Below are 144,179 nucleotides of genomic sequence, written 5' to 3' on the forward strand. Positions count from 1 at the left end.
TTTGCTTTGAACACAGTTATGATTGCAATGTAAATTTTACCAAAATAGCTCAAATAAGCCCGAGGACTCGGAGATGTGCATCAGTTGAGTGGATCCTCAGATAAGGCCTGCAGAGCTTCGTAAATTCCAGGCACCTTGAGGAAGCTCCAAGTGAAAACGTATCTGTCACACTGAGTCAAGGCATTGTTTTGTGAAATATATATGCTCTCATTTAACTCTCACGGTTAATACCTTTTCTACTTGAGGAATTCTCAACCAGGTCTTCAGAGAAGACCATTCATTCTGTGGATATCTGAATGTTGGCTATAAGCCAGCTCCCCCTTAGGGGCTGGGGCTACAATTGTGTCAAAACTACTGCCCCTATAGGAGTTCACATTGAAGAGCAACTCACTAGCTTGCCGACATATCACACACTCAGAGGCAGAGCCAGAATTGCAAGTCATGACTACTTGATTTCTTCATAGCCAACATCCCACATTCCTCGACAGCAGGAGGGTTTTTAGAAGAGAGAAAAGCATTTGTCTAGTATTTAATTATTTATTGCTGCTTTCTCCTATAGTTTTGCTCTATGGTTTTTTTCATGTCACACTTTATATACACAATATAGCTCCTTTATTTCATATATTTCAATACGTCTTCTCTCTCTCCCTCTCTCATGCGCGCACTCTCGCTCTCGCTCTCTCACTCTCTCATTCTCTGCCCTTGGAGGGACAAGAAATAAAGAATTCTTCATGTCAACCGATGACAGGCCCGCTGGTTGACCACTGTCTATTTCCCACCATTCCTTACTAACAGAGCCCAGTTCAGCTTGGAACAGCAAGGCTCTTTCCAGTCTCCCTTAGGCAGGAAAGCTCACGTGGAGGTTCTGGCAAAAGAGGTATAAGATTAAATCCTGCGTGTGGGACTTTGGAAAGCATTTTCCTTTCCCGGTGGAAAGAGACAGACTCAACCGGCCCAGGTCTTTTGCCCTTGTCCATTTCTTCTTTCTACGAGAGCAAGGAAGATGAAGTCGAGCCTCTTCCCAAGAAGACAAGTGGTATTTGCTAAGGAGTGCTGGTCATGACTCTAGAAAGAGTGTGGATACTTGAGGACTTGCTGAACTTAGCCCTACCTCCCCTGGACCGGCTCTTTCTGGATGTGAGAAAATGAATTAACTGGTTCCGCAACTGAAATCAGCCTCTTGTGTATGGATACCATTGTTTCACAAACACACAATATTTTACTGTTTCGTAACCACTGCTTCTACACCACAGAGACAATTTCATGAACACTCTACATTGCTCAAGGCATAATGCTGAATTTTACAGGAGATATGAGAGGGAAAGGTTATGACCTTATTTTATAGATGAGGAAACTGGGGCTCACTGTGGCGAAGCAACATACCCACATTTGCCCACTATTGTAGTGAGGATTTGACCATGCTAAAGCCAGGCTCTGACACACCTGATTTTCTTGTGTGTCCACATTTATCAAATCACATGAACTAGCTACTGCTAGTATTTGAAGAAGAAAAAACTATTATATTGATGTTTACCACAATACGACTCTAAGGGCAAAATTGACATGAATCTGCATATATCATTTTCTTCAGACGGTTCCAATAAAAATCACATGTTATTCTCACACTATACAAGTCTAACCCTTTCCAATGCCTTTTATTTCTCTCTGCAACCTCAAACAACACGAAAAAACCCTACCTCCAAGCTCCATGCATGTGCAGCAGCAAGGTAAAACCTATTTGCTCACCATGTATGTCAATGCCATTTAGAATCACTAATGTCCCCCCGGGGGCTTTCTGCTTTGTTTTAACTTTCTTTACCTCAGGCTTATTTTGACCCCGTAGGATGGAGATTGGTGTTGGGAAACATCTCAAACAGAGGGTGTTGGAAACATGAGGAAAGGACATCAAAGAGGTTGTCAGGTAAGAAACAGGGAAGCTGCCCTCCTGCACATGCCTCATGCCTTTGTTGTCCTCTCAGCCTGCCTCGATGTCATTCCTCACAGCAACTAACTGCCGCCCCCCCTCCCGAAAAAAAAAGCTCATATGCTCAAAGGCTACCTTTTTAATTTTGTTCTTTCCTTCATAAGCAAATCTTTAACCCCTTTGGGCAAGATTTTCTCTTTGAAGTTGTTTGACATTTAATCAAAGAGCATCTGAACATTGATTCATCTCGTTAATTATATATATTTAGACACACACAAACAGATACCTTCATTAACTATTTCCCTCCCTGCCTTCAGTATATCTGCGTGTATTCTATTCAGTTCTACTTTCCTGCAAAATATCCGAGTCACTTGCTTGAAAAGAGGCATAGTTGACTACAAAGCACACCCCAGTTTTTGTTTGTTTGCTTGTTTGTCACTAGCAGATATGTTCCTAGAGTCAGATTTCAATTTCTAGCTGCCCAAAGCATTGGAAAGACTGGATTTCTCATTCTCTTATCCACCATCCCAACTGTGATTCCAAATCAAATCAATATTTACTAAAGCATGGAGTAAACCCAAGTTCACCTATGATATTTTCTGTTATAATTATTTGAATCATTTTATTTTGTGTTCAAATGTATTTCATTTTATGTCTCTACTAGCACCTTAAGCTTCTGCTCAGACTGTCAACCTGCCAGTTAGGTGGCCTGGAACTTACTTCATTCCTAGGAGAAAATGTTTGCTTTTCAAGTCCTGGATTCCTAAACAGAGAAAAAGATGGAAATTAGAGGAGAAAAAAAAAAGCCTCCTAGAGACATATGCCATGTAATAATATAAAGGGACTAAGAATAGCTTGTGTAAAATAGTATTGCCCTAACTAAGAAAGATGCTCTCATGTTTGGCCCGTATAAAGAGCTCAGGTAGAACAGTGGTTCAGCACAGTCACAGTAAAGGTTAGTGGTCTAAATTCACCAGTAACTACACAAGAGGAAAGATTTGATGATCTGATGCTTAAAAGATTGCAGTTTAGTTAATCCTATGGGGCAGTTCTACTCTGTCATATTGGTTGCTAAGAGTTAGAATTAACTTTATGGTACAGCAGCAATTGCCCTGTACAATGTAATAATAGTGAACCTTATACTCACATGTTGTTCCAATGTTTCTTTAAAATATTGTCTATCTATAGTACTGGTTGATGAGTCTATATGATTATCTCATCCAATCCACTTAGGTACTTAATACATGAGTTTTAATTGATTGATGATGTGTATGAAACAACTTCGTTCATGCTTCCAACTTTCTGACTCTAAATGTTGAGATAAAATGTGAATTTCATCATATAAATTATATGTAATCCATAATCAAGATGAATGGTACTTTCAACTGGACTCTTTGGTTCATTAAATTTTTGTTTTTAATTATAAAAAGTTCGATAAAAAGAATGGCATTTAATTATTTCTCAGCTCAAAATTTCCATGATTAGTGATATTTCATTATTAATTTGATATATTTCCCTTTTCAATGTACACATTTTAAGAACAATTTTGAAGTTTTATGTGAACACTTTCCCCTCTAAAAGAAATATTAGGACAATAAAGATGACATGAAAGTCTCCTTCTCTGGCATCTCTAATTCTATCTCCACCTTCCTCCTTTCAATTTCTTTCTCTCCTTCTCTCCAAAAGGACCACCTGTCACCCTTTTTGTCTGTAGTCTTACCGTTCTTCTAAAAATGTCTACATCTATCTTCATCCTTGGAGCACCCACAGCATTGATTTTAGTGTTTATTTAGTACAGATGTGCCTCAGAAGAGCACTAGTCTTCCAAGAATGCATTCAGATCCACCAGTGATCATCTCAATAGATGCAGGGAAGGCATTCGATAAAATTGACAGCTATTATTTAGTTAAATTTAAAAAGTTTTGGAAACTAGAAAAGTGACTTTCTCTAACTCAAAAATAGAAATCTATATAAATTCTAACCAAATAAAACCCCATATATAAGAGTCTAACATTAGAAAACCATTTAAAGCTAAGAATAAGAAACTGTCAACAACTCTGTCAATACAGTGAAACCAGTGCGTTATAATATAGAAAAGAAAAAGTCAACGGCATAGGGATTGGGGAGAGAGAAATAAATCTCCATAATTCACACAATATGATGCTGCCTTCATAGAAAATCTATATATAAATTTCGGACTAATAAAATTGTTCAGCAAGTTTTCAAGATACAAGTTCGGTACACAAGAATTATTTCCATTTCTTTGCACTGGTAGCCATTGATAATTAAAGACGCTATTTTAAAAATACAATTTATGATGACAATATCAAGAAAAAAAATCAAACCAAACTCTGTAAGATATTTTTATGAAAGAAATAACAAAACATTATTTAAATATAAAGATGAGTGAAATAAAAGAAGTCCTGATGGCATAGTGGGTTATGAGTTGGGCTACTAACTTCTGATAGATTATAAATTCAATTGTTAACTGCAAGCTGAGCAGGTCTAACTAACCCATTCATCCAATAAAGGTTCATAGACTCAGAAATTCTTGGGTGCAATTCCATTCTGTCATATAGGGTTGCTATGAGACAATGTTGACTTGATAGCAGTGGATTTGATGTATAGATACATCACAAAGACCACTTTTATATGAATACAAAACCAAACCAACTGCCATCAAGTTGATTCTGACGCATAGTGACCTGAGAAGAGAGTAGAGCTGCCTCACAGAACTTGCAGGTTTGTAAAACTTCCACATCTTTCTCCTGGTAGATTTGAATCAATGATATCTTAAGCTGGCTTCTCTAGAGAAGTTTGTTTATATATGTATATATATAGAGAGAAATTTGCATCAAGAGAATGGGACACAAAGTTGTGGAGACAAGTTAGTTCAATCCCAGTCAGGTTGCAAGTCCATGGGTTTGGGTTACACTGGATATGTAGCTTCTGGAGTTGATGAGCCAAGATCAAAAGGAAGATCGCAGGCCAATGACTACAAAGGTCGATGAGCCAAGGTGAGCAGATAAGGCTTTTTAATGGAAAGACAAATGAATACAAAGTCGACAGATTATACGCAGGCCATTGATGACTTCCAAGATCTGCGTACAATATGACAGACTATTGGCTCAAATGCAAACAAATGAGGTCCATGAGCTAGATGCAAGATCCACACTTAGAAAAACAGCAAACAAGCTTTTCCATAGAATCCACCTTCATGGGAAGGAAACCACATCTCTGAAGAAGCTTCCTTTCAATTGCATCAGGGCTGTGACCTTTCAATTCAAAGGAGTTGAATCCCACTCTAAACTTCTTGTAATTGATTGGCTGCTCACAGCATCATGAGACTAACAGCCAAAACACTGAGAATCCTGGCACAGTCAAATTATCACAAAACCTAACATCACAAATTACCTTTTGACTAGCAAAGAATGCTTGAACCTCATATGACCAGGGCTTCTTGTAACGGGGATATACAAAGCTTATATGTGACCATTTTGTTCAGTATGACAGGAATTAAATTAAGTTTTTTATGGAACTTGAAAAAAAATCCTCTTAAAAATCAAAAGTTGAGAATAGCTAAGCTAAATTTGAATGAGAACCAAGTGAGGACATTCATTTTGCTAGAAGTGAGGTTTTACTTTAAGGCTATATTAAGACAGTTTGTGTTCATGGTTATAAATTAGATGATACAAATTAAAGATCCAAGATTTACACACACACACACGAACATGTACATAAACCCAATCTATGTCAAGGGTTGTTTTTATTAGATGTTATTGAGTTGACTGACCCATAGCAACTTTATGTTCAACAGCAGGAAACACTGTGCTGTCCCCTGCTCAACAACTGTCCCTGTGCGTGAGCCCACTGTGGCACCTGCGGGCAGGGTCAATCTCCCCCCCCCCCCCCGAGGTTTTCCTCTGTTTCTCAGTCCATCTACTAAACATGATGTTCTTCTCCAGGGACTGGTCTCTCCTGACAATAGGTCCAAAGAATGTAAGATGAAGTCTCTCCATCTTTGCCTTTAAGGAACTCGGATCCTACTTCTTCCAAGACAGATTGGTTTGCCCTTTAAGCAGCCCATGGTACTTTCAATATTCTTCTCCAGCACCACAATTCAAATGCATTGATTCTTCCTCAGTCTTATTTATTCAATGTCCACCTTTCACAGGCATAGGAGGCAATGGAGAATACCATGGCTTAGGTCAGGCATATCTTAGTCCTTAATTAACATCCTTGCTTTTCAGTACTTTATATAGGGTTTTTGCAGCACATTTACCCAATGCAAAATGTCTTTTGATCTTTGACTGCTGTTTTCATGAGCTTTGATTGGGAATCTAAGTAAGACAAGATCCTTGACAACTTCAACTTTCTACCCATTTATCACGATGTTATCTAATGGTCCCATGGTGAGGACATTTTGTTTTACACTGAGCTGAAATCCACACTGAAGGCTGCAAACCTTGATTTTTATTAGCAAGTGCTTCAAGTCCTCCTCACTTTTGACAAGCTAGGTTGTGTGATCTGCATATTGCAAGTTGCTAATAAACCTTCCTCAAATAGTGATGCCACATTATCTTGTAAAATTTATTCATATAAGCCAGCTTCTCTGGTGATTAGCCTATGATACAGGTTGAATAAGTATGTTGCATACCTTTCCTGATTTTAAACCATGTAGTATCCCCTTATTCTGTTCATACAACTGCCTCTTGATCCATGTACAAGTTCCGAATGAGCACAAGCAAGTGTTCTGGAATTCCCATTTGTAAGTGTTTCCATAGTTTATTATGAACCACATAACGCATTGCCTTGGCATAGTCAGTAAAACACCAGTGGCTCTCTTTCTGTTAGCAGTAAAAAATTAAGTAGTGTTAAAAAATGGTGTAGAGAACATTGGTCACTTTCATGAAATACATTTAAAAAGAGACGTATTTAGTTGTGTTGTCCAGTGCCACGGTGTTGGTTCTGGCTCATAGTGACTCTACGCACGGCACGGCATGGCGAAACACTGCCCATTCCAGAACCACTGTTAGAGTGGAGTCTGTTACTGCAGCCACTGCGTCAATCCATTTTGTTGAAGGCCTTTCTTCTTTTCATTGAATGTTTGCTTTACCAAACACGATGCCTTTTCCCAGGGATTGGTCCCTTGTGTTAAGTGTTGAGAATATGGAAGACAAGTCTTCCTATCTTCAGTGCTCAGGGATATTCTGATGGCACTTCTTTTTCTTCTTTCTAAATCATTTTATTGGGGGCTCATACAACTCTTATCACTTATCACAACCCATCCATCCATCCATTTTATAAAGCACATTTGTACATTTGTTACCCTCATCATTCTCAGAAAATTTGCTCTCCACATGAGCCCCTGGCATCAGCTCCTCATTTTCCCCCTCCCTCTCCTCTCCCCTCCATCAAGAACCCTTGATAATTTATAAATTATTATTTTGTCAGAATTGTTTGTACTTCTGGCATTCATGTTACTTTCTATATTTTTCCAGACATCGCAGTTCAAATGCACCAGTTCTTCTTCATTTATCACCAGCTTTCATGTGTATCTGAAGCATGACTCAGGTCAGGCACATCTCAGTCCTCCAAGTGACATCAAGGTGACACCTTTGCACTTTAACGCGTTAAAGAGGTCTTAGCAATAAATGTCACATCATAATTATGTCACATCCTTGGTACGTGGAAGATCTAAATATGGAAAGTAAAACTAGAACTTTTAGACGATGAGATAGGGTCATGTGACTCAGGATAGGCAAGGATGTCTTTGAGTAAACATGAAAAGCGTTACCCATGAAAGTGAGACTGACAGGTTGACATGATGCTGGTGTTGCCAGGTGCCCTGAGGTAGGTTCCGACTCCCAGCAGCCTCGTGCATGGCAGAAAGTCCTGCGCCGTCCCCACCGTGGTTCTTATGGGTGAGCCCGTTGTTGCAGCCCCCGTGTCACCTATCTCATCAAGGGCCCACCTCCTTCTACTTAACCAAACATGATGTTCTTCTCCAGGGACTGGCCTCTCCTGATAACGTGTCCAAAGTACGTGCCGCTAAGGAGCACTATGCTTGTACTTCTTCCAAGCTGTTTGTTCTTCTGGCAGTCCAGGTAACTTTCATTATTCTTTGCCAGCACCATCATTTAAATGCAGTGATTCTCCTTCAGTGTTCCTTATTCAATGTCTAACTTACACACGTGTCTGAGGCTAGAGAAAATAGCATGGCTTGGGTCAGGTACACCCCTTAGTTCTCAAAGAGACAGCTTTGCTTCTCAACACTTTAAAGAGGTTTTGTGCAGATTTACCCAATGCTTCCAGTGGGGTGTGTGTGTGTGTGTGTGTGTGTGTGTGTGTGTGTGTGTATACAAATGCAAACAGTTCATAGCATATGAAGCTAACTGATAAGCATGAATAAAAAAAGTCAGAGATACGTATATTAAAACCAAGGTACTATAACATTTTTTCTAGTCAACTGTAGGCTTGCTTTCAGACCTCCAGTCCTACTTTCTGTTCTCCTTTGTAACACAGGTTAACTTCTTTTGACTTTTAGCAAAGCTTAGTTAATAGGAGTCACCAAGAAAGATGAAAAGAGGGAGAATCTCAGCCAGAATTCCTCCCTTTCCTCTTTCCTTCCTTTCCGGTCTCTGCCAGCTTCCATTCCCGTTTGGAGGCTCTGACTCCAGCTTCCCCTGTGATTCTAGCTTCTGATAAAGTTCCTTCCGTTCTAGCCTCTGGTAACACCACCTTCTTCTTCCACCCTCCCATTCCCCGATCTGACAGCAGCCTCTCGCTATCACGAATGTCGCCCCATCATCCTCCTTGGCTGCCTGCTACAGCATCGTTTGCATAACCCACCACCGTTCTTACATTTTCTCTGTGGAGAGGCTAGAGCACTCCTGGCTGCACCCACATTTTCACACGCACTCGACTGGCAATATTTAAATATCTGACATCACATTTAAAGAATTGCTGACAAATATGGATCTGATAGGAGGGTAGGGGTGCAAACTGATAAGACGACTTTGCAAAGTCCAGTTGTTGATGGGCATTTCCTATGAGTTATAAATTCTATATCTAGGCATACATTCCCTATGGATACGTCCTCACGCTCTCACAGGAAGATAAGTAAGACAATCCTTCCTGCAGCATGATTTGTAGTAGCAAAACTTGGCTAATCAATAGAAATATCAAGAGAAGATATTGTCAACAAAATATAACATCATAATGAAATGAAATAATTTTGATCAGTTAAAAAGAATAAGCTATAGGTTACAAATAATAAACTATAGCATCATATATCATCATGGATAAATCTCAAAGTTACAATGCTAGTGAAGAGACTACAGAATGATATATGCAGCACAATATAATTTCTACAGAACTATTAAAATTCTAATTTTGTATATTCTCCAAGGAAGATATATATATATATCACAAAATTACCCTTTAAATACACATATAGAAATAATAAACATCAAACTCAGGAAATTTTCTGGAAAGAGAAATGTAAAGATTTGGGGGGAAGGCCATGCACAGGAGTTCAACACATCTGTAATGTTTTATTTCTTGAAGATGACTTTTGTAAATTTAGCAAATATAATCCTATTTGGCAAACTTGGGTGGGAGATACACAATGCTATGTAATTATATGTATTCTTATACATTATTTAAAAGTTCATTTAATTTTTAAAGAATTTCCTTTTTGAGAATAGTGCCATTATTAATGCAGAGAAGTTAGCATGAGAACTTAATGATAACTCCCAAATTTATGTGGAGTAGAAATTGTTACAGAATTGACCAAAAACGTCTATATGAAACCTATGCACTTTCTTTCAAAAGAAAACCCATATTTTACCGAGAGTCACCCCATCCATCTTCTAAATAATACATCTTTTCCCTGTTCATCATCATCAACCATGTCAGCCTGGTGGAACCGGCTGCTGAGTGAATACTGCTTGAAAACCCTCTCAACCATTTCCCAAACATTGTCTATCACTGCTGCCTTCCTAATTCCAACACGGCCAATCTGTCTCCTCGAAGGGCAGTTTGTCCGCCTTGGGTGCAGTCTCGAGCTGTTAGCATCTAAACCCAGCTTCCCGTTTGGTGTTAGGCTCTGTCCCTGCTGCCTGGGAGGGTTTTGCTCTCTTTTACTGGTTATCAAAGTCTTGTCTGATAACCCTCCAGGTCAGTGCATTTTAATGGTTCTTATTATTTGCCTGTGATCAATGTGCTTGTTTCTTAATCCTGGACCAGCTGCAGTTGTGCAAAGATCGTTGCCTCTTCAAGTCTCCTGAGCCCAACCTCACCTGCAAGCAGCTGCACATGCTCTCTTATCCCCACCCCTGACTTTACCTACTGACTTCTTAGTCCCTTAAACAATAGTGTCCTGTCTTCCTTCTTAGAAGCCTTCCCGGATCCTTGAGATTGGCACCCTGCACTTGCCCTAGGATTACATTCAGCAGATAACATTGTCATCCCTCTCTCCCAGGAAACTTCAGCTCCATTCAGTCAGGAAAAGAGACTGTGTTATTCATTACACTCGAACTGTCAAGCACAAAGCCTGGCATGCAATGAATTCAGGGGTTCTCAAACTTTTTAAACAGGGGCCCAGTTCACTGTCCATCAGACCTGTTGGAAAGACGGACTATAATTAAAAAAAAACTATGAACAAATTCCTATGCACACCGCACATATCTGATTTTGAGGTAAAAAAACAAGCGGGGCAAAAACATCCGGCGGGCTGGATCAGTGTCCTCGGTGGGCCACCTGTGGCCTGCAGGCCGTATTGAGGACTCCTGTTAGATGTTCAATAAATATCTCTTGAATAAATGAAGAAAAATCAAATCCGGTGGTCTACCCAGTAAATCATTCCTTGCTAATGAGAGATGCAGCTGTACGCATGGGGTCAAATGTTTTTAAAACAGCTCCAAGTTACTCACTAACTTAGATTAATCTTACAATGATGTACATATTTTTGGATAACATTAGTTTTAATTTTTTTACCACTTCTAGGATAACCAAGTCCATATGATTATATCAGAATATGTAAAATCAACATAAATTTCACTTGTTTTAACCTTTCCCCCCATGCCTCATATCTTTAAGCCTAACATATTTGCAATAGAAACTCTTTACTTTTCTGGTAAAACCAAAAAAAAGGCATATTTTTTTATGTTGTATAGTAAGGATTTTTTCTCCAATCAGCACAACGAAGGGATAAATAATGGATACTCAGTAGAAAATACAACACCCAAATGGTAACTCTGACTGAAGGCAAATCAGTTGTACTCGTTAACACACACCAACCCTGGCACTTATGAATTGGCAATGATCACAGCCTGCTGCCTCCATTCTGTTAGTGCCTGAACGATTTCCCTTTGTGAAATCTAAAATGACAACATGCCAGTGTGAGTGCTGAATGTTGATGCTCAGTAGCACAGCCTGCTTGGAGTTGTTCTCACACCATTGATATGGTGTCTTTAGCTTGCTTCTGCAGTAGGGACCAATACCTCCTTCAAGTTACCACCAGGTTTACTGGAATAGGCACTTTGGGAAGTGGACAACGTGATTCGCTGTGGGGCGGGTCACTGGGACTATACAGGGAGTGGGGAGAGAGGTGGGGGCTGAAAAAAAGCATGTATTTGCATTTTATTCTGGAATATGGACTACTACAGTATCAAAGTTTTTAATTGCCAGGGGGGACACTGTGATAGTGAGGTTCTCCGTGCCAATGTGGCTCTCATAGGAACATGTGGGTAGAGTTTAGTCTGTCCCAGCATGATTGGAAGGCAACCTAGATAAACGGCGTTCCAAAGCTCGCCTCCCTCTCTCTTTCCTTCTGGAAGTGGGTCATATACTAACTCTCTGCTTTTATCTTCCTGTTGACAAGCCATGTGGAGTCCCGCTGGGACTTGGGAGATGCTTCCACTACCACTGGATCCACAAGACTCTGCATCCACCAGCCTGTGGTCTTCCTGCATTCTACATCATCGCATATAGCTTCCTCAGTCTGAAGTAGGATTTATGGATTAGTATCAGACTTATGGGCTAATACTGGACTTTTATGAACTTGATCTGGGCTGGACTGGGCTAGGATTTTAAAAAATATATAATTACTCTCTGCTATAAAGCTCTTTCTTACACAAAAATGAGCATTGTTGAATTTGCTTCTCTAGTGAACCCTGTCTAATACTGGAGCTGAGTTTTTGTTTTTCTGAAAAAGGAGTGGTAGACAAGTACGTTTGGGAGCCTCTGGTCTAATGTGATCAGTCAGTAGAACTAGTTTTAGAAAAAGATCATCTGTGAACCAGAGGATAAATGTCTAATCTACTATAAATGCCCCACAAATATTTTGGGAAAATACATGTGTCAGCATGTGCGGAGTGTGTGTGTGTATCATTTTTATATAATGATGATGTCCATTTATTTCCAGAAACAAGTATTTTGCATTTACTCTTGTTTAAATGCCAGTTGTTTTGCTTTTGTGTTTCACTCTGCGGGGTGGCACCCTATTCTTGACATTGCAGGAATAGACTTGCTTTTAAACCCACTTGCCGCTGTGGTCAGTTGCCCTAGGGATCATCCTGACTCATAACGATCCTACGTGTATCTAAACAAACCACCATCCAGCCCTGCACTATCCCTGTCATACTTCTTACGGGTGAGCCCATGATTGCAGTCACTGTCACCCATCTATCTCATCACGGGCCTTCCTCTTTGTTTGCTGTCCTTCTGAGCATGCTGTCCTGCTCCAGACACTGATCTGTCTTAAATACATGTCCAAACGACGTGAGATGTAGTCTCACCATCCTTGCTTGGAAGGAGAATTCTGGCTGTGCTTCTCCCAAGTTAAATTGTGTTCCCTTGGCTGTCCATATTACTTTCAATATTCTTTGCCAGTACCATGATTCGAATGAATCAATTGTTCTTTGGTCATCCTTATTCAGCATCCCACTGCCACATGCATGTGAGGTGATTGGAAGTACCATGGCTTGGATCAGGTGCACCTCAGTCTTCAAAGTAGCCTCCTTGCTTCTTAAAACTTTAAAGAAGATTCAAACAGTAAACTTATCCCAGGCAATACACACTTTGATTTTCTGACTGCTGCTTCTATGAGCATTGATTGTGAATCCAAGCAAGGCGAAATCCTGGACAAATTCTTTCTTTTCTCCATTTGTTAGGTTGTTACCTATTGGTCCAGTGGTGAGCATTTGGGCTTTCTTTCGATTGAATTGTAATCCAAACTGAAGGCTGCCATCCTTGCTCTTCATCAGCAAGTGCTTCAAGTCCCCCCCCCCCCACTCTCAGCGAGCAAGGTAGTGCCCTCTGCATATTTCAGGTTGTTAAGAAGCCTTCCTCCCATTCTGATACCCCATCCTTCTCATATGATCTGCCTCTCTGATGATTTGCTCAGCATGCAGATTGAATACGTATGGCATGAAGAGACAGCCTGGAAGCCCATCTTTCCTGATTTTAAACAACACAGCATCTCCCTGTTGTGTTCGCCCAACTACCCCTTGTTCCACATACAAGTTCTGAATAGGATTAATAAAATACTTTGGAATTGGCCTTCTTTTCAAAGTTATCCATAGTTTATTATGATCCAGACAGTCAATGACTTTTACATAGTTAAGAAAACATAAGCAAGCATCTTTCTGGTATTCTCTACTTTTAGTCAAGCATCTTCGAGGGGACTTTAAAAAATATTTTCTTTTTTTATCAGCTTGAGATTAGAAAATCTTTATGAGTTCTACGTTTTAATCTTATAAAATGTTAAAAAATGTGTAAGTTCATCAAGCAACATTTTTCCTAAAGAAGTATTGGGGGTGGGGGGCTTGGAAATGCCCATCGGAGAATGCTAGCCATGGCGGCCATTGTTTCAGAGCACTCACTCCGGACTCACGGACCAGTGATCCTGCACATCTTGCTTACAAGAGCTTTAATGGTACTCGTCAGTGGGCTATTCACTATGAATTTCAAGCAGATAAATTAATGTGCATGTATCAAGAACAGCTCCTGAAAAGCAGCTGCTTGTGCATGAGGTTAGTAACAGAATAGGGTGTGCTGAACATGATAGTCCTGTGTTTTGCCAGTTAGGCTTGAGCAGAGTCTAGAGGGAATTATCTCCAATGTCTTTTTCCCTTCCCACTTTTCCTGAAACCAATGTACTGATCTGAAACAAAAAAAAGTAGTCTTCTGAATATGGCATGAGCTAGCAACTGATCTAACTGTGGGTAGTGATGCTTATATATTTTTGTAGAGATTAAATGTTTAAAAACTGTGAGCCACTTACCTAGTTTCCCTAACCTTGCCCTGACCACCTTCTCAAAGGTGGCTCCTGTTCTTTGTATCATACTAAACAAGCCTCTGCATTTGCCTTTCAAACCCATCCTCAAACATAGCAGGTTTTGACCTCTTTCTGGGATTTTCTTATACAGGATTCAATAAAACATGCTGGACAGACCTATTTTCTCTGAAAAGTCTCCACAAAACTATTTTAAAAGTGTTGCAACTTTTTAAAATCTGAAGTGGAACACCTAAGTATGTACCAGGTTAGCATCCCAAGTCCTAAATCAGACAGCCCTATGATTTAAACTGCTGGTTTATCATTCCCTAATTATGCAATGTTCAGCCAATTATGTAAGCTCCCTGTGCCTCAGTTTCCACAGAAGTAAGATGGTAGCAATAGCAGAGCTTTCACCTTGCTATCATTGAGATGCTAGTATTAAAGAAAGCTTTAGCACAATGCCTGGCAAAGCATAAACTCCAATCAATGCAAGCTTTATGACCACTGTTATTATTAAACTTTTAATACATCATATTTAAAAAATGATATATTTATTCTCTCCAGTTGACTGAGTCCACTGACGTGATAGAATTTGACACAGTAAAAAAAACCAGCCCATACTGCTGCTTAATATGAATGCAGTAAGATCTAGACGGTAGCTTTGCTCTTGCACACTTTGAGCCCTCTAGGGAGCCCTGGTGGCACAATGGTTAAGCATTTTGCAGCTAACCTAAAGGCCGGCTGTTCAAACATAAGCAGTGACTCCAGGAGATAAAGAAACGATGTCATGTTCCTGCGAAGATTGTAGTCTAGAAAACTCTCTGGGGCAACTCTAGGAAATGAGACCAATGGTTAACACACTCCATTGAAATGTTGAGGTTTAGATCTCTACCCACAGGTGCCTTTCAAGGTAACTTTAACTCTGAAAATTCAGCCATGGCCTCTACTCCATGCACATGAGTCAATGTCAATTCAGTGGCAACTACCCACAGTTTTGCAAGCAACATGAAGTCTCCATATTCCATGACTTACGTTTCTAAGGTTCAGAGGTTTTTCTGTCCATTAACCAGATCTGTGGTAGCTCTGCCCTCAGCCAGAGTGTGTTTGAAAGTAGATTACTACTCCCAGGCCAGCCTACCGAGAGGCAGTCTTGCTCTCAGGTTTGCACATAGCGTCAGGGAACTTTTACTTGGCATACCCTTAATGATTTGCTGAAAATAGTCATATGTCCCCTAAACGTTGGGGCACTGCTCGATGGGACTCAGCTGCACCGTCACATAGCAAGGTGATCAAAACTCCAAGACCTCTCCTAGAATCTTTTAAAATCTGTAATTGTGTACTTGTCTCCATCATGGGCTGTTCCTCAATTCTGTAGTCTTGCTAGCAACAGTGGTAAATTACCTGCTATCAATCATGTCTTCCATCTTCTCTAAATTTCCCCATGAGTATGAATTCACCGGACTCTATTTTGAACTCTTGCAGATGGCTTCTCATCTGGGTGAGTGACTTTTTCTTGTGCTTGTCCTCCTTAAGACTTACTAAGGGGTCATTTTAGAGGACAGGAGTCCTGGGGACAGGGCAGTTTATGAAACGTGCTGCTAAAACAAGATCAGCAGTTCCAACCCACCGTCCAATCCTCCAGAGAAAGATGGGGCTCTCCACTCCCATCAAGACTTACCATCTTAGAAACCCACAGGGCAACGCTACTCCATCCTACAGGGTGGCTGTGCGTCAAAGTGGATTTGAGGGAAACATTGCTGTAGACGATGCTTGAATTGAGCGTTCTCCGAGCCCTAGAACATTTTGAAGTGCAGAGCAAGCTAGTCAGCATACTGGAAATGGAATTTCTTGAATTAATAAAACAAAATTAATTATGAAATTGCCTTTTAGTTTCTTAGATTATTATAAAATGACCACAAAAACGTTTCTTTCTTTTTTTAAAAAGAAGTCCTCATTGACAGCATTGTGGATGAGATAGGGGTGTCAATCAGTCTGAAAAAGCTGTAGTAATGCTTACAGGTTAATAGCAATTGGTAACTTTTAGAGTAAAAATTAGTATTTGTAAATATTCTTAGAATTCTTCAATAATAGGATCAGGGCAAGCAAGGGAAAGAATTATGCTGTGAATGGATTTATTTTCCTAGTATAAATGTACACACACACACACACACACACAGGGTATCCCCCCCCCCAAAACCAGAATTTTTTCTTAAAGCTATATATTTAAATTTGTTTACAAAACAACCTTACCACGTTTGAAGGACTCTCCATTACACTTAATATGTTTGTCAAATCTGCGATTCCATTCTTGGAAACATTTTTCAAACTCATCTGTTTGGATGGCTGACAGCACCTCCCTCCTTTTTTTCTTGTCCTCTTCTACATCATCAAATCATTGTCCTTTCATGTCCCTCTTCATTCTTGGGAACAAAAAAGAAGCAAGATCAGGTGAGTAAGGTGTGTGGGGCAAGAGAAGCATTCTGCTATTCTTGCCCAAAACTGGCTCACTGAGATGGCTGCGTGAGCAGGTGCATTGTCTTGGTGTCAAAACCTGTCAGTCTGTCAGTCCCTCATCTGCCACAAATCAGGCCCAACTGCTGTACACTGGTGTGCTCTCTTTTAAGAACCTACCTCTAAATAGAAAGCTTGATTAACAGTCTAACCTGGTAGAATAAACTCCAAATGCTCTACCCCCCTCAAATAAATAAACAAATAAAGTTCATTGATTTCACTTGACAATTTGGGGGGGCGGGTGAGGTGACGATGGCGTACTCTGCTTGCTTGGTTGATGTTTGCTTTGGGGGTCTTCGGAATAGCACCATATCTATCACCAGCAATGATCTCAGGAAAAAAGGCTGGGTTGTCTCAGAGCTGTTCTTTCAGAGAACAGCTTGTTTCCACTCAGTGCTCTTTCTCCTGGTCAATCTGAACCTGAGGCATAAATTTCACAGCTACCTTCCCATTCCCAAATCTTTCATCAAATTTCTCTGAACCAAGCTTGGAGACAGTCCAGATAACTTCCCCATCTCTTCAATGGTCTGTCGTTGGTCTTCGAGCACACGTGCATGAATTTTCCTGACATTTTTGTCTGCTTGGGAAGTTGATGGATGTCCAGGAGGTTTGTCATCAATCACCATTTCACCTTTTTTGAAACAAGAAAACCACTCTTATACTTGAATTTTTCCCATAGCGCTGAATTTGTAAGCTGTGTTCTCATCACAACTGTTTCTGTGGCATTTTCTTCAAGCAAGAAACAAAATTTCAGAGATACATGCTGTTCACTTAAATTGGCCATCACACAAAAATAATTAGATTCAAGCAAAACTACTTTTATGAAAAAATTCACTGTGAACAGAGAACCTTTCCAGGTGATGCCACTGGGCACACTAACTCAAAACAAGTGGCTTGATGCTCGCCTAGCAGGAAAAAGGGCATTCTATGAAGGCTCCACCCAGTAGAGCCTTTTTCTGTTTTTATGGGGGTTGTTCTTTTGGTAGTCCATGGTACTTTTAATATTCTTCTCCAGCAGCACAATATATCCATTATTCTTTGATCTTCCCTATTCAATGTCCAATTTCCATATGCATATGAGGCAATTAAAAACATTGTGACTTGGGCCATGTGCACATTAGTCCTCAAATTAACATCCTTGTTTTTCAACACTTTCAGGAGGCCTTGTGCAGATTTACCCAATGCCACATGTCTCCTATCTCCTGACTATTGTTTCCATGAACACTGACTGTGGGTCCAAGCAAGACAAAATCCTTGACAACTTCAATCTGTTCTCTATTGATCACGATGCTACCTGTTGGTCCAATTGTGAAGATTTTGGTTTTCTTTACATTAAGTTTTAATACATACTGAAGGCTGCAATCCTTGAGGTGTTGTAGTTTTAAAATAATTTTTTATATTAGCCCTTTATGTGCCATATCATTGCCAGAGTTTCTTTCCCAATCTGTGGATTCTCTTTTTATGTTTGATGAAGTCTTTTGATGCAAATAAGTGTCACAATTTTCAGTTGTCCACAGTCCTCCATTTTGTCTTCTGTAACTCCAAAAGCCAAACTCACTGCCGTGGAGACAAGGCTGACTCCCAGTGAACCACTGTGGGTTTCGAGATTGTAACTGTTTACGGGAGTAGAAAGCCCACTCTTTCTCTTGTGGAGCTGCTTGTGGTTTTGAACTGCTGGCCATGCCAATCACAGCCCAATACATAAACACTAAACCACGGGGCTCCTGGAGTGAGGTGTTTTACATTATGTTTGGTAATGACTTCTATTAGGGCCCTTGTTTAAGTTTCTGGGTTTGTTTTTTTTACTACATCTTGAGTTTGATTTTGTATGTGTCCTGTATATGATCTAAGACATGAGCCCTATAGCTTTTTATAGGAACCCTGGTAGTGCAATGCAATATGGGTTGGGTTGCTGTGAGATTAGTGTTTGGAAACCACCAGACTCTCTAAGAGAAGAAGATGAGACTTTCGACTTCTGTAAAAGTTTATAGCTTTGGGAACTCCCAGAGGCAGTTGATGCTTCACCTTTAATCATTGCAACTTCAACCCTGGCAATTTTTAGTTTTAAGTAATTCTCCTAAAGAAATTTGAGAAGAAATTCTATTTTCTGTGTATCTAAATTTGAGGTTTTGAAATGTTACACAATAAGTGTTTTGCTTGGCTTTTTTTTACCTTTATTTTCAATTTTGGATGATTTAGAGTAACCTAGTCATAAAAATGTCAATAGCTTTGACTTCACACTTTTACCAAAATAGCTTTGTTATTAGCCTCACAAAACAGCGATATTAAATTGATTCTTATGGAAAGTGAATCAAATTACAAAGCCTAGTCTATTTGTTCAAGGGAGAAAAAAAACCCTTATTGGCCTCTTATAAATAGGTTTGGTTGCTCTTCATGCATCAACATAATGAAGAAATGCAAACCACCCTGGAAAAAGAGGGAAATGTTTATAAATAGAAAAAAATATTTTTTAAACAACAATAAAACAGCTCATTGCCATTGAGTGGATTTTAAATCCCAGCAATGCAATACAACAGAGAACCGCCCCTGTGGGCTTCCAAGACTGTCCAGCTTGAAAGGAGTAGAAAGCTTCATCTTTCTCCCATGGAGTGGCTGGTAGCTTTGTATAGCTGCCCACCCACTAGGCCACCAGGAATCCTTGTAAATGGAAAAGTGGAAAACAAGAGGAGTCACACTGTGGATGCCCACCTTTTTCACAACGACGGCATGTTAGCAAGCTAGAAAATGAATGCCTACCAACAACCCAGGTGCTGCTGGCCCATGTCACTGTTTGCCAACATCGTCATAAAGCAGCAGCATCTAAAGGACTCGCAATCACTGGGTAACTCAGCTCTCGACATTGATGGATGGAACTTGGCTTTTCCTCTCTGCCAAAGCTGCTGACTGGATAAATGTTTTATTCATGAGGTCCAGGGCAGGAAGAGATGCCAAAGGTTTAAGAATATTTTAAGAAACTCTTTGGGATGGCAGGAGAGTTATCGGGAGGTGTTAAGTAAGGAAGTGGAGGTAGTTCATCAACCCAGTTGGACAAGGCAAGGATAGAAGCTAAGAGGTGGGGGTTACTGTGGTCTTGGGAAGACACTCTATTTTCCTTGTTCATCTTGTATTCTGCATTCCACTCGCACCAGAGACGCAAGTTTGAGGGGCCTCTCTGTCTAACTTTGGATCTAAGCTAACCATTATTTCAAAGGTAGCCCTAGTCATTGGATTTCTACCTGCCCATGGTTGGACCCAGCATCTTCACTGGAAACCACCTCTGCGGACAGAGTCATTTAAATGGCAGCACGGGGTTTTAGCTAAAAGTCTCAGGAGGAGCATTAATTGCACACGTTAATTATCTCATAACAAAATGGTATTTCAAATAATTTAGCACAACAGGTTAGTTTGTGCTGTAAGGAGAATGGGCAGTTTAAGCATGGGACACAATGACTGTATGACTCTCATCTTTCTGTAGAAGAGAAATCTATTATGTAAAAGCGGTTCTAATAAAGAACATTTGTATAGATTCAGGTAGCCACGATGATGGAGATTATGTAATGAATGATAACGAAGAAGCCCTTTGTCCTTTTCCCTCTCCATTATGGTCAGAAGATTTGAATTAGTCATAAGGCCTTTCAACAAGATTTTAAAGAATTTGGAGTCATATGAAAGAACAAAAACAAATTTTTAAAGAACAAAGAATAAAGTATGGCCTGTACATAGCTGTCAATCCAAACGTTTCCTTATTTCCTAGATAGCATGCTGCTAAGTCTAAATGAGCCTTTCTAAATCTGATAACTTTCCTCAGAGTATGCCAATTTGAAATAAAGACAACTATAACATTTATATTAATCAGGGGATGGAAAATAGGCAAATTGTGAATGACCAATGTCCTTTATGTTTGGGGAGGACCCGTGGTACAGGCTCTGAGGACTTCTCACACGGCCCTTGTTGGGAAAAAAAATTAAAGACTAGAGACTGACAAGGACAGCCACTCAGAGACAGGCTGTCAAGATGCATCAAATATGCCACGATATCCTCCCCTTTCATCTGTCACAGCCATTGATTATTTTCAGTAAGGAACGCCAGGGACAGTGGCTGGGATTGTAGAACTTGGCATAGCAACTAGGTGACGCCTGTCACTCTCTTCCAAATAAGTGGGGGAAATTTACTAACTACATCGGAAGCATATTTTTGGAAGCCTATTTAAGTGTGGTTTCATCTAGGCTAAGAATAAAAGTTATAAAATGTAGTATCTATCAGCCCTGTACTGAGTTGAATAGTGCACCTCCCTCCCTCCTTCCCCTCCAAGTCATGTTCATTCAGAACCTGTGAAACGGCCTTATTAGGGAATAAGGAGAGGTCAGACTGGATCGAGGTAGGCCCCGATCCAACACGACGGTTATGTTTTAAAGCAGAAGGGCATTTGGAGACGGAAGACAGAGGAAAGGACCCTGTGAGGATGGAAACGGGTTGCCGGGTTAGATCAACAAGCCTAGGACCATCAAGGATTGCACCAAGCACCAGAAGCTTCAAAGGATTGAATAGGACAGACCCCTTCCCACATCCTTCAGGGGGAACACAGGCCTGCCAACATCCCAATTAAGAACTTTAAACTTCTAGAATGACAATAGAAAAAACTTACATCATTTTTCAGCTCACCCAAGTTTATGGCAATTTGTCATGGCAACTCTAAACCCAAACTCACAGCTGTTGAGTCAATTCCAGCTCTGAAGAACGGAGTAGAGCTGTGTTGGCACCTCAGATTAAGGGGTTAACAGCCAAGCACCTAATCCACAGCACTGCTACACCTTTCCATGACCTGCGCCTTAAGAACTTCAGCTCTCATACCAGCCAGAGGAAAACACAAACCCAAATATAAATGGCATATTTACCAAACAAAAAACTCATTGTCACTGAGCGGGTTTCAGTGGAAGGCAATTACATGGGTGACTCAGAATGAGCCCATTGGGTTTTCTTGCCTGTAATCTTGTAGATGCAGATTGCCAGACATTTTTTCCAGGGTGAATTTGAACTGCCGAGGTGACAACATTAATTTCCAGCACACACCATTTGCTTCATGTAAGAATGCTATTTAACATTTAGGGATGTGTTATTTCATCAAAGGTCGTATGATCTATCAGTTAAGTACTTGCAAAGACGCCTTATTACCTCTTTGTTTTGAGGCTGGATTCTAAGTTTGCCTCTGAGAAGCCAAAAGGGACCCCCGAACGGAATAAAGTTCCTGGAAGGATCAGTGAGGAAGCTCTTCCTCAGCTGGGATTTTAACTCCAGATAACACTTCCGATCACCGAAGACCTTTCCCAACATTCATCTGTGGCTCTTCCGGTTCATGCTGCCTCCCCCATGGAGTCAGTTCTATGAACCTATTTCAATGTATCATTAACTCAATCACGCCACGATTTCCTCAGGAAGTAGCTGTTTTAGCCACAGGTTTCGGCGCGTCCCCATGGAACACACTGCAAGAGATTTAGTTGCTTACTCGCCATTTTCCAAGGGTCGCTATTATAATGTTGTTCTGCCGAAGATTGAGGCTGTGGGCATTTTACTTTGTTTTGTTGAGTTTCACTCCATATTGCTTCTGCTTCTCTAAGGGCTGGATCAGGTGGCTGGAGATCATGGAAGCCTTTCAAAATCTACCCTTGCCCCATGTCTGTGGGAGATGTGGCCTGCTGTCTATGCCTTAAGGGATGGCCAGTAGTCCCTGAGTCAACATAGGCCCCAAAGTAAAGCTGTGCCCCAGTGGTTTGGGGTTGACAGGCATCTGGTGTCACAGTGAGCTAAGCCTTGTGCTGTTACCACCAGATTGGATCCCCCAGGACAAAGAGAGTGCCTGCTCCCATAAGGCGTACAACCTTGGAAGCCCAGCTCGGTCCTGTCCCGTCGCAGTGGTGATCGCAGATTGTGCACGAAGGATTTCCAACGTTTGCTGTCTCAGAAATGGATCCCAGGCCTTTCTTCAAGGTGCTTCCTCCATTTTCGTTAGCAGCTGTCACGACCCAGAAACTCCACTGTTCCGGGAACTCCTGTGGCATCTCCGGTGGCAATCAGCTCAGAGGCCCACAGGTGAGCAGGGAGGTATGAAGTCTCTCCCAAGTTTAAAGGGCCCAGTCCCCTGAACCAGGGAAATAAACTCAGTCAAGCTGGCTCTTCCAAGCTCTGCACAGAGAAAAGGGAAATGTCTCAGGAATGGAAGCCATCTGCCTTGTGAGGCTTCAGGAGGCTTTGTATTGAGAAGAATATTTGCAGGCAAAGATTATAACAAACAGCAGAGCAGACAGAGAAGCCTGCACATCTCATTGTTACCCAGAGTCAGATATAGCATGGCAGGTCCCTGAAATGCAAGTGTCTCTAATGAGAGTTAAATGCACTCTGTTCCGCTTCCTGCTGAGGTCAGGGGGGAGCAAGCCCACGGTCACAGTTGAGAAGATGTTAGAAGATGAGCTGGAACACAGCCCGAAGGAAAACAGAAGCACCTGGGGACTGGGGCGAGGGGTTGTCAGTCTCTCCGTCACCATCGTTCCTCACTATCACTCCTTCAAGTTCACTGTTGGAACCACAGTGGTTTTCCCAGCACTTAAAAGACTACTTTTTTTCCTGGCTTTTTCATGCCAATGGCTTCTCCTGTGTCAGAATTCAGCTCAAATGTCAGCTTCTCTGACGGGCCTTTCCTCGCCACCTTCTCAAAGCAGCTGATCTCTATTATTCCCTTTCCCGGCAACTCTGCCCATACACTTCAAAGATGTCATCACATTCTCTCCTGGTTGTATTCACAGTCTGCTTCCACCGTGAGCCAAGGACCCAGGAAAGCAAGGACCGTGTCTTGATTTTACTAGAACAATGCCTAGCGCACTGCATATGCTCAAGAAGTGCTAGCTGACTTAATTGCAACCTTAATCTAAGAACAGTGAATCCTTCTGACAGGGCCCTACTCCATACTCACCTTCATGAAGAGAGCACTGAAGAGATGGGAGCTACAGCAGTGTGAGGTGACGAAACCAGGGGGTGCCCGGCTACAAGAAACAATAACCCCTGGGGGTCTTAAAGGCTTGTCTTCACCTAAGAAGCCATCTCAGTGAGGTATTGAGGTAGGTAGTTGATTGTACCAACCTGGCCGATAAACACACGTGGGGTCAATTGAAGGGCAGAGGGAAACATGGCTGCGTGAGCCTCGCCTTTCTAGTTCTCAGGTCTCTTGTTTTCTGATGGTCAGACCAGGGTGAAATTGCAAGACTTACTTCCTGCGAGACTTACCTGAGGAGAAACCACATGGACCTACCCTGATGCAGCCCTGGGTGCTGGAACAGCCGTGTAGAGACCCCTGCAAGTGCTGCGATGCTTACACGCTCACTGATTTGGCTTTCCTCCTGCAGTTGGCATCATTGCATGTGTTTTGTGAGATGGAGGAGGACTTTGTGGATTGGTGTTGGGCATATGGGTTAATGGGCTACTGTTGGACTTGTGGGCTTGGGCAGCACCGGGTTGGCATGCTTTCTTAAGGTACACTTACCCTTTACATAAAACTCTCTCTTATATACATATGAGTTTTTGTGGATTTGTTTCTCTAAAGTAACCAGACTAACACAGGTATCAACTAAGTCCACATGGCAGAAGCATATCAGCCTGTATAATCCAAAGATTGTAAACAATAGAATCCAAATCCAAAGGAGGGACTGATAGTCAAGGCTACATTATGAGCAGCTGGTTTGTGGAAGGTTAAGGAGAATAGTGGAAGCCCAAAGTCCATTTGCAGGGCATCTAGCCACTCCCTCTCCCCCCATCCCCCCCTTCCCCCCTGCCCCCCTCCCCACCAGAGAACAAGCCTCTGTTGAATCCTCTGTGACCGTAGTCCAGCGGTGGGAGTAGCCTGGCTGTCATAGTGAAAGCATTGGGAAGTAAATTATGGCAGTTGTCTCTGGATGAAAATGTAACACCTGATCATTTCATTTCCCTTTTGTCCCATTATAAAGTTGTTTCACTTAATATTTTCTGCTTCCTTTGCGATTGAGGTTTTTTTCCCCTTCTCATTTGTTTTGTCATTGTTTTTGTTTCTTGTTTGTGTTGTGTATGTGTATGAAAGCCAGGACGGCTAAATCTGTAGGGACAGGAACTAGATTGATAATTGTGAGGGAGGTGCGGGGGCATGGAGAGCTAACCATGAAAGAAGACAATGCTCTGAAATAAACTGTGATGACAACTGTAGAACTGTTCTTAATATGACAGAACTAGTAAATTGTATGATATGCGAATTGTATGCCAATAAAAACATTAAACAAAGAAATGCTCGCTGAATGAATGAATAGTTCCTAAAGCAACACATTGGCCAAAAGAAATTTCTAGGATAATGAAAGTTTTCTATATGCACTACCTAATATGATAGTCAGTAGCCACATGTCATTATGGAACATTTGAAATGTGACTATTTCAACTCAGGAGCAAAATTTTAAAATTTCAGTAACTTAAGTTTACATAGCCACATGTGGCTGGCTAGTGGCTACCATACTGGGCCATGCAGTTTTAGGACAATCCCCAATGAGGCAATCCAGTGCTCAGGTGGGGGAATCAACTGCCATAGTTACCTGGACTGCAATGACATCAATGGGAGCTAAGTCAACATGTCTTGCTATGCATGTGTTTCTTCCAAACAAAAGTTACTTACGTATGTCTCCGCCATGAGGGATGGTTGCATGTAAGTTCTCTCAGGAATTAAAAAGAGCTTCAATACGTATGTGGGACTATGTAATGGAAAGATAGGATTTTTCTGAGAATTTTTTTGAAGTCCATTGGTCCACTGGTCTTAGTTTTATTAGAGAGCCTTAAAAAAAAAAAAAGCCCAATCAAAATACTAGCTAAGAGAGTGCTTTTTTAGCATTCCCAGAAGATCATCCTAATAGATTTTCTCAAAGGGCACAGCAGGATCACAGGACTTGTTTGGAGAAGTGATTTTGTAGGGTTGTTTTGTTTTGAAATGAAAACAGCTTTAGTGGGGAAAGGGCCAGGGAATATCAAGGTTATTCTCCCTGTCATGGCAAAGCTATTCCAGGAGAGGAGACCGGGAGATCTGCTCCCACACATAAGGCAGCTTTGGAAATGCTCAGGAAGGACAATTTACTGTGTCCCATGTGGTCGCTGTGCTGGGGAGCTGACCCAATGGTACAAGCAGACAACGTTTCTCGGCATCATTTTGTTGGCCATTTCTGCACACACACAAAATTCAAAAATCTTGAGAGTAATCTCATCCCCAAGTGTCTGTTTATGAAAATATCAACATACGCCAAAGTCCCCTGATTGACTTTGTGAGGGCAGCGGTTGTGTCTGCTAATTGGTAGGTATGCTCATCTCCAGGAGCTAGCAAGCAGAAGGATCTCAGTCAATGTCCTTCAAATGTGCAGAGGGATTCCATAGAGGTACTTCTGTTCAGGTATTCAGTTCTCTCTCTCCCTTTCATTCATTGCACTTGTATTATTACCTGAGCTGAACCATCAGGGAATGGGTGTGGTGGTGGTTTTTGGGTGTCCATGGCTTGGTTCTGAGTCAGTTACCCATGGACAACAGAAAGAAATACTGCCTGGTCCTGGACCTTCTTCACAATTGCTCTGATCTTTGAACACATTGTTCCAGTCACTTTGTTGGTCCAGCTCATCAAGGGTGTTTCCCCTTTTCACTGCCCCTCCACGTCACCAAGCCTGGTGTCCTCTACCAGGGACTGAGCGCTCCTCCTAGCATGTCCAAAGTATGGGAGATGAAGTCCTGACATCCTTGTTTCTAGAGAGCATGCTGGTCATACTTCTTCCAATACAGGTTTGTGTGTTCTTTTTTCAGTCAGTGGCATTTTCAATATTCTTCATCCACACCATAATTCAAAGGCATCAATTCTTCAGTCTTCCCTATTCAATGCCAACTTTCACATGAATATGATGCAATGGAGAATATCATGGGTTGGGCTAGGTATACTTTAGTCCTAAAAGTAATGTCCTTGCTTTACAAGACTTTTAAGAGGTCTTGTACCGCAGATTTACCTAATCATTGTTCTCTCAACTCCTGTTTCCATAAGCATGGACCCAGATACAACAAAATTCTTGTCAACTTCAATTTCTTTTCTATTTATCAAGATGTTACCACGATGCCCAGTTGTAAGGATTTTGATTTTCCTTATATGGACTTGCAGTCCTTACTGAAGGCTACAATCCTTGATCTTCATCAGCAAGTGCTTCAAGTCCTCCTCACTTCAGCAAGCAAGGGTCTGCATACTACAGGTTGTTAACAAGCCTTTGTAAAATCCTGGTAGTACATTCTTTTTCATGTAACCCAGTTTCTCTTATTTTCTCAGCATACAGATGGAACAAGTATGTGAGAGGACACAACCATGATACACACCTTCCCTGATTTTAAACCAAGCAGTATTTCCTTGTTCTGATTACATAACTGCCTCTCGGTTCATGTACAGGTTCTGCGTGAGCACAATTAAGTGTTATGAAACTCCCATTCTTCTCAGGGTTATCCATAGTTTATTGTGATCCACCCAGTCAAATGCCTCTGCACAGTCAGTGAAACAGATCTTTCTGGTGTTCTCTGCTTTCAGCCAAGATCCATCTGACACCAGAAAATTTATCCCTTGTTCCACATCCTCTTCGGAATCCAGCCTGAATCTCTGGCAGCTCTTTGTGTTGCTGTAACCATTGTAGGATGATCTTCAGCAAACATTTGCTTGTCTGTGATAACGCTATTGTTTTTTCACTTGTGAATTCTGTTGGCAGGTTGGAGGAAACAATATTTTTCCATATACTCAAGTTGACCAGTAAGAGAGATTCAAGTCATGATTCAGTGCCCATCCAACCAATTTAGTGAGCCATGCATTAGAGATAGGATACAGGAATTTACATCACTGGCCAGGGTTACTTGATATTGAGCTGCCAAGCCAACAAAAACAGCCACCTGACTGGTCGCTAAGTCTCGTGTCATGACTGGACTCCCAAAACATTGCTCCAGGAAACCCAAAGAAGAAAAACACAGAGAATCATAAAACCAGCTGATAAGGAAGCAAAAGCTCTTCCTAAGTATAATGTAATTAAGTCACATGTAAGCTTGCTGTTTTCTCTCTCAAAGGAGAGAGAGAGAGAGAGAGAGAGAGAGAGAGAGAGAGAGAGAGAGAGAGAGAGAGAGAGAACAAGTCCCACTCTGTCCTCTCGCTTCAAAGCAGCGAATCATCTTTATTTTCTCCTTCCTTTAGGCCCCATCTTGCCAATGGACAGATCCTGATCCAGTTGTCTCTTCTAATTTGAACTTAGAAGCTCCAATAATTCCCTATGAATTAACCATCACTCCTTTCTTCCTTTGTTCTTCTCTCCTCCTTCCATCCCGGCCTTCTTCTCTCTCTGATAGAGTAAATCACAGTCAGAATTTCCTTTGTAAAATAAATCTAGTTAGAAAAATAGCCCCCTTGACTCAATATTGACAGCAGCTGCAGCTGGCAGGCCACGGGCCAGAAATCCTTTGTCTGAAACAAACGAACACAGAAATCTGACTCTCCCCGGTGCCCCCTCTGAAGTCCGTCACCTGCCTCTCAACTGGAAATCTAACCCCCAAAGGCCTTTACATCATGAGGTTTGTTTTTATAAGTTACAGCAAAAGGCAAAAATGAGCATGGCTCTCTGGCTACAGGGCAGATTTCCCAGAGCCCAATTTGTTAGGGATGGCATTTCTGTTAATACTTCTGTATTAAAACAGCCTGTCCATATTTTAATTTTCCACCGCATCACATTACAGTGCTCAATAAGAGCGAGTCATCAAGAGGCATTACAGAACGGTGTTGTGAGGCCTTATTCAACTCAGTTGTCTATTGACATTGCTCAATGTTTCAAAAGAGTTTTGTTAAGTTGAGGTCATCAAGGGGCAACAATGTAACACATGGAATGCCCCACAGAGTAGAACCCCTGAAACAGAGAACGTAATATTAATTTTGTTTTCCAGTTTGCCATTTATCATTAAACCCATTAGGTCCTACATGCACCATCATTTTTCTTTAAATGGGGTTGATATGAAATGTCTTGTACTATTGGGTTACATAATACATATACATAACACATCATAATATCTGGATTATTATGACTCACCCAACTGGGAAGCTTGCTTAGGCAAAGAGACCTCAGCATTCTTCAGCTAAATGATAGTGTTCCTCAAAGCCTGAAGCAAGGCTTACTTCAATCTCTTCAGTAGCCTTTGGTGGATGTCAGAACCTCTGGACCCCATCTCGAGAGAAGTCCTCATTTCACGTGGGCTAGGGCAGTGGGGCCCATCACGCACAGAAAGACTGTGGCTGCCTTTGTAGGGCATCACAAATGGGGGGGGGGGGCGAGGCAAGCAAACCTTCAGCTGTATGCTAAAGCCCTCGTTTCAAAGTAAGTAGCAGAGAGCAGTACCAGAAACATACATCATCAGACTTTGATTTCCGAGAACTGAGTGGGCGCATCCTGGGGAAACACAGTGCGCAACAGGTGCCCTTTCACTGGGGCAACTAGTTGAAATCAGAGAGATCACCTGTAGACTTGGGTGGGACTTTTACAGCAGGTAAATTTACCAAGCCTTCAGAAACTTCTTTTTCTTTTCTTTCTTTTTTTTTTTATTATAAAGGAGACATAGCAGAAGGTGGTTCTCTCTCTTTCCAATTCTCTGACCCAGCAAAAATTACTGTCAACTATCTGCCTGGTCCAGGGCTATTGATTCTCCCGTTGCCATGGAAACACATTAGTTGTCAGGTCTGTGTGACTCTCATGCTCAGTGTTTAATCTGTTCCTCCTGGCTTTTGGATTTTGACACTTTCTAAGCCTTAATTAGTTTATTTGATGGGACCCGCACATTTTATTTTTATACTAAGTAGCTATTGAAAATACAGTCATCCAGAGAACAGATAAGAGAGGTAAAAATCGGTGTGCTGTCAGGCTGCCCGGAGATGACAAAGAGCGAGTGTGAAGTGGGAGGCACAGACTCCACTTGCTGCTCCTTAGATATTGGGGGAAATCAAAACCGTTTTTGCCATCTGTCACATAGAACAGTGTGAAAATTATGGAGCTGTTTGTTTCGACGGGTGCAGAACATTCTGCTATGGTGATTAGATCACACTAATATTACCTAGCCACTAAAAGTTTGGATCAATGCTCTTTAATCTATTTCTTCACAGAGAACCTCTGTCTTAACTTATTTTTCAGTCTGAACATTGGCTGAGCAATCGCTTATGGATCGAGATTGCACACCAGTAAAGCATTTAGGTTGGGAGTCAGAGGGCAGGCAGTGACTTCGTTACACTCAGAGTTAATGACGCCAAAAACAAAACAAAAACTTCATAAAGGATTGTGGTCTGGGACAAAACAAGAAAGCACTGCTCGGGAGCGCTCTTCTCCAAAGATGGTCCATAGAGCCCACGGCTGTGAAGAGGCAGGGCTCCAAAGAGACTTCTGAGAAGCCCACTGTTTGTCTTGTTCTCTGTTCCGACATTTGCTCTCAGGAGGATGAGCTGCAAATCAAGCAGGGATGCACACGCTCATGCAGGAGCAGGAGAGAAACGGACGAGGTGGTAATTGCATTTAAGACTTTCCCTGATCAGGGGGTGGAAAAAAAATCAACTTTATTAAATCTGGATCCCTGGATACAATACCCCTTTTAAATATTCTCTGTGATAAATGGAAAATTTGCATGAAATGCTTCTGCATATTGATTGTCTCAAACAAAAACACCGTGTAATTGAGTGGAGAGCTGCCGTGACTATTTTTTCATGAAAGCACACTGGATAAACTTAGTGATGTGGGAGAATCTTCCAGAAATCTTTCCAGACTAAAGAACATGACACTGTCATTTTGAGGAGAACAATGTAAGCATGTGTTGTTAAATGATAAAATGTAAACTTCCAACCGAAAGTCTTACTTTCAGAAAGTTTGAATCTAAGCCTGAACGCTTCCCAACACCTACAGGGTTTTCTGATAACATGGGTGGTGATGTAATGAATGTGATTATTTTTGGTATGGTGCATAAAATGTATCTGCATCAACATTTCCTAGTTCACCAATGCATGATGTCCCAGAATCATGGCTGGATAAAATATTCCTTTAAAATAATACAAAGCAAAGCAAATGAATATGAATGTTAACAGAATAGGAAATGTCAATTGGTATGACTTCAGATTTCATACAGCAACTAGGATCGAAAGACTTCCACTTGTCAATTTTTGGTTTCGTATCAAAAACATATATCTATAATCATCTTAAAAATGCATTAAAATATGAGAGGGCTTCAAAGGCTTTGTGGAAAAAGTCCACTATCTATATATTCTATTGTTTCAAGAACTTTTTTTTATACCAATTGATGTTAGTCCTGATCCCTATGGTCCTGATCCTTCAGTCCCCTCAAGCTGTTTCATTATGCTAACAAGCTTTCCTAACATCACCCATGCAAGTACATATTTGCAGCTACGAAACACATATGCAAATACCTTCTTTCAAATCTATATGTATTTGTCAGGGTACTCCCACTGTCCCTCCCACACCTGCTCAACTTGTATGTTTGTGTAACCATCAACCCCAAATCACCACTATTGCACGATTGGATATATATTGTGTATATATGTTGTGTAATATTTTCCTCAGTTACCTTTAACTCTTGCAAACCATTCTGTGTCTTCCCCTGTCCCTATCATGTTTCTACAATCCTCTCTTATAACATTCTATATTGCCTTCCCCTTCACCCAAGTTAACATTTGTCTACCCTCTAGCTAGTGACTTGCTCTCTTTTCCCACCCTTGATAACCATCTTTTTTTTTCTTTTTGTGTGAAAACCTTTTCTTAACTTTTTATAAAAGTAGTGGTCTCATACTTGTCCTTTTGTGAGTAACTAATTTTACTCGGCATAGTGTCCTCCAACTTTATCCATGTTATGAAGTATTTTGCAGAATTGTTGTTATTCTTCAGTGCTGCATAGTACTCCATTGTGTGCCTGTACATACGTTTATTTATCTACTGATGGACATTTCAGAGCCCTGGTGTTGTTATATGTGCTGGGGTGCACTCCGAATTATTGGCAGTTTGAAACCACCAGCAGCTCCAAGGAAGAAAGACTGGACTCTCTCCTCCCATAAACAGTTACAGTATCAGAAACCCACGGGAGCTCACTGTAGCTTGTGTCTTTCATTATGTGTCTACTGTATTTATTTATGCTACACATTAAGTCTCCTATGTTTGTCCCGACATCTTGCTTTTCATGAGTGATCTTTATTATACTACATTTTACAGTGAGGTCTTGAATACGGTATGAGTTATGGGTCCTGCTTCTGCAAATGGATAGCCATTTTTGCCAAGACATCAAGATACTATCTCTTCCTCATTTAAGTGATTCCGTCGCTTGTCAAAGGTCAGCTGCCTGTAAGTGGATAAGTTTACTTATGGGTCCCTGGTTATGCTCCGTGTGTCAATGTAGCTTCCATATATCAACACCAGACTATTTGACTACGGTGCCTGTGTAGACCCATTTCCAGACTGGACAGTGAGGGCCTCCTCTTTTTTTCGTCTTCAGTACTGCTTGGCTTCTTTAGGGTCTTGTTCTTTGGCATTAAAGGTTGTAACTGGTTTTTACACCTCTTTTACAAATGTTGCTATCCTCTGGATCAGGTATGTATTATATCTGTAGATGGATTTGTGCAGGATGGACATTTTTATAATGCCAAGTCATCCATGAGGATGGTATCGGCTTCCACGTGTGTAAGTCTCTTTTAGTCTTGAGAATGATGTCTTGTTGTTTTCTTTATACAGGTCTTTTCTTTTTCTGGTTAGGTTTTGCCCTCAGAATCTTTCAAGATCACAATGCTAGGCTTGATTTTTTTCTTTAGTTCTTTACGTATTTGCCATTGCCTCATATGCACGGGGCACAGTGGCTGCATCCATGCACGCGGTCGGAGGAAAGTCTGCAAGGATGGCGCAGGACAGGGTCGCTATGGGTCAGAACCTAAAACAACCAATGTTTGCATGTTGCTCGTTTCACTCTGACACTTTGCTGACCCTTTAGATTCGTTCCCACAACGTCCTTATTGAGTCTAGGTAAAACAATGCTACTTTTCACCCTAATGTGTATGTATGTATGTATCTATATATATATATATTCAAAGAAAATATTTTATTCAAGTTTATTGGGAAACCATAGTCCTTTTTAAAAAAAATTGGAGACCCTTACAGCTCTTATCATACTCCACATATAAATTCATTGTGTCAAACAGATCTGTACATAGGTTGTCATCATATCTTTCAAAACATTTTCTTTCTACTTGAGCAAAACATTTTCTTTCTACTTGAGGCCTTGGCTCCTCATACCCCCAACCCTAATGTAATTTTTTTTGTTTTGAAAAACATGGTAAATGCTCATGAAAATGTCTAATGTTACTATATGGTATTTGTTGATAAATTTAAAATGGCAATGTCTTTTTTTCTGAATTTTTATGTAGTAAGTAGGTAAACAAGAACCCTGGCAGAATAGTGGGTGTCATGTTGGGCTGCTAACCACAGGTCAGCAGTTCAAACTTACCTACCAGGTGTTCCACAGAATAAAGATGAGGCTCTCTACTTTCATAAAGATTTATAGCCTTGGAAACCCAAAGAATCAATTCTACTGTTTGTCCTATAGGAATTCTCTGCGTCAGAATCAACTAAATGGCAATAAGTTTGGGGAATATAGGTAAAGAAAATCTCTTTAGAATCCTTAACCTTTAAAAAAAAATAAGAAATGCTTAGGCCAAAACATTAAGGAGCATTTTATAGAGAGAGGACCAGAGAAGGATGAGGCAGTGGAGCCCTCATCAAAGACCTAGGCAACACAGAGAAGGAGATTCTTAAAAGTCCATTCTTACATTATTACTTTTAGGTTTTATTCTATTACAGTTAATAGAGTTTTTAATAAATTATTTCTTAGACTCTATTACCATTAACGGGTCCTAACATTATCCCAAAAGTTTACGTAGCAAAATGTTAGAGCAAGGAACAGACACCCCAAGCTTAACTCCAAGGATAGCTCTCATCTCTTGGCTACCTGATACTTTCTTCCTTTCTAAGTTGACGCTACTTTCGTCTTCTAGGTCTCTCCATTCTCCCCTAAGTAAAGAAATGATCATTTCCCTTCAATACAGAGCAAACGTTTGTCTACAACCACAGAGACTATAGCACTAAGCATTATCAAAATAAAGGACAAGGCTCAAGACTTGCGAGACTTCATCTTTTAATAAACACTGTTTACGATATTTACAATAAAAGACAACAGAGTTCTGCTACTGATGGGCCTTGTGCTACTTGAATAAAAATTGCAAATCCTATTCTCACTAAAGCATGCTGAAGTGCAGTAAGATTATGATACCCAAACTTCCAACGAGATTGGCATGCTGGGCCTACGTGACCATTCAAGACAATCAGATTTAGACCCAGATAACACTAATATCAGAATAAAACTGAGGGGTAATAGATCTTCCAATACTTTATAAAATTCAAGCCATCAAACTTCCAAAAGCATAAGATATTATTCTCTATGCAGATCATATATCATCCTGAAATGAGTGAAACCAAGGAGGCCCAAATAATAGCTCTCCTCCTTCTACTTGCTTACAAGAACTAATTACATAGCAGCCAACTCTTATGTCACCAATAACTGTCCATTTTGTGAGGACTGAGTTCTAGGATGTCTTCTTATTAAGTGTAAAGAAATGTCATTTGTTATTTACTGGACTCCAAGACCATCTGAGCCACTTGACAACTGGCTATCTCACTATGCCATCACATAGAATTGGAAAATACAGTAAAACAATTATGACAATCCAGCCTAGAGCCCTCTGGCACTTCTCTGTATGCTCCTGACTTCTAACGGTAACTGCAGCAGCAGGAATGGGAGACCTCACAGGATGAGGCTCCATGACATTCTCAAGAAATTGTCCTGTTGAGCTAACCTGTCCACATAGCAAACCAGATTTCTTTTGCTTTTATTCGTTGACAGCCTACAAGGATAGCGATACTCTCTCTTTTTTTTTTTTAATCATTTTATTGGGGGACGTACAACTCTTTTTTTGTTGTTTTTTCCATATTTTTTTTTATTTTAACAATTTATTGGGGCTGATACAATTCTTTTCACAGTTCATACATATACATACATCAATTGTATAAAGCACATCTGTACAGTCTTTGCCCTAATCATTTTTTTCTCTTTTCTTCTTTTACATTTTATTAGGGACTCATATAACTCTTACCACAATCCATACATATACATACATCAATTGTATAAAGCACATCTGTACAGTCTTTGCCCTAATCATTTTTTTCTCTTTTCTTCTTTTACATTTTATTAGGAACTCATATAACTCTTACCACAATCCATACATATACATACATCAATTGTATAAAGCACATCCATACATTCCCTGCCCCAATCATTCTCAAGGCATTTGCTCTCCACTTAAGCCCCTTGCATCAGGTCCTCTTTTTTTTCCCCCCTCCCTCCCCATTCCCCCCTCCCTCATATGCCCTTGGTAATTTATACATCGTTGTTTTGTCATATCTTGCCCTATCCGGAGTCTCCCTTCCCCCCTTCTCTGCTGTCCCTCTCCCAGGGAAGAGGTCACATGTGGATCCTTGTAATCAGTTCCCCCTTTCCAACCCACTCACCCTCCACTCTCCCAGCATCGTCCCTTACACCCTTGGTCCTGAAGGTATCATCCACCCTGGATTCCCTGTACCTCCAACCCTCATATGTACCAGTGTACAGCCTCTGTCCTATCCAGCCCTGTAAGGTAGAATTCGGATCATGGTAGTTGGGGGGAGGAAGCATCCAGGATCTGGGGGAAAGCTGTGTTCTTCATTGATACTACCTCACACCCTAATTAACCCATCTCCTCTCCTAAACCCCTCTATAAGGGGATCTCCATTGGCCGACACTTGGGCCTTGGGTCTCCACTCTGCACTTCCCCCTTCATTTAATATCATATATATATATATATACATACATATATACATGTACACATATATACACATACATACACACACTTATATCTTTTTTTTTTGCATGATGCCTTATACCTGGTCCCTTGGGCACCTCGTGATTGCACTGGCTGGTGTGCTTCTTCCATGTGGGCTTATTTGCTTCTGAGCTAGATGGCCGCTTGTTCACATTTCATTGTACAATGTGAAGGCTTTCATATTTCAGTCTAAAACCAACAAAACCAAAACACGCCAAAGAATTTTATTTCAAAACTTTCAATAACTATGTCCAATGTTCAGAATAATGATTTAAATATCGCTCCCCAAATTAGCAAAGTAACATGATCAAATGTTTTAAAAATAAGCATGATAAATAACACAAAATCCTTAAAATAGAAAGAATGTCCCAAATAGTATTTCTTGACTTGATATTCTTCATAGTATGGTTGCTGTAACCCTAACCTCCTGAGACTCTCCATCAAAACACCTGGCATATCCATCCAAATGGCCATTTTCCTGTTCAACAGCAGCAGTACCGTGTCTCCTGGGTATCACATTTACTTCACTGAAGCCAGAGAATTGAAGAGCTGACAACATCACACCGTTAGCCTCCGCTGCTCTATTATTAAGGAGTAAAATACCATTTGGAGGGTCGTGGTGAACATCTTCAGCAGCGCTTGAAAACCGAGATGCACTAGGAAGAAAGATGTCCTGATCCACTTCCGAAATCATCCAGTAAAACCCCCTTTGATCAAACTGGTTTGATTCAGACGCCCCAATCCACAATGGGTCCTCGAGAAAGCACAGATCAGTCAGAAACTCATTCTGTTCAAATTAAAGAGTTTACTTGACATAACAGATCAATCCGGAATGGACTACCTAGAAGTTTCCCCAAAGGCCTCAACAATGTGCTCCTACATTCTGAGGGACAGGAGGTCTTTACACAGAAAAGTGGGGATGGGGACGAGTGACTACACTAATGAGGGCTAGGATCGCATATGTGGAAACAACAATAGCAACTGGAAATGTTGCGAGGTTAGACAATAGGTTTTCTAACAAAGATTTATTTGCGCTTAAAGTACCATCGACTTCCAAAAGAACAAATAGATCTGTCATGGAAGTAATATAGCCAGAATGTTCCTTAGAGGCAAGGATGGTGAGAATTCATCTCAAATTCTTGGGACACTTTGTCAGTAGAGACCAGTCTCTGGAGTAGGGCATGGTGCTTGCTAGAATGAAGGGGCATTTAAAAAGGGGGGAGGATGCTCAATGAGATGGGGACACGGTTGTGAAGCTGGTGCAAGCCCAGGTGGGATTTCCTTCTGGTTGCTAAGCAAGGAGCCAACAGGAGGGCACCTGCCAACAACTTACTAAGCCGAGTACCATTTTTCCGGAGCCTAGTGTACAAGCATTCTCCTGCAACTCACCTGCCAAACACTCGCTGGCAAATACTTCTTCCCAAATTCCATACTTGCCTTCTCTCTTGTTTGCTGAAAGTCATTAAAGTCCACAAGAAGTGACGGCTGTAAATTCCAGGCTCTGTCCGTGTGCGGACAGTGCGACGCAGAGCAGAGTTTTGCTCTGTTCTACGGTGGGTTGCTGTGAGTGGAGACCCACCTCATGACAACAACATGGCGAGGACAGTAGAAAGGAGGATTTTAGATAAGTTTAATTCCATGATACAGCTTTGATTTAGATCCAGGGCAGGGCTCTTTAATCACGCTGAGCATCTCAGTTTACAGTACCTTCAGAGAGTCATAACTGATTACATGACTGCTTGAGTAAAGAATTTACTCTCTATTTTCTAATAAGGTCTCTGATTTTTGTGGCCATTTGAAAGACCCTTTTTTTGAGTATTTCTTTAAACAATCATTATTACAGTCTTTGCTGGTTCAGTCTGCCAAAAAAAACCAATCTTTCCTTTTATCTAGTCTAGGCCTTGCCACTCCTCACACTCCCTGCAAACATATCTGAAACAACAGATATGAGCAGAGTCTCTCAAAGATCATGATAAGCAGAAGTGAAACAGTATATAATTCAGGTTTTTTTTTAATTAAATGGAGCCTGGCCTTTAGGCAGGAAAAAAGCCTTTCATGCTAACTGCATCAGTTTTAGGGCTCTTTTACCACCTCTCCTGGACTAAAAATTTCCATAGAAATTTGCTTATCATTACTAGGAGCACAATGTGATTTGCATAAACTTACTAATTATATCTTTATTCGATGGCCATCTATTTTAGCATAGCTTAAGACTTCAGACCATATCCATGAATTCAACCAGGCAGTGTCTTTTTTATTACCACCATATGATAGCTTGGGCCACTATGTCTGAATTGTTTTGAAAAATTTGTAAGAATGAGACCAAATTAATAGGAACACTTGGCAGAGAACATGAAGACCTTTGGCCATATTAATAGAAATATTAATATGTGGAGTCAAATTAGTCTTTAAAGAATGGATATTTCGTCAAAATGAATGATCTTTTGCTTTGTGAGTGTATTTGATAACTATTTCATAAAGCATTAGATTAATCCTACAGAAATTAATATAATGATTAAAATAAGTACTCCAGTGTGCAGAATTGAACACAGTTAAGAACCAATTCCTTTAGGTAGCCAGCTGGAAATATCCAGAAAAGAAGAGTCAGGTAGAGAAGGTATAGAACATAACCAAGTTGCTTGTTCACAAACTGATCTAATATCTTGTTCTATTTCGACAAAGGCAGTAACCTTAGTGAAATGGAAAGTATTGGCACAAACACTGTGCTGGGCTAGAAGCAAAATCAAAGGAAATTCAGCCACCCAATGTACTTAACAGGATAGCTTAAGTATTTTTGCTGGGCTTCTCTGCCATCAGCAAGTCTCCAAACAGAACAGCTTCTCGACCATGACAGAATAACGAGTAGGTGGCAAACATATTTCTCTAGAGCAGTGGTTCTCAACAGTTCCTCATATCGTGGTGATCCCCAGCCATAAAATTATTTTTGTTGCTACTTCATAACTCTACTTTTGCTACTGTTATGAATTGGGCAACCCCTGTGAAAGGGTCGTTCAACCCCCAAAGGGGTCACAACCCACAGGTTGAGAACCGCTGCTCTATATCAACACTGCCATACATTGTAGGAGCGCACAAAGAAATGTCAAGTCGTGTCTTTTAATTTTCCATTAATGGATTCATATTCTTATTCTAAACTTATTCTTCATAGTCTCATTTGGTATCTTATTCTTTATAAGAATGTGAATTTATCAGCCCAGTGGGCCCTTTCATCGTAAGAGTGAACATTTAGTGTGGGTCTAAGTAGTTACAGGAGGCTGAGTGGTGCTGGTATGTCAGCTTTGGCTGCTAACCACAGGGTTGGGTTTCAAACTTGCCATCTACTTCACTGGAGAAAATGAGGTATCTGTTTCTGTAAAGATTCACAGTCTCGGGAACCCTGTATCAGTCATTATAAATCAAGACTCGATGAAATAGATGAGAAGGTCATGCGCAATATTCCTATGGTCAACTGGTCCATGTACGTCATCCATCTAAGCAAGGTCAAGCCTCCATAAGCTATTCAACACTGGCATTTTTCTCCAAACAGATTGCCTCTCTCTACAGAAAACATCTCCTCCTGGCTGCTTATTAAGAAAAGGGATCATTCTTAAAGCCATCTTTCAGTAAGGGAGTAATTGCAAATAGAAAACACTACTTATGTTTTGCTTCTAATACAGAGTAATCGGAGCATTACAGAAGTTCACTCTTGCTGTCAGGTGCCATCCAATTGGTTCTGACCCACAGCAACTTTATGTACAATGGAAGGGGACACTGCATTGCTGCACGCCGTCCTCACAATTACCCCCAGGTTTGAGTACACTGCTGGAGCCACTGTGTCAGTCCATCTCCTCAAGGGCCTTCCTCTTTCTGCTGCCCCCTCCACTTTACCAAGCCGTATGTTCTTCTCCAGGGACTGGTCTCTCTTGGTAACATGTCTACATCATGGGCATGAAGTTGAGCCATCCTTGCCTCTAAAGAGCACTCTGGCCAGACTTCTTCCAAGACAGACAGATGTGTTTGTCCTTTGGACACTCCATGGTACTCTCAATGTTCTTCAGCGCCACAATTCAAATGCGTACATTGTCTTCTGGTCTACCATATTCAATGTTGACATTCGCATGTATATGAGACGACATGTATATGAGATGACGAGGGTCAGGCGTAGCTCAGTCCTCAAAGTAACGTCTTTGCTTTGGATACTATAAAGAGGTCTTATGCAGCAGATTTACCCAGTGAAGCACGTCTGTTGGTCTCTATATTGGTGCTTCCATGAGCATTGATTGTGGATCCAAAAAAGATAAAATTCTTTTTTTTAATGATAAAATTCATGACTTCAATCTTTTCTCCATTTATCATGATGTTACCTATGGGTCCAGTCATGAGGATTTTGGTCTTGTTTACATTGACTTGCAATCCATACTGAAGGCTGGAATCCTTGACCTTTATCAGCTAGTACTTCAAGTCCTCCTCATTTTCAACAAGCAAGGTTGTATCGTCTTCATATCGCAGGTTGTGAATAAGCCTTCCTCCAATCCTGAGACCACATTCTTCTTCATATAGCCCAAATTCTCTGATTATTTGCACAAGAAATTCACTGGTGCGGTATAATATCAGTTATTAGCAGCATAATGGATAAGTTTTATATTACCATAATGTCAAAGTATGTATATGTATGGGGACAATAAAAGGAAATAATAAAGAGTAAGTAGGGGGAGTTGAATGCCAGAGTTTGACAACACGGCTTTCTCAATGATGACATGAATATTAACAGTAGCACTGAGTATTGGATAGCAGTGGTTCAAAATTGTTATGTCCAGAGTTTGGAACAGGAGGACCAACCCAGCAGTTAGTAAGATGACTAGCATTGGCTACTGATTGATATAGCCCAAGTCTTAGAAAATGTGTTGGAAAAAATTTTAATGGTTAAGAATTGAGACGTCTCATGCTTTGTTTACCTGAAAACATATATGATTGATATAATGAAGCAATTTCAAATGTAATGAGTCTTAAACAAAATTTCAATAGTGACAGCAATTTTCATTGCTTAAATATAAAGTAAGGTCTTTCAGTCACTTGAGAGAATATATTTTTACAATAGAGAAATCTACAGATATGAATCATCAATAATAAAACAAGAACGGTGAAATTTATAAGTCGAAGTACAAAGATTTCTGTAGCTTGCATGAGAACTTGTCCCATGATCGCAGATTCCATCTGTTTCTGGCTCTGAGGGTGCAGTAAGCTGAACAGTTCAGGAAGGTCATCGAAACCAGTGAATCCAAAGCTTACCTTACTGAAATTAAGCAGGACAAAGGTTAGTGAAAAGGGCAAAATTCCTTTCCAACGAGACTCTGAGTGATCTTTTATTTAATGCATCTTCCAATATAATCACCTGGTTCAAGAATAGGCAATTTTAACGTTTTTAAGTTTTGACTGTTAAAAGCTTCCTTGACTCATGAAAATACTCACTAGAGCACTAAGTTAAAGATTAGCACAATAATTTAGGAGAATCATCATCAGTTTACGTTGAGAAATAAGGGAGGGTTACGGTGGCCTACTGAGTTAGGCATTGGGCTGCTTTCTGCAAGGTCAGCAGTTCAAAACTACCAGCATGTCTGAGGGAGAAAGATGAGGATGTCTACTCTTTGTAAAGGTTTCCCATCTTGGAAATCCATAGGGGCAGTTCTATACTGCCCTATAAGGTCACAAAGAGTCAGAACTGACTCAATCTCAATGAGTTGAGGTGAGGTGAGATGGGCTTTCAGGTAATAATCCAATGTGGAGTTAATTTCTGAGACTCAAATGGAGTGAACCTTAAATGTAGAAGGACTTAAGAGAGGAGTTTAGTATAGTGTAATCTAAGAGATTCGTAAAGCTTTGCTAGTTTGGTTTTCATTCTCTCCAACAGCCCCAGAAGACGGAGGATTCCGTGGTTGTTCTTAATTGCCCTGGAAGCAGTTCTGCCTTACCGTGGTGCACCAGAATGAAACACTGCCTGGTCCAGCGCCAAGGCGGTGACATACTTGATAAGCAGGAAAATCTCACATCTTCCTTTAATTACTTGTCTAGGAAAATGAGGCCCTGCATCATTGCAAAGAGCTTTTCGTTCTCCCAATTGGGGATTGTAATCTCCCGAAGTTTAACTCCACATGTTACAGTGGCACAGTGAGCAGGAATAACCTCTAGGCAATTCAAAGAACTGGAAGTCATTACTAGGAAAACTGTATCGCCGGAGCTGGGCATGATCTCAGGGCCATTCAAGCATAGGACCAAAGGGTAACGGATTATCTCCTAGGGCCACTTTGAGAGATTTGCGTGGGTTGAGGTGGAAATAGATGAAGTAATGGGACGAAGCATTAGACGCTTTATAAAAATATCCCTATCAACATTTTTGAAAACTAAGGGAAGATCCTGGGCTTCTAAGTACTAATTTCATGTGGGTTCATTTTTTTTGGTGACCAACCAGAGTAGACCTTGCATTTAGAAGGATTAAGGGAAAGACGTTAGCACACCTTGATTAGGACTATCACCCACAGGAGCTCAAAATGGTAGCATTTGTCCAAGGCAAAGCTCACAGGGCAGAAAGACATAGACAGAGAGAAAAGGTAAACAGAGGGAGGAAGTGAGAAGAATTTTGATCCATTGTGAGGAATAGGCTAAGCCTAAGAACTCAGAAAGCTTGGCTAATTGGGTTTTTATGAAACCATGAGTTCTTTCCACTAGCCTAGAAGATTGGGTAAGATGTTGTCATTAGGGGCCATACAGGCTGTTTCTATTCCTTTAACCCTATATAAAAGGCCTGGGACTAGCTTTCCATTCTGATAGTAGCCCAGAGGAGATAAGAAATCATTTGCTTCCAAGTGTACAAAACTGATGCACAATTCCATAGCAATATTTTAAATTTGTATAAATATTCATGGACTATCTTGAGGCTAATGTACAGGCTCTGGTAAGAGTGATTAATTCAGCTTGTTGAGCGGAAGGAGCTTTGGGAGTGGAAGGATTTCAGGAGAGGTGGGGTTGGCATCACCAGTCTGACAGCAAAGCTTTCGGATCAAGCTTTGAACAGGAGCTATCAACGAACAAAGCTAAAACAGGATTATCGAAGGGTACCTTTGCAAAGTCAAAAGTGGGTCAGTTTCATCTAGATAGTTCTATTTGGAGTGATTATTGTCTTCAGTCTCTGGGGGAAGAATGGTGGAATTGAAAGATGACCATGCGCCAGGGAGTCACGTGGTGAGAAGACCTTAGGCCAAGGAAGAGTATTGCATGGGGGCACACACAGGCAGAGAACGTCCTAGCACCGGATCTGCAGTGTTTTCAACTAGTGTGGCTGTGGTATCAATAGCCCTAAGGCAAGGAAGGTAGTTTCCTTTTGCTACAAAAGCAAACCATCAACTGTAGCTGCATATTGGCTTCTGAAACCCTCCGGGTTCAAATACATTTAAAGTATTTCCAAAGATTTCATGGACAAACAGGGAAACATCTAAGGAATAGTTAGGAAAGCCTAGTGTAAGTGTATCTGCTAAAGTTTTATTTATTCATCTTAAATTGTGAGTTTGGCGGAAGTTTACAAAGGGTATGGTCAACAATTCCGATACATTCAATTTTGTGACATCGATGGCACGCCACACCACACATCAGTATTCTTCCCACTTCCTCCCTCTGTGCACCATTTCCTTTTGTGTGTGGTTACAGTTTGGGCTTCGATCTGCATGGTCAGCAGTTCAAAATCACCAGCAGCTCCACAGGAGAAAGACTGGGCTTCCTACTCCCAGCAATAGTTACAGTCTCAGAAATCCCACAGGGGTCTCTATGAGTACATCTTGACTCAATGAGATCCCTTCCTGCCTTGTGAGCTTCGTCCCTGTGCAAATAATGCTCAGATGCTCTCCTATGAGTGATCGTTCTAATGCGGGCACACATGCCTGCTACTTTTGTGCACCTAACAGGACTTCCTATCATTTGGCGGGGGTTTAGTCACAAGGGGTGGGAGTCCAGGTTTGAAAAGTGTCCAGGACCTTAGAGTTGGAGGTACCACCAGTCTCTAGCAGATCGATTTTTTTCATGATTTCTGCATTTTTCTTCCATTCTGCCCAGGACCTCCAATTGTGATCCCTGTTCCAGTGGTCAACAATGGTAGCTAGACACTACCTAGCTCTTATGGTTTTAGGGACGTGAAACCTGGGATTCGTGAAGTTCATTAGTCCTTGTTTGTTTATGCCTTGGATTTTTTTTTCACTTTTCTTTGTTCTGCACCAATAGGTGCATGTTTAGCTAGCTACTCATGACTGCTGAAGTGGCTTTCCATTTAGTTACACCTTCCTGATGAGCTGGTACAAATTGGAAAGAAGCTGGCTCAGTGACTTTCAAATATTTGTATAAGGAATGAGTCAACAAGGAGACATTGGGAGTCCAGGACCTATCGTAGACACAAAGACCTGGAAACCTACATAATTGTTTCTTAGCTCTTGGCATTAGGAAAGCAACACTTCTCTCTTTTTTGCTTAGCCTCTAAGGCTATACCTTCTGCAGAAAGTTTGTGTCTTACTTGACAGAAGTCCCACCAATTGTAGTTCTTCTAGAGAAACTTTATGTCCTCTGGCACATAGCTTTTAACAGGATTAAGCTTCCTGTTACAGCCTCAGAATTACAGCCCTGGAAGATTTACAGCCTCAGAAACCCTCTATCTGGTCAATGTGAGGTAGAGTTGACACTGGTCGGGAGCTAAATGTTTGACTTAGTTCTGTCTTAGCTTTTTGTTTAAGGGTCGTTGAAAGAGTGTTGGTAAATGCTTAGAAATGTCTACTTAATTTTAATGGATTCTACTGATGAATTTAGCCCACATCAATAGATGTGGTGACTCTTAAATTTCTAGGCATTAACAACAACAGCAAAAACCCTTTGATCTGTACTAGGGGCAATTCCATTGCCTTGGATCATAACTACTGCTTGCATACATCTAGCCCCTCCTCCTTATGCATTCATTCTGCATCGAGTTCCTCAAAAAGAAGCTTTGGGACACAAGGCAAATCTAACGGTATTTCTTCCTTTGTGTTTCTTGTGGAATATAATCGACAACTCCACTAGGACAAAAGATCTCCGTCTCGCAAATTTACAGGAGTCTCACGACTGAGTGAAAAAAAGTATTGTGCTGTTTTAATTAATGTTCTCTATTTTACCTCTTTAATATCTACTATCCATCGCAATGGCTATCCAGAACCTATGGACAAAATCAAAATTCATTAAGAGGTTTTTAAAGAAACATTAACAAGTTGTACTGCTAGTGAGAAATAGGAGAGTTGCTCATCAAACCACGTTACAAAGTTCTTTCAGGTCTGATAATAAATGCCCAAAAGGGCATGCCACTCTGCTGTAAGTATCAACTTGAGGGCACTCAGTTCAAGCTACAGGGGCTAGCAAACCCAGCACCCTGAATTAAGTGCCTAGCAGCACCCCACTCCAGTAAGCCTCAGCCCAATGGGATTCAGCTACACTTCTGGGAGTCAGCAAGTCCATCTCCCCCAGTTAAGAGCCCAGAGGCACCCCCTCATCAAGCCAGCCACCTAGACAAAAGCACTCAGCTTTACTTGTGTCGTGGGTTGGGGACTCTATCCCTCTGGTCCACGCTCTGGCTTCTGGTTCTGCTGCTGCTCCTGTGATGTCACAGGGGCTTTCTGGTTCCAGTGATCCTGAACTGAGATGATGTGCTCCACTCCTGGCTCTTGCTGGTCTTGACATTCCTCCTCCTGCTTCCCAGAGACTTTGTTTTATACAAAACCAGATGGCATTCCAGGGAATCCTGTTCACCGTGATTCACAAGTGAATCCTATCAGTCCCTTCCCCCACTTTCTGACCAGATCCAGGCAGGAAAATCATCTGGTGCATATTAGAGACGTTGGCTAGAAGAGTCACATTAAACAATTCACTGCCCTTGTGTGAACTATTTGTATAAATCTTTGTGTATATAAATCTTTTTTTTGTGTATAAATCTTTAGTAAGAATTAGAAATGTAAAAACAGACCCAGAATGAGTTAAAATCTGTACTTGATTTGTTACTCCTATATTTTAGAAGTCTTGTACTCCAAGCAGGGCGCTTTATAAACAAGTGAAGTTAGTTGTACATAGTGTATCAATTAAAAATGTGCAAGATAGAATTACAAGTGGTTTCCCACTGAAAACGTGATGCCACCCTGGAAAAGTTCCCTGTTGTATTCCCACTGTCCCTTCCTTTCATATCCGGTTGAAAGACTTTTAGTCTGTTTAGTTTCTTTGGGGTTTCCCTTAACTTATCGCAGTCTTTCCCCAACGCCTGATGTTACACTAATATCTGCTTTTGCACAGTGCATTTCTATCCATTTCATTTGTAGATGAGGCTGTGCCCTCGTTTTCATGGCCAAATTAACAAACAAACAAACACAGTACAGGGCCCGGAAGTCTCTTGATTTTTGTGACTGGTATGGTTGATGGAAGAGTTTATTATTTGATCATGTATCTGCGTTATGAGCTAAATGTTATCAGACAAAACCTAGAAAACCAGTTCTTAGAACAGTCAGCCCTGACCAGGTTTCCCCTTAACAGTCATATTCCTGTCCATTAAACGGCCAGTAGTTTTGTTCTATTTAATAAGTAAGCCACCATGGCCATGGTGCGTTGGCAATTATTATGCCCTGTTCAGTGGAAGATTAAATATTTCCAAAGTTTTGGTACTAAACAACTATCAAGACTTTCAAAAATAAGGTATTTCTTATCCAGCAACTAGACAATGAGCTCTTTGATGAAAACAAAACCATAAACACAAATTATGCTTAATTTATACTTCTTAATATTTCCCTTTAATTTGATTCCTCCTCACGCTGCCTGCAGTCTCATAAACTCATTATTCACTGAAAACCAAATCCCTCCTGAACTCTTTGCCGTTCCGCTTTCTCACTTTCAGGAATTAAAATATGCAAGCAACTTTGTTATGAGGGAAGAGAACACAATCCTGCCTCTCCCCTTGGAGGAAGAACAGTGCATATGTGTTTGCCACAGGGAGATGTCATCACACCCAGAATGTGCATCCAATGCTGTTTTTAATCATGCCAAATGACTCCCAGAAGAATAAACAAACGTGTCTTGCAAGAAGTACAGCCAGCATGCTCCTTCAAAGGGAGGATGGAACAAATTTATTTCACACCCTTTGGACATGTCCGGAATGGCCAGTCCCAGGAGGACATCATGCTTGGTAAAGCAGTGTGTAGAAAGAAGAAAGACCCTCCGGAAAGAAGAAGACGCCCCAGTGAGACGGTGTTCCACAGGGATGGCAGCTGTGGGCTCAGGACCTGGGTGTGCTTCGTTCTGTCGCAAGAAGCCTTGTTCGGAAGGGCAAGCAGTCACAGCAGCAAGGAGCCCCTGCTCAGGGTCAGGGATCGGCCTCAAGCAGATAAGCTTCGCTGTACAGCACACTGACTGCGACGGTCACAAAGGCGAACAGGGAACGAACACGTGGTGCCATTCTTTGCAGGAGTCGACATCTCTTCATATCGAAATTAAACACATGTGTGTAAACACCCTGATCCCTTTAACCCAGTGCAAGTGGTGACGTCAGTGGCAGCAAGGACAGCGTGTGATTATCATCACTTTCTAGTTCCCAAACGTTTATATCATCTTTAAAAGAAACCCCAACCTGATTGTACCTGCAATCTTAGCTGCTGCTTTCTGCTTGTTTGTGTTGCTTTGAACATGAGAGCTCACACAGAGAACTCATTTTCCAACGCTTCCTAAGCAGCTTGTTCTGGGACGATCTCAGTGTGGAATCAGCATTCTCCCGTTTCCAGCTTTCTCGTTTCCCTCTCCCTCCCCGCCGTTTTGTCTTTGCTTTGGAGCATATTTTGCTCATTTGATCTCTATAGCCGAATGATTAAAAGAGGCACATTCCTCGTGGATGTCATTTTTAAATTTTATAGGTCAAACCATTATTTGGTGATTTCCAGGTGTGGCTTCTGTCCCAGATTAAAACGGTGTCTGACGGCGTACCTACATTCTTTTAAACTCTGTGCTGAATCCCCAACTTAAAATCAGAATTTCCTTAACTATTTCCCTCTCATCTCTAGTGGATGGTGATAGTTCAGAGCCTGAGTCCGGGAACCTGATGGTGGTGTTTAAATGCTAAGCACGTATCAAACCGCCCGAGTTCCAATTGCTCAGACCTTCATTTTCATCATTTATAAATTGATGATAATCGCAAAACTTATCTTACGGTATTCTGGAAAAGAAGAAGAAGAAAAAAAAACCTAGAGTGTGGATAACACACTTAGCTCCGTGGCGGTCAAGCAGAAAGTGCTCCTTGTATACTTCCCGTTTTATTAATTCATGCTTTTAAAAAACCGCTTAAAAATCACGCGCATAGTGCGCCAGGCACCATTCTAAATACTTTGCAAATATGAATCCTTTTAAATCTCATAAACTTCCCACGAGGTAGTCACTATTACTAACTTTAATCTACAGATGAAGACATGGGTGCAGAGAGGTTAGTCCACTTGTCCACAGTCATGCAGCGCAGAGGTGAAAACCACCCGGTTATCGTTCAAAAGTCAACCTCACTGCATTGAGTCGATTCCAACTCACTGCGGCCCTCCAGGACAGCGTGGAACTGCCCCTGTGAGTCCCTAAGGCAGTATCCCCGGTTATCACTGCTCACCCCAAAATGCATATTCTCTTTTATTTTCTCTTTTTGTGTTTATCTCCTCAAGCAGCCTACTAATGTAAAAAATCGAGACAATCTTCAATGGTTTCTGTGTATTCTCTCCATTTTTAAAATCATATATGTGCCTTTTACATAGCGGCCATCAAATCCAACATGCCATTTTGTTTGTTGGTTTGCGCCATGCTGGTTAAGAATGATCAGTCAGATAATAATTTATTCCTGCAAAAGAATTGGGTCTTTATACCTTTAATTAGGGCTTCATATTTCCTACCTAGTTATGCACTTGTCCCAGTTACTGAGTGGAGATCTCTGTGTGTCTATTAGCTCTCATTGCACCAGAACAGTCATCAGACTCGGGATGGTGTTATTTGAATGGTGAGATGCTTAGAATTCAGAAGCAAGGCCAGGGACTTGAAGCCATAGATATTTAAATCTCGCTGTGGCCAAGGGATCAGGGTGGATGACAGGACAGATTATGGGAACCTCAGGACACTAGCTACAAAAATCCAAACTCTACAGACAGAAGGAGGCAAATCAACATCAACTCCACGCTGTGTGAGCCAGCCTGGGGAAACCCACATCCACACCCCACACCCCAACCCCCTGCCCTAGAGTTGACTGTAACTCACAGCAAACCCATGAGACACAGCAGAACAGCAGCGAATTTTCAATGCTGTCAATTTTTAGAGCGGCAGACTGTCTCGTCGTTCACTGGAGTGGCAAGTGAGTGGGAGCCACCAAGTTGTGGTCAGCAAGGCCACTCCTGTCCCAGTGTGCCCCAGGGCTTCCATGTTCCTTCCAATTGCCAGAGATCATCCTCAGCGATCTTCATAAGTACACAAAATGGGTCTACTAGAAATCTGGGGCAAAATCCTTCCTTACACAAGAAAAAAAAGTCAGGTTCTGATAAAATAAATTTCCCTCAGGCATAGCGATTTTCCTTCATGCTTTTAAAGAATGGTATATTACTTGTAACTTCTGTGTTTTTGTCTTTTTCCTTCCTTAATTAGAAAAGCAATTTATGCCTCTTGTAAGGATTGGCGATAACACAGAAATATATCATGAAAAAAATAAAGGTCCTCGCGTGCCATCTACAAGTCCTACTCCCAGAGATGAAACACTGCCAGCACTTCAGCATATCGCCGTCAGACTCTTCTCTTATTTACAAATGGATCTTGTCTGCACGTCCCAAACCCATAAGCCCATAGTTGTCAAGTCCATTCCAGGTCACAGTGACCCTAGAGGACCTAGTGGAATGGTCCCACAGGGTTTCCCAGGCTGTAATCTTGAGAGAAGTAAAATGCTCCTTCTAGTTGGGCTTTGAGCTGAATGGTAGCGATCAACAGGAGCTCCACAGGAGAAAGGCTGGCTTTCTGCTCCTGTGGACAGTTACAGCCTTGGCAGTCCACAGTGGGGTCGGTTGCTGTGTGAGATAGTTACGGTTTAGTGTGCCAACCTGACCGATAAACACATGTGGGGTTAATTGAAGGGCGGTGAGCATCTCCTTTCTAGTTCTCGGGTCTCTTGCTTTGTGATGGTCGGACCAGGGAGCAGCTGCCTTAGCCAGGTCCCTGCTTCAGCTGGCAAGGGTCACTTCCTACAAGACATCCCCAAGAAAAAGCCGCATGGACCTACCCCGATGAAGCCTGGGTGCTGGAGCAGTCATGCGGAGACCCCTGCCAGCGCTGAGATGCTTACACGTTCACTGATTCGGCTTTCCTCCTGCAGTCAGCATCATTGCGTGTGTTTTGTGAGATGGAGGACTTTGTGGATTGGTGTCGGACATATGGGCTAATGTTGGGCAGCACTGGGTTGGGATGCTTTCTTAAGGTACATTTACCCTTTATATAAAACTCTCTTATATACATATGAGTTTCTGTGGATTTGTTTCTCTATCTAACCTAGACTAACACCCTGTGAGTCAGCATTGAGAAGGAAGGTTCTCCTCCGGAGCAGCTGACAGATTTGAACCAACGATGCTCTGGCTCTTGCTCATTTGAAGCTAGCCTCTGTGCCACCCAATGACCCATAGGGTAGGAGCTGTGCTGGGCACTTAACCACCTGTAGGCAGAGCTGAACCGCTCCTTGGAGTTTCAGAAACTTCATATCTTTTCTGGCGCAGACAGCCTCATCGTTCTCCCAGGAGGGACCGTGGGCTCAACCCATTACCCTCGCCTTTAGCAGCCCAGTACTCTAGCCGGGGAAGGTTGTTTGCTTTGGGCACGTAGACAGGTGGATGTGGATTTGTAAATCCATGAGTATATATTCAAACACACAATGCTTTGTTGTTCCTATTAATCATTGGGGGGAAACAAATACAGAAAAGCAAGAGGCTAGATCACAGCAGAAGTTGAAGACATGTTGAGAATCCTGTTAGGAGCCGCTGATAGGCAGAACGTAACAACAAACTGACAGAACACTTGGCGAAAAGGTAAAAATGAACAGTTCTTTACGCTGAGAATATAAAACATAATTCGAAAAATGAGTTCATGACTATGCATGTGATTTGGAACGGTGGCCAATCGAGTGTGATTATTTTAGAATCACTCCTCATCAGAATTCGGACAGTAGTACCACCGGTTTCAACACTGATGTCAAGTGACGTTCAGGAATAGAACATATTTACGACACTGAGGAATTACTGTTCCCACCTTTGCTTAATTGCTTTGACATTCTCCCCAAGAGCTTTGCTCAGACTTCGCCCCCTGGGCTCAAAATATTCTTCCCCGTGCTGACATCCGCCCTCCTCCTGCCTGAAGTATATTTTGCTTCAAGGGAGTGGCTGTTTCCCCCTGCCATTAGAAAGACTTTCTTCACCAATGTTGCGTGGACGGAGGTGGACTTTTGTGACCAGCCAAACATTTTGTGTATTGTCTGATTTCCCTTCAGACACCCCACAGTGCTCGGCATGGTGACAAGGCGGGCATTGACAGAGCATTTGGGAAGAATTTTATTTTAGTAACGATGTATACCTCAAATAGAAAAATCGAAGACAGGGTCATTTTTCATCGCCTTACAAGTTCTGGAGGATTGTAGGAAAATGAGAGTTAGCCCACTAATCTGGAAAGCTGAACTTTGGGCTCCTCACTGGACACCAGAGAACCATTCCGACCCCAGACGATGAGCAGCTTTGTAGGCTTGTGCCCTGCCCTGTCTTATGCGGGAGCAGGTCCATGGCATTCATCAGCTGTCCCGCAGTGGTCTGCGCTTCAAAGAGCCAAGTGACACTAATTAGGTGACATAGCAGGCACATAAGGGAAAGTGGTTTGTTTGTTTGTGGTGGTGGTGGGGGAGGTTGGAGTGGCATTTTGTGCTAATGCAGGGCTTTGGTGACACAGAGAAAGGGCTTTGTCTTTTCCCATAGACAAAAAAGTTTGTTGGAACATTTGTCCTCTCGTTTCTCCATTTCAATCAGCTGCCCAGATGTTTGACATGAATAAACTCTCTACCTTTTGATATTTTCAATGAGTTCAAAATATCCTGCCAGGAGCACAAACCCCCTTGATGGCAGGAGATCGCAGCAGGGAGGGTTGTAATGAGAAAAATGCCCCTGGGCAGAGAGGGCTTACATAAAAACGAGGCCTGTACCTTAAAATGATCTCAAACCTCAATGCACCGTTCCACATGCAGTTAAACCCATGCACACAGGATTGCAAATTTCTCTTTCTGTTGGTGTGTGCTTATGCATAACTGGTCTGAATGATCCTTATAATAAAACATGGCTCTGAGAACCCATGGAAGGCTCTCCAGCTCCTAGGAGAATGGTAGTAAGAAAGATTCTAGTGCATAATGCCTCAGCCAAAGAGGAATCTAGTGAGCGGAGCTCATTATTTCTTAAACTTGTCATGCCCCACAATAGAAAACATGGTGTCATTTGCTCTGACTTAAATTAAAACTGGTTTCCTACAGAGTCCCATGTTGAGTCTTTGGCAGAATAACCGATGATGTCTTAGACAATTACACATCCATCTGGGGATGAGGCTGCAGCCAGCAGTTTTTAGCCATCTCTGGGTTGCACATGATGTAAGGAATCGCCCCTTTGCAAGTGTAGAAGCAAAGTATGGACTTCCTGGCCCTCAAGACACCTGAGTTCCAATCCTGAGTCTGTGACAAGAAGGTTTGTGACTCCGGACAAAGCAGTAAATCAGATTTTCCTGATTGGTGAAAATGGTCGTTTGAATTCTCTTGGCTCCCTTTCTGCTCAAGAATTCTAAAACCCAATGTCACTTATAAGACAGTGAAAGAATGAAGAACCATTTAATTGGAAGAAAAGGTGAGGAAAGAGATTGATTTCATTTTATGTAAGAAACAAACTTTTGAAAAGTCATGTTGGGCTATGATTCTGTAAAGTGGGTCCTATGCTTTTTATAAAGATAATCAGATATGTATATTTTTTCAGATAATCCCATTTGAGCATGAGGTTTCCTGACCCCAGACTCACTCTCAAGAGGTGCATGCCACTTAAACAAAGGCCGTATATACTCGAGTAAAAGCCGACCCGAATATCAGCCCAGGCACCTAATTTTACCACAAAATTGCATTTAAAATGTGCTGCAAAACTTGGCTGTACACGAGTATATACGGTGCTCAGTGTGATGGGGTCCAGCATCTAAAGGATGTAGCCCTGTTGCTCACGTTGAGGGTCATACAGACACGTTTCCTTAGCTTTGATTTACCCAGGGCCCACGGTTCCTTTAAGTGGTCCTCTTCTCATCTCTCAATTCCTTGCTGGTTCTCAATCGCATTGGACTATGACCAGAGAAACGGAAGGTGCCCAGTGGGTTTGGTCTTGAAAATTGCAAATTCTTTTAACATGCACACTACTCTTATCCTCTGCCAACTTCTAAGGAGATTTTTTTTAAAAGAAAGGTATTCCCTTTAGTGACAATATTTCAAAGAAAAACTAAAAGCATGCATATACGCTATCAATGTGAGAAAAATGACTTCCAGCATTGAAGAGGAAAGGAGTAGACGAGGCTGTTTTACTCCCCTTCCAGGAATGTCCAGTCCTCCATAGGCTGCCAGAATAACAAGGGCACCAGGGGGGAGTCAAGGTCCGCCCATGCTAACCGCCAAACAAAAGGGAAAACATCCTCCCTGCTATTGGCCGATTCCAACAAATGGCCACTCCGCAGGCAGAGTAGGATGTTTCCAAACCCTTACCAGAGCAGAGAGCTTGATCCTTCTCGCTTGGAGTGGCAGGTGGTTTTGAACTGCTGACCTTACTGTAGCAGCCCCACATGTAACCTATGATGGTACCGTAGTTCCTTTATGTTAACTATCAGAAAGGACAGCTCATTAAGAATGTGGATCGAGGGTTACCTGAACTCAACAGCTGGAAATCCTAGGGTTAGGTATGATTGCCCGTGACATGTGGTTGACATCCATGAGCTGCCTTTCCTCACTGTAAGGTTTGTGCTGCTGGAAGACGTCTGCTAAGCCTAAGCCCTTTGCTAACAAGTTTATGGTCACTCAGTGATCCTCTAGGACAGAGTAGAACGGCCTCCACAAGGCTTCCAAGGCTACAGGTCCTCACAGGAGCAGACTGCCAAGTCTTTCTTCCGTGCTGTGACTGGTGAGTTCTCACTGCCAACCTCAGGTCTGGAACCCCCGCACTGGCAGGCTCAGAAACCTCTGAAGCACAGGGTTATCTTTCTGTTTCCTCGATTGTGGATTGCCTGAGAATTTTAATTTTCCCACAGGATAAATGTAACCAATTATTCCTGATGTGCTGGTGAACTTGGGGGGGGGGGGTGGATATGCTAAAATAATACATTTTAAGGGTTGATGATCCAAATGAGGCCACCAGAACTTTCATTTAAAATGGCACGTGCATCTTTCATACTATAAAGTTATGAGCATGGAAGAGAAAAAATTCACACCTGGAGACAAAACGACAAAAAGTAAGTCATTTAAGGCATCCCCTCTCCTTCCCCTGACCATAGACCCTCCCCCTGGCCACACACCCTCCCCCTGGCCATACACCCTCCCCCTGGCCATAGACCCTCCCCCTGACCATAGACCCTCCCCCTGGCCATAGACCCTCCACCTGGCCATAGACCCTCCCCCTGGCCATAGACCCTCCCCCTGGCCATAGACCCGGGAGGCGACTAGCTTTAGCTATTGTACTGAGTGTGTTGGCACGGGGTCTGCGGTGGCTCATTAGAATGTGACACCTTTATCTGTAGTTAGATTAGAGTGTGACGCCTTTATCATCGGATCTCCCTTTTGATCCACTTTATACATTTGTTCTCGTTTTTAATCTTTCTGCTTCCTTTTCGATTGAGCGTTTTCTGTGTTTGATTTTGCCAGTGTTGGCTCTTTGTGTGCTGGTTTGCTGTATATGAAATCCAGGACCGTTAAACCTACAGAGATGGTAGGTGGATTAATAATTCCCGAGGGCACGGCAGGGGGAGTGGGGGTGGGGAGAGGTGGGGATGGGAACTATCTTAACAGGACTGAGGTGATGATGGGACAACTCGCTTTAAATCAATCAAACTATCCAATTAGATATGTCAATCACATGTCAATACGACTGTTTTACATGTTCCTTTGTTTCCCTGGGTGAAATATGACTCACAAAGGTGATGCTCAGCGATCGATAAAAAAATGCACAGGATTCTTCACAAAAGTTCCTCATGGCTTCCCCCAGGGCACTAAGAGAACTGAGTGTAACTATTTGAAAAACCACAGAGAGTGGGGCAGAGTAGGTAGGGGGTGGTGGTGCTAACACCAGGTATGGATGATCATGATCCCTGAGAAATGTTTTGAAGCACCCCAAATCTGTGAGCCCCGAAGTGGGTGGGCTTGTGATTTATGTATAATCCCCAGTCCTCCTGTAGAATAACTTCTCTCCCCCTTTGGATTTTGGAGCCCTTGCTGTTTTTTGTTGTTGTTGTTGTTTTTTAACATTTTATTAGGGGTTCATACAACTCTTATCACAATCCATACATATACATACATCAATTGTATAAAGCACATCTGTACATTCTTTGCCCTAATCATTTTCAAAGCATTTGCTCTCCACTTAAGGCCTGATCGGGCAAGATATGACAAAATAACAATCTATAAATTATCAAGGGCTCATGAGGGAGGGGGGCGCGGGGAGGTAGGGGGGAAAAAAAGAGGACCTGATGCAAAGGACCCTTTCTGTTTTACAAGCAGATTCAGCTGTGACAAAGCCGACAGTAAAGTTTTGCGTCTGCTCGTCCCCTCCGTGTGTTTGGTTGGCCTCTGTCACACCCAGGAATGGACTCGCGGCTCCACCTGGAAACAAAGTGTAAGAGGACAGACAACCTGATCCCGCCCGTGCTTCTGACGGCAAGTAAATTGGTTTACCTGCTCCGGCCTCCGTGCCCTCGTGTGTAAAACCGGGATGATGCTAACGGCACCTGCGCCCTGGATTTGTTGTGCAGGTTAGATGGGGCAAGTTGTGCAGAAATCTAAACACCGTTCCTGGAGTGTTAGTTTTCATTTCTTGAGAGCCCACCACTGTTATCTGCACGATCATGGGTATTATTTTACTAGTGGGAGTATTTCCCGCCCCTGTGAACTCAGAAAAAGAAAAATAATGGCTTATTAGAGAACCGTGAAAGAAAATGGCTCTGAAATGTATTCCAATAGGCCCGGTCCCCACTCCATCCCACGCTCCACTGCTTCTTTAAGGACTCTGTTTCCCTTCCACAGAAGCTCGGTTTTCTGTGGGCTGGGGTTCCTACAGATTCATACGGCTCCCTTTCGGACGCTGCCATGAATGACGGTGCCCCGCAGGATCAGGCTCTCGTCCCAAAGTAGCTAGCTGTGTGGCCCCCATCCTCAAAGCTGTTCCTTACAGGCCTAAGCAATGCCACCTGCTGTCGCAGCACCGCAGTTGTTCTCCATAAAGTGGGATCCAATCTGCGCCCCGAAGCTGTTAAAGCAGTTCTCTTTGCTTTAATGAGCAGTATTTGAAAGCATTAGGCTTTCCTAAACGAACCTCCACAAAATCCACCGAGACTCTTTTCCTGGCACAAGACTCTTCTTCCTCCACTCTTCTAGGAAACTGTGACCAGTTGGTGGAAACTTTACCCAAGATCCTCTGATTCAATTTTCTGTGTGCAAATCTAAGAGATGAGCTCGGACATAGTGATAGCTGTGTTGTCATTGTTTGATCATGCAATAGCATTGGGCTGCTAACCTCAAGGTGGGTGGTTCCAACCCACCAGCAGGTCCTCAGGAGGAGGATGGCATTATCTGCTCCCGTAAAGATTTACAACTATCTAGACTTGCTATAAGTCGGCATGGAAGTGACGGCTGTGGGAGCGGGTTTGATGATACACAAAGTCTGACTATTGCCAGAGCTAATTTGCAATGCAAATACTATGGAAATATCAATACATTAAATGCTAATTTGATTTCTCAGAAATAAATGCTTGCTGATAATTTGCGAGGATTTATTTACAGATAAGCTCACAAAGATTCTTGATGCTAATGCGAGATACAAACTGGCTTTTCCTGCATCAGATGAATAAACCCAGTGTATAAAGACTGCTCCGAGGATCACCATACGCCAAATATAAGTGAGAGGGGCCTGCCACCCAAACAGATTATATTCAAATGGGGCAAACAGCCATGGGCACTGGTGCCATCCTAATTTAACGACTGCATGATGACTTGTCTTCTTTTGACACTATTAAAAATCAGAATGTCACCTTCTATATTCTTTAGGAAAAGGTAAACTCACTGGATTTCCAGAAATCCCTGCGACAAAGACGCCAAAGGATTTGGTGAGTCAATAATACAAGAATAGGGTTTAGCTCCAGGACAAAGTCGTTCAAAGATGATACACTTCTCAATAGTGAAATATATTTTAGGAAGAAGTTGTTTTATTTTAGCTCAATATGAAAGAAAAATATGAATAATAGTCCATCTCTCTATAAATAGCTAGCATCCACAAAAATATTCCTCTTTGTGTTCACTGCCCTACACATCGGCCTGCGCGTCACAATGCTGCTCGTTGGAGCCCATCAGCATCTTCCCTGGAGGAAGCTCAGGGTGTCTGCTTGGGTAAAGAAACTCTATACGAGGTCACTAGGAGCAGGAAGTGGGTCAATGGCAAAGAGTTTTTGTTTTTTGGAATCTCTATCTAAGACATCACCATCACCTGTCTCCTGCATAAAATTCAGAACTGGATGACAAATAATAACAATAACTATTATTCATCTAGATTGAGTCTCATTTATATGCATATATGCATGTGCACGTACACATAAACATACATAGCATATACATAAAATGAATGTGTATGTGTGTATCTATATGATAGTAAGTCAGAAAGTATTGCTACTAGAATTCCAATTCACACATTCTCACTTACACTCACTGCTATTTAATCTATTCAAACTCGCATGACCCTATAGGACAGTGGTTGTCAACCTTCCTCATTCTGCGACCCTTGCATACAGTTCCTCATGTGGTGGTTACCCCCCAACCATAACATTATTTTTGTTCCTACTTCATCACAACCATAAAATTATTGTTTTGCTACTGTTATGAATCGGGTGACCCCTGTGAAAGGGTCATTTGACCCCCAGATTGAGAACCACTGCCCTAGAGGACATGACAGAACTGTCCTGTGCATTTCCAAGATGGTAACTCTTTAGTGAAGTAGAAAGTCTTGTCTTTCTCCAAGGGAGCTGTCGGTGGTTTTGAAATACTGATCTTGTGGTTTGCAGCCCAGCTATGCTATGAGGGCTCCTTCTAGAGCAGCAAAGCTGTTTGACCACTGTGGGGCTTCTGCTCACGTTCACTGCCATTGAGTCGACGATTCACTGTCACCGCAACCCCACAGGGCAGAGTAGACTATCCCCGTGGGTGTCTGAACTGTGGACTCTTCCCAAGGAGTGCAAAGCTCCATCTTTCTCCAGTACAGTGGCTGTGGTTTCAAATTGCTAACAGTGATGAGCAGACCAATACATAACTTGCCATGCCATTAGGACTTCAAGTAATGCGTACTTGCATGGGTGAATTCCAAACACATCGTGTTTAGGCATGTTTCTATGGTCAGTGGATGCCTGCGGACAAGTTTTCTCACTTGTCCTAGTCTCATCAGGGTGCCTTACACATGTCCGGTCAAAACAGTGGCTTCTCAGAGGATCTACTGAGCCAGTGAAATTCAAGGTGCATAGGCCGGCTCAGAAGATTGTGGCAACTGGTTTTTTGGTTTTGTTTTTTGAGGGACCCCAAGGGGCCCGTTTTGATAGATCTCCTTGAGGCACACAGAACGATAGGGGTTTATGAAGAGAAAGTTTTAAGCGCGCCGGCATCTGCACTGGGAAGGAAAAGCACAGGGACGCTGCACTGATGGTTTTCCCTCAACGACAAAGCGCCCGTTCGTTCTTGAAGGGGAGCTAGGACTTCCCTGTGAGAATTCCTTTGGAAAACTTTACTCCGTGCACCCTACAGCCTTCCTCTTGCCCCCTCGGACTTCTTTTTGTTTCCCCCCCAAACTCAAAGAACATTATCAAGAAGCATGATTTGAATCCCTCGAGGATGTCAGCACTGTCATTGATGTAAGCACAGAGCCTTTGGGGAAGGGTTGGAGAGATGAAAGGTTGCCTGCAGATGTGTGTAGACTAGTTTGAGGAAAGGGCAAGAAGCAATCCTTGCACAGCTTTATGTTTTGATGTAATGACGCTTTCTACATCTTTTAGCAATGATTTCTGATCTACCCTCATATAAAACTCAATCTAGTTTCATAGCCCACTTTATAGGCTGGAGATCTTGTTCTTAAACTAGTGAAAAGACAGAGTTAAAGAGTTGCTCCACATTCCATGAGTTCAGAACAAAATGCCACCAAACGCGAAAGGAACGCTTTCATCAACACTCACAACCGGTGATGGTTCAAACCACACTACCGCCTCTCAAGACACTTTATCAAAGCTACCGCTGCCAGCAAACATATGGCGACGTTAGTCACAAGTGGACCGAGGTTGGGAAGTCATCACTCAATGTGGCTACCTCATGGAGAATGGAGAGCAAACTACTTTCTCCAGGGAGTTCAAGAGTTCAATGTAAGAGAGGTAAATACTGCTAGGTATACAATCCTGCAATAACAATGATCTATGAGGAGACGCACGGATAAACATGAAGGCTGAATGGGTGGGCAGGGCGAGTGCAAGTATATCAACAAATATATCATCCTTTTTTTCTTTGACGGAGGCTATTTGTACATCAGTATTTACTTTGCTACAAATATATCCATGAATGGTGTGGAGCATCATCTAGCAGGGAAAATTATGGCAACTTCTGAGACATAAGCAAACCTCTTGTGGGGATAAGTGCAGAGACATTAAGGTCAACTGTCATAATATAGTCCAGAAAATAATGTTCTACATACAATGTGGTGAGAAGCAATTGGGATCTTATAAGCTCATGAGCAGCAATCTAAGGTGCCATGACAGGTCTCTCCCTGTCTAGGAGAAAGAAAAGGAAAGGTGCATGGGGACAGTACGTCGGTTGGACCACCAACATCACTTGCCTGACTACCCCCACCAACTGCTCTGCACGTGATCACCTGGAGGGTCCTGACTGGAGAGGGAGAAAGACGTGGGACAAATCCACAGTCAGAAAAAGACCAGGACCACTGTGGGGATAAGGCTAGTGGAACCCCCTTAGTCAATTTCCAGTCTGGAATCAAACTCTTTTCCTTTGGCTCAAACTTCATTCTGGAATGCATGAAAGTTTTAAATTCTGTTCTGAATTTTCCTCCTTATATTCATATTTGTCTATGGAATCTTTGTCAAAATTTCAGCAATGGTAATTTGGCACCATCCAATTCTGGTCTTATGGCAAAGGGGGCCATTAGATACACATTCCATATTCTCCTTCTATCTTGACCCTCTTTCTTCTGTTCTTTCTCTGTTGACCTTCCTCTCTTTGAATAGAGACTGTTTGGATCAGCTATTTATAAGTTTTAAGACCCCAAACACATCAAACTAGGAGGTAGAACAGAGCCACCAAGCATGTCATTAAGCCAATTAACTGAGATATCCCATAAAACCTTTAACCAAAACCAAGAATTCAAATCCCATGAGGACTTTGTATTAAATAGTAGCCTTATCAGCTACTCAATTCTTGTCATTGCCATAGAGATATCTATCACATTGTTTTACCAGTTCAACTTGGTAAATAGGTGTACAGTTTATTAACAGCCACTCTCCTAGTCTTATTCAATGTAATATTTAAATTATCATCATGCCCCATCTCTATCCCTCACTGCAGGTAAATCCGAATACATGTTGACCTCTATACATTTGTCCTGTGTTGTCTTTTTATGTAAGTGGGTTGGGACAATAGTTGATGTTTTGTGATTATTTCACTCGGCATCATGATTTCAAGCCCAGCCCACATGGAAGCACATTGCCTGTCAGGTTGGCACACTGTGCTGGTTTCTGTGTGGTTTTGTCACTGGAAGCTATGTCGCCAGTATTTCAAATGGCAGTAGGGTCACCCAGGGTGAACAGTTTCCAGAAAAGTTTCCAGACTAAGAAGAGACCACAAGATGGGACAGGCTGGTCCCTTTGGAAAACCTTGTGTAAAGGAGAGAAATAATGTCAGATAGAGCACCAGATGATGTCGGCCCCGCAGGTTGGAAGGCACTCAAAATATGACTGAGGAAGAGCTGCCTTCCCACAGAGGAGTCAGCCATAATGCTGTTAATGGACTTGCACTTACTAACAGTCCACAACTCAACATGCCAAGAAACAGCTTCAAATATCTATTCATCATTGGAACATGGAATGGATGAAGGACGAATCTAGAAAAATTGCAAGTCAGCAAAAATGAAGTGGAATTACTGTTGATATCTTTGGAATTAGTGCGTTGAAATGGACTGGGATTGGCTATTTTGAATTAGAAAACCACGTGGTTTACTATGCCATGAGGGACAGATTCAAGAAGAGTGGCATCGGAACGATCATCAAAAACACCACACAGATTCCAATGCTGCCTGTGAAAAGCTAACATCGATACATCTACAAAGAAGTCCGGTTAATATAAGTAAAATTTAACTTTTGGCAGTGATGAAGAAATTGAAGAGTTCCACCAACTTCTTCTGTCTGAAATTTATTAAGCATGCAATCAATATGCATTGATAATTATTAGTGATTGAAAAGCAGGAAACAAAGAGGAAGGAACAATAGATGGAAAATATGGCCTTGGTTATAGAAATGAAGTTGGAGATCACAAGACAGAATCTTGCATGACCAACAGCTTTTTCATTGTAAATACTATTTTTTAAAAACAACCCATAAGCAGCAACTGTCCATATGAATGGAATACATGGGAATCAAATTTACTACTTCTCTGTGAAGAGTCTATGAAGAAGCTCAATATCAGCTGTCAAAATTAGGTCAGGGGCTGACTGTGGAACAGAAAGTCAATTGTTCATGTAGAAGTTCAGGTCGAAGTGGAGAAAATTAAAATAAGTCCTGGAGAGCCAAGATACAACCTTAACTTTGCTCCACCGGACTTTCCAGAACATCTCAAGGGCAGATTTGACTGTTTGGACACTGCTGACAGAAGATCTGATGAGCTGTGGAATGGCCTCAGGAACATCATCCATGAAGAAAGAAAAAGGTCATTCAAAGGACAGGAAAGAGAGAAAATAAAGTGGATGTCAGATGAGACTCTGAAACGTGTTCTTGAACCTTCAGTAGCTAAAGCAAATGGAAGAAATAAGGTAAAAGAGCAGAAGACAAAAATTTCAAAAGGCATCTCAAAAAGAGAAGGTAAAGTTTTATAAAGAGATGTGCAAAGACATGGGGTTAGAAAGCCAAAAAAGAACAGACTCGGTGTATCTTAAGCTGAAAGAACTGAAGGAAAATTCAAGCTTCAAATGACAATATTGAATAATTTGGCAAGTAGTGAACAATGCAGGATACATCAAAAGAAGACTGAAGGAATGCACAGTCACTTTACAAAACCAAACCAAACCCAGTCTGTATTTAACCATATTAAGAAGCAGTATTTGATCAAGAACCAAAGGTATGACAGGGAGAAGTCCAAGCTGCGGTAACGGCATCCACATCAAACAAGGCTCCAGAAATTGGGGGACCACCAAATGAAATGTTTCAACAAGCTGATGAAGTATTGGAAGCACTCATTTATTTATCTACGTTAAGACTTCTGAAAGACTATCCTATTGAAAGAGATTGGAAGAACTCAATATTTGTGCCAGTCCCAAAGAAAGATGATCCAACATCTTTAGCAAACAATATTAATCTTGTATGAAAGTACAATTTTGCTGAAGACAATGAAACGGTGCTTACAGCGGGGCAGGGACTGAGAGCGGCCAGAAATCAAGCTGTATGTAAAAGAGGATGCCATTGCTGAGGTCAGGATGGATCTTGGCTGAAAGCAGAGAATGGCAAAAATATGCTTACTTGTGTTTTATTGAGTATATAAAGGCATTATACTTTATGGATAGTAACAAGCTATAGGCAACACTGAGAAGAATGGGAATTCCAGAACACTTGATTGTGGTCATCTGGATCCAGAGACATTCGTGTGAACAGTACAAGGGCACACTGCATGCTCTAAAATCAGGAAAGGTGGGCTTCAGGGTTGTCTTTCACAATACCTACTCAATCTCTACGTTCGGGAAATAATCCAAAAATCTGGGCTATTTGAAGAAGAACATCCGATTGGAGGAAGGTTTATTAACAACCTGAGATATGCAAATGATCAACCTTGCTTGTTGAAAGCAAGACAAACTTGAAGCACTTAATGTGGAAAATCAAAGATGGCAGCCTTAGCCTAAGTTCTAAAGAAAGCGACTATGTCCTCACAACTGGACCAGTAGACGCTGTCATGATAAGCCGAGGAAAGACTTAAGCAGGCAAGGCTTCCCTTTACTTGGGTCCACAATCAATGCTCACGAAAACAGCTATCGGAAAATCAAATGATGCATTGCATTGCACAAATGTGCTGTGCAGAAGTACCTGTGAAAATCCAAGGTGTCACTTTGAGGACAAAGGTGCACCCGATCCAAGCCAGGATAATTTTAATCACCTTGTATGCATATGAACTTTCGACGCCAAATAAGGAATATGGAGGTGAACTGCTGCATTTGAATTACAGTGGTGGCAGGGTGGTAACGAGTTGGGCTACTAACCACAAGGTCAGCAGTTTGAAAACATTGCTGTTTCTTGGGAGAAAGACGGGGCTTTCTCCTTCCATAAAGAGTTAGTCTCTGAAACCCACACGGCAGTTCTGCCTGTCCTATAGAGACACTGAGAGTCACAATTGACCTGTTGGCAGTGAATCTGGTCTGAATTGTGGACTGTCAGGACAACAAAAAGCAATCTTTCTTGGAAGAGGTACAACCAGAAGCTGTACTCCTATAAACTCTACAGAAGCAGGGATAGCAAGACCTCATCGCATGTCCTTTGATCTGTTGTCAAGAAGACTAGTCCCTGGAAAAAGACATCCTGCTTGGCCCTGTAGGTAGGCTAAAAAGAGAAACAATGCATCCGTGATGGACACAATAGTTGCCACCGTGGGTGCAAGCCTAACAGTTCTGAGAGCGGCGCAGGACGGGGCAGTGTTTTGTTCTGTTGTGCATAGCATCACTCAGTTGGAACTGACTTAAACGCACCCCACAACAGCCCCGCGCATGAATTTCATTTGCTGACTAACAAGTATTCCATGTTATGGATGTGCCACATTTTATTCATCTATTCATTGACTGATGTTTATGTAGCTGGTTTCCGTTTGTGGGCTGTTGTGAACAATGCTGCAATGAACATCAATATCGACATACACGTCTGTGAGTGTCTGGTGTCTAGTCTTATAGGAGTGGGATTGATTGCTGGGCTATAGTGTTTTGAGGCCCTACCACAGGAGTTTCCACAAGAGCAGTGTTGTTTCCAATCCTCTCATCAACTTGTAAGGGTGCCAATTTCCCCTCACCAGCTTTCGTTATTTGGGGGATTTTGTTTTGTTTTTTATTTCTACTTATCCTAGAGCACAAGGTGGTATCCCCTGAGGGTTTTTATTTACATCTCTGTGACAGATAATGGCACTATTTGGTGGCCTCTTGAATGTCCTCGTTGGTGAAATTCCTATTCCACTCCTTTGCTTCTTTTATGATTGGGTTATTTGCCTTTTTGTGAAGTTGTCATGGTTTTATATTTATTTTTGTTATTAGATTCTCATCATAGAAACCATTTCTGAAGACATTCTTCCAGATGTGGCTTGTCTTCTCACTTTTTTGGGTAGTCGTGTGTGTGTGTAAGTCATATTTAATATGAGTCTAGTATCCAAAATGTATACCTCAACCATAAAAAGATAAATGACTGCTCCATTGGATTTTCTCGGTGTAAAAATGTGGGAAGCAGATCACCAGGTCTTCCTCCTGCAGCACCACCAGGGCACTTCAAACCATCAACCTCTAGTTTAGTCACTGAGCAAAAATTCCCTGCACCACCCAGATACCAAAAAGCCCGAGTTATCTTTTCAAGCAACTGTCTATCTCAAAGAACCTCAATCTAATCATTGTACCTTTTTTATTTTGAAATTTCCAAGATGAAAATTTTTGTTTGTACAGCTGAGTTTTATAATAAGTACTGGCTTATTCCAGAACTTCTATATTTATTTTTTCTTAATTACCCCACATATGTGGTTCTTTTCTTGTGTTTTTTTTGTTTTGTTTGTTATTTTAATTTTCCTTTACCTACCCTGCTTCCCTCCTTCCTTTTTTGTCCCTTCCTAAACTTAGAGATGTTGCTTGCAGCATTGATCAAAACAGATTCTCTTGTATATCTAGCAAGGAATTCTCCCCCCAAAGGTGACACGGATGGACTGGTCAATCTACTGTCAAATTCCCGAGACAACAACACTCCAACCTTTCCCACTAGCAGGCTGATTGAAGGGACACCTTGTACCTTTTCCCAGGGGAACAAAAACTAAGCAGGCAAAACAGGAATCCAATCGAATGGATTCCACTGGGCAGGATACATCCGGAGACTGATCTCCACCACTGACACTCTCAGACAGCATTTCAATGCCTTTTAGAGATTCAGAGGCCACAAGGAATCATTTTCTCCTCCTTTGGGGCTGTAGTTAATGTCGAAAACCTGGGGGGGGGGGCTGAGACATCTCAGTTCGACTACTCTAGGAAGCCGGCTGTGCTCAGGAGTGCGTTGCTGCTCCCAGAAGACAGAGACAGACTCCCTGTAATTCACACACAGCTCCAGCTCCCTCGTAGAGGGAGGTTCTTCAAAGTTAACTTCTCCTTAATAAGATCACCAAATCTGCAGCCTTCCTTTCCATGCTGCTGACACACAACCTGCGAATATGAGTGGGTTTCAACGTTTGTGCCTGCCCCCCAAAATCCATTTTCGTTTAATTCCATTTTCCACAAACTTTTCTGAAGCCCTTTGGTAGACAGCTGCATGGCTTCTTCATTGAGCAAAAATCAACGGAATATCTCAGTGCAAAGCTTTGTGCTGGCGGCAGCAGATCAGTCAATACCTACCACGTCAAGGACCCTGACGACTTGATGCATTGCACCACCACTGTCTGTGCACTTGACGTACACTGGCAGTAGCTGTTCCTCACACATGAGGGGCCAGGCTAGGAAGCTCTGATGAGCAGCACTTGGCTTCTGCTCTCACGAAGTCCCTGCTGAAGTGAGCCGTCTATCAAAATCTCAAGATGACGGAATGGGTAGGACCCTTTGAGAACCCAGATTCAGTGCAACCATGGCACAGAGCAACCTCCCAGGACGCACCACGCATACAAATGGAAGATCTTCGGGAGAAACCCCGACAGGGTCTTGGTCTCCTTGAAAGACGCCCAGGACTGGCAGAGGAAAGTGCCATTGAGACGTGTTGGGTGTCTCTCAAGACACCGAGCAAGAATGACAGCAAGAGCAGAAACGAGTGATTTCTTAATACATAAAAGCAGGCTGGCTCGCCCCAGGTCCACCGCAGCTCTATTACCGCATATTCAGAGTTTCTTCCAAAACACTCTTAAAAGATAATTAACCTAATTTGGCGTGCTACCGAGTCATTTTAAAATCTCCATTTGGTGAATGAAATAATATATTCTCCAGCATGTGTTTGTTAGTGATAACTCAGCTTATCAAGGGCTAGAGGAGCCCCATCTCAAGGCAAGTGCTTCTATATGAACGCAGAGGCTGCCAATTATCTCCTGCTAGCTTGTCCACCTGTAATAAGTTTGTTTTGATGCGGGCCAGTTAAAAAAATCACACTAGCTGCTCTCGAGGGCCTCCTGGCTCTGAATTCAAGGATTTATACCAAACACAATACAATGTAAATGGGGGAAGGACTTTATTCTAACTGTAATTGGCATTCAAATATGATTAAATCAAGGATTTTTTTAGCTCCTTTGTTTAATTTCACCCCCCACCCCCAAAGAAAAAGACCACTTAGTCTTTTTAATTACTGTTTCAGATGTTTCAAAATGAACCCCATATTAAAAAACAAGCCATGGGGGGGCATCTACATGCATAAATTATAATGACATGATTTCCTTAATTAATTGTGACAGAGGATTTCACAACGAAGATCCCAAGCCAGTCTGTTCTCCCCAGAAAAGCACTGTGTATGTAATTCTTATCTGCCAAGCCCTGAGCGGAAGACAGGGACTTGAAAACCAAGCCTCTTAACTGCTTGAGGAATAACAGTACCACAGCACCCCAGCACAGTTCACGTTGGATCCGCCTGAAGTTGCACCCGCCCTGTCCAGGCATTGGTGAATACACCCCCGAGCTCATTACTGCTCATCAGCTTACCATGTGATAAGATCTGGAGGCAAGCCATGTCAACCGAGTAGAATCTAGCCGTTGACTAGATTCAAGGAAGAAGTATAATGTATTCCAACCAGCTGTCACTGAGATGACGCCCACTCATGGGGACCTCACGTGCCCCATCAGGGGTCCAGTGGCTGCGTTTCGGAAGTAGATTGCCAGGTGGGTTCGGCTGGGTTGTCTAGGGAAACAAACCCCATGACACACTCATATGTATAAGAAACAGCTTTACATCAAGAAGGCTGTCTTAGACAGTCCAACGCAAGTTCACGGGTTTCATGGTATCTGGAGCCCTCTTCAGACTCACGTAGCTGCAGGATGATGACTTAGGTGAAACAGCACCAGGGAGATCACAAGCCAGGGAGTGCAGTCTTGTGGATTCAAGACCAGTAGGAACACAGCAGGGCAGCAACAGCTCCCAGTCAGCAGCTCATGAGACTGCCCCTAGCGGCAAACACAACATTCCAGCGAGGGAGGGGGGGGTTGAGGATGAAGGCCGTGAAGGATGGACTGGTTCTATGTGTCTCTCTGACTTCCAAGAAGGCATCCCAAGGCTCCCGCTGAGAGGTTGGACTCCACCCCTACCTTCACACAGGAACCAACAAGTTGGCATAAAATCTAACCATCCCACCAGGACTTTCTTCCCAGGTGCCACTGGGTAGACTCAAACTTCCAACCTTTTGGTGAACATTAACCACACTGACTGTTGGTGCCATCCAGAGATGCTACAATTTCCAAAGGAAGAAACAAACCTAGGGAGAAATTAACTGGCTTACCAGATGCTGTCTCAGATCTATGAGCTCTGCTAGAGCAGAGGCCATATGGTCTTCCCAGCTGTGCCGCCGCCGGGCCAGAGCAGGGGAACTGGCCTGATGTTGTTATTGCTACTAGTTGGCTTCGATTCCAACCTAGGGCAACTGTAACAGCAAAACACTGCTGAGTCCTGTGCCATTGTCATGATCACCGGTGTGTTTGAGCCCTGAGCCCGTGGGAGCAGCCATTATGTCGGTCCCTACCCTTGAGGTTTGCCCTGGTGTTCCTGGCTCTCTACCAAACACAACGTCCCTCTCTAGTAACTGGTTTGATATCACAGATCCCTATTATATGTTACTGCATCTACATGCCCTTCTTTCAGTCCCCAGCACTTCTGCCAGGTCGTTTCCCTCTACCGCCTGTCATTCAATGCCAGGAGGCAGGAACACCGTGCACAATTTCCCACAATCATTTTAGGTGGGGAAAAAAAGGGTTTTTAAGCAAAATAAATTAAACAAAAATAAGCAAAGGAACAAAAATCCACTTGCTCCACAAAAGCTGTTTCCATTCTTGAACCAGCTGTTGTCGGTTTTTGCAGCTGGGTCTACTCGATTCCATTTCCCTTTCCATTCACTCGGACAGATGTTTAGTGATTTTTTTTATTGTGGTGGAGCGAACTGACTTGCCTTTCAAAGCTGGCAATTCTGATAGTCACACCAGAGCTGGGTCTCTTGCAGAGCAACCAGACAAGCAATTTCTGTTTTAATAGCTGTCTTCATCTCTAGCCCCTGAGTAGCTCATGTCCAGAAATTCAAATATGCACTGTGGCTCTCTTGTTTTATTCTTCTTCGCAGAAGCAGTGGCGATGTACCATGAACTTTGCCATGTATTTTGAAGCCTCGGTTATCACGGCCTCTGTGGAAATCCCATCTCCAAAGCTGCGCTCCAGGGTTCTCCAAGCTCTAGTACAGACACAGGGTTCAGAGACAGATTTCTTGCCCTTCATCTAGGACCCTTGATTCAATTCCTAGCCTTTCATGTGGCAGACCCCAGTTCAATTCCCACCTATACTAGTGAAGAGGTTTCAATGGAGTTTCCAAGCTGAGACAGACTGGAAAGAGAGGCCTGGTGATCACTTTGCAAGAAACCCTGGTGATTAACCCCCAAACAATCAGCCAATGAAAACCGTGAGAATCACCTCGGCCCAATCTACCACCATCCTTGAGAATGGCACAGGGCAGGGAAGTATGCACCTTTGCATAGCGTCCCCTGAGGAGATGGCAGCAATCAACAGAATGCATGGGACATCAGGGTCTTGGTGGACTCCAGGAGACTCGGGTCAGACCCAAGATGCTGCATTTCCAGCAGTCTCTCAGGGATACTTGCAAAGGCTGCTAATCCTCAGCCACCACTTAGAGTGGCAAAGGCCTAGTTTACACTGAGTGGGTACAACACTTTCTTGCCATTGCTCAGGGCAACAGCAGCCTGGTTTCCTTTTTCAGTGCCTGGGGTTCTTTTGTTCCAATTCTTGATTTCATCGTTGGATTGTATTCGGGTTAACTGAGTGTCCCCCAGTACCCTGAAAACCCACCACCACCTGCACCTCAGTTACTGAGCTTCACGTGGGATTACAGTCTTTGCTTATCTCCTGTTTGTCATTTCAATCACTGAAGACACACACTCTGAGAAAGAGAAACAATAAAGAAACTAATGTCCCATGTTCCCCTGTTTATCTGAAGGTGTTGATTACCTAGAGGTAATTTTTTTCTTGTAAAGTAATTTATTTTAAATAAAAAAAGGTCAGGCAGCTATTTCATTTATCACTATTACAAAGGAGTCTAACCCAGTGATGGAGAAAGGGAAGGAGAAATTAATTACCTGTCAGAAGCTGCAATAACACTCCCAGTAATTGTGACAAAAATTTTAAATTAACATTTCTGTCACTGAGAGAAGTTTGATTAATTTTACAATTGGAGATGCTATCGCCAGAATATTGGGGGCGGTGGGGGGGGGGGATTGGGGGACACAGAGCCTTGCAGCCTGAGATGGAGATCGCTTCTTGACGATTTCAGAATGTATCTTCAAGGCACCTTCACACTTTATTAACAGCTCAATCAGTGCCATGCTGGAAATAATTAGCCAAGAAACCACGGAGTCAATAGATCTCTGCGGCTGGCAAGCCATGTGACCAGAGAGCAGGCAAGGAACGTCTTGGTAGCTGTAACACAGCAGACCCGGGTGTCTTTGTTACCAGGTCTCCTGGGAAGATCAGCTGTTGCCCTACAGCCTTCTCTCGGAAAGTAAAACAGCATAGCAGGCTGCACTTATCCATTCCCATTCCCATTTCTTTCCATTCACAGTGGGCAGCTAATGGAGGTCGACCAATGACCTGAAGAACAGAAATGAAGAGAAAGGAAAGGGGGTGTTAATAACACTCTTCAAACCAAGGGAAAACGTTCTTCTAGTGGCAAGTTTATCAGTGATCTCTAAGTAGTCTATTGAATTCAAATGAACACATTAGACCTTATTGTGTCCCAGGAGCATAATAAGTGTGTTACTGTATGAATTCATTGAATCCTTACACCCGCCGCACTTGAACGTCAATTCTATTGTATACATGATTTCTTGTTGTTGGACAGGGAAGTTAAGGAACTGTCTCAAGATCAATCAACTATAAAGTGTTAAATAGAGATTCTTATCCAGGCAGTCTGAGACCAGAATCTTTATTCGTAACCATGGATCAACACACTGCAGTCTGCTTTCCTCTGGACACACTATTGAAACCAGTTCCCCAGCGCACCAGCCTCTGTGAACAGGTGATAACATGAGATGCATGGTCTGGGAAACATACCTCATGGAAGGGGGGAGGGGGAGTTCCACCATTATGATCCTCCTTGGAGGGGGTAAAGCTTGAAAATTATCTGACTAACCCAGCAATTCCAATCTTGAGACTTCACCCTAAGATATAAAAAGAATTAAATGAAAGTATAGTCTTCATAAAAGAAGAGACAAGAGTTGAAGAAGAAATCTAATAGGACATGGATGAAAAAGGGTATGATACAGTAGTTCTTTACTGTGCCAGGTGCCTGTAAAACTCATGTTGAATAGGAAGTTTTAAAGGCAATGACATTGTTCCAAATATATTGTTGAGTGAACCAAACCAAGCACAGTGCCATCAAGACCGTTTCCCTTTGGATCTGCCCTATAGGACAGAGCAGAACTGCCTTGGGACGTTCTGAGACAGGAAATCTGCAGGGGGTCAGCCCAGTGGGTGGCGCACTACACCACCAGGGTTCCTGGATGATAATACAGTATATGCTTAAGGACTTAGACTCAGAAAAGGACAAGAGTCATCCCCAACACATCTGCAATCAAAAGATCAGGGAGTATTGAGAATCTCCCTTTCTGTGCTTTCTGGTATTTTCTAAACGTTCTTCAACACGCCTGAGATAATTTTGCAAATCAGACTTGTAAAATGTTTTGAAGGTTACTTTGAAAGAGAAGGTGGATACTGGGTAGAGTTGATCAAATCCACCCCTGGACTTGGGGTGTGCCAGGGTTCTGGATAGCCAGAGAGAGAAGAAGCGCTGCTATAACTGGCCAGACAGATCCCAGTCTGTGACTAAGGACAAAACCAAACTGACGTTGCGAGGCAGAAAGCATTTCAGGGGCTTCTGGTTTCAGTCTGCACAATGATTTTTCCTTCAGAAATCATCAAAGGGAAAGACTCCACGAGAAGTGTTGGCACTGCAGCCATTCTCTCTCCCCTTTCTAAAAGGCGCATGAAATGGTAAAAGGCAACACAGAAAGCTTTTAGTTTGGATCAGTACACACTTGGTTCCTCTTTGAGGATGTGAGTGCTACCTTTGAAAGCCTGAGCTTCCTGCAGAGAGGAGCTCAATTGATACTCCATCACTGCTGCACTTAGTCAAACTGTCCCTTTCCGCTTTGAGAGGAAGGAGGGGGGACACCTGGGGGGTAGCTGAGAGGTGACACGGGCCTCAATGATGGAATCATGCTAATAAGAGGCCTCTTCCCCAAACAACGTGGATACCAAGCACAGCGCCACATAGCGCCACAGACTTGATACCAAGTATCTGCCACATAGCAGATACACATTAACTAACCTTGAAGAAAGAAACCATTTGTTCCCAGTGAGCCAGACTTTCTGGAAAGTGACTGTGGGCCTCTGCCTTGGCTTTCTCGACCTTGAACTGGCCAACATGGGAATGTCTTGAATTTCACTCATTTTGACCATGCAGGCTGGAATTATTTTGTCATCTTTGACTCAAGATGAAACCCACAGGATGAGTGCCATGATCTGCATTTTTCATCAGCTCCCACGTGGGGTGGAGGAAGAAGGCTGGAGTGGTATTGACCGTGAACTCCAGGGAGATGATGGCAGCCTGCTCCTTCTCCATTGAGCTGCAATACTTAGCCCATGGTTAAATAGAGTAGGTGCTGCATGCATTTTTTTGTGGAATTGAATTCCTATTTACTAGAGAGACATTTTTGTGTCTTCTTAAATGAAACAAAAGCACCCTACAAGCAGGAATGAAATATGGAGTAAATATTTGAAATCAAGGTATTTTTTGTTTTACAAAAACAACAAAAAGATCTGATTTTCTAATTTTGGTCTATGGGAATTCTATTGCCTCTCTCTCTCATGCTGTATCTCTGGAAACAGAGGAAGTGTTTGTTGACCCTCCTAGGTGTGGTCCTTTGCCTTGGGAAGGGTAAGGCAACAGCAGGGGACAAAGAACCAGTCACATCCACAAGGTTCCACCTAGTTTTAGCTCCACTTCCAACTAGCTAGGGACCTAAGTGAGTTGCAGCGTCTCTGAGTCTGCTTCCTCATGTACTAAACAGTGAGCTGTTTTGTTTCTCTGTTTCCTACTTTGCAGCATTACTGGGGAGATAGGAGCACACAGCACAGGGTAACCGTGGTGGTTGTATCAAAGTCATGATTTGTCAATTCTGAGAGCTATCCATCGAAGGCACCACGGTAAATGCTGTGATTCTTTCAGCACTGGCCTTCAGATACTTTTCCCCAGTAATGAAAGACAGGGAACGAAGCACACCATCTCACCTAGCAGCGTCCTTTCTGAAATCACCGTGAACCGGGGCTAGTGTCTTTCTTCCGAAGGAACGGAAGTCCTTCTTTGCTTCTCCTTCATTGATCACCAGTCGGAAGTAGTTCGGATCTCTGAATGAGATATTCGTTACAAAACCCAGCCGGAGTTTCTAGATAGAGAATCCGAAACATAATTGTCTGTAGGATCATTCAGTGGACATCATTGCGAACTGCCTGTTTTATTCTATTTGTCATGTCTTTTCTCCACCTTTGACCCCCCCAACTGTTTGAGATGTATGTGAATACATCCTAATGAATACATTGAATCTTAATTAGGTTAATTAGGCAGTGTTCAGTCTAGTGAGTCCTTGAAATAACAAATGCTCTGTTTTAGAAATGAAACAGCTATCTCACTGTCATTCCTCGTGTAGTCTCATTGGTTCGCTTTTCCCTTTGGGAGACATTGCTTTCTACATGCCTACTTCTCCTTCCCCTCCTCCAGTTGCCCTTTGAAGGTAAGCCATTCTTTTGTGATCAGGTCTTCACCTTGACCTAGGTAGTCTGGGTCCTCCAAGAAGCAAAGCAAGATGGGATGTCGCCTTTTTCTGAAAGAGAAAATGCCCCTGAGAAAGGACATAGGGAGGGTGATGGAAATGGCTGGGTGCGACGTGAGATCATGATGGAATCTGACCCCAAGTGAAAGCAAGGTGGAAGCACTTGCGACTGGCCTACAGTCAAAGGCAGGTTTAGCAAAGTGATATGGAGTCTTAGCTCCCAAACTGGTGGGCAAATTAGCCACTTCTTTCAGGAACGTGTCTTCAGCATACTCAGTCATTAGTAAAGAGTAGCCTGTAGACGCTGTTGACATATAACTCTAGCACCTGGGGCCCTCTGTCAGCCCCAACCCTTGTAGCAGGAGGTCAACCAGGAGCATCATCATGGTCTTCTTGAATTGATTTCGGCATCTAATTAGAGAATTTTTAAAGGTCACTTCTCAGGTAGCACACTTAATTACTCCATGAAGAATGATGAAAGACAAAACCGGGAGAAACAGCATTTGAAAAGAGCACACATCATTGTCCAGGAATTCTTGGGGGAAGAATTTGCTTGCAAATCAAAAACTTTGAGGGAATTTAAAAAATAACTTTCATGGTGAAGCCATCAGAGCTGATAAAATTCAATCCCCAAGGCAGCAAGACCTTCCAAGTTAAAACAGTAAATAATTTGATCGAGATAAAGATTAATAGCTGAAATCATGTGAGTCAGTCAGAAGCACCAGAGAGCATCAATCTCCAAAGATTAATAATGGTAAAAGACAACACTGTGATAATCAGTTTCATCGTGATGGATCATGGGAGAGTTTAATGAGTGAATTTCAGGAGGAGAATTTCAATAGACTTGGGAAACCGCAAATCACATGGCTCAACCTGCAAGTGGGTTGTCTGCCTGGAAGACGCGGGCAGGAATACCATTTTCTTGTCTGTGTGCTAAATGCTGAAATATCACACAAATTGGTGTCAGAAGGTTGAATGGAATCTGCTGCAGCAAAACGTGACTTCAGCAAAGAAACCGTGCCCACGACTCTGAGATTTAGGAGACAAGAGAGCTGAGCTAACAGAATGTAATCATATCTTAATGTGCTCAGAGAGAGGAAGGTTATTAGTTATTGTCTGAGGAGACACACACTGGTGTCATTTATGGAACCATGTCCTGTTTCAGAAAGTAGGGTACCACTATCCTCAGAGCTTGTCTCTGCCAGCGCATGTCTGCTTGGCTTCAACCCTACTAACATGGCTGGGTGCCCAGCAGTACCTTGCTAGACCTAGGAGATCAAAAGATCAACGAGCCATTCTCTTGGATCTCAAAGGACTTTCAGATGAAAAGAGGAGGGAGGTGGACAGGCATGATCATGAATTATGAAACTGAGAGCTTTGTCCTGGAGATGGGCAGGAATGATAGCATGGAGTGTGGAGACAAAATGGACATTGTTCTAGCCCAGATCTGCCCCATACAGGCTCTGTGACCCTGCCAAGTTTCTGAGTCTCTGTTATATCATTTGCCAAAATGGAGAAAATCATGGTGTGTGCATTATTAGGTGGTTGTAAAGCTTCAACAACATATACTGCCTGGCACATGGCAACACTCTAGAAATTGTAGACAATGAAGTTGTCCTATAAGTTAATACCTAATATGCTGGTTAATTTTATGTGTCAATTTGACAATGGTGCCAAGTTGTCTGTTCACTCATCAAGATGCTACCATGAATCTATTTACATGTAATCAACATTTATTATCTTACTCAAAAACTCACTGCCCTTGAGTCAGTCTGACTCACAGTGACCATGTAATGCAGGCTAGAACTGCCACTTATGATTTCTGAGTCAACATTTTTATGGAGGTAAAATTTATCTTTCTCCCTCAGAGTGGCTGCTGGGTTCTAATTGTGGCCCTTATGGTTTGCAGCACAATGTATAGCCCACTCTGATAGTTAGGTTTGTGGTGCCAACCTGACCAATAGGAAGCAACAAGTGGGTGGAGATTCATCATATCACAGTTTGAGTAGAGGGCAAAGAAATAAATGGCTCTGCAAGGCCCGTCCCCATTTCTTTTGTTCTCTGGTGATTGGACCAGCCTGCTGCTGCTTTAGCTAGTCCTCTGCCTCAACCTGTGAGCTACACTATCTGTGGGCCAAGTCAACCCATGGGTCATGTTGCTAGAGCTTGAGACTCCTTGAGACACGCTTTGCCACGCTGCTGGTGAATGCGTCACTTGAGTTTGAGGATAGTGGATCCTACTGCCTTGCATTGCTTGAGTTCGATGTTCCAGGTGGGTCTCCGTGCTACTAACTGTTGCCGACCCACTCTGCCTTCTGCTGCCTGCGGGCAGACACTTCCTGCCTTGCTGGAAGGAGGACTCCTCTGTCTGCTTCCTTGACCTTGGACCGAAGTCCCATGCTGAGCTGAAGGACTTTCTGTATATTAAGTGTTCCACAAAACTGAGTTGAGCTGAGCCCTCTGTACTGCTGTGTGGACTAATGAGCTGTTATACTCCTTCCCACTGTGTAAACCTATCCTTTTATGTAGAATCTTAAGTGTCCTGGTTTGTTTTCTAGAGAACCCTGCCCAACATTCCCACTATGCCACCACTGGTCCTAAACATTCATAATCAGTTGATTGTAAATAAAGTAGCTTATCTTCCACATGTGGGTGGGTCTTGTCTAATCAGTAAAAAGTCCCAAGAGCAAAATTGGGGTTTCTTAAAGAAGGAAGAAATTCTGCCCAAAGACTCCAACATGGAAATCCTGCCGGATTTTCCACCCTGCTGGCTTGCTCTACAAATTTTAGACTTTCCTGCTTCCACAATCACACAAGTTAATGTCATTGTCAGTCTCATCTCTCAAGGTCAATAGATTGATAAGTCAAAAAATGTGTTTATTTTGGGGGGGTGTGGGTGTAACTAAGTGGTTCTATTTCTCTGAAGAAATTTGCCTGATACAACTACCTTAATAAGATTATTATCATACATAAAATTAATGGAATTTGAAAGTAATGAGAAATCCATTCCCCCCTGTGAAGATTTATGGGGTAGAGGATATTTATTAAGATTAGGAGAAAGTTTTAAATGGGAAGAGATAAACGTGAGGGGACTTCAGAAGTGTTCATGGGGGAAATTGCGATATCTTTTCATTCCATTTTTCCATGAACTTTTTGAAGGCACCTTGTATTTGAGATGAGTTTTCCAGATTTGGAAAGGAGAAAAGTTTTCAGAGAAGAAGGAAATCTCATGAATCAAAGCAGACTGTATGAAAAACCCACACCTGGTTGAACACTGGCAAGGAATTCCATAGTAGCTCTGGTGTTTTATAGCCCAAGAGATTAGGGTGTTTGTGTGTGTGTATGTGTGTGTGTGTGTGTGTGTGTGTGTAGGTTGGGGGAAGGGGAGACAGGTAAGGCAACAGAATGAAGAGGTTTAAACATGCATAAAAGCTTGCAAGTCTGAGCAAGCCAAATTTGTACTTGGAGAAAATGGGAGGTGATGTGCATTAGGCTGGGACTGGTCTTTGTTACGTAGATCTGCTATCATAGAAATGCCATGGTTGGGTGTCTTTACCACGGGGAAGTTCTTCCAAGTTCAGGAGGCTAGAAGTCTAAATCCAGCGCATTGTTTCTTGGGAAAGGCTCCCTCTGTCTATCCACTCCAAAGAAGACTCTTGCTTCTTTTCAGCTTCCATTCCCCGGTCCCTTCGAGAGTCCTGTGGTGTGTGTATCTCCCCCTTCGTGTGTGCTTACTTGCTTCGCCTACTCTGCTGTATTGCGACTTGTAACCCACCTCGCTACTTCTCTAAGAGAACAAAAGAAACCCATTCCCAAATGGGTTATAAACATAAATATAGGGGTTCTGATGGACAACACAGAGGTTTTTTTGGGGAGGGATACCGTCCAATCCATAACAATGTACATTTCTAAAGCATAGAGACTTCTTCCAAGGCAGCGATAAGCACCGTGTGTAGATTTGCTTTCACAGAATTTATTAGGCTTTGATATGTTCTTTATCAAATTCAATCCCTTCAAGCAAAATTGCATTCAGAAAAATCCTAATTAAAATCATTCCTTTAAAATACAGGTAGACCAATTTTAAAAAGGAAAATCTGCCAGTATCATCAGCATGTTTATAAGCTCAGAGACAAAATTCTTATGCAGCCATAAGCAGTTGTCATTGAGTTTATCCTGACTTTTGGTGACCCGGTGGGTGTCAGATTAAGTGCGTTCCATAGGGTTTCAATGTCTGGGGTTTGGGAAGTAGACCATGTCTGAGGATTTTTTTGGGTTGACACAAGCTTTTTTGTCAGCAGCCAATGACTTTAACTACAAACAGCAATTCTTTTAAGCACCTATCATGATGCTAGCTACCCTTTTAATTCTTGCCCCATAAGAATGCTGTCATGGGTATTGTTATCTTATATGCTTAGTGTGTTAGACAGGGTTCCCTAGAGAAAGAAAACCAGGATACTTGTGGTTATAGATGGTAGATAGAGCACAAAGGAATTTAACAGCTAATTAGTATGTACAGCAGTACAGAGGGATCAGTTCAACTCACTTCTGTGAAACAGTTAATATACTGGAAGTCTTTCTACTCACAAGGGCTGTTGTGTCCAAGGTCAAGGAAACAGACAGCCGGCCCTAGATGAGATGTTGAACTCAAGCAATGCAAGATGACGGAATCTGGCAGCCTCGAGTTCATGTGATGTGTACACTAGCAGTTTGGCAAAGCAGCTCTTGAAGGACCCTCAAGCTCCGGTGACACGCTCCATGGGTTGGCTGCCCCACAGGTAGTGTAGCTCACAAGTTGAGGCAGAGAACTAGCTAAAGCAGCCACATGCTGGTCTGATCACAGAGAGCAAGAGAGAGCAAGCAGTAGGCCCTGCTGAGCCATTTATCTTTGTCCTTCAATCAAACTGCAACCTTATTAATCCCACAAGTTCCTATTGGCTAGGTTGGCACAACAAACCTACCTATCACACTTAGGGTAATATTCTAGTTTTATTCTGAACCCTGATGGTACTGTAGGCTAGGCATTAGGTGCTCATAGCCAGATCAACAGTTCAAATCCACCAGCTGCTGAAAGAAAGATGAGGCTAACTACTACGCGCACTCTGAGAAACCCCAGGAACAGTGCTACCCTGTTCCATAGGGTCACTTTAAGTCAGAATGGACTGAACAGCCATGGATTGGGTTTGCGTTTGGAGTTGTGGTTGAGAAAACGGAGTTTCTGAAAGATGACTTAACCTGTCTGAAGCCACACAGGTAGTAAAAGCGGAGCACCTGGCATATGAATCAGGGACAGTTTAACCCTTTCCAGAGCACATTCATGCCCTTCTCCTCTTTCTCCTCAAAAACCCCCAGCAGTGGCTCTCACGTCTGCTTAGAGACAGAGACTTCACACACCCCTGCTTCCCATTCTGCTCACATGGGGTAAATTACATTATAAATTAATCCTGATGCAACATTCAACTCTTCCCTCCCTGCCAGCTCAGACAACTTGCTGTAGTCCTGAGGCCCCCACAGGATGGACCTTCAGAGGAAAATCCAGAGGCCTTGATTCCATTTGCTTTTTAATTAATCTAAGGTGTTAATTTTCAGCTGGAGGAATATTAATTTTTTCCTTTTGTGAATCTAATGGCCACAGGCAACATGAGTGCTATTGCTACAAAGGTTTGGAATGAGTGCCAGAGCTCCCCAGCTAGAATAATGCAGTAGCAAATAAAGCAACTTCCCTGGAAGGCACAGGAATTTCAATAATTTCTGCAGATGGTCTCTGCTTCTCTCAGTGAAGAGAGAGAACACTGTCCAATTCTGACCTACTCTGGCCACAGTAACATCCAAGCAAATTCATTCTCCTGAGCTCTTTTCATTTCTTTTTTAAAAATAAAATAAAAGAGAGAGAGAGAGAGAAGGGGAAAATGAGCATCAATTTCTCCCTGTTGCAAAGAAGTGCTACAGGTTTGGGTTCTGAATGAGTTACTCTATGGTCTCCCCTCCCTGGGGAGCTATTCTATTCCAAGGGCTTCTTTCCTCATTCCTCGTGAAATAAATACTTTTGCGGTACTACTTTTGACCAGAACAAAAGCTGGTATATGAAAAAAGGGATTAGATGCAGGCCATCTGATCCTTTCCAAGTAAACTCAGAAAATGTTGCCTCTGGAAGCGTTGAATAATCGACAAAGGCTGGAACAAACACACTTGACACTTGCAGGCAAGTTGTTCAAAACACCTTGGAAGGATATGCCAAGAGGAGGCTCCTAGAAACCCCGCAGAGAACCATCAGCTATTGACCAGAAGTCTGCCCAGGAAGCTGAATTTTGGAATGAAGTAAGACCGACAAGAGAGCAGCAGCAGGAAGCAAGGGCCCCCGGACGCTCGGCCATCTTTCCAGGATTCCCAAGTGCTGGTCCACCTGACTTTCTCAGACCCCCTTCAGAAATACTCTCTTACCACTTCTTTCATGATTTCACCATGTCATCATTGCATGAGCCCAGCTGAGTCCATTGGCGAGGGCTGTCTGGACCAGCACGTGGAACAAAGACTCTGAGAATTGGATCAATAGAAAAAGATTTCTCATCTCAGTTTTGTCTGCATGGGCACCAGACAGTGGAGTGGGGCCCCACCTGCCAGGTGTCTTCTATTCATGCTCTGAGGGGATGGGGGATTTCTTTCCTAGATTCCCCGGGAAAGCATGGCTTCCACACACTCATACGGGAGATCTTAGCTCCAGAAATATCACCCGCCCAACAAACCTACTTGTAAATCACTTTGGACAAATCATAGTTCAAAAAAATTCTATAATTTTCATTTTTCCCTAAAGCAATGTATCTGAAGAATGCTGTTTCTTTCAAAACCTTTCCTTCTTGAAGGAAGTGCGATTGAAAGGCTGCAGCTTTGATTCTTGAGTCTTAAAATGAAACAAATACTTAACTTCATATTTTTAAAATCAAGGAAAAACTCATGCAGGCATCAAGGGGTTACACTTTATGAGCACAGAAAAGCCTTCCCCAAAGCGGGTTGGAAACAGGCACAATGAATTCAGCCCATCCACTTTTTAATGGCTTGCATTATTAAAAACATTACTTATGCTTTTTTGCATGACAAAGAACGTGAGTAATAATTTTGATAATAACTTTGTCTTTGATACACAAAGGAGCTCAGTGTGAAAGTTTTAACAATACTATCTTTGGGGCAAAACTGGAGATTAGTAACACACTGGGAGATGAGCTATTCAATTGAAAGAGAAGCTTGCAGTGTTTTCAATGTTTTCATTTTGGAACCCCAGCAGAAATTTGGTGGAATGTCCAGAAAGTTAGATACCCCACAGAAAATGTGAAACTCATAATTAGATAAAGTATGTTCGTTGGAAAATCTGTCCACATGAGCTCATGCTTTTATAATAGTCTCCCCACTTCTCAAACACATTTTTGAAGAGATTCTTTGATTATGCACCACTGCTTTGTGGTTCAATGTACTTGGAAGGCACCATCAACCCTTGAACTTTTATGACAAACTCCAGTTCTAAGCACACTTCCCCTTGAGTCTCTTTTGGCAAGTGACAACTGGCATTCAATCATTCAACAGCACTTAACATGCCTTTTCTCTGTGCCTGACACAGAATCAGAGGCTAACAATGAATAAAGCCAAAAAGATCTCCAGCTTTGTAAAGTTTACATTCTAGTGTGGTAAAGTGGATCATGAACAGTAGACTTGAATAAGAAAATGGTGTATTGTTAGGAGGTAAGTGCTATGAGGAAGTAATTAGGGTGGGGGGATCAGAAGTGTCAATGGTAGCACACATGATTTAAAATAAAGCAGTAAGGGTAGGCTTCATAGTGAATATTTAATCAAAGGAAATGAGAGAATTAGCCATACAGGTCATTATGTTCAGTAGCAAGACAATGGTTAAGGTTGGAGATTGTATGTGGAAAATACATGGGGGGTTGGGATACAAAGGGATTCTGCTTTGGTTTGGTTGGTTTTGAGGTACGTCGTTGTTTACTTGATGTGCACTTAACCTTTATAAAACTCTCTCTTATACATGAGTTTCTGTGGATCTGTTTCTCTAAAGTACCCAGACTAACACATTATGGTACCTTGGGAGTGGGGTACTGGAGAAACGAACCATAAGACAGAGAGTAGATGTTCGTTTGGCCTCTCCCCATGGTTGTTTTTCTTCTTTGTCTAGCCAGAGGTCAGATAAAGCCACACTGTTTACTCATTTTTTTCTGGTAAAAATAGTGGAAACATGAAAATAGAAAGTTTGTAAGCCCACTTGCTTTCAGCCATTAAAATTTTATCTTTAGATGGGTTTAGGCCACACCTGCAAAGAAAGCCTTGAAAAAGTATGCCCCACCCAGTGCATTGCAGTACTCAGGAACCAATGGTCTTTGTCGGAAGCTGGAAAAAAAATCTGGAACCATGAAGAAAACTCCTCTCTAGGACTGAATGTTAAAGGGAGCCTGAGAGCAGACTGAAATGGTTGCTAGGTGACCACCTGGATCTATTTGTTGAGTGGAAGTGGGAGAAATGCAGCAATAAAGAGATGGGTTGAGTTTGGCCACTGACACCTGTGGACTTGGTTTACAGGTAAAAAGAGAAGACAAGAGCAGTTTGACTGGTCTAAAATTCATGACCAACACAAGGGGGCTAGGCTTGCTGAGTATTGGTGAGAGCCCATGGTTTAAAGGCAAGGTGACCAGTGGGCACCCTGTGGAGGCTGAGTGAGACAGCCCATACTGAGTTGACCAGAACCTGACAAGATGGACATTTTTGAGCCTGTGAACTGGTGAATATTGTTGCTGACTTTATGGATGGTCTGTCTGGGTTTGATTTTGCTTATGGATGCAGACTTCACAAAGTTCCAACTGGATTGTCTCCTCGGAGCACTGGTTTGATATAAATTGGATACCCAAAATTGGAGGAGATAAAGGCTTGAAATGGTTGGCTTACAAACTTTCATAGGTAGGGGAACATATTCACAGGATTATAGGATTAAGGTGTAGGTGTTACTTAATTGTAATTGTAAGGCTAAAGAATTATGTCCAGGTGCCAAGTTGGCAAGGGGTGGATTGAGGTAGTTTGTGTCAACCTGGCTGATAAACACATGTGGGGTTAATTGAAGGATGGAGGGATAAATGGCTTGGTCAGAGTCCTTGTGTGTGTTCTGTGAGATGGAGGACTTTGTAGATTGGTGTCGGACATATGGGCTAATGTTGAACTTGGGGGCTTGGGCATCACTGGGTTGGGATGTTTTCTTGATATGCACTTAACCTTTATAAAAATCTCTCTTATACATGGGCTTCTGTGAAATTGTTTCTCTAAAGTACCCAGACTAAAGATAATAAGATACAGAAGGATAAAGAAGTCTGGTTGGCTGAACATATAAATCTGGGTATCCATGACATATAGGTGGCATTTAATACCAATGAGGTTATGGGAGATCACTAAAGCAGTGAGTATAAATAAAGAAGAATGTAAGACCAAGAACTAAGTCTTAGGCTTCCCAACATTAAGACAACAGGGAGAAGAAAAAGAATAGACTGAGAAGGTACGGAACAAACTAAAAGCTAGTATGCTGTCCTGGAAGTCAGTGGAAGAGACCACGTCAAGGAGAAGAAAGCAATCAGCTGGGGCAGCGCACCTAACTGAGAAGTGAAAAAAGATGAATTTTGGAATCAAGAACCCACCAGGACATGAGTCACTCATGCAAATATTAAGGCTCAGCATTTGGTCTCATGGACTCATCAATCCTTTGGTTGTGTATATTTTAATTATCTGAAAATAGTTCACTCTTACCAATAACAACTATCTTCTGGACACCCAAGGTAAGGTTACAACCTACCAGGTCCAGTGAACTCGGTTGTAATAGATTTACTGCTTTGTTTTGTTTTTCACTATCATATTGCTTTTTAATTTTGACCTACCAAACTCCTCTTTCTTTCTCTCACTGCCATCAAGTCAATGCGGACTCATAATGACCCTATAGGACAGGGTAGAACTACCCCTATGGGTTTCTGAGACTGTGGCTATTTACTGGAGTAGAAAGCCCCGTCTTTTTCCAAGCATCAGCTGGTAGTTTTGAACTGCCAACCGTATGGATCACAGCCCAATTCATAACCACTACACCACCAACGTTCCTTCATAACATACTAAAGGTATGTGATTTCATGATTTTAAAGAATACAGATTTCTTAAGACACAAAAGCTCTCACTAACCTGACCCACACACCTTGTGGCAGTCATGGGTGGAAGATGATGGTACATGGGTTTGCCCTTCACCTTTACCCCCGGCAACGTGTGCACACTGATTCCCACCCATCCCACCTCTCTTCCTTACCTAATTCGCCTATTTAGAGACCTATCTGTGCTTGCCATTTCTTCTAGATTTTAGAAAATTGAATCAAATCTGAAGGTTACGGTGGTACTCCGTGAATTATCTGGAGTACAATGCATTTGGATCATATCTGGAGTACAATGCATTTGGATCATATCTGGAGTACAATGCATTTGGATCAAACCTTAGAGGCCATTGGGACAGAGTTCCTTGAGATCAGCATGGAGCACCAGTTCCAGAAGATATTGAGAAACATTTAAGTGGCAAAAAATATTTCATGCTCAAATAACCCTGGGAAACATTATTCCTTTGGATCCTTCATGATGGGATCTCTCAGATCTCATAAATGCTATGTGTTCTGGGCTTCTTTGAGAGGTGTGTTCTATACGAAGTCTCCCAACGCTATCTAGTTCAAAGACCCTTTTCTGATGCCTAGGATACCTTGAGAAATGAGTGTCCCATGGGACAATCTTGGGGAATGGCCCCTCTACATTAGGACTTTCATGATGGCAAGCACTCTGTCTTTTCATTTCCAAATGTAAAGACACTGAACTGTTTCTAAAAGATTTCGAACATACTGATGTTCGACAAAGAGTACCTGAGTCCATTACAGACTCGTGAGGCTGGATCTTTCCTCAGCACCTGGGGAAATCAGAGTCCCAAATTCCACTCTCTTTCGCACAAGCGGCAGATGAAGCAGGAGCTTAGGTCTTGCACAAAAGGAGTGCTTAGTAGCGTTGCCTGTGTGTAAGTGTCCCCTCACTGCTGGAGAGCTCCAGCAGTGAAGGCCAGCAATGATCATTGTAGCCCAGGGTGAGACGAGACCTGGTCCAAAGCTTTTGGTCACAGAACTAGTCCTCTGCGAAGCCATTGGTTTCCCAAGAGTCGTCACTGCTTGCCTTGGCGATGTTTCTCTGATTTCTCACTCTTTGGTGGCTCTGCCACAATGCTCCGTGGTCACAAAGCTGACCTTGCATTAAATTGGGAGATGATGCATGGCAGTCGATGTTTGGTAGTCGAACTGTGGCATGTGGGAGTTTTGTCTGTTTGTGGAGTCAGTCGTAGGCTTAAAAAAACCTGTGAAAAAGAAGTGCCAGCGAAAACCTCTGATTTCTGGACTGGGCTGAGCCCACTGCCAGCATCGATATTCCTGCTTGTCTTTCTCATTAGTTCATCTTTTTACTCCTTTCTTCATATGCTCAGCTCTCACTATGTGCCAGACATTGAATTTTTAGAATCACCTTTTAAAACAGATTATCATTCTCATTTTATAGGTAAGGAAGCCAAGGTGTCATTTTTTCTAACTGGTACTCTGGTGGCATAGTGGTGACGGACTTGAATGCTATCAGTGATCAATAGTTCAAACCTACCCAGTGGATTCATGGGAGAAAGCCCCAACAATCTCCTGTAAAGACCACAGGCAAGAGAACACCATGGAGCCAGGTCTCCTCTGCCACATGGGCACACTGAGGGGCAGAACCCACTCGGCCGCACCCAACAACAACAAGCTATCTTGCCCAAGTTCGTGTAGCTAGTAAGGGGGAAGGCTCATAGTTTTACCTCCAGTTGGATCTGATTCTACAATACTCCTGACTAACCTTGAACTCTCAAATATGCTAAGGAGGTTTACACAAATCGTGTGGGTTATGAAGACAAATATTTTTGTCCTCAGAGAATTCTTATACATAGCTTCTCACCTTGGCCTAGGCATAGGGGGGAGTGGGGTATAACATGTTACTTAGCAAATGAAGTGGAGCTGAGTTTGTCTCAGCTGTGACTTTGGATTGTATTTGGAGCTCCTTTGCATTTTGATGTTCTAGGTTTGTGAATTTCTGTGCTGAGGATCGCCGTGCAGCGAATGATTTCATAGGGCTCTTCTAGCCAGAGCCTTTGTTACTCCCACCTGGCAGGTGTCTGGGCAAGAAGAAGGGGAAAGACACTGAGCAGATTCTGTGATTTAGCTGCGAGTGATTGTTAGCAGGGTAGATTGTGATGGTGTGAAGTGAGCCCACTCAGAAGCAGAAATGGGGAATCTCCCTGCCAGCACGAGAGAAGAGTGTGGAAGGTGTCCCTTGGACCCCGAGTTCCCTGCAGGTTGAACACCCTTGACCCAGAAGACAACTTTGACACCAGAGGTGCAGCAGGGGGCAGCAGCAGCAGAACCAGAGGCCGGAGCATGAGACAGGGCAGGGGACTTCCAAGGCCACAGAACAATAAAGCCAAGTGCTTTGGGGCAGGAGGCTTGCCTGGTGGAGTGGGGTGCCTCTGGGCACTTAATTGAGGGAACTGGCTTTGCTGGCCCACGACTGGAGCTGTGCACCCTCAGGGTGAGGCTTAAGGTGGCATGGTATGCCCTTTGGACATTCACTAGCAGTCCTGAAAGAGAACTTTGAATCACTTCCTGAGGAGGGCAGAGGCCGTGCCAGGTGGCTGAGGGCTGGACAGACATGTCTACGAGCATAGCAGAGGGAAATTCTCCTGACCAAACGACTGTATCCTAAGCATTTCTCAACAGAATGTTAACCTGCTGACTTCCCAGTGAGCCCTCTTTGTGTCCATCATTTCTGAATTCTGTGTGACCATTTCAATAAATTATTGAGCCCAGTCACAGAAGCAGAGAGCCATGGGACAGATGATTGGTGTCAGAATAGGGTAAAAAAGGGTGCAGGGTGGGAGCATGCCTGCCTTCTGGAAATTAGCCTTGGAGCCAGAGAAGGTCAGATGTGCACCCCGCCCCGCTCCCCGGGCACATTATTTTACAAGGATGTATCACTGTTAGGCTTATTAAAGAACCCCTCAAAAGTGTCAGTGAAAAAACAATAAAAAGAATCTAATTTAGTCTTACAAACAAATCAAAACAAAATAAAAAAGCAAGGTTTATTCCTCATGCACAGGAGATTAAAAGTAGGAGGCAGGCATCCAAGCCACACTTCTTGACCACAAATGGGAGCCCAATTGCCCTGTATTCTCAAGAATCAATTCTACCCTTCGCAAATCCTCTCACAAGTTGAAGCCCTCGTGAGGAGCCACTGGGCCTTCTCTGAAAACTTGTGTAAGAGTAGATTCCTGCATGGCCAGAATGACCCATTGTCAACGGGAGAAAAAGCTGCAGAGCCAACTCATCTGGGCAAGGGAGAACGTGCCACTGTGTTGGCACTGTGAGTACCAGATTTTCAGAACACGCAATAGCCTGGGGGGTGGGGGGGGAACTGAGAGAATTCTCCACAGTTTAGGCCCCAGAGGAACCCTGGAGGCATAGGCTGCTAGCCCCAAGCCCGCCATTCAAAACTCCCATAATAGCCAATCCAAGACAAAAAGATGAGGCTTTCCCATTCTGTAAAAATGTGTAGACTCAGAGACTTAAAGGGGACGTTCTCATCTGTCTTGCAGGGTTGCTATGAGTCAGAATTCATTTGACAGCAGTGTTTCAGAGTGATAATCAAATAGAGCAAAATTGACTAAGTATCTGCCCACACTCAAGGGTCCCCACCCAAAGTATCAAAGGTCACTCTGCCCAAGGGCAAGTGCGTTTGTCTAGGAGCACCTCTAGGTATTGTCTGCAGTTATCACGTACTTTGCAATTCATCTTTTCCGGCACCGGTCACCAAACTGCTTCCAGCGAGACTTCAGCACTCCTATTCTTTCACTCTCCACGCACGCACAAACATCCACATCTAGGCAAGGATGCTGCCATCTGGGGGTTGTCCTGGCATGTCTGCGTCTGGTCCTGCAGAGGTAACACGCTGAGTGCACAGCTCGGTCCCGCTCTGCTCTGTGCCAGGTCTGGTCACCTGGGCTGGAAAGTTGCTCTGCTTTGGCCCAGCACTTCACAAAGTCCCCTGTCTCTGTGACAAACCATTCTGATCCTTTCCTGCCCTCCCCCTCCTAACCCCCGGGCATCATCGATGCGAGTCCCATTGGAGCCCGGCTCAGCCGGCCAAAACCACCCAGCTCCACAAGCATGCCCTCATCACACGCAACACAGCACTTCTGAATCCCTGCCACAAACGCTCGTGTGTGGTGCTCAGGAGTAACGGTGAAACGTGCGTTGTCATCCGTTACCCTGAATGGCACAGAGCGTACATGTACACCATGTTCCACTGGAATTCAGGACGCAATTTGAGGCTATGTGGTAGTCTTCCTCCATGCCAGGTTAATCAGCTCAGACAGGGTTCAAGGCTACCACACTGGCCCTGTCGGTACTCTCCCCAGGCTGTTTGTACTCCACAAAGATCAAAAAGCCCACGGAAAAAGAAGGTGGATGCCATGAAACGCTCCTGTACTTTAATTTCTTTCTCAAAGGCCAAGGCTTTGCAATGAGGCTTGCAAAGGGGAGAGCAATACAATGGGCTAGAAACACACATCAAAAGAGCCTCTCCCTGGGTCAAAGGGGAAAAAAAAAAAAAGGTCGTCAACCGTTTTAATGGGATCATTTCAGTCCACCGCCTCCTGCTGCTGGGACCATATTAGAAATGGGAAAGTGAGTGGGAAGGTTGACAGTCACTAATAATGTCCCAACACGGGCAAGACTGACTTTAGTCCAATACTGCACATTTCCTCTCCTGAAGGCAGGAGAGGCCTATGAAGGGGATGCACTTTGGGACCAGTTTCCTCCAAGGGGAGCCTGAAGCCAAACCCATGCAGGTGGTTCATTTGGCCCAACTCCTGCAGCCAGAGAACGACATGGGGCATGAGGTGGGAAGAAGCTAAGTTCATCCCCAAGGCGTTGGAACCCACGGGGCTGCAGGGAAGCTCAATCCCTAGTCCCTTCTTGAGAAGCCTTAGGAAGCATGCCTTAGGACCAGTCCAGCTGAGGGGATAAAAGAGAGGGGCATTTTATTCTCTTACTTTTAATCCACATTGAATCAGGGTCAACTTAAGGAACGTGAATGCCTTTTCTTCCACGTTTCTCACGGGAGCCTGCTGAGAAACTCCACGAGCCGCCCTGGGTCGTGGGGGCAGAGAAGTCCAGGAACGCAGGTGTGAGACACTTTCAAGGAAGGTGTTGGCTATGTGTACAGGCATGTGCAACGCTGTCTGAACCATGTGAACTGATTGTTGGAGGCATGGGAAGAAAAAGAATTGGAAGCTCTGCCGTGTAGAGTGACCCAATATATAACTTTGAGGCCTTGCTAGTCGGTTCTAGAGTCCCTCAGTTCACTTCGTGGAAGGCTAGTAAACTGGACCTGCAGCAGGACTCTTCTCATCTCAGATTCTGAAGAAAGCGTGATCGAAATGGAGCGTTTGCTCTAGTCTCTGTTTTGGTAAAACAATCCAGAGTTAAATTTAATTATTTAATATTAATATTTAATAATATCAAAAATATTTTTCTTCCAACAAACTCGGTTTCAAAAAGCTCATGAAAAACTTCAGAACCTTGCAATGTTATTTTCCGCTAACTTTTTAAAGTCCCCTTTGTATTGTTTAGATTACATCAGTATTAGGATTCCAACATGTATTTTAGGGTAAGACAATTCAATCCATAATGCCTGGCCAACATGACAAATGGGTCAATTGTAGGCTATTTTAAAGAAGATGAAAGAATAAAAAGTACATACTTACATTAACAAGCAGACCCTCCACTTCTAAAATCCACTTTTGCCCTCTTTCTCAGAAGTGTTGGTGCTTTGGTGCAGATGTTGACTTTTTAATAGGAAAGGGCAGCATTCAAAGCTCTGTCAACATTGAAATTTTTATTCTTTCATCAGAAAAATATTAATATTATTAAATATTAATATTAAATAAGATTAAATATTTAATTTTATTTAACTAATTGATATTAAAATAATTTAAATTATTTATTAGTAAATATAATTTAAAATAATATTTCAATCAATATTTAAATAATTTTTGTCTATAGTACAATCGAATGCAATTTAATTAATTAGCTGAAGTCTGCCAGTATTGAGTGGATCCCAAATCTACTTACTGCCAAGCTATGTGAAGAACAGCATAAACCAAAGATGTGTGCACACAAGCTGGAGGTGACAAACATCATGGGTGACTGCTCTATAAATATGGAACCAAGAAACTCTCCCAAAGTGTCTACCAGGAAGTAGTCAGCAAGACCAAGTCCCCGATTTGAATCTTTAGCCTCTCAAGCTATGAGAAAACAAATGTATGTCCTTGTAGTCACCTTGTGACATTGGAGTCACAGCAGTCCTAGCAAACGGACACCGTCATTACTCCCCTTCCACACACACTGACGTATTGATGATTCACCGTCAGAACTTCCTGTTCCATGTTATACATTGGTTGGGAAACATCCCGCTCAAAGAGAACTTATAGGGGAAAGGCCAACCCCATCTTAGTGACGCCATAAACACCTGATCTGGAGAGTTTACTTGCTTAGGAGTTTTGCATTCTCGTACTCAATTAATAATGTGGCAGGCTCATATAGATTCACAAAAACACTTAGTGGACAAGATGATTTACTTTGCAGTGAAAGGGGCGGGGCAGGGAGATGGTTTTCTAGTGATGTGGCTTAACCAAAAAGAACAACAATAACAAACAGAAGCCCACTGCCATCACGTTGCTTCATGTGGCTTCAGCACAGGAACGTGTAGAGGGACGGGTAGACCTGGTGCACAAGAATGCAGTCTGCCTTTCTGCTTTGGAGGGAGCCCTGTGCCTAGAGGCTGCGATCCACACAGTCCACAATGCAGACCTCCCAGCTACTCTGCGGAGAAAGATGGGACGCTTTACTCCTGTAAACAGCTACCGTTTCGGAAACTACCCTCTCCTATACGGTTGCTGAGAGTCAGTATTGGCTCAATGGCAGGGGATTTTTGTTTATAATCTGTAGCAGCTCTAGGTTTACTGAGTGTCTTTGGCTTCATTTGCCCCTTGCATTATTAACCTGGCATGGCCAGGACTTCATTCTCAGCCACTGCAAAGTCCTCTCTTCAGCACATGTCCTCCAGCGATTGCTGTCTGTCCCTTGAATTTCATCTTGGGATTTGAATTGTTCCATGAAATGTACCGACACCCAATTTGAGTGAGGGGTGTGATTTCAATGTGCTGTCAGTTTTGATTTTTCACATTACCTGCTCGTCCTGGCAGAAAGGGCCCACTAAACCAGCAATAAGTTTTCCAGCCAAGGAGGTCAGAGTAAATCCAAAGCCATGCAAGCAGGCAGGGGCTTCCATGGCCAGCTCGCTGGCTGGAGGACTAGAGCTCTCAGTGAGCAGGGACTTTCCTCTCCAGGGATGCTCGCAGGAGTCTACTCGCATTCATCCTCACATCCGGGACAATAGACTTGCGAATTGTCCGCATCTAGCTGAAGTAGCTGCTAATTGGGTATGCTCCTTCCTGATTGCTTGACCAAAGAGAAGAGAAAATAAGTGAGCATTCACAGAATACTTGCTGCCCTCTGTCAGCCTCTCAGACACTGTTTGTTAAAACAGACCTTGGTTCTAACAGTGCCTGTCGGCACTCAATAGATATTTGCAGGGTGATATGCAATGGTGTTCACGGCAGTGCTTGCTTTTTGTTCAGCCACTGTGTTGTCATCCCTTTTCTGTGACAGATTTGGGGTTTTGTACTCAAAGACACACAACTGACCACAGTTCCTGCTCAACATCTGTGGCACAAAGGTCAACAATTTCCAGATGAAGTTTGCCTCTCACTCACTATTAACATGATTGTTCCAAGCAAGTAGATCTCTGTCTCTCTATGACACATCTATCTATCTATCTATCTATCTATCTATCTATCTATCTATCTATCTATCTATCTATCCATCTATCTATCTAGATATCTTTTTTTCCTGCCCATCTCTCATGTATGTGGACTAACCAAGTATGTGGCAGTATAATAAAACTACAAATCTCAGAGACTCATGACCATACATGCTGATGTCTCACTCCCATGGCATGTTGCATATGGGGGGCCAGGGTTCTCCGTGCCTTGTCGTTCCTCAGGGACTCAGGCTGATGGAGGGTCCACCATAACTGTGCAGCTGAGGGAGAAGACCACATCGGTCTTGCACTGGCTAATAAATATCCCTTCAGCCTGGAAGGAATGGGCAGGTGCCATTTTTATTAGCCAAAATAAGTCACAGAGCACATCTAATGCAGGGTAGCAGAGAAACGCCACATCTAAGTAATTGGAAGAAGGTGGCACATTTGGAGTCCTTGGGAACAATTCTAATAACTGACTACCATGCCATTCCTTGGGCTTCACCTTACAAATCATGGAGAAGAGCCTTCCATGGAAGAAACCTATATGCCAGACTCAGGATATAGCTTCCATGATGCAGAGACCCCAAATCCAGGAAATGTGTAAACTTCTAGCATAACTAGTGTGTCCTTCCATTAAAAATGAGCCCTCTGATCCCTACAGAGAGAAATCAGACCCAAATAGGCTCACCCTCTCCCACCTCAGTGCTCTCACCAATACAGAAAGGCTTTCAACACAATATTTTATCATTTACTAAAAATCAAGGCCAAATCTAATGAGGCTTTCGTTAAGAAATGCATCTCAGTGGGAAGCAGGAAGACTGAAGAAGCAAACGAGCTACTCTGGGACCTCTAAGGAGGAAAAGTGTCTGGAACGGGGAATTCTCTTTCCTGACGAGCGGTGAGATAGCAAACACTAGGATCAGGCTCTATCCCCCCAACAGGGAGGTTCCTAAGAGAGATCCCTTCTTTAGGTAGCGCAGGTGAGAGGGGCTGCTCTTTCCAACTGCCCACGGAAGTTTCGCGAATGTTTGCAAAGGCTTGGAGGACACATAGAGGAAAGCACCGCCCTCTCCAAACTGTTCAGGAAAAGCGAAGCCCGTGGCCGTGGCTGGAGACAAGGTCAATGAGCTGAGGAGATTGGTGCTGTCAGCGTGCAAGTGAGATGGACCCTCCCGAGTCTTGTTATGTAGGCAGTGTTTTCACAGGTAACTAAGCTTCTTCCTCCAATGTTCTAAGAGCTGTGCTCTTCCCCTCGAGAAGAGGGGGTCACCCCAGAGCCTGAGGGCCAGATCTGGCTGTTCTTGTGTGACCTGGGAACTAAGAACAGCACGTTTTTAAAGTGTCAGAAAAGAAAACCACAGGGGTGGGGGGGACTCGCTTTTTCTCTTTTGTTATATTCTGATTTATGTGCGAGTGTCCATTTTGACCCTTGAGCTGCAGAGCCTGAAGCATTTCCTAACTGGCCCTTTACAGAGAACGTCTGTCCACCTGGCCCAGTGCCTGGAAGCTGGGAAAGGAGACTGTGTGGCTCCAGGTACTTTCCAGGAACCCAAAGCCACTGCCAAGGAGTTGATGGTGACTCGTGACGAACATGCTGACCAGAGTAGAAGTTCTCAGACCCCAGGAGCAGACTGACCCATCTCTCTCCGGAGGAACCGCCGGTGGGTTCGATGTCCCACTTTGCAGCGAGCAGTTCAACTACTGACCCACTGCACTGTGCGGGTTCCTTAGAAGCCTCTAAGTAGAGCACAGTTCTGCCCTGACACACTGGGCCTTCAGGAGCCGAGTCAACGCCACAGCTATCTGTTTGGGCAATGGTGGTAGGGAATACTGTAAATTGGATTTCATAGTCAGGAAGTTCATTTTGTTTTTGTTTTCAACAGTTTTGTGGTTGAACTTCTAACCCCTGATTGCCTTGTCCCTGAAATAGGGGTGATCTTATGTGATATTCCTAGTCCTCTGTGTTAGGATATGTACAGGGAAACTTGTGAGAGCCAGAACTCAATGGTATTGTTGTGTGTGTGTGTGTGGGGGGGGTTGTTTTTGTTTTTTAATGTCTTGTATATTTCCCACTTCTGACAGGACAATGATGGAGTTTTCCTTTTCTGACAGATTTTTCTTGTTAAACAGGTATTCGTTTTTGCAGGTTTTGCTGTATCGACTGGAACCAAACAGCAGAACTCTTTGAACACCAGCAAAGCCTGGGAAATTGTTGTGCCAATGGCTGCCGTGTGCCATCTGCATACAGTTAATGGAAGCAGACACCACTGTCTCCCTCACAAGCTATATCAAGCAACTGCTCAACTAGAAATGTATGCCACGCTCTAGTTAAATGAAAGGATAAATAGGTCATTACTCAAGTCGTCTCATGGTCCTCCAGTCATAGCTTACCAAGGCAACTTGGCATCTATGTCATTAACCAGTTAGTTCTTAGTCAGGTGTTGGAGCACAGCTAGCAATAGAGAAGGCTGAGGGGGGTGGGAGATTCCCAGGACCCTCCTTATGAGAAGGTCACAAGGAGGCACCATCAGGCTAAGACCTGATTGACAGGTTGAATACCATCCCTACACTTTTATATCTTCCAGTTGACATGAAATTATGTAACTACTACACCTCAGGAATGGAACCATGCCTTCTTACTGGCTGGTGAGCTACTCTGAGACCTGCCAGAGTCCTAGAGATGCATCCACTGACCACCACTGGATCCACAAGATTTTGCACCCACTGGCCTGTGATCTTCCTGCATCATTGCATGTGACCATGTGAATGAGAAGAGGGACTACTATAAGGCTTATGGATTTGAGTTGGACTGGGCTGGGATGTTTTAGTGATTCATAATTACTTCTTACTGTAAAGCTCTCTCTTACACATACACGAGTATCTCTGGATTTGTTTCTCTAGTCAAGCCTGCCCAACACATGAGGAGAAGGGAAATGTAAAGCAAATAGAGATCAAGAATGAACTTTATTTGGATATGTTCTCACTTCTTCTCCATCCATGCACCCATCTGACATTCTCTGGAAGGGAGGAGGCAAGTGAGAAACAAATTAATCAACCAGTAAGCAATGTAATTACAGATTGTGATGCCTACTCTGAAGGAAGTAGGCAGGGTGGGGAGATAGGGCCACTGGGCAAGGTCAACTGTAGAAAAGAAGATGTGCGACATAGAAGGGAGCTATATGTGATGGTGAGCAAGGAGGAGGGTGGCGCTGTGGTGAAGGCACTGGGATGCTAACTTCAAGAGAGCCTGGAATGAGAGGATTCATGCTTCATAGCATTACTGAACCAAAGAGCGGAGACAGGACTTGGATCATCTCACAAGTGCTTTCTCAGATGCAGGTGATATGGCAGATAAAGGCTCTAAAAGACCACCCTAACTGATCTTCTCAAAGCTAGGATTGTGTAGGAGAGCGGAGAGAAGAAAGTGGAAGTGACAAGAGGCTGAGGTCATCTTTTTTATAGAGATGACGTCAAGCTGCCTCTGAAAAACTTGAAGATATTGATGTATTCCTGGGGATCATGGCCCCTGAAATTTAGAAGCTATCTGTAGGACCCACCTGATCTTGATCGGCATCATTCTGTTTCTGAATGAACATGTTTGAGAATTTTTATGAGTCAAGTAATGCTATATGGTTAATTCACTCTCCTCTGTTCTCCTGGTTACTTTTAAGAAAAGGCAAGTTATTTAGGAAGTCAGTTAGGATTCATTCTTGCAGATTCTTGTACATGATACAAGGTGCGAAGTTCAAACCCATCTGCAGGAGAAAGATAAGACTCTCTGTTTCTGTAAAGATTTACAGTCCCTGAAGCCCATATAGGTCTGCTATGAGTTGGCATCAATTCTATGGCAGTGGGTGTGGGTTCAGTGATGAGCAGAGGTCAGTCAGGTGAACAGACCCAGGAAAGGCACTGCAGGCAGCGGGAAGAGTGGTGCTAGAGTACGAGGGTGACAGCCCATAAAGCAGAGTGAGGAGGGGAGAAGAGAGATGTAAGAGGAGAAGTTTGGATCAGCAGGGCAGGAGGAAGATTATGCAGGGCTGTAGACCCTAACCAAGAGTGGAGGAAGAACACTTGAAAAGCTACGGCTGGGGGAAGGAATTGGAGTGACTATCAGAGCCATCGCAGCTGTGACCTCCTTGGGAGGTAAGTGTGGGATCTGAAGTTGGGGAAGAGACAGTGTGGAAACAGGAAGAAAGAAGAGGGAAGAAAACATAGCACAAAATCTGAGGGGCCCAAACATTTTGTTACCAACCTGGCTTGATGGTCTATGGCTGGGTGGGTGACCATGAAGGCACAAGGTAGCCATGCTGAATCTAGAAATGTACTGGGTTCTATGACAGAGCATGAGGACTGTCTACAAGAGGCCTTCAATGGAGTTATCTGTGCTGAGTCCCACATCAACAGACAAAAACTTAAGTTTGTATTTTTTTTAATGTTGTAAATGTTTAACTTTCCAGGGAGCTGAACTCCAAATTAATCAACTGACTCTCCCAGAAAGGGAAACCTAAACTAGCCAATCAAGACATGACTGCTCAATTTAATCTACTTCAGAATTTCTCCACAATCTCAAATCAGTAAAGAAAATGTCCTCAAGCAGTCTAAAACGTGTCCAGTATTGTCCCTTTGTATCTGCGTTTACAAAAGGTCTTTTACTTGGCTCTATTGTTGGGAGCTGTTGTCTGACTTTCCTACAAGATGTCACCTCCCCGATTCCTACATTTCACCAATGTATGCTTATGAGTTGCCATACATATTGAATATTGCTGGGATTTTAACAGAATTGTAAGTCACTTTCTGCATTATCAAGTTAGCGCAAAAGCTGGACTAAATGATGCTGTCTGCGGCTCAGCTAAAGGACAATACAGATGCTGAAACGTGGGGCATATTGTCTCTCTGCCTGTGTTATAGGAGGCCAGAGGGGCACTCGGTGCCCAGAGAAATGAAGGGCTTCCGATGGGATCTAGAAGAAATACGGAATTTGCAATGGCAAAGGACGGGCATGGAATAGGCCGACCGAGAAAGCTGTTGACGTTTTGGCATACTCCAGATGAAGGCTGTTGGGCTTTCCTTTCTCGGTAATGAAGCAAAATGCATTTTACAGTAAAAATTTAAATCAACAATAGACTTAATTTCCTCCCCCTTCCACCTGACTCAGATCCATATCGCCTTTGTAAGAAAGAGGGGTTCGGAGGAGACTCTTCAGCGAATAGAAGGGAAATTGTCTGTTCTGAAAGCAGAGCCCTTTCTTCTCTGAACCCTCTTTCAAAGGGAGAGCTACAAGGTAATGCAAAGTATCGCCGTCATCATGATTTCCTTCAAACCGGGCTCTCTCACAACAAAAGCTTCCTTCTCTCTAAGCATGTTGTTGTTTGGTATCATGAAGATATTGAAATTCGTTTACATCTCCAGCTCTGGATACAAGGGAGTGCCACCTGCCGCTCTCCCTCTGTGCCCAGCTTTCTCCTATTATGCTGTTTCCAAGGCCTCCCCGGTGGGTGAAGGTGGTGTGAATAGAGATGCCAAGGTTTCTTGCTTCCCTCCCCCTGAGAGCTGGCATGCCGTCCGACCACACAAAGGGAGGGAAGGCATCACTGTCGTGTGCACAGGCGCACAGTGGGGTGATTAGTTAAGTGGCACGGCCTGGTCCGAAAAGAAATCTTTCGTACCTGGTAACAGTTTGAGTTTTAGGAAAACATTTGGTTTTTTTTAACTCCAAATTTTATCTTTTCTTCTTGTGCTCAAATATGCTCGAATTAGCACACACCTGAACTCTTAAAATATCATTTTGCCAATGAAAAGCTTTTGTTTTTCTTCTAATACCTGAGGTAGTAAATTGCTGTCAAGTGAATCATACTGCCACCGATTTTGGTAAATAAAAAATGAAAAGACCCCAAACCAACACAGAACTCTTTACATGACCATTGTGGTGCTCAGCACACCTGCTACGCCCAGGAGCACAGAGGCATAAGCGCCCCGGCAGACTTCTGGAAGGTCCCGCACCGAGAGCAACTCCAGGAGCCTCACACTGAATAGACAGTCGCCATTTCCTAGCCGAGTGTCTTCATCCAAAAATCCTTGGGTTCCAAGAGGGTCTCATTATATAAACTCTCTTAGAAGGCTCCATTTGCCTGAAAGTTTGTACGGTGAAAGCATCGCTTCCATAACAATGTCAAAAGGCCGGGGGCACAGTGCTGAAGAGCTCAACTGCTAATCAACCGAAAGATTGGCTGCTTGACTGCCGATATACCCAAGGGGAGAAAGATGTGACAGTCTGCCTCGGTGGAGAGTCACAACCAGGACAATCAGAGGTGGCAGTTCCACGCTGTCCCGTCGGGTCACCACGAGTCAGAATCGACTGACTGCCAACTGGTGATCGTTTCATCGCAAGGCCACATATTGTCCACCCTTTTGTGAACACCTCCTAAGGCAAAGGTCTTTTAACATGAATTCATTTTTATTTTAACCTTTGTCAGAAATTATGCAACAGGGCGGTCAGAAAGGCTGGGAGAGGGCAGGGGGAGCAAGGCCGCCCCTGGAGCTGCACAAGGGGGACCTCCCTGCATTCCTAGGGTACCTGTTGCCTTGCGACAGGAAGGCAGCCTTCCAGCTTGCACTAGTGCAGCAGGACTCTGCGTCTCCCAACGGAAAGGGTCCTCCTTGCTGATAAGGTGTCAGAATGACAGCCTGTGAGAGGAGGTTGTTAAAACGCCAAGCCCTGGGCCCCATCCACACCTCCTAACACAGAAGGTGCTGGAGTTAGAGACTAGAAATATATGTAGATAGAAGATAGATAGAGAGAGAGTTTATCATGCACCCCACTGGAATCTGAGCACTTCATTCCGTACAGAAGCACCTTCAAAAGTATTTGCCAATAAATACTTCTGGAAGCACGAAATGTCCATTACAATCTTATTCAGTTTCCTGAACATGCCATGTGCACAGTACCTTTAAATCATTAAAACAACAACAAACCACACCCTGTAACTGTGAAGCGTAGTTAAATTAGCATACAAGCAGCAAAACCACCTGTGTCAGTCTGGGTAGACTAGAGAAACAAATCCACAGAAATGCATATATGTATATGAGAGAGTTTTATATATAGGGTAAGTGTGCAGTAAGAAAGCATCCCAACCGAGTCCAGTCCAAGTCCCACGTCCCACATTAGTCCCTATGTCCAACATCGATATACAAAGTCCTCCTCAAACTCACAAAACACGTGCAATGACGTCGACTGCAGGAGGAAAGCCAAGTCAGCGTGTAAGCATCCAGCACCAGGCCTGCATCAAGGTAGGTCCATACCGCTTCTCCTCAGGGATGTCTCGCAGGAAGTGAGCCTTGCCCGCTGAGGCAGAGAACTAGCCAAGGCAATCACACACTGGTCTGAACATCAGAGAGCAAGAGACCAGAGAACCAGAAAGGCGAGGCTCACTAAGCCATTTCTCTCTCTGCCCTTCAATTAATCCCACGTGTTTATCAGCCAGGTTGGCACAATAAACCTTAACTATCTCACCACCCCTTACTGCTGCAGCAAGTTCGAACTGTATTCTTTACATTAGAGTGTGCCTCTTAAATCTGTATCATATACAGAAGACACTGCCTGTCACCCAGCTTCAATGTGCCTCTGTCCAAGCACCTGTCATGTGTCAGGAAGATGCTGTGGTAATAATGGTGTGATGACTCTCATGTGGATTAACTGAGGAAGGTAATGCCAGTCCCAGAGTCACAGAGTTTAGTCATTCAGCAAATATTTATGCCTAGAAATTCAGCTAAGCACCAGGAATACAGAAATAATTGTGACACTAAATGTTAACCCCATGATACACGAAGACCTGTAATTTATAAAGACTTCCAGGAAGACCCAAGAACATCAAAACAGATTATTATCTGTAATACGTGTGTAATTATTACCCACTGCCATACAGTCAATTATGATTCTATATAGCATTGCTAGGACTATACACCTTTATAAGATAAAACAGCCTTATTTTGTTTCCACAGATCAATTGATGAATTGAACCACTGACCTTGAGGTCAGAATCCTGACTAGTCATCCACAGCACCACCAGTGCACCTGGAAACATGAGAAGGATGAAATCAAGTCTAGAGTAGAACAGGGGCATCTTCTAAGACCACATTTAATATAGCATTACCTACAATTGGGTGGGCTAATTTGCTTTCTGCTGGGATTAAGAATTAGAAAGCAAGCTGATTTACATGTAACCATATTCACTAACTTAGCTTGAATCAGTAATAATAAGGTACATGTGATGCCCGACATTTTCCATCTCTTCTGTTTGGCCAAAACTGGAGGATTTGTTTTTAGGTGCCCTCAAAAACCCCAACTCAAAGAATGCATAAATTCACTGGAAAACTTTGTTCCCTTAGACCTTCCCTTTATTTGAGTCAACAAATAGGTGTCTACCACACTCAAATGAGTAAGGCATCAACGATCCATAGACCTTACCATTAAGATCTTAGGGGGAAAAATAAGAAACAGACAAGAACAATTTAAAAGGCACAATGAATTGTAAATTATGAGTGTCGTGTTGTTGTTATTGGTAGGCACCATCTAGTTGGTTCTGATCCACAGTGGCCCTAAACATATCAGAGTGAAACACTGCCCATCCTGCGCCCTCCTCACAATGTTCCTCTGCCTGAGCCCATTGGTGCAGACACCTTGTCACCCCATGTCCTCGAGGGCCTTCTTCTTTGCTGCCCCTCTCTCTACAAAACACAACATTTTTCTCCAGGGACTGGTCTCTCCTGCCAACATGCCAAAGTATGTCAGATGAAGTCTTGCTACCCTCGCCAAAGGAGCGCTCTGGGGTCACTCCTAAGGCATCTCAGTCTGTGCTTTTAGTCACCCGTGTTTCCTTCAATACTCTTCTCCGGCACCACCATCCAGAGGCATCGCTTCTCCTCTTGTCTTCTTTATTCAATGCCCAATTTTCATATGCATATGCGACAATGAAAAGTAGCGCACTTACTCCTCAAAGTGACCTACTTGCTTTTCAATAATCTGCAGAGGTCTTGGGCAGCAGATTTACCTACTGCAACACATCTTTTGATCTCTTGACCCCCTTCTATGAGCATTGACTGCGGATCATTGAATATCACAGGATAATCCAAAGAGGAACAATTATCTCTGACTTGAAGTTAGAGGCCAATTCTTTTTAGACTGCATATCTCATTTGGTTCATGACATAAATTACAATAGGAGACCCTTAATACTTAAAGTTTAAGAAGGGGAAAAATCAATTAAAGCAAACAATTCTAACACTTCATAAATCGCCTTATGCTATATAACAAACTACTTGAAAACGGGGTGACTTAAAACAACTCACATTTACTATTTCCCGGGGTTCTTTGAGTTACCCGGACACTTCTGGCTTTGAGTTGGTTTAGTCGAAGCAGGATGGCGTTCATCACATGTCCAGACTCTTGGTTGGGACCGCTGCAGTGTAGATTACTCTCTTTATGGCTTCTCATTAACCAAGAGGCTGGTTTGGGCTTTTAACCTTAGCAACAAAGTGAATCTTGGAAGCAAGAGAAGGAAAACCTCATTAAGTGCAAGCCTTTTCAAATGTCTTCTTAAATCACATCTGCTAATACCTCACTGGCAAAACTAGGTTCCAGAAATGGAGAAATACTACGCCACGTGATGGGAGCAGCAACAAACAGTTATATGCAAACATGTATAACAGGAGACTCACCATCGTCTTTATACTCTGATCTCTATACGAAGAGTATTCAAAACCAAAAGTGTGATAGTAAGTACATCACATGTTCATTTCACTATGTTGACACGCAGTCAGTCAGGGAGGGAGATAAAGGACACGCTAAGTGGAGTCTAACATATCATCCCTGTCCCCATCACTGTCACCAACTCAAAAGCCAAACTTATCAATGAAGTCACCATCAGATGTGGACGTGGGAGAACATTCTGCGTGGCTGAAGACCGTGAATCTCAGCCTGAGTTGGCATGGAAGAAAGTACCTCCCATGTGGAGAAAGTCATGGTAGCAACTGAGCACCATGAACAGGGCCTTTGGCTGGCTGCTTGGCCAGCTCAGTTGGCAGTTGCGGTTGCTCCTGTTGCTGAGCTGGAGGAGTTTCAGGGTCATGAAGTGACACTGAGCATCTGCGTACCGAGTCTTCTAAGGCTGGGTTTGTGCTGCGGTCAGAATGTTAGCAAACTCAACCCTGTCACAAACTTTATCAGGCACTAAAAGTCAATATTTGGAGTCCTCTCCCCACCCAGAAAGAGAATTGATATTGAATTGAATCCTTCTTGTGCTGTTACAAAATAAGCCCTTAAAAAAAAAGAGCAAATGGAAAATAGAGTGTCCTTTATTGATTGTGATGTTTCCACTTAACTTGATTCAGGCAGGGGTGCTTCTCCGGTGGCACATGCCCTGAGCAAGGGCATTGCCACGGTCGATACATCCAAGGAACTAGACAGCCTTGTCTGCCTAATGGATCTCTCCAATTTCTTCCATTGGGATCCAGCGTGGAATTAGTCACTCGACAGATTTCTCAATGGCTCTGATAGCCGTTGCTTCCTTTCAAAGCAATTTGGTAGACGTCAACGGAGCCTCTGGAATTGCTTTCATGACTAAGAACCACTAAAGACACCTGGCTCACGGGACGGTGTGTTCTTGTCCTTTTTTTTTTGAACCAGTGGCTGATTGTCTTTGATTTTGGTACTACTGTTTTTCCCCTTCGTTCATTTGCAAAATGTACATTTCTAAAGACACACACAGGCATGCATGCACTCCCATGCGCATACTTTAAAGAGAAAAACATTGTCCACGAAGAATGTGTGCTAGAAGTTCCTTACATCCTTCCACCACCCAGCTTTAAACGCTACAGTTTATAAACTTAGAAATATGGAATCATTTCTACTTTTTAGAAAAGCTGCCCAGATAGCACAGGTGGTTCTTGTCGAGCCCTTCACCCTATTCCGTCCCCTGATGTCACCGCACTGCTCTGGTCGACTCATCCAAATAAGGAAAGAATCCAGCCGAGGCTACCTTATTGCATTTCGTTGCTATGTCTCCTTGGTCCCCTCGGGTCTGTGATAATTACTCCCTCTTTCCTTGTTTGTTTCCCCCAATAACGTTGACACTTGTGAAGAGTACGGTCCAATAGTTTGTAGAATGTCCCTTAGCTACAGTTTATCTGATGGTTTTCTCATGATTAGATAGAGGTTATGGGTCCGCCTTTCGTTATATCATATCATATCATATCATATCATATCATAGGATATAAACCACTAACATGATTCATCACTACCATGTGAAACTTCATCACCCAGCCAAGGTAGTGTTTTTCAGGTTTCTCCTCTGCAAACCATAGTTTGAAAAGCAATTAAGCGCAAACAATGTAGTGGCATGTTCGGGTGGCATCAGTAGAGAGATTACTTTGTTTAAGATATTAAAATGGCAAGTGTCATCATGATGTTAGCTTTTATAGCATACATGGGAGAAGCCAAATGGTAAGATGGAAAGTGTTGCGTCTAGAAAGGAGGAAAGAGAAATAGGATAGATGCTTATTTCAAATTAAACTTTTATTTTCAAGTTCTACAGAGAAAATAGTCATTCAAAGTCAGATGTTGATTTATGCTGGCCAACTGGCTGGTGTCAAACTTATAAGACTTAGCCTCTGAATTCATGGTTATAAATAAACAAGCTGATCCCCTATCCAAACCCTTTAGATCTTTTAAAATTCAAATTAGCAGCCACCAGCTTAACGCCTACTTTGCATTTCAGAAAAAATATCTAGAGACTCCAGGGCTAGGCCTATGTAACTTGTTCAAGTGTATCTTGGAGAGCAAACAAAAAGCTGTTTAATTTATTGAAAATTGTATTGATGTAGTACCCAATACATAATGTTTTTATATATTCTCCACACCATAAAAATGCATATTCTATTAGAGATGCTTCTCCTCAAAGCGTGATTCTCTGAGTAGCTGCCTCAGCATCACCTGGGAGAAATGCAGAGTCTCAGGCCCCACCTCAGACCAGCTGATTCAGCATCTGCATTGTGAAAAGGTCCCCAGGTGAGCCGTGTGCACATTACGTTTGAGAACAGCTGCTTTAGTGACTATTAGTACTAAAACCTCAGGTATGGAAGGTAAACATTGAGCTTATGAAAAATGTATGTGTTTGGGCTGTAGCCTCTCTTTAAGGCACTGATAATATGTACATTTCCAAAACAGAGTTTGCCAAAGAATTGATGGTATTTGTCTGCGAATTACACCACTTAGTTTGCTTAAAAGAGACAAAACTGTTCTTCTGAACAAATCCACTAATTAGTGACATCTTGTGGTAGCCAACACACAGAGATATATCTCTTCAATATAATCTTTCTGAAAACACAAAAGTAAAAATTAAAATAAAACCTCTATTACAAAAAGAGAGAAAAAAACTAAGGCAGCATAATTTGAATGCCATCGCCTAACTGAGAGATAGACAAGGGTTCTTCCCACGCCCAATACCCCACCCTACCCTCCACCCACCCACCCCATCCACACACACACACTTGGTAACACATCCGTTCCCCTCCATGTCTCAAAACAGATTCTTGTTTTCAGTCATTACGCCAGGATGGGATTTAAGGCATCCATTCCATAGGCACGGATAGTGGTGTGTTTGTAAAAACCAAAAGAACATTCTGGATCATGATGAGACCATTTTAGAATGGGATTTTTCCTGGAATCCCATGTTCAAACGCCTAAATACGAAGCATATTGAGAGGAAGGGATGGTGCAATCGGCTGGCTCTGAGGAAGATGTCTTTCATTTGGGAGTGAGGGATTTGCCAGATCATAGAAGTAGAGGTATGCAAAAGAACCAGCATTAAAGGAAGCCAAAATATACATTAATGGGAATGCTAAAACACACAGGTGCCGATATGGCTGAAAGGAGGAACGGGAACAAGTCTGGAACCAAACAAACTGGGCCAGCTCAGTCCTTACCACCTGTGTGACAGTGGACCTGTAAGATGGGGGTGATGAGACGTCATAGCTCACAGGTTCGTCAAAAGATCTCCTGGCGCGCTGCACTGTGCATGTTAAGCATGCACTCAAAAAAGTTAGCTGCTATCAGTATTCTCATTATCACTGTCATCGTATGAGAAGGCTTATGAAGTACGTTGCAAAATACCAGGTGCATAAAAACACGCAATAAATAGTCTCCACTGCTATTGGGATTCTGGCAATAGCTTCCTCGAATTCCAGGAATTCAAATCTCAAAATTACAAAATTGGAGCCCAAACTGAAGTCCTCAGGCCTACGCTGGTTTCACTATACCCAGATCACAGCTCTGTAGGCTCCTCTGGGAACTTGCAATCCCATCTTCTGTAAGGGAATGTCTGTCCCCCCACACTTGCACCTAACATGATGTGTAGAGTCACTTATGATTGGAGAGAAGAATGCAGCGCCTTGCCCAAGACACACTGTTTGTCACAAAGACATAGCAAACGTCACCCTAGAGACAACTCTGCTTAACAAATGCTTCCACTGGGCATGAGAAGCCGGATGGACCTCGACATGGATGTCCTACTGATACCCTGCAGTTTGACATCTACAATTCTTCCTTTCTCAATTTCAATTCTTATTGATTTTTGAGATTCTCATTTTAGAGATGTATGCCATCATTGTACTACAGTGTTTAGCGATTTATCTGTTCCTGATTGTGTATGCTAGATTGATCCTTTCCCATGGGAACTCCGGGCAGACAGCAGAAGGTTGCAATTCAGGCGCTGTCTCTGCTCACCACTACTGAATGGAGAGACTTCACTTGTTCACCTGAGAGAAAATGCTAAACTAAAATACTAAACGCTGGGGGAGATCCCATTTGATAATAAAGACACAGACAGTGGTTAGGAACGATTTCTGAGAAGACAGAATAAATTAGGGAGAACTCAAATATAAGGTCAGCAGGAAGACCAGAGAAATGTCTCTGTATTTCTGTCAAAAATGTCCAGATCTCTATTAAATGATTAAATGTTCTCTATCATGGGTCAGAAATGGAGAACATTTTTTAAGCTTGTGCAAATCGCCTAACTACTCAGTGGTTATCAGACCTCTCACCTTTGGGATAACAGTGAGAGTCGACTGGAGTCGCTGGTGATGACCACACTCAGTCAAGTGCCAGAACAGGCACCAGCGTGGGTGCAGCCCCCTTCCTCAGGAGAGCGATGGCACAGGCGTAGGGGCTGTGTGAGTGGACACCAATGGCATTACCATCTGAAGGACAAGCCAAGTGACTTCAGGCGAACAAGTGAGTATGTTGCGCTGGGCAGAGTAAGGTCCCTTGTGGGTGCACAGGAGGAGCAAGGTGGCTTTAGCCATCCATCTTCTCAGCTGGGGCCCACAGCAACCCCAGGAGGTGAAAGTCAGCATGGAGGAAGAGGTTGGGGTGCACGGAGTTGTGCACAGGAACATGGCGGCCAAGGCTATGAGCTGATGGGTGGTGTGGGGGCAGTGGAGTAGCCCGGAGGTACCCACCTTCACGGGTGGGCTCCTTGGGGTGACTGGTAGTGTAGGAGGAGGGATGAGTTGCCTCAGGCAGCACAGGGAGGAGTGGGACACCAGGACAGCCCTGGAGTGCAGTAGGGACGGGGGCAGCCAGTGCTGAGTGCAGGAGCAGGGTGGGGGGACCCTCAAAATGTAGCTGGGGGTAACTCCTGTGAGCATGGGAGGAAGTCAAAAGTTCATGGGAATAGGAGTGGAACTAGGAGGGCAGTGGGCACCTCATCCAGAAGGCAGTGGGCCTTAGAGTGGTTTTCGTCTGACCGACTAGAACTGGTAGGGCGGGCTAGGTCAGGCCCTGGGGCGTGAGGAGGAGGGGTACCTAGGAGTATAGAAATCGAATTGGCTGCCAAGGGTGAAGGAGGGATGGATGGTTTGAGCTGCCAAGGAAGCATACCTCAAGGGGAATGGGCCACAGCAAGGAGAGCCCCTCACCTCCTCCAGAGGCACAGGACCTGGACACCCATGGAGAGGAGGTGCTAGCTCTAGGGTGGAGGGGAGTGCAGGATGTAGGGGGTCAGGGAGCAGAAGAGCTTGGTGAACCCACGGCTTTGGTCTGTAGCACCTTGGCCTACCATCTCCACCTGGGCCTCCTTGAAGCCTGCCTCTGCAGGGAGGCTGCAGAAGGCAACAGAGAAGGAAGGTAAGTCATTTTCAGATAATTCCTGGCTTTGTATAATGGCCTGGCCTTTGGAAGGCAACCTTGTCAACAATCAAAGAGTCTGTGTACATAGCTAGAAGCGATTTCAGGAAGCACGGAGAAGACAAATTACAGGAGCCTGAGAGAATGAGCCTGAGCGAGCACATGTTTCTTATTGCCCGTGGTTTCCAAAGAAAAACACCATAGAGGAACTTAGGGCAATTTATTTGAATTAAATGGGGGTCCTCAGCGTGAGGGTCCAGTAGGAGAAATGCTTCACATTTCGGGAATTGAACAAACAAACCAACACAAACATATTGGGGCCAAAGTACTTATTTTTTTTCCTTTGCCCTAATTTCTCCTTTTCTATCGAGAGTGACTGTGATCCTCGAGCTTTCTTTTGGTTGTTGGTGGTGGGAGGGGCCATCGAGACAGTATGAGAACATTTTTCTTTGCTTCTGCTGGTCCTATTGGAAACTAGCCCCAAATTCCATGTACTGTTGAAGGACCTTCCACGTCTCGTGGCCAAATTTGCATGGGACATATTCTACAATCCTCTAGACAATAGACTGTACAAACGCATACACTATGAACACATCTGCGACCTTCCTAAAACTCAGACTGAACTGCACTTTATCCTGCATTTTGTCTGACACTTTTCCTCGCGCCCACACCTAGTGCCTTCCTCCTTCCTGCCCCTGGACTACACTCCCTCTTCCCTTTCTTCTAAAATGCACCTTCCGAGTCTCATTCTGTAAGAACCCACTGCCTTTGTGACGACTCAACTCATAGCAAGCACCCCTCTGGCTTTCTGAGACTCTAACTCTTTACGTGGCCGCATTTCTCTCCCAACAAGTGGCTGGACCTCTCATTCCGTAAGAGAGGTTATCAAATGTCCCTTAATGTCAATACCTGGGAGATGAGAATACATGAAGTAATTCTCAACTGAGTTTTAAATATCATCCTCAATCTGCCTTTGCTGTGGTGGTGAACTTTCATAGCCACTATGAGAGCACCACTCTTGAAAATCGTTAGTACCCACATCCTGGCCCAGCAGGCCCTGAGAGCCATATTCTGCTCAGAGCACCCAATGCACAGAGAGGACCATAGGGCCGGCCCCACCACGAGACATGACTTTCCTCACTGACCCACAGCACTATGAGGGACAACACTGGAGGCACTCTGGAAATTGTGCCTAATCTGACCCCACCACACCAGGGTGAAATGCTAAGGGCATGCGACAGAGCAGCAAAGGGAGCAAAGCACTGAAGTCCCTGGGGAATACCAAAAATAGACTTTGGGGCCAGGGGATGGCACCCCATAATACTCAAATGGAACACACTCCTAATGGTCGTGAGAAAGACCTTGAACTATTTATAGGCTTTTCTCTTTTTTGTTGTTGTTGCGGGGTTTATTGTTGTTATTGTTGTTTGGTTTCTTTTGTTGTTTGTTTTTGATCTGTCTTGTTTTTGTGCTTATTAGTGTCACTGCATGTCTATCTAGGTAAGATGGGCAGGGTAAACAATTTGGAGGAGAAAACAACCAGACCAACAGTTCTGGGGTGTCATGGGATAAGGGGAGGCAGGGGAAAGGAAGTGGGTGTTAACAAACCCAGGGAGAAGGGAACAACAAGTGATCTAAAATCTGATGGCGAGGAGGGCATAGGATGTTTGGTAGGGCTTGATCAAGGGCAATGTAACTGAGAGGAATTACTGAAACTTGAATGAAAGCCAAACATGATAGTGGGACAAGAGCAAAGTAAAAGGACGTACAGGAAAGAACTAGGAGGCAGATAGACATTTAGAGAGGTCTAGATACAGGCATGTACTTATGTAAATATATTTATATATGATTATAGAGAAATAAATCTATGTACATATATTTATATGTTAAGTATTAAGGTAGCAGATGGACATTGGGCCTCCAATCAAGTACTCCCTCAATGCAAGACCGCTATGTTCTATTAAACTGGCATTCTCTGATGCTCAGCTTCCCAACATGACTGCTGAAGACAAAATGAGTGTATAAGTCAATGGGGCGAAGAAAGCTGACGGTACCGAGCTATCAAAATATATAGTGTCCAGGGTCTTAAAGGCTTGAAGATAAACAAGTGGCCGAGAAGAAATAAAGTCCACATGGAAGAAGCACACTAGCCTGTGTGATCATGAGGTGTCAATCAGATCAGGTATCAGACATCAAAGACCCAGAAGAAAAAAATTATATCAATGTGAATGAGGGGGAGTGCAGAGTAGAGACCAAACGCCCATCTGTAGACAATTAGACATCCCTTTACAGAAGGGACACAGAAAGAGACGAGCCAGTCAGGGTGCAGTATAGCACCGAGGAAACATACAACTTCTCTAGTTATTTAATACTTTCCCAATACCCCCCGCCCCAACACACACATGATCATGACCACAATTCTACCTTACAAATCTGGATAGACCAGAGCATGTACACAGGTACAGATAAAAGCTGGAAACACAGGGAATCCAGGACAGATATCCCCTCAGGACCAAAAATGAGAGTAGTGATACCAGGAGGGGAAGGGAAAGGTGAGACAAGAAAGGGGGAACTGATTACAGTGATCTACATCTACCCCCCCTTCCAGGGGGGACAGACAACAGAAAAGTGGGTGAAGGGAAATATCAGTCAGTGTAAGACATGGAAATATCAAAATAATTTATAAATTACCAAGGGTTCATGAGGGAGGGTGGGAAAGGGAGGAGATAAAATGAGGAGCTGAGGCCAAGGGCTCCAGTAGAAAGAATATGTTTTGAGAATGATGATGGCAACATATGTACAAATGTGCTTGACAAAATGGATGGATGTATGGAATGTGATAAGAGCTAGATGAGCCCCCAATAAAATGATTTTTTAATTCACAAACAACAATAACAAAAATAAAATAGTATCACCAGAAAATATAATTACTGACGTAAGAAGCATGCAATCTAATGTGCTATTGACAGAGAGCAGCTAAGGATATATACACTGCAGAGCAAGGACAGTGCTTTGACCCAAAGAAGAGTTGCCTTCCGCAACTTAAAAACTGCCAATGATAGAGACTCTTGGACTACATGGTGTTGTTGTTAGCCACTGTCCAGTCGGTTCTGATCCATATTGACTGTATGTGAGGACAACAAAACAGCAGCTGGTCCTGTGCCATCCTCACAGTTGTTCTTGCATCTGAGCTCATTGTTGCAGCCACTGTGTCAATTCATCTTGTCAAGGGCCTTCCTCTTCTTCATTGCCCCTCCACTTTATCAGGTATGATGTTCTTTTCCATGGACTGGTCTCTCCTGTTAACACGTCCAAATTATGGGAAAGGAAATCTCACTATCCTTACCTCCGAGGAGCATTCTGCCTGTATTTCTCCCAAGAGAGAGCTGTCTGTTAGGCCGTCCATGGCACTTTCAACAGTCTTTGACAACACCGTAGTTCAGATGCATCGAGTTTTCTGTGGCCTTGTTTATTCGGTGCCCAACATCCACATGCATATGAGGCAACTGAAGATATCCTGGCTCAGGTCAGGTGCACCTTCGTCTTCAAAGTACCATCTTTGCTTTTCGGCACTTGGAAGAGGTCTTGCGCAGTGGACTTGCCCAACAAAATCTGTTGTTGGATCTCCTGACTGCTGCTTCATAATCAACCCTTGAACTACATGTCTTGTGGTTGGTAGGTGCCATTGAGTCAGTTCCAACCCATAGTGACACTGTGCACAGCGGAGCACTTCCCAGTCCAGAACCAGTCTCACGATGCTCCCATATTTGACCCCATTGCTGCGGCCACTGTGTCAATCCATCGCAGGGAGGGCCTGTCCCCTTTTCCTGTCCCTCTGCTTTACCTAGCATGGTGTCCTTCTCCAGGGACTGCTCTCTGGACAACATGTTCAAAGTATAGGAGATGGAGTCTCTCCATCCTGGCCTGGAAGGAGAATTCTGCCATACTTCTTTCAAGGTGGATTTGTTTGTCTTGGGTTAGATCAAAGGAGGGAAGGATCTCTCAATGTGCATTCAATAGTTTGCTTCCTTTCTATTCCCAGTGGCTACTTTCTTCCAAAATGATGCATCCAGTTTCAGCACGGTTGTCTTCAGGTGGGAGCGTGTGCATGCCTGTGCATGTGTGTTCTCGGGAAAGAGAGTATCTTAAGGGCTTTCAAGCCTTCTCTCTACTTCAGTTTTTAAAGTTCTCTAAGCATCTGGAAATTATACTATGACAGGACAAGCTTTATTTCCCCTTCGCTCAGATTCTTTTCATCCGAACCATTTTATAACCCATTGGTAAATGTTTAGAGCAACTCCAGGGACCGCCTCCCTACCGTCTTCAGGGTAGGGAATTAGCTGAAAGGCACGCACTGTCGTGACCTGCTGCATCACCTGCATAGCCTCCTATGAGGCCGTGGCAGTTAGATTCACTTAACAGTTCATGTAGGAATCAGGCCTGTTAATGGGTTCAAATCTGACACCTTTTCAGATATTCTTTATACACATTAACCTGCTAACGGTATAAATGAACTATTTGGGCAAATAAACATACATACCTGGATTTCTAAATCAAATTCAGACATAGACATAACTCAAAGACACAGAGGTAACTTTTACCCCCTAACATGTGTGAAGGTGCATGGTGGGATGGGAGTAAAAGGCAATGGATTTAGAAATATATCAGCCCAAATAAAAGATCCACAAAGACTTATCTTGAATTCAGTGAGTGAGCTGGCTCTGAAATGTGGATTTATAGAGCTTGAAGAAACCTCAAAAGAATTATCAAGCCCAGTTCTTTGTACAGGCTGAATGGTGCCCAGGGAACTTGATTTCTTGGAGAACTCTACAGATCATTATGGCAACAACATGACAAAGGCAACATATGATATAATGTACAATACACATCATGGTGTTAAATATTTTCTTCTCTCTTACTTCTTCTGGTTTTAAAAATAAACTTTGAAGCATAATTGTCAATTCCATATTTCAGAGGAGGAACAATTAAAAATAACTTCCAATGCCATGGAGATAATACAAGATACAAAGTATAGGTTTTCCGGCCGGAAGCCTTTCTCAAGCACGTGTATCACAGGCATCAACCGTGCCACAGATGCTGTTTTGGACACTTGGGGGATAAGACAGACTCTCTCTTGAGCCTCAAAGAGCGTAGCATAAGGCTCCTTCCTATTCCCAGAAACACAATTTACTTCTGTATTGAGAAATGGACACATGCCTTCAGAAATCTTTAAAACCGTAGAAGTACAGAACATAAAAATGTATTTGACATGTACTTTATTTTGATTTGCTGGTGGCCATTTTAGGAAAACAGACAGCGAGAAGGAATACAAGAAGAGAGGGAAAGGAAAGAGGAGGCGTCGGTCGGAGGAGAGGTCCAGGTGGAAGAAACCCCACCAGCATGACGTGGGGAACTGTAGGATGCAGGGAGAGATAATATTTAACTGACAGACGCGTTCCTGAGGTGGATTCAACACAGCCACCTTCTCATCTTACGGCTTTCACTACCTGTGCCCAGGAGCACCTGGCTCTCTCTTCCAGGCACATATGCTACTGCCCAACCCCGCCCAACAACCCAACCCCCTCCGGCCAGCTCCCTTAACCCTCATTTTCTATTTCTCCCAACAGAGACTGATTTATATTTACACTGAACACATCTGTCCTCCGGAAACTAAACTCTTGGAGGAGGAACTGCATTTCTTTCTATTTTCTCAAATATATATAATTGAACTTCATTTCGATTCACTTCAGTATTTCCTAACAGACCTAACACAATCTCAAGCACCTATTAGGTCCTCAAAGCCTCATGAATCTATAGGAGAGAAGAGAACTATCCCTTTGGGTTCAGGAGATTTTAACTCTTTACAGGGGTAGAGAGCCTCATCTTTCTCCGGTGGAGCAGCTTTTGGGTTTGAACTGCCAACCTTATGAATCAACTCGATGGCAATGAGTTTTGTTTTTTTTTTATGTCCAAACTCACTGACATTGCGTCAATTCCGACTCACAACAACCCTTTAAGACAGAGTAGAATTGCCGGTGGGTTTCCAGGACTATGACTCCTTAAGGAAGTAGAAAACCACATCTTTTCCCCAAGGAGCGGCTGGTGGTTCTGAACTGCTGACTGCACTTAGCAGCCCAATGTGTTAGGTCCTCACTCAATCTTCATTGAAATAAGTTTGAATGGAGATTTCCCTTCGCTCTTTGAAGGAGTCCTGGTAGCACACTGTGATAGTTGAGGTTTATTGTGCCAACCTGGCCTATGAGCATGTGGGATTCATTGAATGGCGGAGAGAGAAATGGCTTGTCGAGTGTTGCCTGTCTGGTCTCTTGCTCTCTGGTGGTCGGAGCACTTGTGGCTGCCTTAGCTAGTTCTCTGCCTCAGCTGGCAAGGCTCACATCCTGTGAGACATCCCTGAGAAGCCACATGGCCTTATCCTAATGCAGCCCTGGGTGCTGGAGTAGCCGTGTGGAAACCCCTGCCAGTGCTGAGGTGCTTACATGCTCACCGATTCGGCTTTCCCCCTGCAGTCAGCAGCATTATGTGTGTTTTGTGAGTTTGAAGAAGGCTTGGTAGATTGATGTCAGACATATGGGCTAATGTTGCACTATGGGCTTGGTCTTGACTGGGTTGAGATGTTTAATGTACAATTCCCCTCTATATAGAACACTCTCTTATAAAATATGAGTGCTTATGAATTTTGTTTCTCTAGTCTACCCAGAATAACACACACAGCAATTAAGTACCAGCTACCAGCAGCTAAGCAAAAGGTTTCCAATCTGAACGCAACCAATGACTTTTCAGTAGAAAAGACCTGGGAATCAGGTCTGGGAATGACTGCAGCAAGGAGAGCTCCATGCAGCAGTGCTGGGGCTCCTCTGCCCCAGGGGCTGCCGGGAGTCAGAATCGACTGGATGTCACCCAGCAGCACTGCTACTTTAAGCATCTTGGGTAAATAAATCAGACCCTCGTTAATTAAAAATGTTTTTGTTTTTCTTCCATCTGCTATGCGTTGAAATTTGCCCAAAGCACAAATGTACTTTAATATGCCTATTGTTTAATATTCATATACATATAAAAGCTTAGTATTCATATTGCATTGTCTTTAAGAGAAGGCATTTTACTCGATTCTGGAGAGAGAGTACATAATATGCAAAGCACAAGAAATAACCTCAAGGAACTTATATTCGATGTCTCCTCACACTACATTTTCCCTTTTCGTTTGGACTCAGACCACCGACAAACTGGCCAGCCCCCTTCTTCGCACATAGCAATGAGTTTCACTGAGCTGGGAGGAGGGAAAGGAAATAGCCAAGTTCCTGTAACCATGCAGTAAATCATGACCTCCTGTGGTAAGCAGAACCCATCTAGCTCTATACTGATGGTGAGATTGCATGCAAAAGATGTATAAGATACACCCTTAAGTCTCTGATATAAACATAAAAGGCAACATTTTGTGGGGTTATTTGTGTGTACACGTTTCCTAGATGTCTTCTTAAGGAGAAAAGCAGATCATGGGAAATGTGGTCTATGTTATATAAACCAACCCAATCTCACTGCTGTCAAATCAATGCCGACTCACAGTGACCTTACTGAACTCTCGCAGCCCCTGTGAGTTTCTGACACCAACTCTTCACCGGAGAGGAAAGGCCTGTCTATCTCTCACATAGCGGCTGGTGGTTCCGAACTCCTGACCCTCTGGGTAGCAGCTTTATCTTCTATGGAGCCCTCCAAATAAAGGACCTCAGCTAGAACAATGGTGATTGTCTCAGATGCCGTGTATATTGTTGCTGTTCCACCAAAACTGTCTGTCTTTGTCAGGTGAAAGCATATGGGTGATCAACATTAAGAGCAGATTTACCCATGTGGTTCTCACTTCTAAATTACCAAAACTCAAAACTTCCCATAGACTTCATAATAAATATAACATATATATAAACATAATATATGTAAATATGATAAAGAAAAAGAAATAAGTCTCGCTAAAGAAAGATAGCATCACAAAGTTGTTGCAATTAAGATTGGTGCTCACATGTCACTCCAACACAAAGAAGGGGAAAGGGGGAGAGGATATGGGGGGGGGGGAGAGAATGGCCCTGGAGGAGTAGGACACTAATCCACAGAGGGTATCATTTATGTCTACACAGAAATGGGAGTGGGAGTGCAGACCCCATCACAGTGTGCCAAACCTTGAGGGAAATGAAACCACATGGAGCAACTCATGAACAGAGAGGTGCACTGGGCCAGCCCCAATCAGAGCCAAACTGGCCCGCTCCTATAAATATGCGCTACAGAGGACAACCCTAAACCTACAGGGTGGGGCAAAGGGCAGGCCTGTCACATCTGTACAGAAGCAAACCAAGAAAGAAAAAGAGAGAGTGAGGGACTAGACCCCATATTGGCACACCAAGCCCTGAAGATGACATCCCTGCACAGAACTGCTAAGGTACAGAGAGGACTGTAGGACCGCCAATAGCTCGAGACATGATGTCCCCTCACTGCTGTGGAGCATACCACACCAGAGACAACAGAGGACAATCCTGGGGAGACAGGGTGGGGTGTGTGTCCGGTTTGACCACCCCCACAGTGGGGCAAACTGAGAAGGGAACATAAAAGACTATCAACAGGAGCAGAGCCAAGCCACAAAACCCCTGAAGAGCCCCCCAAATAGACTTCAAGCTAGGAGGGTGTGTTAGTCTGGATAGACTAGAGAAACAAACCCAGGGAGACTCATATGTGTATAAGAGATAATTTTATATCAAAGAACAGCTGTACATTAAGAAAAAATCCCAACCCAGTCCAGACAAGTCCCTAAGTTCAATGTTAGTCCATATGTCCAATACTAGTTCATAAATTCCACTTTAGACTCACGGAACCATGGAATGACATCGAATGCAGGAAGATCACTGGCCAGTGGGTGGAAAGTCTTGTAGATCCAGTGGTACTGGAAGCGCCTTAGCACTGGTGTGGATCTCTACATGGTTCCTCTAGCTCCAGGGCTCTGCCTCCATCAGCATAACTCCATATGGCTTGTCAGCAGGAAGACAAAACAGAGAGACAGGGTGTGTCTTGCCTCCAGTGAGGAAGACAGGAGTTCCCAGAATACTCAGGAGAAGGGCATGCCCACTCTGAGGCCTCAATGGCTATGACCTGACTGACCGGCTAGAGTGCACTTCTTTCAATCAAGTTAATAGGAGGTTATGTAACTGCCACACAGGGGCAGTTTGCAACGACCCCTCCCCCCAGAGATCAGTGGTGAGATAGTCATAAAAGTCACCAGGCAGACCTAGAATTATGTGTGCTTTTTCGTTTGCTTGGTTTTTGCTATTTTTTCTCCTATTATTTTCTCTTTTTATTCAATCTTTTGTGGGATTTTTTGTTTTGTCTATGTTATTGTTGTTTGATTACCAATATAAGACAGATATTGGGAAGCAAGCCCAAGGAAAAATCAATGGAACTGAAGGTTCCAGAGGGACTTGGGAGGAGGAGGAGGCAAGGAAAGGGAGCAGGGAGCAAACAATACCATAGACAGGGGAACAACTAGGGAATTGAAAGCAACGACAAGGAGGATATAGCGATCCTGGTGGTGTTGGAGCAACAGCAATCTAGCTGAGAGGAATTGCTAAGAGGCCGAGGAAGGGCGAGTGTGATGGTGGGGCAGGAGGACGGAAAAAGGAAACAGGAAAGGTCTAGGAAGCAAAGCGATGGATAGAGGTATAACATTGGTGTGCACTTATGTAAATATATTAATTCATAAAAATATAGGTATTGACCTATGTACATATATTTATATGACAATACATTGAGTAAGTGGATGGAGTTTGGGCCTCTTCTCAAGCCCTCCCTCAATGCAAGAACACTTTGTGCTAACAACCTGGCATTCTGTGATGCTGATTCTCCCCACACAATCGCTGAAGACAAAAAGGTGTGTAAACAAAGGTGGTGAAGAAAGCTGATGGTGTCCAACTATCAAAAGATATAGCATCTGGGGTCATAAAGCCTTGAAGTTAAACATGTGGCCATCTAGCGGAGAAGCAACAAGCCCACAAGGAAGAAGCACACCAGCCTGTGCGATCCTGAGGTGTCAGGTAACAGGCACCAGAAGACACGCCCCCCCAAAGAAAAACAAACAACATATTTTTAAGAATGAGGGGGTCAAAGCAGAGACCCCCAAGCCCATCTGTAGACAATAGGACATCCCCCCATAGAAGGTTTCACAAGGAAGGGATGAGTCAACCAGGGTGCAATATAGCACTGATGAAACATAATATTCCTCTGGTTCCTTGAGCTTCCTCACCCCCCCACTCATGACCCAGCCATGCTTCTCAGTTCTGGCTAGATTGGAGCAGGTACACTGGTGCAGATAACTGCTCACAACACATGGAACCCAGGTCAGATAAAACCCTCAGGAACAGAATTGGGAGTAGCGACACCAGGAGGCCAGGGGGAAAGTGGGGGACGAGGAGAGGATGGGGGACCTGATCACAAGGATCCCACAGGAGGGATGAACACAGAAATGTGGGTGAAGAGAGGCATCAGTCAGTGTAAGATATGAAATCAATACTAATTTATAATTTATCAAGGAGTCTCGAGGCGGGGAGAGAAGGGAAAAGAGAGGAGCTGATACCAAGGGCTCTAATAGAAGGTAAATATCTAGGAAATTATGATGTCGACATATGTACAAATATGCTTGATACAATTGAAGTATGGGATGTTATAACAACTGTAAGAGCCCCCAATAAAATTATTTAAAATAATAATAAAAATAAACAGAAATAAATCAAAGTGGTTCGCTAAGAAAAATGTAATTTACCAGAGTGAGCTTCAGAATATTCTTAATCAAAATGAGGAGCATGATTACAAAGCTGTATTTGGAAGGGAGATGCCGTGGAAGAGCTCAGACTATGGTGTGCTGGTGGCTTTATGAAGACAAAGGAATACGTACAGAGCGCTCTGACTAATCTCCTGGGAACCAGAGCAAATAGAAATGGGGAAGCAATTACAGTAAAGGAAGAACACAAAAAGAACATAATAAAAGGTCATGATCAAAATGAAATAATTAAAAGGGGGAAATGTAAAGAAATTAGAGACATGTTTTTAACTCTCACTTATACTTTATAATTTCAACATAGGTCCATCGTAGCTATATAGCATTGACTAACCTAAATGGCAATATTTTCTATTTTCATAATCTATCAAGAGCATTGGGTAGGGAGTTCAACTACTTTCAAAACTTTCTAATGCTTTCTCATCCACAGAAATTACCATACCAACTTGTATCATTTTGTTTTCAGTAGATAAATTTAATCTTCAAATGATTTTAGACATACAGTCCATTTGTATCCATAGGAACTCTGCTTTTGATGGATAGATGGGGCAATAAGATGAACTAACACAATGATAGTTTGGTTCTTTCTTTTAATTTCCTTCCACGCTATGGTACGAAGCCAAGCAATGGGTGAGGAGTAAGTTAGTAACTGGAGTTAGCTTCTTTCCTACCACTTCGACACCATTTTATGAGAAGATTTCATTTGTGTGTGTGTGTGTGTGTGTTTCTTCAGGTGACGATACTTCTGTGTCTCATGAGGTCAACTAGATGTTCAATACGACTGTGTCTCTCTTGTGAGGACAACTAGATGGACTGTAAAGTATGGTGGATGGAATGTATAGTATGGTGGATGGAATGCATAGTATGGTGGATGGAATGTATAGTATGGTGGATGGAATGTATAGTATGGTGTTGACAAGAGTATTCTAACCATGAGCATCACGACAGACTCCCTGTTGGGTTTTTTTTTTTTAAAGAAAAAACTAACCCAAATCACTGCCCTCGTGTTGATTTCAACTCCTAGCAACCCTATAGGACAGGTAGAGCGGCCTTTATGGAGACACATAACTTGGTTTCTCTTTGTTCATAGGTCTCCAAACCGAGACAAGGCACATTCACACCTGAGCGACTTGTTAGGTGTCTCTTTCTTGAGATGTTGGTCATTGAATTGGAGGAACTAAGGTATGCATTACCAGGATGTCATCCTTGGGAAAAGATTCTATATATTCTGCATGTGAAAACATGGGATGGCCATGGGATGTTTTATGAATAAAGAGAGGGGATAGGACAAGATTTGTGGTGCTTGCCACGTGCCCATGCATACCTCCGTATTAGCCAGTTTCCTAAGGGCTGAGCCTCAGGGCACATGAGCAATGGGCTATCAGCAACATTTCTTCTCCATTTCTCTCTGCTCCTGCTCTCTAGTGCTTACAGGCACATCCCTCTGACAACATAGTTATAAAAAGCAGAAGACTCACAGGCATTGAGTCAATTCTGACTCATAGCAGCCCTTTAGGACAGAGTAGAACTGTCCTGATGTGTTTCTGAGGCTGTAAATCTTTATGGAAGCAGAAAGCTTCATCTTTCTCCTGTACAATGGCTAGTGGGTTCAAACTGCTGACCTGCCGTTAGCAGCCCCACAAGTAAGCCGCTACGCTACCAGAGACCCTATAGGGAGCACCACACCAGAGACATTTTGTATGAATATGAGCTAAGCCCAGGCTGATTCACCATTTGGAGGTTTTCTGTTACAGTGGCTAGTGTTAGTTCCTCTGCCTGAGTGATAGATTTATCTGTTTTACAATCATGATGTTGTAATCAGGGCCAATACAGGATGCAATGGTGAGACGCTTACTTCAGAGTCATGATACAATAATGTCAGGCTAGAGATTGATTGTCGAATTAAGTGTGAGGCTTGGAGTCTCAGCTCAAAGATATGTCTCATCCTCGAACCCACTAGGTATCTTAAGGAAAATCACCCGCCCTTCATGGAGCTAATCACTTGCAAAGTAAAAGGGTGGATGTGTTTCTCAAGTCTTTCCAGTTGTGCATATGAATGTGTATGGTTTCTCTCCTTCTCTGAGTCAGCTCTGAGGAGGCCTGGAAGTGCTGTCTGATAAATACTGAACCACCAACCACAAAGTGGATTCCTGGTAGCATGATGTTTGCTTGCTGGGTTGAGATCCATATGGTCACTGGTTCAAAACCACCAGAAGTTCCTCAGAATAAAGAATGGGCTTTTTACTCCTGTAAACAGTTAAAGCCAGCAGTGACTTAATGGTAGTGATTAGTAAAGAGTACTAAAACTAACCACACGGTCAGAGATTCAATCTCACTAGCTCCTCTGAGGGGCAAAGGTGAGGCTGTCTTCCCCTGTAAATATTTCAGCCTCAGAAAACTGTTATAAGGTCTCTAGGAGTCAGTGAACAATGGCAATGGATTGTATTTGATTTTATTTTTGGTTGTTGTTGTAAATTTAGTTTGTTTTCTTGGTAGGTGTCAGCTCATATACATTTTCTCCATTTAAATTCCAAATAGAGGTGTTGAGTCTAGAATTGGGGAGACGAACTAGGTGATAGTTCACAGAAGCTTTATAAGGATTGGGTTCATTCCTGCTTATCCTATATGGGCTCACCACAAAATGATGTGTCCCTCGCAGCTGAGCAGTGTGCCCCCACTAATTTGTTTGTAATCATGGCTATGGTGTAAAATATTCTGATTTTACATTAAGATCTTGTAGCTACAGCGATGAGGCATCTAATAAGCTTCCTTGTATGGAGCAGAAAGGAGGAGAGCTTCAGCAGGGGCAGGACTTCCTGGCGACCAACCACTCTTCTCATGCCAGTTGTAGCAACTGTACTCCAAATCACTCCTCCTCATTGGCTCGATGCTGACTCCTAGTGGCCCCCGAGGTCAGGGTAGAACTGCCCCTGTGGGCGTCCATGTCCAGGGCTGTAAATCTTTATGGAAACAGGATACCTTATCTTTCTCCCAAGGAGGAGCTAATAGTTTCAAACTCCAGACCTTGTGGTTCGGCAGCCCACTAAGGCACCAGGGCTCTGGTATGGCAACTGCAAACTATACTCACGGTGCTTTTCTTGCCTGCAGAGCCTCCCGTGATACAGTGGGGCACCCCGGAAGGTTGGAGGTGTGAATGTAGTCAGAAGTGCCTTGGAAGAAAGGTCTGACCATCTTCTTCTGATACTTCTTCCACTGAGAGCCCTAGAAAGCTCGGTTCTATTCGGACACATCACTCAGGGCACCATGAGTCAGAATCAACCATATGGCAAGTGATTTTATTTGCGTATATTTCTTTCCCTTCCTGTGTCAGCATATGTGAGTTCTTTTCATTCAGCCCATGAAAGATTAAAAAAAATAAATATTAGTGGATATGAAGAACATCAGTGCTCTTGACAAATGACTGTCCTGTGGGATTTCATTGCTATTCTAAGTGCTGAGAGGGGTCCTTAATTGTTGACCGAGGAGCCCAGATGGCTGTCAGCTGGCTCCTTCTGCGTGTGTAGCAGACAGGAACCTATGCTGCTATTAACATGTTGACTACAACTGTAGTTACCTGGTGACAGGATGAAATTACACATTCATACCCCCTGCCCGATAGTCAATTTTTGAGAGTAAGCCACTATGGGAGGGAGCATGTAATTTTGATACCTGTTGAATTTCAATCCTTCTCTCTGGTGTGACAGAGTGGTTCCTTGCCCTTTTTAAGCCATGGACCCATCAATTGGGTTTCTTCTCCCTGCTGTTTTAGTTTGTTCCTGCCTGAAATATTTAGAGGAACAGTTCTTCAAAAGCACTCGACTCCATCAGGATTTTGCAGGTTTGCCCCCTTCTTCCTGTTCTAATCCACAGAGAAATTGCTTCTGTATTTTTTACTGCCTAGTTTGTGAAGCATTTATGTTGGGTCTTCAGAAAGCAGATGTCCACATAAATAACTATCACGCTTATAATGTGTAGATTCTTCTCAACGTGGAACATAACCAGCATGTAGTAATTGTCTTTAGGGTTGACAGTAAAGCAAAAGGTGCCACTGTTTCCAATCTCCCACGACATTCTTTTATAAATGATGACTGGAGAATCATGAAATCTAGCTCGGTGACTCAGAAAAGTTCTCTGTCCTTGGTTCTATGACCAGATCTTTGATCAGTTGCAGGAGAAGAGTCAACATCATCCCAGGAGAGAGAATACCAGGGTGGGGTGTCGAGTAAGTGGTGCGGTTGTAGGTAAGTGCCACGGGCAATGAGTCCGTTCCAATCCATAGCAATGCTATGTACTCGCCCTTGATCTCAGGTTTGAGCCCATTGTTGCAACCACTGTGTCAATGAATCGGGTTGACGGTCTGCCTCTTTTTCTGTGCCCCTCTAACTTACCAAGTGCCGTGTCCTTTTCCAGGGACTTGTCTCTCCTGACAATATGGGCAAAGTGTGTTAGGCAAAGCCGCGCCATCCTTGATTCTGAGGATGAGGCCTTTGTGAAGCTTGAACGTGTCCACATTTGCGAGAAGCCCTAAAGGAGACTCCCATCCCCAATCGAAACATTCCCTGGTTTACAATCCCCTTGCCTACTCCCAACACAAATGTTGTCTCACAGTCTATTTCTTTCATTCCCCACTTTTATGGTAACGAGGATCTGTTTGGTAGGGAAACACTCTCGTGGGTCTCCATAATGAGGGAATTGATTGAACAAGTCATTCCACTCTTTTCTCTCTAATCAGTCCGTCACTGATTGAATTTTTCAAAATACCTCTGATAGTTCTTTAGGGCCCACATGGTACCTGTACAATGATGTAAGTAGAGTTTAGCCTGTCAATCAGCTTGACAACCTCATTTGGAGGTGCCACTGAGCTAAACCGCTCCCTGTAAGTGGGCCACTCTCTCTCTCTGCCTTCACCTTCCTGCAGTGAGCCACTCAGATCTGTCGGAGACCTGCCAGACCCTCAGATGTGCACCGGCCGCAATGGATCCACAAGGCTCTGCACCCACCAGTCTGTGATCTTCTTCTCGTCTGCAGTATTGCATGGAGCTGTGTGAGTCTGAAGAGGGACTTATGGACGAGTATCAGAATTATGGACTTGAGTTGGACTGGCTGGGATGTTTTATTGATGCATGATTAGTTCTTGATCTAAAGCTCTCTCTTGCACATATATGAGTGTCCCTGGATGTGTTTCTCTAGTCAACCCGGGTTAACACAATACCATTTAATATTTGTTTTTTTCTGGAAAATAAAATTCAACCCATTTTTATTCTAAAAATGATTTTTTTCCTTTCCCTAATGTCTCATCCCCAAAGTATGAAGCCAACAAAGTACCATGTATACTCCACCTCTGGGGCGGGAATGGGAGAGTCAGGGTATACTCCATTGTTGTGTATGCCAAATACAATATGAGACCCATGCACTCAATCTCAGCATTCTGGCACAGTCACAGGGCTAAATCAAAGTACCTGAAAAGTTTCAGATTTGTGTCTCTCACAGAATAGCAATGGAATTCTAATTTATAACAAGAATAATTCTTCTTAAAATCCTATTTCCTAATTCATAACCCCTAACTACTCAAGAACGTCTCCAAATCCCTTAATCTCAATGTTACATGCACATGGATGTGTACATAAGGGTCCTTCAAAAGTTCATAGGAAAAATGGGATTAACAAGAATTGTAAATAGTGAAATGAAGGCAAGAAAAGGACACTGTATCAAAGTTGAATCCTGAGCACCCCGTTTGCAGTAGGGTACAGATGAAGAAGATAGCCCCAAATCCATTTGCAGCACCCCATCTGGGTTAAGCCTCCAATGAAGTCCCTCTCCTCCTTGACTAGAGATATGAACGTCCTAGCTGTCAGGGTGCATTGAAAATGGACAAATGCTGATGTAGTTAAGTTAAATTTAAAACCTTATCACTTTCTCTTCCTTTTGACTCATTTAAAATTTTTCTTGTTTTTATGAAGTTTTCTCCATTTTATTTTGTTATTGTTGCTGCGTTTTTAGCATTTGTATATTTTTCTTTATGTGAAATCCAAGAGAGGTAAATATATGGAGACAATAATTGTCCTGTATCTGTCCTGAACGTCTGACATCTAGCTATCAATGTAGTGCTGTAACCATTATTAGATGAGCTTAATGAAAATTTTACTTTATAAAGATAATTAAAAAGCGAATATGACATAGAAGGCAAAATAAATACTGATGAAGCAGAATAAGAAGTGAAACTGTCTTAAAGTCTCCAGCAATTCCTCCAGTCAGACATCTGGCTTGTTAGTAATGGCGATGGAGACCCAGCTACTCGGCTCGGTTCAGCAATGGTAGATGGCTCCATGCGTGTCCCCCACGCAGTTTCTGCAAATGATTGACCAGTCTGAACAGTGTTTAGCCAAGCAAGGGACTAAAAAGACTCATTTTCAAAGAAAAAAGCTTCGAGGTGACTCCCAATAGCAGCTTATTCATTTTACAGATATATCAAAACACAGTAATCACTGTTAAGCTATCTCTATAAAGCACATAAAAATTAGAAAGAAACAAAAGTATGAAACCAATGTCATTAAAATCAGCATTAAATTAGTTAACTGTGTTTAGTTAAAGGAAAATTGCCGCTTTCAGCCATGAATGCATATGTACTGTACTCACGTGCACTCTTTGAATTTGGAGCCTTTATATGCGCACTGAGTTGACAAATGCCATGCAGTTGTTTTTCTTCATTTGCCCCCACACATTTGCTGACACTAGCGAACCATTTTGTTAGTGGAGTCCAGTCAGCTGAACCCATGGTGACCTTTTGTAAAACAGGGTCTGTGCCATCTTCATAACCACGGCTGTTTGAACTCAGTGTTGCATCATATGCCAATTCCTCCATTGAAGATCTTCCTCTTTGTCCTTGACCCTCACCTTCACCAAGCATGATGTCCTTTTCCAGGGTCTTGTCTCTCCTGATAACATGTACAAAATACATGAGATAAAGTCTCGCCATCCTGGCTTCTATGAAGCATTCTGACAATACTTCCTCCAAGGCAGATCTGTTTGTTCTCCTGGCAGTCTGGGACGCTGTCTATCATGCTCACCAACACCATCACCCAAATACATAAGTTCTCCTGAGGTCTCTTCTACTTATTGTTCAGCTTTCATGTGCATAGGAGGTGATGGCAAACACCATGGGTTAGTCCAGGTAAAAGTTGGTCCTGAAAGCTTTGTTCTATCCATGTCATTAAGGTCAACTCTACTTTAAGGGGGCAGCTCTTCCCCAGTCATATTTTTGAGTGCCTTCCAGCCTTAGGGGCCCAATCTTCTGACATTGCATCAGGTAATATTTATCTTCTATTCATCAGGGTATCGGTGGCTAATCCCTCAGAAGTGGACTGCCTAGTCCTTCTCCCAAGGCTGTTCTTTGTCTACAAATTCTGCTAACACTAGCTCACCAGCTCAAATAGTAGCTCGCTGCTACTATTTGAAATACTGGTGGCAATACACGTGATTCCACGATCATAGCAACACATTAGCCACCATACAATGACAAAGTGGCAGACAGTGGGGACCCAAACACAGAATCTATGTTGTCTATTTCTGCTCCTTTTCCTATTGATAGTGTAGTACTGGCTATATAGTTAGAGAAACTCCACAAATCTAGAGGTTCTAAGGAAGGCATGTAAAATAGAGACCCCAAGACCTAATCCTGCAAATGCCCTTAAGAGTGGGGATCCCACCCTTTGCCAGGGCAAGATCATGACAGTTATTTCCTAGACTAGATAGTTATCTATAGATTTTATACATGGTGGTCAACAGGGGACAAATAGGAGATTTTACAAGACAGTCTTTTGGGGTAAAAATAATAACCTTTTAACCAATCCCAACTCATAGCAGCCCTGTAGGACAGAGTCGAACTGCCCTGTGGGTTTCCAAGACTGTAAGTCCTCGGGGAGCAGAAAGCTTCCTCTTTCTCCTGAGGAGCAACTGGTGGTTATGAACGGCTGACCTTGTGGTTAGCAGCCCAAATGGTGCCATCAGGCCTCCTTACTGCCTCTGAGCAAAAAGGAAACTTTCATATGAAGGATTCCAGGTAGGTCGGAAGAAGCCCTGGAGGTGGAGTCGGTTACATATTGGGCTGCCAACCACAAGCTCAGCAGCTGAAACCACCAGCTGCTCTGAGGGAGCAAGACCAGACTCTCCTCCCGTACAGAGTGACCATCTTGAACACCCTCTGGGGAGGTTCCACGCTGTCCTATGGGGTCACTAAGAGTCAGAATGGACTAGGGGGCAGTGTGTGAGGCTTTGGAACAGCACCAGGCACGATTCCAGTATGCTCAGAAGTAAAGGCAGTTGCTCTGGCAGGTCCCCCACACTGGTGAGGGAGCAGCTGAATACGGGGGATGCATATCAAATATAGGATTTGAAAGATGATTTTTTAAAGGAAGGTAAAATTCTCTTTAATTTTTATATTTATCATGTATTGAAGTAGTAACACTTTGACTGGCTTAAAATATTTTCTAAAAATTCATTTTTCTAGTTTCTTTATGCTTTTTTCCCCTGTAGGTACTAGAAAACTTGAAAGTTACACATGTGATCTTTATTTTATTTCTACTGGGCAATATTCTTCTCACTATTCTGCCTCTCTTTTCAGTTCACTAGTGAATCTGATTAGGTCCACTGCCATAGACACAATGTAGTCACTTCTCTCCATGTTTGGTGAGGCCATCGGAGACCAATACAGCATGCCCCAGAGCTGCCCAAACGGCTGTTTCCACACAGCTGTCAGCATGAGACTCTCAAGCCAACCACACGTGTCTCTCTTTCCAAGGCTGTGGGGATAAGTTCTTGACCATCGCAATGAGATCCCAAGGGATGTGCGCCCTCCCTGTCTCTCCGGTCTTGACCTGTGTCACTGAATCCTCCTCTCCCAGGAGCATTGGCTTCGTTTGGGCTCTGAAACACCCACAAACAAGTTGATTTGGTTCCACCTTAGGGCCTTCAGAAATAACCGTTCCCTTTCCCCAGAAATCTCTTCTTACTAATGCTAGTCCCCATACGATGGCTTCTTGTTGGGATCATGGTTGCATTGCTGTCTTCTCAGAGTCTGCTCTTAACCGCCTATTCAAACGCAGGCGAGCTTGAACAGCACCCTTGGGAAGTCTTTTCTTAGTTACCTGTGCCAGGTTTTGAAATTATTCATATGTTGATTTTTGACCATCTCTTTCCCCACCTTTCAATGTGAGATCCACAGATGACAACTTTTATTGATGATTGATTGCTCCCACCATACAAGATAGGTATTTCTAATCCTTTATCTCCTCTCTTCCTGTTTGTTCTCTCTCTCTCTCTCTCTCTCTCTCTCTGTCTCTCATTCTCTGTCTATATAAATACACATATATGAAAGGGCTTCAAAAATTCATAGAAAAATGGAATTAAAAGATAAAGAAAGTTTTCTATGAACTTTTGGAAGATATATATATATATATATATATACACATGCATATATACATGAGTGTATATGCATGTGCTTGTACTTATACAAGGAGGCGTCTAAATGTTTGTGGGGAAGCTCCATTGTCTCTCTTTTTTTCACCAATAGTTTTAGTGGAATATAATTCACATATCATACAATTTAATAGTTCAATCACACCAAAAAGAGTTGTACAACCATCACCACAATTTCAAAACATTTTCTTCATTCTTGTACTCATTATAATTAGCTCCCTATTTCCCCCCGACATCTACTACTGTACCCCCAGGAACTACTAATTCAGTTCCTGTGTCTATAGATTTGCCTACCCTGGATGTCATGCAGAGAAAAACATGAAAAAACAAACAAACAAAATTCCATTTTTCCACAATTTAAAAACGAAAACCCTTTATGTGTATAAATACTGGGCAATTAAAAATATTGCCCCTGCTCATTTTTCAAAGATAGAAACGGTTGTCCTGTGAGAGTTTCCTTGCGCAGCCTTTTACCATCCACCCTACAGACCTGGTATTGCTCCACCCGTCAGTCTTCTTTTTGTTCCCAAGCTCAAAGAATATTCAAAGGAACTCAATTTGAGTCCTTCAGCAAGGCCCAAACGGCCACATTAAGCAGTGTAAGTGGAGGAGCTCCGACTCCTCCAGGGAAGTCTTAGAAGAGCATGAGAGATGGAAACACCACCCTCAAAATTGAACAAAACTAGATGGAGATGTTCAGAAGCAATACTTTATATTTTTGTTTAATATGGGTGTCAATGATTTTTGTAGCAGTATTTTGTACTTCCCCTCAATATATACATACAATACGCATATGTATTCATTAACGTACAAAGTTAACTTGAGCAGAATTAAAGCTGCTTCATCCATCACTTTGGAGAAATGTCACACACACACAAAAAAAGCTCTAAATGTCCAGGCTAAGTGAAATAGTCTCATAAAGTTACTCAAGCCTTTTACTATCCACAGCCTCTAATAGTTTTGGTCAGAGTCGAGACAAGACTAAGGGACAGGGACTGCCTTTAAATAAGAGAATCACAACTACGTCTTTCATTGTGTGTGTATAAGCATCGTAGTTTTTACTGTGGCTCAGGGCTCTCCCTGGGATGTCAGAGAGGTAGTGGGGCATGATAATTTTATCAACAGGACTTCAAGGGCATCACACTGAATTTTTCCAAAAAAATCCTTAGACATTCCCTGTTTAGTTGGAGTTTCAGGTGCAAAAAAATGAACTACTTATGATTTATAACTAATAGTTTCATATCTTACAAAATCCAGAAACATGGTATGCTGGGAGTCAGCAAAATTATAGACATTATAGATCTTCATGCAGCCTTAATTTTGCTTTCAGTGGTTGCATGTTTTGTTGTTATTGTTAGTTGCCAACAAGTCTATTCTGACTCATGAAGATGCCATGCATTTAGGGGAAATGATTTCAACTACCTAATGTCAATAGGAAGACAAACATGGTCATAGAAGGAGAGCAAATGAAAGCATTGTGTGAATTTTGAAGCTAAACATTGACTCTTTTCCATGATTTTGCATTTGGCCAGCTGTATTTGGCTCCTCTCCCAGACCCAGGCTCCTGACAGTATGTTTCACTCGCCTCTGTGCTGGGGAACTTGAGGAAAAGTAAGCATTTAGAATCCTTCAGTCAGTGGGTTGGCCCAAATCTTGGGCCTCACCAGTGAGGCATGAAGTTTTCCGGTAAGTGGGGGAGGTTAAGCAGTCTGAGTTTTAAATTTAAAAAGCAGTATGGTTCATTAGCGAGAAACCAAAGCAACTCTGTTTTGAGAACAGTAGTGAAAAATAGATGTTTGTATTTGTTCCTGTGAAGCGATTTCAGTTTAAGTAACTAAAGAATCGTAGATCTACCTATATCCCTATCCCTGATTCAAAAACACACATAAAGAATAAGACTATCTTACCCAAATTATAAGACCACTAACAAGCACAGCGAGCTTTCAAATCAGAAAGATGGGCTGCACTGGGTAATTGTGCTGCACAAGCTCTCTTTCAAGTGTTGAAAAACAAGGATATTACTTCGAGGACTAAGGTGTGCCTGACACAAGCCAAGCTATCAAATAAGGAAGACCGAAGAAGAATCAATGCATGTGAATTACAGTACCATGAGAGGCCAAAAGAACAAACCAATCTGTCTTGGAAGAAGTGTAGCCAAAGTGCCCCTTAGTTAGAGGCAAGGATGGCTTGAGACTTTCTCATGTACTGGGGACATGGCAGGAGAGACCAGTTCCCAGAGAAGGGGATCATGCTTGGACAGTAGAAGAGCAGGGGGAAGGAGGAAGCCCCTGAAGGAGATGGATTGACACAGTGGCGGCAACAATGGGCTCAAGTCTAGGAACCTTTGTGAGCTTGTGCTGGACCAGATAGAGTTTCCTTTCGTTGTGCAGAAGGTCACTAGGGGTTGGAACCAACTCACTGGCACCTACCACCACCACCACCACTTTCAGTCTCTAGTTACTTAAGCCACGCCAAGAACTTTGCAACCCCAAGGCAAGTGCCTTCGAGAGATTGTGCGCTGGTGTGATGCCAGGGTGCCTTCGATGAGAAGCATTATAGGAGGGCAGGCACTGCTACATCTCCTGGCTGCCTGAGTAGGGCCGAGACCCACCCAGACCCCACTTCATTACACTTCCCTCAATATTGAGGATTGGGTTTTAAAAGCTTCTTATTGTGCATTGGGGAAATCCTTCAGAGGAGCTCATCAGAGGTACATTCAAAAATTCAGATGCATTTCTATTTTACTCCTTCTTTGTAACCCCCTCCATGTGCTCTCGGTTATCCCACTTTTTCCCTCTGTTTCTTTTTTCCATTCCTCTTTCTTGCCTAACCTTCTAAGCTTTGTCTCTGGATAAAACCTACCCATTTGATCCTAAATGGTTGATTAATCTAACATGGGGGTGGGTTCAGTTGAGAACTGAAGGGTGACTAGAGGCCAAAGGCTTTGGGGGCCCCCAATCTCTACCTAAACAGTAAGCTTAGTCCCTTTTATGATTCTGATATCTGCTCCACATGTCTTCCATCCTTAGTATTTTAGAGTCTCCACTGCTAAATGTGATCAAGAAGACGTGCTGCAGAACCTCACTGTCAACTCAGAGTAGCTGAGGCGATGTGGGACAGCTCATCGCCTGCTGGGTGTTATGCTAAGAACCCTGCATCCATCATCTTATGGGATACTTGAGCAGTCTCACGACCAGGCGCTATCCTTCCTCCCATGGGGGCCTAAACACCTACATCCCCTCTTTCCAGAGAGACCCACCCTTAAGGAAATGATAAAGTGTTGGCCTCACTGCTTTTTGCTCCACAACTTTCTGCGCTTGCAAAGCATGTCTGGGAGTCCCCGCCATTATTCCATCCATGGCAATATTAGTGAATGCACGCCTTCTAGACTCAGACCTAGAGATGAATATGAACAAATGTATTTTGGCCTGACACAAAGAGGAGAGCAGCTGAGAGTCAGTGCTGGGTGGCTTGAGAGCAGGATTCAGGGGGGACTGAGTGCACCTAGGTATTATTGTGTTGGTTGCTGGGGGTGTCAAGTCGATGTGGTTGCTGGGGGTGTCAAGTCGATGTGGTTGCTGGGGGGTGTCAAGTAGATGTTGACCTGTAGCAGCCCCATAGCCTGGAGTAGAACGGCTGGGTAGGGTTTCCTGGACAGTCATCTCTGTGGGAGCAGATTCTCACGTCTTTCTCCCGAGGAGCCACTGGAATGTTTGAGCTAACCTGACTTGTTGGTTAGCAGTCAAGTGCCAACAAGAATGCTTGCACTTGGTCGAGGGCTAAAGGAATGCTTGCACTTGGAAACAAGCAATATCGTTCAAGGCAAGAGGTGAGGGGACACTGGGGCATATGGTGCCATAGCTCGTTCCAACTCTAACCATTTTGCCAGCGTAGCTTTCCATCCTGTGCCACGTGGGTTCCCAAACCTTTGAACTGCACAGGGTCTCTTCACACCTGCGGAGGTAATGAACGGCTTTCAAGGACATTTGCAAAGTCGGTTGGCCAAGGTCGAAGAACCTGGGGGAATGAAAACTGTCCCCGGCCCATTCTCTGCTTACATAGGTTGTGCACTGGTGGGTGGTGCCTTGGTGGGTGGTGCAAGCTCACAAATAAAGTGCCCTTTATGTTGCTGGTGTGTGTGTGTGCCTTATCAGTCATGATAAGAAAAATGAAATGCCTCTGTTATCATGAGGGTCACAGAACACAGGGTTACATTTCTGGCCTACAACAGTGCCGGGACCCTATTCAAAGGCCATCAGATCATTCTGGCATGGAGTCAGACCCAATGTGCAAGTGGCATATATGTACGTGTGTGTTAAAATTCATACAAGGAATATACCTCCTGGGTTTGTGAGGTGTCTGTGTTATAGAGAGTGGGGAATTTCTGATATCTGTTTCTCTCCTACTGCATTGCACTCAGATTTCAATTCAGAATCTATAAATGCCCCAATACAAAGAGATCCTGATATCCCATCTCCATTCTGTATTCTGAGAAAAAGAGGAACCCAGCCATGACTATTCAGGAATTTACAATCAGCATAGCCTCATAGGATTTTAAAAGTCACTTCTTGTGAACGCTGCATGGTGGTGGATTTCATAGCATAAGAGGAACCTGTCCCCCAGGACTTTATTAGTAGCCTAAGAAGCGCTCAGTGAATGAATTATACAAAGTCTATAAGACAATGTGTCAAAAAGGACAGAACTATTTGCTCAACAATTTTGGTACATATATTTTAATCATATGTGTTAGATGTGGATTACTGATTCGCCTAGAATTCACTCATGCAACATTTATGTACTGCTAGGCAGAGTTATGATACCTGCCACATGAAGTATAGTTTAATCAGAGACATGGTTAACCAACATGTGAACATGTATGTGGGTGAGTCAAAAGTATTGCTATAAAATAATAGAAATCTTTAATAAAACTATTAATATATGAAGTCACTGTTTCTCTATATATCCTTCATCTAGGTCTATTCATTTCTCAAAGTAGTGTTTCCCTTTCTGTAAACCTTTCCCCACAGAATTCCATGCTATTCAATTAACATGATATCAAAATGGTAATTTACACCTTCTCAAAGGAGACAATTTATATTTCTTTTAAATGTTCATTGCATTTGGGGAGCCAAAGGACATCTGAAGGGGAAAGATAAGGACTCAGTAGAGCAGGAGTAAAGTTTCCCAATTCAAACCTTGCAGGAAAGGTCTTGCCACCCTCAAAGAAGGTGCAGGTGCCTGTTTTAATGAAATAAATACATGGATCTAAGCCGACCTCTGGGCCTTGAATTTCACTGGTCCAAGAGATACCATTGGACGTCATTGTTTTGAGTGGAGCTTGTCATCTGTATTATACTGGCAAATCCAAATGAGGATTGGTTCCTTGGAAGTCTGTTCAGTAGCTTTGATCTTGCTTCAAAGCCTGATGAAAAGATCAGTTCTTTGGGTGAGCTGATCTTAGCTGAGGCATTTTCCAGTGTCCTTCTTTGAAGGTGCCTTTAATGAGACGAGGTGGCTGCCGCAATGGTCTCCAACATAGTAACCACAGTGACGATGACGTGGGGCCCGGCAGGGTTGTCATGAGTCAGAACTGACTGGATGGCACCAAACGATCGGAACAACAAGACTGAGGCGAAGACAAGCACATGACTGACAGAAGTTGTCTGCAGTCAGCCACTGATCACAAAGGCATGTTCAGACACATGTTGTTTGGAATAAACCAGTACATGGATAAATGGAAGCCCCAGTTGCAACACTTTATGACTGAGCCCCGCATGCAAACAAACAGGGAAGGTGCTAGGGTTCAGAACACTGCTGGGAGAAGACCCAGAACAATGCTGATGCTCTACTTTTGCAAACGTTCCTCAACAATCATACAAATCTCACTTTAATATCTCAGGTGACTCTTCAGATGTAGCAATGTGCCCAAGTTAGATTTTGAGTATCATTTGGTGTAGTGAAGTCAAGAGACAATCGCAGGTAATTATGTGAATAGGTATTTACAAGGTCACATTCACTTAACCCAGTACATTGAACACAAGTATCTCCAGGAGCAGAGTAAGGCAGTGAATAAGAGAGAAAACATGGGCGTCCAGGAAACTTGGATCTGAATGCTGGCTCTCTGAGTCATCGTGGCCCTACAGAGGTAGGTGGCCCATAGGTTTTCCAAGGCTGCAACCTTTACAAAAGCAGACTGCCACATGTTTTCTCTAGGGAATTCCTTGTGGATTTGAACCAAAGATATTTTGGTTAGCAACAGTATCTTTAACAACTGCACCACTATCTCAAAACACCCACAGCTGTTGAGTTGATTCCAACTACTAGTAGCCCTATCCAACTGAGTAGAACTGCCCCGTAGAGTTTCCAAGACCATATATTTCTATGAGAGCAGACCCCCTCATTGTTCTCCCTCGGAATAACTGGTGGATTCGAACTGCCAACCTTGCTTGTCCCACAACACTACCAGAGCTCCTTAATTGCAGCTCTACTATTTAGTAACTGGGGGTTCCTGAGCAAAGCACTTAACCTCATTGACTTTCATGATTCATATGTTGAATGGAAGAACTAAAACCTATTCTGATGGGTTCTTGTCAGAAGCCAGAATCAAATAAAAAGTATGGGCCCAGTGCTGTTGGCACAAAGTAGATGTTCAAGAGGTCTATCTGTTCCTACTGTGCTGATTCAGCTTCTCACTCATAGAGGGAAGCGTGAAAGATGCCCATGGCCTTCCATGGAGGCAGGCTCTCCCCAGGAAGTCAGGTGAAGGAGTCTCCCTGCCCTGCTCTCCCTTTTCCTGGAAAAGAGATGCATCCATTTGGCCAGGGTGAAAGCGAAAAGCAATCCCACAAGCTCTCATTTTCAACCCTCCAGTACCTTTAAAATTATAGAGATGATCAAGTTACTTTTATCAACTTACATGATTTTGATCACGAGAGTGATACAAAGAATCCCTATATTAGCATGCTCATGATAAATTCCCTGGGTCAGGACTGGCAGCCTCTTTTTAAATATAAACTGTACCCTTCACCACTACCTAATGGACTCTGCTGTTATGTACATAAAATGGGTTTAATCGAGAACATATTTAGTATCATCTGTGTCTATAACTCGGTTATAAAATGTACACACCAAGTTCTGTATTTGAGTCCTTGTGGAACGTGCATATGGATGTTCTAGGTTGAATTACTCTCTGCCCTTGACAGTTCCTGTTCACCCCAAACATCATCTGGTTTCTTCAATGACTTCTCCTCTAATGTGCTCAACTGCGTCTTCTTGCCTGCTGCTCTTTGCCTATACAGAAGCAGAAATTGGAATCTCTTTGTGTTGGATCCAGATGCACTCAAGCCATTAGGAATTTTGTATCTTCCTGGAGAACCAACGTCCAGCCTTTTGTTGACTCATACCGCTTGGTTCCCAACCACTCCCTGTGCTGTGGGTTGAGATGGCATTTCACGCCAGGCATCATAATAGCCGCGCAATAACCCTATGAGGAAGGAATACTGACCGAAGCCCTTCTGTGTTTGAAGCAATCCAATCTCAGCATCGTGTAAGCTGCTCCCAACACACAGCTGGAAGTTAGGACTCAGCTGTGTTTCCAGACGGCCTTGGCTTGCTTCTATGTTGTCTCCCACAGAAGAGGGGTCTCCCAGCCCCGGGCAGTTTCAAGAGCTTCGTATGTAAGAAATCAGTGGATATTACCCCTCTCTCTTTCTTTCTCGCTCTCCCTCTCTCTTTCTCGTGTGTGTGTGTTTATGTGTGTGCATGCATTGCTGCTGGGGTTTCTAGCATTCATGGTTCTCAAAAAAAAAAAGTCCATCCTTAAAGTTTTATTTTTCTTTCTCATAAGCTCCACAGGGTCAGAAACCAGAGTTTTATATATCCAGGAAAGGGGCAATTTAGTGGCAGAATTCTTACCTTCTGTGCAGGAGACCAGGTATGACTCCCAGCTAACCTGATACGCGAGAACATGGTATCTCTGCAGAGGAAGGCTATGCCGTCTCAGAAGTGGATCTAAGAAGTCAAGGAGTCTGCATGTGTCTCTGTTCAGCCTGGAGAGGTTCAATTCTCTACAATGCTGCACCCTAAGGAGACATAGAGGAAAGGTCAACCCCAGGGTTTGGGGGAATATTGAGAGAGCCACTTGGCACTCCGGATTTCTAAAGGATCATGCAGAGGAGAGAGCGGCAAGGGCGCCGATGACGCCTTCATGGAGAAGGCAGCATCAGAACTGGGACGGGGTTGAATGTGGAGATGGAGAGGGTGTTCTTTCAGCTTAGCTACAGTGTAAGAAGTGTAAGGGAAAGGGACAGTGTGCAGTTCAATTTAGACATAATTAAAAGGTATGTGGAAGGAAATCAGGCAGGAAGGGAGAACAGGATTCTAATCAGCTTGACTCTTTCAAAAAGCATCTTGGATCTTATTGTGGAGAAAGGTATGGAGAACATATCTCTGGTGTTCACAGGAAGGGGCAAAGCGAAACTTAGATGGTGTGATAGGTAGGTTTATTGTGCCAACCTGGCCAATGAACACATGTGGGATTATTTGAAGGACGGAGGGATAAATTGTTCAGCGAGCCTTGCCTTTCTTGTCTCTTGTTCTCTGATGATTGGACCAGTGTGTGGCTGCCTTAGCTGGTTCTCTGCCTACCTGTGGGACACCTAAGCCATGGACTGTGTCGCTGTAGTTTGAAATTCCAAGAGCTGCTTCGCCACTCTACTGGAGTATAGATCACTTGAGCTGGGGACTGTCGGACCCTGTCATCTGGCTGCCTTTTGGTGACCTTTCTTGCTGTTTGCTGCCTGTGGCTGGATTGCATTAATTGCTCTACAGAGGACTCAGCTGTGTGCATCCTTGACTTGCACCCGGCGGCCTTCAAGACTTGAAGGACTGCCAGTGTATTAATTGTCACACAGAAGTGAGTCACACTGAGCCATTTGTACTGCTCTATAGATGAATTAGCTGTTTATTTCATATATATATATATATATATATATATATATATATATATATATATATATATATATATATATATATATAATCATAAGTTTCCTGGTTCTGGTTCTCTATAGAATCCTGCCTAACATACATGGCATGTCAATTGATGCTCTTTCAATATTGATGAGGCCAAAGAGAAAGGTTTAGTTGATCCTGATTAGTCTATCACATCAATCTAGGACAATAGTATTAGTCAGGGTCTCAACAAGAGACCTATGGCAGGCTGGAATCATGGCAATTACAGGGGAGCTCAGTAAAGGAATTATTGGCTAAGTACAGTTATAGGGGAACCATAGGGCAAGATCAGGAACCCAAGTTAAGATTGGTACAGCTGTCACTATCCCTAGACCTAAAAGGATAGAGGGAGCAAAGTTGACCAGACCCAAAAGAGACACTTAAAGCAAGTCACCTTAAAATGAGCAGTAACCTTTGGTCAGGGTGCATGTCCAGCCTGTGGTAACCTTCTAAGGAGCTAAAGTACAAAACCCTCACCCAATCACTTCCTTTTCTCCTAGGCTCTGCTAGACTCCCATAAAGGAGCCTAACTTGAAACTGGAAGGCAAGTGTCCTGCTTATCCCAGAGTTCAGCCTTCTGACAGGAGCGCAAGAAGGAGAACGGAAATGGATATGGAGGGGCAAACGGAAGCTAACTGAATAATAACCTATTGTTACAAACACAGAGAGAGCAAGCCTCAGATTCAGCATCTCGGGCAATAATATCTGACTGGAAGATAGTGCTCTTGTTTTCATTGGATTTATTCTTATTGTTAGCTTCTATTTATGATGGATGGTTCTGGTTTTCCATTTACTTACAGATAAAGTTTCCTTTAGAATACATGTAAGTAAATATATATATAAAGTGAGCCCATTTAAAGATAAATATGAAGTAAGAAACAGCATAATGTAAGGGGGAAGAGCACAGATAATGGTGGTGCTGGGTAAAAGACTGGCGTCTGGAAATAGGCCTCAGGAAACAGGGAGCTATTGACAAGTTTTGAGCAGGAACACGATAGAATCTAGACTGGGCTCTGGGATGTGTAATGTGGCTACAACACAGGCAATAAAGAGCAGCAGGGCTGAGAGGAAGAGAGTACATTAGTTAGCACCAATGCATCTGGAGAAATGTGGATGGAAAGTAAGAAATCGTGGGAGAAATAGAGTAAGCAATGATTGGCCATTCGTTACAATGAGGGCAAAGCAAGATGCAAAGCAAAAGATAACGGTTTCAATTTAAAAACACATCATTATCAGGACTAGGAGAACTGTGGTAGGAATGTGCAGGCAGTCTCCAGTTTACAAATGGCCCCCATTCCTAAATCTGTCTTTAAGCCAGATTTGAATGTAAGTCAAAACAATTAGGTGGGGTTCGGACCTACTCTCAAGCAGTCAAGTGTTTGCCTTAGTAGATCATGAACTTTTCTGTGCATTAACAAAAACTTGAAGAAACACTTCCAGATCCATGAAAATATCTTTCAATAACTATAATAATGCTCTGAAATGCATCACAAAACATCACTCATGTACGGTTATGGACCATTGCGTGTACCTTGAGTTTTGGATAGACTTTTCCAGGAGTTGGTTCATAACTGTAGTTTGTAGGTAAGCGGGCTGTTTGTAACCCTGGGACTGCCTATACTATGAGAGCAAGGAAAGGACAATAACAGGTAGAGTGTTTATGTAATTCTTCTCCTCTGAGGCCTCCTGTTCTGGAAGAAAAATACGAGCATTTATCTAATGTGTGTGCCCGTGCCTGCTGTTTCTCCACAACAGCTGGGCTTGTTTTTCAGATTTGCAGCAGAAAAATTGGGAAGGTCAACGAGGCTGGCGCTGAGCACCAAGAGGACAATTTCCATGCCTTGACTCGGCACCACACAGGAAGTGTTTCTCCAGTGCATGGAGGCTTTGGCCGTCTATCCAGCACTGCGGAGTCAGCAGGGAGGTGCATTTACTGAAAAGATGGTGCCTTTAGAGAAAACAAAGTCAAATAGACATATTCATCCAAGTGTCACATAAAAACGATTTGATAAGCGAGGCTAGGGCGGGTGACAGCTCATCAAGTTTGAAACAAACCTTTGGTCTGATGAAGATGCTCAGACAAGGGGCTCGCTGTATTTGGTTAAAAGAAACACACACACACACACACACCACATCCAACAAGGCATTTCTAGACCACGCTTCAGTTGTATGAAAATTACTTTCAATTAAATTCTCAAGCCCGGGCTCCCTGAGACTTTTAACCATCATGTTTTCAAATGAACCACTGATTTCCCAGGCACGGAGGGAAGGAGAAACCTATCAGATGATCGAGTCCGTCCCAGAAGCTCTCCTGGAGAGTGTTCCCTATAGTTCACTTTCAATTGCTTTGTTCAGTCCTGGTTTTAAACGACTTCAGCAATGGGACTCTTCATCAATCTAAGAGGCCCGTGGGAGCCCTTTCTCAGCCTGAGTGCTCATTTCAGAAAAAAGTATTCTGATATTAAGTCTTGTTATACCACTTGCTTGTCCCGGTGGAGCGCCTCTTCTCTGCCATTGATGCCCTTCAGCTCCTTCCAAATTCTAGGAAGTAACAATATCTTCTTCTCATCACTTATTCTTCCCTTCTCCTTCCTATTTTTTTTTCTCCTAGCTGAAACTTTCCTGGCTTTTATCTGTCTCTCTGGTCCTTATTGCCATAGTAACTGCAGGCTTTGCTAAGGCTGTCATTTCAACAGAGGCCCTAAATGGTCAGCAGCTTATTCTTTTGACCTTCAACTTTGGCTCGATGTGATACTTTCTAGAATCCTGAGAGATTCAGACTTAAGTTAATTCTGTGGGTGATCCGATTCTGGCCTCCTGTCTAGGGCCTGACATGGAACCTGCATAAGGTCAATGCTTAAGAAAGGTTTGTGCTTCATTGTGTTTAAGATAAAGAGACAGTGAAAGAGTTGTGTGTGTGTGTGTGTGTGTGTGTGTGGTTTAACACACTTAGAAACCTTAGAAAGAACACTGGAATCAATCATTTTCTGCAATTAACCAGCTCTGAGCAGGGAGTCTCAGTATCTCTTACTGAGAGAAGGAGCTGGACTACATGCAATCTACAGGCCAGGAGGAGGAACCACTAAGATACTAGAATGAAGTTCCTTTTTATAGAAGTGGCAACAATGTCTCCTACTCAAATTTGGCAAAGAAAAAGACAAGATTCTCAGTTAAATATGAAATCCAAATAAAATAAATGACTATTTTAATATAAATATGTCCCATGCAATACTTAACACGTATACCATACTGCCCTACAGCCATTCCTGACTCACAGTGGGAGTAGACAGCCTCGTCTTGGAATGACTGATTGTATTTGAGCCACCAACCTTATGGCTATAGGACATATTTATCTTTTAAAAACTTACTGTTCATCTGAGATTCGAATCCAGTTGTATTTCTCTTGTTTTCCCTGGAAACCCTACCCCCTCTTCCAGGTCCTCATGTTATAACCTTGGGTGAATGGTACGGCATCCAGGTCACTTAACCTTTGTTCCCTTTCACCCCAATGACGCCATCAAGTTTCCAACGCATGGCTAAAGTTCCCATCTCAGATATTTACCAATATGTGCCTCTTACATGCTTCTCGCGGTTCCTCACAATCTCAGCATGATCAAAGGAGTAATGACATTCTTTCAGTATTGAAAACATAACATGTATGCATTTTATCAACATTAAGCACAAACGCCCTCATCAAAAACCCTGCAGGTCTCGTGTGGCAACACTGCTCCATGACAAGTCAGCCTTGCCTGTCAAACAGCACACACTCTCCAAAGAGTGACCCTGGCTCAGCTCTAACAAGAGTAGGATCCTTATTACTCCTTTACTGGCCCTTTTCTGTATGCCAGGCACGTGTATGCATCATATCACTGAATCTAAAAATGCCGTGTGACGTGAGAACTATGTTCTTCCCAACTAGAAGATGAAGAGAGAAGTGAGAACGGAAAAGTGACTCACCTAATTCCTGCGGCTTCTCTGGGAAAATAGAGAGAAACAAACAAACAAAGGGTGCTCACAGAACCATGTAAACATAGTTTAAAGGTTTTATTTCAAACCAACAGGCTGTATATACCAAGAAACTCCTGATAAAGAAGCAAGTCAGATGACTTGTCCCATCAGGATATGAAACCCATTTTAAAGCAATGGTCATTAAGTCAATGCATTGTTTCAAATGAGGTAAGCAAGTGGACCAATAGAACCGAATAGAGTCCCAAAGGATCCTGTATGAAAACGGACACTCGCCAGGCTGGTACACCGAGCAATGGAGCAGGAAGGGATGACTCCATCGAGAGCAATAGACAATGGCTTCTCCGTAAGAAACAGTCACATTGAACCAATCCATACACGAAGCTGGAGTCCACACAGTCAAGTTGACCTGTACCAAAGAACATCATCATGAGAAGGGGAGAAGCCATTGATGTATGTCAGGGTTTCATTTTATTTGGATCAATGCTCATGATAACAGGAGTGAAGAAGTCAAGCAACATATCGCATTGGGCAATTCTGCTGCACAAGACCTCTTTAAAGTATTAACGAGCAAGGATATCACTTTGGGAACAAATGAAGATGCACATAACCCAAGTTGAGGTAGTTAGTTTATTGTGCCAGCCTGACCGATAAACACATGTGGGATTAACTGAAGGGCAGAGAGATAAATGGCTCACGAGCCTTGTCTTTCTTGTCTCTCGCTCTCTGTTCATTGGACCAGTGTGTGGCTGCTTTGCTTGTTCTGTGCCTCAATTTGCAAGCTACACTACCTGTGGACCACCTAACCCATCGACTGTGTTGCTGTAATTTGAGGTTCCTTCAAGACCTGCTTCACCACACAATTGGAATTTACATCTCTTGAGCTGGGGACTGACTGTTGGTGATCTGACTGTTGGTGACCTGCCTTGCTGTTTGCTGCTTGTGATGGGATAGCCTGAATCTCTCTACAGAGGACTACCTGGCGGTCCTCAAGACTTGAAGGACTGCCAATGTCTCACAACTCTCTCACGGGAGTGAGTTGCACTAAGCCATGTGTACTGCTTTATAATTTAACTGTTCATTTCTTGTATTATATATCTATCTATCTGTATATAATTAAACTGTTCATTTCTTGTGTTATATATCTATCTATCTGTATAAATATATATAAAATTATTAGCAATCTGGTTTTGTCTCTCTGGAGAACCCTGTCTAACACACAAGTCATGGTATTTTCGGTAGTCTCATTGTCATGGAGAAGCTGGACAATCAATAAGAAAGACCTGAGTAAAATTGATGCATGTTAATCATGGTGTTGGAGAGGAATATTGAAAGTAACATGAATTCCCAGAAGAACAAACAACTCTCTCTTGGAAAAGTACAGTCAGAACGTTCCTTAGAATCAAGGATGGTGTGACTTCATTTCATACACTTTGGACATGTCCTCAGGAGAGACCAGTCCCAGGTAAAGGACGGCATGGTTGGCCCGATAAAAGCAGAAGACAATCAGCAAAATGGATGGGCACAGGAGCTGCAACTCTGTGCTGAAATGTGATCAGCACTGTGTGGAATGTCTAAGACTGGGATGTGTTTCATCGTGTTGTGTGGGATGCTGCTGATTCCACAGCACCTAACAACAATGTGGAGCAAGACCCTGAATGTGGAAGACAAAGCTTTAAAACTTTTAGACAAAAGATACAGGGCAATATTCCCTTCAGCACATCCTAGAGGAGGATTTATTAAGTTGTAAAAAAATCACTAGGAAAGATTGATCAACTAGGCTTGTGTTCAAATGAAGAACTCCTGTCCTTAAAAACAAAATCACACACACAACAAACAAACAAACCACAAAACCATATACAGATGATGTAATAGTCCTGAGGCACATGTCATTACTGACCAATGGAAATGTGCAAATATAAATTGAGATTGGCCATAAGTGTGAGATAGGCACCAGATTTTTTTTAATTCATAAAAATTATAAATTAGTAATATTTTTGATATATGTAGTTACACAATATATATTTGACAAAATAAACTATGGAAGTCATATTGACCAGTTTCTTTTTAGTATTTTAAATATAAACTACTGAGAAATGTTGATTATCGATGGGGTGATGTTGTCAGGTGAACACTGAGTTGCTAACCACAAGGTCAGCAATTCAAACCCACCCGCTGCTCCTCTGGAGAAAGAAGAGGCTATCTTCTCCCACACATTGTTATAACCTTTGGAACCCTCTACCAGGTCACTAGAGTTGGAATTGCCTTTAAGAAAGCAGGTTTGGTTTTAGTTTAGGGCTATTACTTGTACTCTCTTTCTACTGCTCTATGAGTACAGAACAAAGAACTCTTAAATGTACAGAACAAAGATCAGCGCCTAGTGGAGGAAACATTGAGAAAGGGCCCGACAAGACTTGCTCACAGAAGAAACCTCTAAAGACCAACATGATCTCAAGCAATTGCTAGGTAAAACGAGTGTAGTATCCTTTCCAAATCAGCAAAACATACCTGATGTTGGCAAAGCTACGGAGCAATGGAAAATCTCCCTCACTGCTGGTGGGAGTGAAAATTGAGTACAGCCACTTAAGAAACTGATCGTCCTCCAGGTAGCCACACTGGACATGCGCATACACTAAAAACTTGTAAGTTCACTCCGAGAAGACACAGGAGAGACCTGTCACCCATTGAACACTCACGCCCTTGGCAAGTTTACAGCAGTCTTACACAGGATAACGACTGGAGAGCACCCAGGTTTTCATGGGATAATGACTGGAGAGCACCCAGGTTTTCATGGGATAAGGGCTGGAGAGCACCCAGGTTTTCCTCAGTGACAGTAGATTCATACAACGCACAACTATGAGATGTGTAGTGGAACTAAAGCCACATGCAATGGCTAATTTTAGAGATCTGCATCTTTTAAGAAGGAAGTGGTTCCACATACTTGCGCAGGCGTTCTTTCTGTGAGGGAGAGAAGAGGCATAACTGAGGAGAGATGCATTGGGCACTGGAGACCCCGGCCACATTCGATTGTTAAGCAGGGATTTGCTTTCCTAGAGCTCGACTTGTAAATACACATGGGAAAGCCTGATTTGAAAGTATGGTGACTCACAATCTAAAGAGTTTTAATAAGAAAAGAGAGAGACATCACTCCATGGGGGGGAGGGCATTTTGTGTGTGAGAGGGGGCGACAGAAAGGCAGGGAGTTACCGAGACTAGGGCCCTCCATTTGCTTTCTAGAAATGGTAGCTCTCGGTCCAGTGTGACCGTGTGCTGATGGTCTTTTCTCTACAGAGTGGCTCCCCTTTCTCGAATCTGATCCTAGATACTCTCTGGATTATCAACTTTATATAGGATATAAATAACCACCTTGGAAAAACACTAAAATACAGCTGCTGCTTCTTGGGCTTGATTTATCCCCATCACTAGCATAGGGCTCCTCTCCAGTGAGGCAGGGGTGATTGAGCTCCTGTGGGACCTCTGCTCTCACACACTCAAGCGCCCTCCGCCCAGTCCTGCTCTGACTTCCCCCCTATGAGCTCTTGTCACTGATGATGGGAGGTCACTGGAGATGCCCTTGAAATAGAATCTGCCGCCTCTTGCCAATGTTCTTGGAGAAGCATGAGGAAACAAAAGGGCACAGACTTTGCCCGATAGGTCTGGAGTGGCCAGGTTTCCGCCTACAAATCCCCGGCCCTCAGTCTGTCCTGAAGCAACTGCATCCAAGAGGGAATGCACTGAGTCTGAGAACTGGATCCCCATCCTGGGCCCCAAACACAATGACAAGATGTCCTTTCTCTTATTCTAGAAGTTATCTCCCCCAAAATAACTTTGCTCTACCCCTTCTTCTTATAAATTTCAAATTCATCCCACCATCAAACTATCCCGAATATCAGATTAGACTAGAACAACAACAACCATAACAAAGCACCCACAGTCCTTGAGAGTGTGTGAGTGTGTTGTTGTGTTTTTATTTGGTCACCTGTAACACTCTTTCTCCATGTTCACCTTGAAAACCATCATCCTCGCCACCCTAGGGCACCCGCGACTCCCTGAAGCAATTACTCTTAGCAGGAAGA

Source organism: Tenrec ecaudatus, chromosome 5 (genome assembly GCF_050624435.1).
Source record: "Tenrec ecaudatus isolate mTenEca1 chromosome 5, mTenEca1.hap1, whole genome shotgun sequence".
NCBI classification, from domain to species: Eukaryota; Metazoa; Chordata; class Mammalia; order Afrosoricida; family Tenrecidae; genus Tenrec; species Tenrec ecaudatus.